Consider the following 144,179-nt stretch of genomic DNA (forward strand, 5'->3'; position numbering starts at 1 on the left):
GCAGGCTGCCAGGACTGGGGGTACTCAACAGATTTGAAAGTCAGAGGAAACTGCTGACCCCCTAATTGTAACACGGAACTTGTCAGTTGTAAGCAATTCTGCTATCTGGGGAGTATACAGTGACAATTCTGCTGTTGGATTTTTAAAAAGACTCCAAGGAGATCAGTGGAACGGCCACCTGATTCGTTTTATGGATTAGTGGAAATACTGAACTTGAGGGGAAAAAAAAGCAACCACCACAACCTAATGAGAACTAGGGATAAACGTAGTCAACTGTCTTTGAAAGATGAGTCATTCTACTTGTCTTTTAGACTCATTGAAAGTATCAAAACAAGGTTCAGCTCCTAGCAGATCCAATTTGTCACGATCTAAAAGGGAAACTTATCTCATAGATTGTCCCTGTTTGAAGGTATATCAAGTCTTTTGGCTGACACGCCTGAAGGCTGTGCTGCCATTCAGCAAGACCTGGACAGGCTGGAGAGCTGGGCAAAAAAAAGCCCGGATGAGGTTTAACAAAAGCAAGTGTAGAGTCTTACATCTGGGGAGGAATAATTGCATGCACCAGTACAGGTTGGGGGATGAGCTGCTGGAGGGGAGCTCTGCGGAAAGGGACCTGGGTGTCCTGGTGGACTCTTGGAAAGAGTCCAGCGGAGGGCCACAAAGATGGTGAAGGTCCTGGAGCATCTCCCCTATGAGGAAAGGCTGAGTGAACTGGGTCTGTTCAGCCTTGAGAAAAGAAGACTGAGAGGGGATCTGATCCAGGTCTATAAATATCTAAGGTGTGGGGGGGGCAGAATGGTGAGGCTGGACTCTTTTCAGTGGTGAGTGGAGACAGGACAAGGGGAAATGGCCAGAAACTGCAGCATAGGAAGTTCTGCACAAACATGCGCAAGAACTTCTTTACAGTGAGGTGACGGAGCACTGGAACAGGCTGCCCAGGGAGGTGGTGGAGTCTCCTTCTCTGGAGATGTTCAAGACCTGCCTGGATGCCTACCTGTGCTACCTGGTGTAGGGAACCTGCTTTGGCAGGGGGGTTGGACTCGATGATCCCTGGAGGTCCTTTCCAACCCCTACAATTCTGTGATTCTGTGAAGTCACCACGGCGATAGGAAGTTATAATGGAATTCTGCTGGGATCTGTTATGCTCAGCCTAACTGTAAGTGTTTGAGAAGGGCTGGAAGGCCGAGTAGAAAGGTGACAATTTGCTGTCAGGGGACAACAGTGTAACTAGAAAAGAAAGGGAGAGGATAGAATTTGCAATGTATCTGAAGGGGAGACACCAAAAAAGGGATGTAATAGATGCAAGTGAAGTCAAGAGGTGTAATAGGAAAGGTTGTTCTTAAGGGGCATCAGGTAAAAGGTTTCATTACAAGTGGGAAGGAGCATTTCCCTGCATAGCCAATTGAATGTTGGGTACTATGGAACTGCTGCAGTGTATTATGGATACACACAGTTTGGGCAGGTTAAAAAGAGAAAGGTGGGACGAAGTCATCAAGGATGGTGTGCGCTGAAGATAATACTGTTGCCTCAGGCATTCCTTGAGCTTGGGTTACAGGAAACTAAGAGAGTATCCTTGGGGAGTGTCTACCTTGGTATGTATCCATCAGCATGGCTATACTTAGGTTCACATTGCACTGTTGATACTGCTAAAATTCCAGTGTATTTACTAGAGCCTCTTACCACCTGAGATGCCAGTCCCCTTTGAAAATGTGGTGTGCTCTATCTTTTGGTCTGTATCTGCCAGCTTTGCAATAGCTTAAGAGTTGTGTCAGTAAAAGCATGATACATTTTCTGTGTCTGCAGACATAAAGTAGTAAAGCTTGTTGAAGTGTACCAATGTTTAAATGGCTATTTACTTCAAAGAGCATTAGAGTTTCAGTACAAAAGGCAGTTTGCAGAGGTTTGGGGTACAGAAGAGTGCACCACATACAATCAAATATTTTATTAACAACTTTTTTTCTTTGAAAGTCCATTGGTGTTTGTGAAGATTGTACTACTCCACTAGAGGACAGTAAGGAACTGTGTTTACTTCAAGAAGGATGTAAAAACTACTATTTCCACTTTGGTTAGCTGGTATTTTAAGACATCAGTTGCCCTTAAAACACACACACACACACACACAAACAACCCACATATTTCAGCATCTAGAAACAAGAATACAAACAATAGTTGAGATACACTATGCTTTCCCTTTCAAAGAGAGGAATTCCTAAATGCCAGAAACTTGAGCAACTTGTTTACCAAAAAAAGCTGACTGAAATCTAATTTTAGAAATGCCGCTTCAGCTATTTGCAGTACTTTCTAATAGCAATTTCTAATCCCAGCTTACCTCAGTTACATGTATACACAACCTGTTATGTTCAGAAGTAGCACTGGCCACCTTTATGGCAATGGCAGCGCTTTGTGATTGCAGAAGTGGACTATGCGTTCTTTGGGCTGTTTTTCTCCACATCTGTGAGTACTGAAGAAGAAGGAAAACTCCAGACAAAAGGTAAAATGAAGTGGATTAATCTCTGGAGGAAGATGGGATGGTTGACTAAATACAGCATTCATGAGCTAAGTTTTTTCATATGTTTTCTGATTTGAAGCCAATACTCAAGATGAGGTAAAGGTGGCAGGAGTGGACTGACTTAAAGTAAGCATAAGTATCTAAATGGGAACCTCTGAGTAGCAGTGCCCTTTGGGTCTGACCTGCACTTTCTGGCACAGCCTCAAGTGTCTTCTAGTTTCCTCACGTAGTCTGTGATAGCATCTTAGGATTCAGACTTACGTACGTGTTACCCTTCCCATTTTATGTAATAAGGGGGAAAGTATGGTAATTAACGTTAGGATTTGATCATCATTTAAATGAAAATGTGGATATGCAATGTTACTTGATTTGCCATGGTTAGGAGGAGCTGAAGACTTGCTGTTCACATGGGTAACCTCATCTCACTTCTATGGTAAGAACATCATGATAGCAGTCCCAAAAAAGCCAGTGTTGTAAAGCCAACCATCAGGAATGACGGCCTCTCAGAAATCACTTCAACCCATTTCAAGAAAGTCAGCTTCTCTTAATTTAGATCCCAGGTAGCACTCAGCAGTTCCAGCAGCCCTTGTGTTAGCACTGGAGCACAGACATCATCTCTGTATCACTAATGACTGCTCGCATGTATTAAGTTTGAGATGCTAAGGCACTGGCATTGGCCTAATGATGGTACAGCTTTCAAGCTGGTGACCTACTGCCTCTCCCAAAAGCACAAAGATGGCAAAGTGATGAGTTCAGCACATCCAGAGTGCCATATGCCTGATCCGCAGATACTAACCCCAAAAGGAGGTCATGGATCATAAACTCTTTCTAGGGCTGCTTGGAGTGCAGGCATCAGGTGTTGTTAAAATGTCTGCAGGCAAGCTATTGCGCTGCCTGTGAGGCCATCCCGGTCATTAGTTGCTTTTAATTAGTTGCGCTTTTGAACTATGCTCTTCTCAAATAGAAAGGATGAATGGCTTGTCCCTAATGAAGCAGGAGGAAGACAATGTCTGTCTGCTGATTAAGGAAGAATTCTGTCAAAAAACAGTACAAGAGAACAAAAATACAGATGGAGGAATAGCAGAGGGAAAAGATCAGTGATGTGCTTGTTATTGATACTGGGCTACCAATGGACTCCTTGTTTAGAAACAATCTATGCTAAAATCAGCCTAGTCTTGTCATCTCGATCCTCAAAGCATGGGCTTTGCTGTGCTTAAATAAATTAGCTGTGGAAAATGTGGAAGAAAGAACTACTGATGTTTTCTTCCACGTGTTAGTGCAGAAAGACTGCTCATTCTGAGCAGATTCAATCTTTGTGTTGGTCCCTTCACAGACTGAGCGTAAAATTTGAAAGAGCCTTTTCTTTGTCTGAGTATGAACACCTGCCAAAGGAAGTGCAAGATGAGGCAGATGTAAGCATAAAGCTCCACTTGGTGAAAGATGGACCAAGCCAATAGAATCATTAAGGCTGGAAACACCCACTAAGATCAACTAGTCCAACTATTACCCGTCCCCACTGTGCCCACTGGCCACGTCCCTCAGTGCCTCATCCACACGGTTCTTGAGCACCTCCAGCAACAGTGACTGCAGCACCTTCCTGGGCAGCCTGTGCCACTGCATCACCACTTTCTGAGAAAAAATTGTTCCTAATATCCAGCCTGAACATCCTCTAGCACTTCATTAGATTAGTTTCATTAGATAAAACCTGAGATGTCAAGCATTTTTCTCACAAGTCTGTGCTTTGCTTGCAATCTTGAAGGTCAGTTTGTGCTCCTGTATGCCTCCAGTACATGGAAAAATGATGTGCTGTAGACACAATAAACAGTGACATCTTCTGTGAATTAGTTATATTACAGGTTGTGAAGTGCAGTGTCAGCACAGCTGGGGTTAAACTTCACAGCTTTGTGAGTGCTGTGTCTTAGGTGAAGTATTTGGCATAAAAATATGTCTGACCATTAAGTTTGAAATGATGGGTGCTATGCATATGGATAAATCTTCCCTTGGTAGTCATTTTGATACATTTTTCCTGAGTTATAATTGCATCTTCTTTCTCCCACTCTTTAGTACGGAAGGTTGCTCTTCCGTCTACAATAGCACTGCAATTCACACATGGCAAGACATTGGCCTCCCTGGGCACACTGTTTAGGTACAGTATAGAATCATAGAATTGTCTGAGTTGGAAGGGCCCTTAAAGGTAATCTCGTCCAACTCCCCTGCAATGAACAGGGACACCTACAACCACACCACGGTGCTCAGAGCCACATCCAGCCCAACCCTGTGTGTGTCCAGGGACAGGGCATCCACTGTGTCTACGTCCCAGTGGTAGGACCTAACCACTGCCAAGAGGCATGGATTGCCTGCAAGGGTGGAAGAACAGCTCTGTCTCGCACTCCGATAAGTGGGAGACAGCCCTGCTGGCAGGAACCACGAGAAGGACAGCTGGAGACTGGGTGCCCTTGGAAGGTTCTCGTTGGCCTTCCAGCTGGAGCCACAAACGAGGCTGAGCAGTGGTAATGAAACATACTAGTTCATTTCAACTGCTGTACAAGAACGAATAGCACTTCTAATGCAACGTGGAAATACGAGATCACCTTTGCTTATATATGAGTAGTTCGCAGGAAGCATCCCTGTTGTTTTTACAAAGGATTTTGAACTTAGGAATAGAGATCAAATTTTTGTTCTGATCTGGTTTGGTTTTATGCTTAAAATTCAGCACCAATTTGAATAACTATTTTGAATGAATTTCATTTTTAGTGAGTTAATACCTTACTTCATGTTGCCTGCACTTAGCCAATGGGTTCACAGGCAGAAGGCCTTAAAAATGACACGGTGCTGGGGAAGAATTTTGTACACCTGTACTCAAAGGACAGTAGAAATAGCCAGGAGACAGTGCTGGGAGGTCGGATGTTTGAAAGAAGAAGCAGGGGAGACAAAATTCAGATCAGATAACATTTCTGTGGTGATAAAAGCCACCCATTACCTCACAGTTAAAATTACCAACTCAGTGAGTCTTTTTAGAATGGTTTTAAATAAAGTGAGAGAAAATAAGGCTAGAGAGGAAAGAAATCATGGTTTTTGGACCTTTGGGAATCTGCTACATGTGCTGTACTTGTGCCCTTGGGTAAATCAGTTGTGGGAAAAGATGAAGAGATTAAATACAGTCTTTGAAATGGCATTCCTAATGACTCACCATTTGGGAGAGCTTGGGAATTTGAGTTGCAATTGAAAAGAAGCGTGAAATAAAAAAACTGCTAACATTATCTTGGATAATACGTATCAGATAATGAGTTGATGTTCTTTTAACGTTGAGCAGATGTTCTAGGAGAGGCAATTATTTTAATTCAGATTTTCTTTTACCTCAGCCAGTTTGCAAAAAGACAGGTACTCCATCGCATGTGTAAGGATGGATATCATAAGAGCCAAGACACTGATCCTTACAAATCAGAAATGTGATTGACTATTTCCATTCCAGGGAAACATCCCGTGTCTCAAATTGTATCACCATGCTGATTTGGAACAAAAAGGCAACATTTTCCACAAACTTACGTCTAAAAGAAATGGGTTTGAAATATTAAACTTGCCGAAGTATTTCACTCTGTGCTAATGTAATTAAATTTATATAATTGCTGTCGGATTAGAAGGCAAAAAATTCGAATTCATTGTGACACTCCTCTCTGAAATCACTCTGCTCTTTGCATGCATGGTGCTTGCTGGGTATCAATTGAATTAATACTTTTCAGCTCTCCGGCTTGCCAAATACTATCTGTTAATTAGTAATGAATTGTTAACTGCTTAGCAAATCATTCAGACAAAGCAAGAGAACTCTTGAAATTCAGTCCTAATAATTTGACACTTAAGAAGAAAAACAAATATAAAAAGAAAAGAAGATTAGGCTTTTAGCCATTCTTCCCCCTGCTTCTCTCTTGTTCTGTAACAGAGAAGCACATCAAGCTATCAGAAATACAAGCATTCTTCTCAAACCCATGGGAATGAGCTGCTTGTCTCAGAGAGGCAGGGGTGGCAAAAAAGACATCTTACTCCTTAGCTTCCTCGTGTCAGTAGTGACACCAGGTGTTATCTTGTGAGGTTTGAAAGGCATTCTGCATTCCAGAGGAAGAATGGCCTGCGTGTCTCACTGCTGCATTTCCAGCCCCTGGGACCTGAGAGCTCACACCATCAGGGCTGCCTTTCCCCATCAGGATGAGCAGGGAAGGCTCCCGTGTGACCTCTGCCAAGGTGTTAACATCCACACTGTTCTGACACAGCATTACGTACAGCCAGATCTCATAATTCATTAAATGTGATCAGTGCTTTTAAAAGACAAGTATATGCCTGCATATGGTGCTCATGGTCTCCTGGCTATGCTGGCTGTTTGAAATCACTGCATTTATGATTTCTCCACAGAAAAGTGGTCATTTATAAAGGGATTTAAATTAAAGCAAATGTGAAATAGCACTGAAATGATGTTTTAGGAAATACATTTCCCTTTGTGAAGAAAAGTACTTTCAATTCAGTATACATAAAAGTGGATTCTGGGCTCTCTCAGACGAAAATTTGTTCAGAATCTATTTATCCTAGGATTGAACTGGGAAAGACATGAGAAAATGAACACTAAAACATAAGGCATTTATTACCAAGAGACTACGAATGATAATTCCAAATGAGTATGTAACCTTGACATGACTTACAGCAGGGGCTCTCACCCACGTCCCCATAACCCGTGTTTGCACTTTTTGCACCAATGGAGACCCCTGAGCAGCAGTAAACACTGAGTCATTCTGGTGGAGAGAACTGCTTTCATTGTGCAATGATGAGATTTGCAGGAGTCTCCCCAAAGCTGGGAGACACTTCATTTTTGTCATCCTATTTGCTACCAAGTTGTACCATCCTGCTTTCCACAAGGAGAGTGCCAGGACCCCCTTCACTGCTCACTCACAAATGGAGAGCCCAGAAGGAAAACTGGGCAGGATCCCAGCCAAAGCCCACTAGCACTCATCCAACCCAATCAAGCTGCTCTTGGCACACATGGAACCTTTGGGATCCACAGGAGGATGAGCAAAGCCCTGTGCACATAGTGACTTAAAGTCGTAGAATCATAGTTGGAAGGGACCCTCAAAGGCCATCTGGTCCAACTGCCCTGCAATGAACAGGGACACCTACAGCAGATAAGGTTGCTCAGAGCCCTGTCCAGCCTGACCTGGAGTGTCTATAAGGGATGGAGCATCTACCGCCTTTCTGGGCAACCTATTTTAGTGCCTCACCACCTTTTTTGTAAAACACTCGTTCCTTATATCTTGTCTAAATCTCCCCTCTTATGGTTGGAAAACATTTCCCCTTGTCCTGTCACAACAGACCTGCTGAAGAGTCTGTTCCCTTCTTTCTTACAGCCCCCTTCTGCCTGCTGAGCCACATGCCACAGTGGGTTTGTCTGATGGATCAAGAACTTATCCTGATGCTCTCAAATACTTCTATGGCACGCTTTTTGTCTGTGAAGTGCAAGGTTATTTTTAAGCAAACCATTATAATTCAGTGTCTAATGTACCCCTTGAAGCTTGTACATTTCTTCCAGTTCTGCTCAGCTCTTCTAAATCCCAGACTGACATCCCTCTTCAGGAACAAAACTACTGCTTGCCTGCCAAGCGTTTGTCTGCTTTCCCCTTGGTAAGATATTTTCCTCAGCAATTTCCCATATCTCTCACAAATCCGGACTCAGTCTTTTGAAGTGCTTTCAAAAGGGGGTTTTGTTGCAAAGGGTGAGAGTCTCAGCATGCTCATGGAACATGCCAAAGTTAAGCAATCAGAAAGCAATCCACATCCCGTTGCAAACAGCTTAGCTGTAGTTTGGGTCACTGGCAGAGGGCAAACCATGCTGAGGGAGTTTGGAGAGAAAATATCCTGATTCCCGAGCTTTGAGAAGCATGTTAATGTAAGGATGGAGGAGATCTTTTTGTTAGACCATGGCCTGTTCTGCAGCCACTTTCAAAACGCACTGTCTGGATTACCTAGTGGTTTTCCTTCAGCCATCACACAGCTGGTGCTTCAAATATTTCAAATTGGCTGACCGCATTTCAAATCCCATTTCCCTCTTTGTTCTGCATGTTTTTACCACTTAGGCTGAGCTCTACCTTCTCTCTATATATTTATGCTATATAATAGCCAAGAATACATCATACAAGTGGAAAAATATTGGAAAGGAAAATTAAATAATGTGGTTATTTCTGTGGCTGCTGACCCCACAGGCCACACAGAGAATATCTGCTGCTCTTCAGATCTGGTATTCTTTTGAAAGGCAGAAACCAGCTTTATCATAAAAGATCTACAGCTCCTTTACCTCTGCAGACTCATTCATTGCTCACTAGTGGCCTGTGTGAAATTTTCTATCTTGGAGGTTTGATAAATACTCAACACATGAAATTTCAAGATTTTCATGGCCTTCTGACAGCTGTTTTGCACTCCCTCTCTTACTAGTTATGTGTGTGCACTTAAGAATTGCGTTTCTCTTTTTTTAGAGAATTTCCCATTTTTACTACCATAATGCTGCTGATGGCTGTGATCTCAATGCAGTTGTCACATTGCTAAAACTCCAGCCTCTCCAACCTAATGTAGAAATTTCTGCTTTTATTTAAGAACTGTACACAAAATATGAAATGAGTTCTAGAATACTGTGAAGGCCCTGAGGCGCTGGCACAGCTGCCCATGTAAGCTGTGGTGCCCCATCCCTGCAGGCGCTCAAGGCCAGGTTGGATGGAGCCCTGGGCAGCTGAGCTGCTGGGTGGCAGCCCTGCCCATGGCATGGGGTGGACTGGGTGGGCTTGGAGGTCCCTTCCAACCCAAGCCATTCTGTGGTTCTATCATACTGAGGGTTGTAAATTAAGGGAAGTATATAGGGGTGAGAATTGGTCTCATAACTGGAGTTGCACAGCAGTGTTACCCATTCACCAAGGACAGAGCTCCACGTCTGGATGCTGGGCTGCACTGCCTGTGCTTGCAGAGAGGCAGAGGTCCCTGCTGGTGGCTGCTCACACATCTGCCATGGGGGATGGATAATGCTTCTGGTCAATGCACTGGCAGCCTCTGGCCTTCCCCGGTGCAAAAATAAGATAAAGAAACCAGTGTGGTGGCAGCAACTTGTCCCTTTCAGTGTCATCAGAGTGGGGCCATGCCGCTCAGATGGCTGTGCCACACGCTTCCTTCCCTCCCCCTATCCAGTTACTAGGAATTTTCCAGTAAGCAAGACCCCATAAGGTGTCAGTGATAAAAGCCAACCTGAGAAGAACCTTCTCAGCTTCAGTGCTGACACACTAATAAATCATTTAGCTCCTCACCTTCTAAACAAGCAGTGATGTTTGCACAAGTTTCTGCAGCTTGTGCACAGATGGTGTCCCACTGCTTGTGCTGCGAGGGATCTCAGCCTGAGTGAGAAGCTGTGCCCAGAGCAGGGGAACCTCTCAGGTTACTCATGGTTGCAGTTTACGTGCTTAGCTTTGGGTACTAAACAGTGGAAAACAAGGCAGACAGCGTCTCCTACAAGTCTGGGACTTCTGACCTGTTTCTAAATGAGCATCTGTTTGCTTGAGCATCTAAACCATAAACAAGAACTGGAAAAACCTTGTGAAAGCAGAAAGCTTTCAAACCGTCTAACATTCCTGAGATCCTTTAGAATTCCCTTTAAAACCCTGAAGCACCATATGGGTGCACACTGGGCCGTGTGGCTGGGCTGCCTGCAGCACTGCTAGGAGCCACAGCCTGCTGGGCACCACTGACCAGCACAAGACATGTCCAGCTGAACCTGGAAGCAAAACAGTGATCCCGAATCCATAATGCAGCAAAAGTGGGTGAGTAATGCAGTAGCCCCATGGGAGTGGTGGAGCAGTATATTCCCAGCCCAGAACACTACTTTCAGGATCCAGCTGCTCCTAGCAGTGGTCCTGCTCATTTCACAGGCAGACATCCCTGCAGCAGGGATTTCCACGGCTGGTACGAGGACACTAAGTGGAGGTAATATTCCTGTTCCAGCGAGCGGTCAATGCAGTGACCCAAATGCAGTAGTTGTTCCACATCCATGCACAAGCACAGCACTCACTGAGGGCCACAGCCTGAATAAGCCCCCTTTTTCCCTGGTACCAGCATTTAAATCTGAAAGCCTTGATCTTTACATCCAGAAGATTGCCATTGAAAAAGCAGCAAATCTGCTTGGAGGCCCACAGAACCACTGTCATAAGGAAAAGACACAGGGAAGGCACAGACTGTCTCCAACACCTCGCTTTAGGCTTTACCTCTATTACTCCCACAGAATGACCTGTATTCCCAGTGGTCATTTAAAGCCAAGGAGGCAGAGCAGGGCAGCAGATCCAGGCTGAGCTGTTGTACTTTAATTTGAGGGAGTCCACGTTTCCCTGTGAACCCCTTGGGGGTTCCAGCATGACCCTAGGGACACAACGGGGCTCAGCAGCAGAGAACCAGGGTGCTCTTCTGCCTCAGGACTTGACTTGCTCCACTAACACTTTCTGGAAATGAGATTTCTGTTTATTTATAGAGAACCAAAATGAAAATATTATGTCTGCTTTCATGTCGCAGGCTTAGAAAACAAAAAACAGTCAGGGGAAAAGCATTTGTGATGGAAATTTGCCGTCCTCTCACTGGGAACGTTTGGTTTGTGAGAAGAGAAGGAAATGGGATGGGAGGGATATATATATAGTGTGCATATATATAGTGTGTGCATGTGCTTACACTTTATATATGTATATGCATTATATATAGAAATACAAACCATAATTCAGAAGAAAGCAGTATGAGTATTTTTCTTTAACGTGAGAAGAAGTAACCGTTCCTTACAGGGGTCAGAAGGCAGCATGTGTGCTCCATGGGTGTGTGCCCTTGGTGGGAGCTGGAGGCCTGCACGTCAGCAGTTTTAGTGAAAGCATGAATGAGAGACAAATGCATCTGGGCCTCAGCTCCCACCCCCTGCTTTCCCCTGGGCAGAATCCAGGGGGTTCTAGGCTCTACAGCAACCATTATCTACTGCTCTCTGGGTTTGTGAAAAGCAAACCAAAGGAAATTCAGGTTGGATATGAGGAGAAATTTCTTCTCAGAATGCAGTGGCACAGCTTCTCAGGGAGGTGGTGGTCACTGTCACTGGAGGTGTTCAAGAACTGGGCAACGTGGGGATGGGCTGATGGTTGGATGATCTTAGTGGTCTTTTCCAACTTCAATGATTCTGTGATTCTAACTACAATGTAAATTGGAATACTTTTATCCTTTTCCTCCAAAAGAGTGTTCCTAAGTGACTCACTGAAATGCCTTTGCTCAGCTGCACCCTGCATTTCTCCAACTTCGGCCAAGTCAGTGATTCTGACTCCCTTTACCTCTCTACATGAGCCCTACTTCCTAAAAACTCGGCAGCACCTAAAGATACCTAAAGATCTCGGAGTCTTCTGGAGAAGAGAAGACTGTGAGGGGTCTCATAACTATATATAAATACCTGCAGTGTGGGAGTCAAGTTGATGAGGGTGGTGTGCAGCAATAGAACATGGGGCAACGGGCATAAACTGAAACACAGGAAGTTCAATATTAACACAAGGAGGAAAATGGTTACTGTCAGAGTGATGGAGCACTGTACCAGGCTGCTCAGAGAGGTTGTGGAGTCTCCTTCTATGGAGATATCCAAGACCTGTCTGGATGCCTACCCGTGCGACTGACTATAAGGAATCTGCTTTAGAGGGGGTTGGACTCAGCGATCTAAAAGCTTCCTTCCAACCCCTGCAATTCTGATTCTGTGATACCAACTGGTGCTTTTATTAAAAAGACTGAGGCCTGCTGGATAAAATTCACCCTGTTCATCGATGCTATGGGGACTACAGGGTGGTTTTGTGCTGACTCTCCCTGCAAAGGCAGATTGCACTGCTGCAAAGTATTTGCTGGGAACCAAATCCATCCTTTGAAGAGTCCACAGTTGGAGAAACCTGCTACATTGCGACAGGAATATATGTCTTTTTTCTGCTCCAAGAACAGTATGGTCTGGGAAAGGCTAACGCTCTCCTTCACTCATATTTTTAAGAGCATTCAGGGATTGGAGCAAGATGATCTTCAAGGTCCCTTTCAACCTAGGCCAGCCTATGATTCTTTGATTTGTGAAAACTGATTTCTTGTAACCTCAAAATATACAAAATTTTCTATAGGATTTAGAGATACGAAAATTCAGTGATGAAATCTCCCTGTGGAAAGACATTTTCCCATGCTCAGTGGATGCTGAAAGCTGCTGAAAGCACACATGCAAACACAATATGGCCCTGAGCAGGCAAGCAGCACACAATGGAGCAGAAATCACATGGGTGAGACCCGCAAACTTGTGCAGAACAAAACCCTTCCAGAAAAATGGCCTTGAACAAAGCAGCCGTAGGTCATTTCAGACGGCAACAAAGCTAACAACCAAATCAAACAGAGAAATATCCCAACAGATCTCAGCTCACTGAGCAAACAAACGAAGAAACTCAGGTTCCAAAGAGCAGGGAGTTCAGTTATGAAACAAGGTTTTGATACAAAAGGAAGCTTAAAGCCACCACTGGTGATCAGGCACAGGAGAGGAAGGTCACACCGGGTGTCAGGCCATGCTTCACACACACACACAGACTGTTCAATCAATATTTGTCCTGGAATGATAGGCGGTGGAAAATTTCTAATTGAAAGGACAGCATAATTTAGAGCTCACATTCATTCATGTTGCGTTCCTGGAAGAACACACGCTTTTAAATCCAACATAAAATAAGCTTGAGAATCCAACAGGGTTTTTTTTAACCAAACTACAGGCACCTCTTGGAAATAAGTGCTGTGTTGTAAAGCTTTTCTATTACATCTTCAGCAGGACAGGGAACCCTCAGCTACGGTTTAGGTGAGGGATCTGCAGCACAGGGGCAACAATTTTAATCCCCGTGTTCTGGACCTAATACCAAAAACATCACAACAAGCACGAACACAAAGGCTCCAGAAACTTCCTTCAGGCTGTCTGCACAGGCACAGAAAGGCCAGTGGGGCACAGACATCCCAGCCTCCCCTGCCCTGGGATTTATCCCTGCTGGCATTAGAGGTTTCATTTCAGGTCACTCCAGGAACAGAAGAAAGATATAATCTTGTGGTTGACAGCCAGCCGTTACCCCCTGCCTTCATGAAAATGATGATCTCAAGTTGAGGATCCTGCTGCCTTGAATCATCGCTGTTCTTTCCTCTGTGTGTGTTCACTGTCACAGATTGTTTGCTCGTGTTCAGACCATAAGGTTGCGATTCAGTTCTTTCTCTCTATCAAGAGTTAAAGGAAATTTAAGCATGTGATGCCCTAAGCGTGGACTTTAGAACTTGGCTCAAAAAAAAAAAAAAAAAAATTTAAAAACAAACAAAAAAAATACCCACAAAAAAAAAAAAAAACTACCCTCTTGCCTATTGACTTTGACACAGATTGACACAGTGTGCAATGCATCAGCCAGTTCACTCAAGGCCGTGATAGAGCTGATGGGTGGCACTCAGGTAACTATCAGAGGGGTAGGGCACCTCCAAGTGCTCTGTGTGATTATGGGAGGGACCACAGTTCTATCGGGTGGTGCACAGGGTAATTTCTGCCGCACAGGGGAAAGCTCTGCAGGAGATCTCCAAGAGCATCACAGAATGATGCTTACTGAATGGAGGCAAATACAGAGGCAGGGTGATGGCTTCCAGGCAGAAGCTCTCATGGAGTGTATTTGAGCAGCCTAGCTGGAAATTCACAGGAAAAACAGCTCCATCATTCCTGTCAGGAGTCAGAGTAGAGATGTTGTTCCTCTGGCAGTCTGTCCTGCCAGAGCACCCGTCCTCCAGCACAAGAGAAAGCACTGCCATGTCCTGCTTCAGATATGCTTTATTCCTCACGAAGCTGATGGAAAAGAAAAAAGCCTTTAAGTTGGTCACGCGGCATTAAAGACCGCTTTGATGGACTTCAAAGAGCCTTGCTGAAATCAGCAACCGTGCAGGCAGGGCCATGGAGCTTTCAAGGGAGGCAAAGTCTGAGCACAGAGCACTTCCCGGACTGGAGACAGCATCTGCTTCCAGGGGAGAACTTTGACTGGAGGGCAGGTGGAGCGCCAGCCTTTCCTACATCCAGAGAACTGGCCTAGCACCATTCTGCTGCATCCACAGCAAAGGGCTGCCCTGCTCCTCCTTCAGGCCATCTCTCTTCCATCTGTGGCTTACAGCTCCTCACAGGGAGCGGAGGGTCAGCACTGAGCTCTGCTCTCAGTGACAGCGACAGGGCCTGAGGGAACGGTATGGAGCTGTGTGAGGGGAGGGCAGCTGGGGTTAGGGGCAGGTGCTGCATCACGGGGCAGTGAGCATGGAACGGGCTGCACATGCCACTGCCATAGGGGGAGAAGAATCTGCCTATACAAAGCAGGGCACACCAGCACACTCTTCAAGACAGCATTTATCCTGAGAACAAATGAGGCTGGGATGCTTCACTGGCAGCCAGCTTCTAGGGGAGTTGTGCTTTCTAGGTTTCACCCACACAGTGCTGTTGCATTTGCATTTTGTAACACTTGCAAGAGAACACTCAGAGCAGGGAGGGGAAAGGAAGATCCTCTGTGAGAGCTACCAACCCTTCTCAGAGGACCAGCTCTTGTCCTGCTTGACACTGAGTGTTGCAGTGCCCTGCTGCACCAGGTGCAGGCCTCCAAACCGAGGCAGAACTGCAAACATTCACCCTCAATTAAAATGACATTTGGTAGAGTCAATCGATACTCTCCAAGATATTTCCCCAAATAGCCACACATTTGGCTTAAAACCATTTGGCTTGCTGCTCTTTAAAAACATCCTGCAGTGGAAATGCCAGGTCAGGGCCAGAAGCAATTGCTGAGCACCAGGTGAGGAGGAGCTCAGGTGCAAGCCATGCACCTTTTTGATTGGAAGGGGTGCAGCCTGGATCTACCCTTCCTCACCCTCATTTAAGAGTCAGCAACCAAGGAAGCAGCATCTCTTTGGATAGAAATTGCACTCCTCTTGAGCCATCACTGGTCATTGGAAGAAGTGAGCCAATTTTTCTTCTTTGTTATCTCCTGTTGCTCTGTAGTGCTTGTATCCTATTAGAAGGCACTGTCATTGCTTGCTTTTGCCATATACATCCACTTCAGAAACTCATGCCTGCCAAGTTTAAGCATTTGGAGTTCCAAGAAGAAATGGCTCTACTTTCATTTATTATTCTTACAGCCTTTGTGGTCCATTGTTTTCCTCCGTATCCAAGTTTACTTCATATAGAGCAATAAAAGCACCATAACCCTCAACCCACCTCGTTCTAGTTGGCAAGCAGATGACTACGCAAACAAATTCGCATCTTATCAAGCACACTAAAGATTAACACACCCATGTTTTTACTGCATGGCTCTCCTTTGAGCTAGAACGACTGTTCTAAAGACAGCAACTGCGAATAGTTGTTTCCAAGGGTAAGGTATATGCTTCATCATTTGTTATCAGAACAGTATCTCCACTGAGACGCTGGTTAGGCATCACAGTTTAAAATTCCTCTATCTTCTGAAGCACAAAAATAGAGAGAAGTGACAACATTTCCAACTGCTCTAGCAATGACATGTATGCTGGAAGGTTCTTGACATGAGATAGAATATCAATACTAAGTTTTGCAATCATTAAATATTTCTTTAGGCACTGTTCTTCTTCACTTCTATTTCTCAAAAACATTTTCTACCCTCAAAAATCAGTCAGGTGAAACTCTATAGGAAGGTGGCACTCTCGGTCTGCTTGTAAGCTGCTGAAGGGGCCTGAACCAGCAGTGCATATACCAGGGCAAACTGCAGACTCTCTTGAAACATATTCCAGTTTCTCAATACCAAGCCCTTGTCATACTGTATGATCAACAAGACCGTTACTCCAGCAGTTTTCTTGGAGGTTTCCACAAGTGCCTGAAGTTTGGGGGTTGGTCTCGATGATCTCTAGAGGTCCCTTCCAACCCCTACAATTCTGTGATTCTGTGAAGTTCACTGAGTCTCAGGCACCTTAGGTGCTTCTTCAGGGCGAATTCACCATCATGTGCCTTAAGGAGAACAAGAGAAATAAGTGCCACAGATGAGGTACCCTTGCCTTCACCGGGTAGATGGCTCACCACAGCCAGGGTACAAGAGGAGCTGCAGCCAGCAGAGCCTCAGCAAGGAAAGACACAACGGTGGCAGCAGAGGTAAGACAGATGAATCAGCACTGAGAATTGAGCTAGAGGAGTTGCAGCTGTGATTACAGGAGGGATAAGGACAAGACCAGAGGATACACAACTCTGACATCTTTGTTCCATTTGTTTACATCTATACCCTTGATACACAGCGCAACTGACTTAGTTTAACTGCGTACTTCCCCACAACTTACAAGCCTGCCTTGAAATTTGAGTCCTAGCCTTGCTACAACTTCCAGCAATGTTCATTCATTATCTGCTTGCAGATTAAGTTCTGCCTCCTTCATATCACTTACGTGCACAACAGATACTTTGCTGGCAGTTCTACCAGTTTGGAGTTAAAAATAAAGCAGATACATTTGATCAGCTTCAGTGCAAGGTATGAAGGCTCAGAATGCTGGTTCAAAGAAGCTTTCAGCTAGCTACAGCGACTGCTTCATTGTCTAACTGATCAGTCAGGATGATGGTTTCTTTTCTCCTATAATTCTTTATTTCCAAGGCGTTCTTGAGAGAACTGTAAAGTTCTAGGGTTCCTTCCTGTAAGCATCGTTCCTGGTGCAAGTAACACTACAACAATGTAATATTCTCACAGTATACAACCCAAGACCCTTCTTCAGAGAAGATATGTATTTAAGGCAGATGATAACACAAAGTCAGATTCTAATAGACACCCTCACAAAGAATGCTATTACTTTAATTCACTGCTAGTTCTAAAAAGCTCACTGCAGCCTTATGGCTATAGTATGGTGCCCTTCAGAAAGGGAACTGCCTCTTGCTTGCAGCTCTTCAAGCAACATCATAGTTGCTACAAAGGTGCAAACAGGCTTTCACTATTGCCGATCTAATAACAAGTCCTAATGACAATTTTAACAGGGCTTGTTGTATCTAGCCTCATTGACAGAGTTGAAGAAAAAAAAAAGCTAATTTGTTTTGAAAATGAGTGAGTTTAGACAAAGCATTGCAGAATATTTGATATTTACAAAATATTAAGTTGAATGCCAAACCCTAAGTTTTTAACCAGGAATCACCTGCTCTCACTATAGAAGATTCTTGCTATGAGGAAGCTTGTTCCCATAGGAACGCAGTCATGCTGGTATAATGGAGATGGCTAACGCGTTTCCAAAAACAGCCAGCAGAATAGTTCTGCTGCATGTTCTTGCAGCTGCTCCAGTTTAAGCGTATGTATTATGTCCTATTAGATCCAGTTGAAATTACATCCCTGCAGGGGAAAACAAAACATCCTTCTATCTATAAACATACATATGTATACTTTCATACATATACATTATATATGTGTGTGTGTGTGCAAAATATAATTTCCCTCAGTGCATATCTGAACATTAACTTCTCCCCCAGACAGAAAATCTGGCACAAAAAACAGACATTGCAGTAAATTAGAACTAAACCACTGATCTGAACTTTGGAAGAGGGAATTACCAGTGCATCAAGATTCAAAACAAAAGAACTGCAGATACACCAAATATGCACAAAAAGTCATTCTAGCAGAGCTGTTCTGTTTTGCCACACTGCCATATCTTTGAACTGTTCAATTTCCTTTCTGGCCTTTAACTGTATTTTATTGCAACCTCACTGATCTCAACACGAAGACTATTACTCAAAGGTGCTAGTCCATTTGAGTGGAGATGGCAGAAGACTTTGGACCTCTCTTGCTTGGGGACCACTTTCCCATTAATTTAATTTCAGTTGTCTGCTTACAAAAATTTCCTGCCAAAACTTTCCTGAGGAGAAAAGGCATCCCATTCAGACCGATGTTTAGCTATCAGATGGTTTATACAAGATAAGCATATGGCAAGTTACGGTTAATTCAGAGTAGCATTGAGTGGCTGGCTTGCCCCAAGCAGCAGCTAGCTGTACCCTTGGCAATTCTGCAGATAAATTTTTTGTCCTTCATGAGGGCTGGATTTCACAGAATCACAGAATCATAGAATCACAGGGGCTGGAAGGGCGCTCCTGAGATCATCAAGTGCAATCCCCTGCATGTTCCTTACCACAGGTCACACAGGAAGGCATCCAGATGGGTCTTGAATTTCCTCCCATCCCAATATAAAGGCAAGCAGCAGGATTTAGGGGGTCCTCCTCCACATACAACCCTCATTGACAAAGGACACAAACCATTCTCCAGACGTCTCTCTTAGGTATCCATGCCCAGGTTGGGCTACCTATGCCACTTCTGAGAATCCTAAGGCCCTCGGAGCCCCTCAGGAAGTGCTTCTGGTGAGCATACGCAAGCATCAGCAGTGCTGACTCCAGGAACTCAGGGGTTTGCAGGGAGCAAAGCTGATCTCCCTTCCCCCACCCAGCCCATGGCCAAGACAGGCCCCAGCCCCACCAAGGTCGCTGCCATTTCTATCTTCCTCAGTGTGTTGTGCCAGCTTTTCTGGCTGCCCTGGGAAAGAGACAGAGCTGACCTTGCTGGGTATTATAATGCTGGAAATTTGCCCATGGCATATATTTACACAAGAGCATTGCTCAAAGGACCCAGGCAGAACCTGTGCCTCCCTAAAGGGAAAGGAGAAGGGGAGGCCACGGGCCAGGCCACATGTGCAGGTACGAGGGGAGCCTGCTCTGCCTCCAGCCAGTGATGATCACCTGCTGCTGAGGATCTCCCAGAGCTCAGAGCTGGACAACTAACTCAACCCTGAAATTCTGGAGTGCACCAAGCACCGTGCTCGTGAGGTATCACATTGCACAGAGGCAGAAGAACGCCATTAAGAAGATGCAAAACCTCAGCTCACCCCACCAAAAATTTTCCATTCTCCTCCTTCATTCCCACTGGAGTCGCACTCCCTGAATTTAATAGTTTCAAGAAGAGGAAAAAAAATCTCTTGAATGATTTTTTTTTTCTCTTGTATATTAAACATTTCCAGTCAGGCTGAACTTGTGTGAGAGTCTCTGCAGTGAAGCGCTCCGCCAGCATGTCCCTCTGGGAACTTCAGATGCTATTTATTGAATGTTTTTACTCTCATTGAAGACTGTGTCTCAGTAGGTGTCAACAGCATTTTTGCTCTCTCGCAGCTCCTTGGTCAGCCTGTCCTGTGAACTGGAGGATTTTCCTACCCAAGGCAGCCAACATACTTACAGACTTGCTCACATGAATGTTTCAGAAACCTGCAGCTATGTTTTAAAATTATCCGGAGATGATTAAAAATTAACACAAGCCATGGCGATGACGGATGTTCTTCCAGGCTTCCTGCTGCAATCTTAACACCCAGCAATTCTATACTCAAGTCCAAATTATCTCAAAATGGTAAGGAATGGGATAAATCACAGCTGTCACTTTATTAAAACAGTAAAAAAGTTCTTTTCAGCCATCAGTCTTGTTGTTCTGTTCCGTTCTACTGCCATTGCAAGCCGCTTCTTATTTATGCTGCTGCTTAAGGCGATTACCAGGAGCACAGGACATTTGCTCATCTGAATAAATACTACTCCATTTTGAATCTCACACCTATGTTAACTTATTGTGATACTGCAAACACATTTCTGATTCCACAGAAGAAAACTTCAGCGAGACAAGGACAGAGATTGGGGTTGTTTTCTCTACAAGTGTCCACAGTTTTTGTTTTCCAAGAGAAGGGAGGAGCTATGTGGCCCTGTTCCCATTTAATCACTCAAATAGGAGCCAGAAACTGCTACGTTCCAGTTGCAGCTTGGACGTGGCCACCTTCCTTGTTTTGTCTATTTATCTGCAAGCTCACTGCGGTATGGGACAGCATTTTAGCAGCAACTAGAAAAACAGAACTCCTGTCTTTAAGACAGGTCTTTAAGAGACTGCAGAATATATACAGCAAACAAACAACCACAACAACAAAAATCCTCAAATCCAGCCCAAGATGAAGAGTAACGTTAAGAATTCAAGCATCCAAGAAGTGAGGAAGGAAAATTCAGACTGAGTGTGCAGCTCTTCAGCCCCCTTGCCATGCATTCATCAGAAGGGAGGATGGTGTTTCTTTCTGATGCAGCTCCTTCCCTCTGTGCACCCAAACATATGGTTTGCTCCTCCATACCGCTTGCATGTCCTGAACCTGCATTTCAGCAGCTGCCTCCACTGCAGCCCAGAGCAGCTGCCCTTGTAGGCCTGGGGTCCGGATGCTCTCAGCTACTTTAGAAGGCTGAAACTTGCTCAAGGAAGGCATAACCTCTGGCAACTTTAGCAGTTAAGCAGTAAGAAGTCTCTAGCTAGAACCATGGGCACGTTACATGATTCAAAGGCTTAAAAACAGGACAGAGGTGGGTGCGTTTTGATAGGAAGGGCATTCCTTCCTCCTTTCCCAGCCCCAGTTCAGACACAGAAGCCCACCTCCTAAATTTTTGTTTCAGTGCAGGCATGCCTGGGTATTTCAAAGGAAAGGTCAGAAGAATTTCTAACATGGGAGAAGCAACGTGTTTTTTTTGTTCCTACTATTCGAGCTGCCATAATGGCTTTGACCAAAGTTTCCTGAAAAAATGTTAGGCCTAAAGAGGATCTAACAAAGAAAACACCATGGTCTTACATTGGAAAACGTTAAGTCATCTTAATAAAAAGCTCTTGCCACCAGCCTCACCTAAAGGTAGTATGAATCAGACGAATGATATGGATTAGAGGTCTCACCACTTAATTAGAGTGGCCTAATTTCTTTAAGAGACAAATATCTACCCAATTGGCCCTGCCACCCACTGCTTGCCTTCTGGTGATCGCAGGAACCGTTCAAGGCAGTACAACAGGCACATCAACACCACATGTGCCACACCTCTGACATCTTAAATAATGAGGTTCTGTGCCTTTGTGATCTGCATGTCAGCTGATCTGTGCAGGCAATGTTTCACCTTTGCTGTGGCTATCTGCTTCTGCTCCTGCTCATCCTGCCAGCTACACACAGGATCTTGCTCATGCTGTTCCAACCGTAATGTTAGGCAATCACAAATCTCTTCCACTTTATAATCACCATGCAAGAATTTGGTTTTACGTTCACTGGCTACTGTTGGCACATACCTTAGAACAAGGCAAGAAAATAAAGTTAGGTTCTTCATAAGAGACAACTGTGGCTGTATGCACTTCCAGGAAATCTGTTTTTCAAAGATGACAAGCAGGTTAGCGTCAAGCTTTTATGCTCAATTGGTAACAGGCGGCCCTCAGAAATAAAACACTCAGGCTCCTGAAAAATTTCCAATGGGAAGCAAGTACTTAGCATTTCTGAGAATCAGGCTAAATTTACAACAGACCGAAGGTTGGGGTCTGGCACTGGAACAGGCCTTTACTATCCAGATGCAGTATTAGTATTTCATAAGGAATTTGTACTGTCCTTATCCAATTTCCATTCCTGACTATGGCTTTCAGTGAAATGCATTTAAATTCTCTCTACTTTATTTCTGCTAAAACCTCCTTTTAAGCAGAAGGATTATTAAATTCACATTCCAAGTCTTCCTTCAAGGCTACGACTATTTCCTCTTCTGAAATGCAATTCTATTCCACAAAGAGACTTTGGGAAGAGAAGAAAAAAAAACATTTGTAAGATTGCATATTTGCTGTTTCTCCAAAGTCTTGCACAGCAAGTGTGCTCAGAGATTACAGAAAATCTGCCAGGACCTGGCGGTGAGGTCCATGACCACTGGAGGCAATTGTTCCTGTTGTCAACTACAGAAGCAACAAAGTACTGCCTCCAGATGCCTACTTTGCTGAATTTTGTGTAACAACATTACTAGGCTGATCCTGACAGGTAGAAAACGGTGCTGTCAAAACTACAAGGGAGAATCACATTTACTTTTCCTTCCACTAGCTGCCTCCACTCCACAGCTCTAACAAGTGTCAGTGACCATGAGAAGCCTGTTTTTATCACTAAAGCACACAAACAGTAAACTGAGGACACTTGAGCACTGCCCTGGCCACGCTGGTGGCTCAGGACTAGTTAGTCTCACAGAGTTAACTCTCAACTCAATACAAATCCTGTCTCTGACTAAAGCTCCAGACAAAGTTTTCAACTCTACAAAGTGAAATTTTTCCAGTTTGCGGAGGCAAGCCATCCAGGAGAACAGCTTCGGCTTCTGCGGCCTTCCACACTTGTTCTTCACCCTTGCATTGCAACAGGACTTTGCACTGACTATATTAAAGCCAAGACAGCAGATGTTAAAACCACAACAGCATAAGGCATCCCCACTTGGGTTCACTTTCTTATGAAAGCAGAGGCACCATTTTTACAGGCTCATTTCTCAGAGTGGCAAATTGTTGCGCTTTCACTTTTTGTCCAAACTCCCTCCACCCTCCGTGATGTCTTTAAACCCAGCATCTGCACTTACCTGTGTCACCCCAAGTTCCTCACTATCTCCAAATACCCACAGCTGATGAGTCTCTCTTCCAGCTCTTTGTGCACTGGGTAAAAAAGTTATCATGCTGTACCACTCCTGTTACCACTTGTTGTCCAGCCACTTACATAAGCCCGTGACCTCTGAAATAAAAACATTTGCTTGCACTTGGGTAGAGCTGGTTGGTTGGAAGAGAAATTGGAGAGGAAAATGATTTAAAAAACAGTCACAGAAGCAGGTTTCCAGAATATGTATTTTTGGTTTTCCTTTCAACTCTGCTATTTCCTCTAGTCCACCACTGCTCCCCATCAAAGAAAAAAAGTTTCAACCAGCAAAGTCAATTTGTTTAACGTTTCCACATAACCTCCAGCAAATGGGACTCCTGTAGCACACAGAGTCACCTAAAGCCTTGCTAAGCACAGATCAAAAGGATGCAAGGAACTGGAAAAGAACATTCACCTTAGGTTGTACATATCCATTTATATTTGCTACTAAACATATAAATAGGCCTAGAGAGCCCGGTATTTCTAGCATGCCAATTATCTCTGTACTCTGGTGCCCTGCTTATTAACAAATATAGCTCCACTTTTGACTGAGAAAGTCATATTTCTGTTGCATGGTGCTTTCTCAAAATGGGTTCATTATTTTGTGCAAAGGAAGGGATGTTTTAATCCCCTTTCAATAACGCTGTTGGGTAAGACAGCACATACATACACAGCACCCACAGGGCAGCTCGTTTATGTTAGCACAGAGGCATTTGTGGAGGTCTGCAGAGGCAGTGGGGCTGCTGGGCACAGATATGCACACTGCAAATGTCACATGGGGTGAAAGAGCTGGGTTAGTAATTTAAATAACAATAAACAGTAAAATAAATATTTTCAAAGCTAAATAGCAATCCAAATACATAACAGATTTTCCCAGCTCCTCTAATTTTGATGCAAGGAGGTTCAATAAGCTCAACCATTCCCATGAGCAGCCCTGACTGCAGGCATCACACTGTCAAATCAGGTGCTAAAACACACCTGGACACAAGTGTGCACAGGGTGGGCTGATGCTTTTCTCTAGCTTTGGAGGAGCTGTACAACAGAGGTCATGCCTCCAGCACCAAATAACTCTTCATATTTATCCCACAACAAGAGTAATTTAGTGAAAGGAGTGCATTTTTCTGCACACATCAAACCTGCCCCCGAGTTAGAGCAGCCTCTGGACCCGCACCCAGCACTGATGTGGTGGTCCTCTTTCATTTCCCTGTCATCTGGGAGGGTCTGCCTTTGGAAAATATGCTCTGAGACTCAGTTGCCCTAGAGAGCTTTTAGGCTCCAGAGCAAAGCACACACAGTGGTTGCATCACATCAGACATGCAAGGGGTAAAAAGTCTGTGCATTAAGGCTGCAGGTCTGCATTTCCTTGCGTTATTTCAAAGGGTATGATGCGACCACAGGAGTGCAGAGCATCTCCCCAATGGGTGGGTGACAACAGCTGGGCTATGCCCTGGGGAAGGGAGCCTACACTCAGGCCTGCCACCTCCCACCCAACCCATCTATCTCTGATGTACCGCAGGGTGAGCATACCTGTGCCACCTGTAAGGAAAGTGTCACCTCAATCTGCACTGGGAATGCCCACCTCAAAATCCATCCGGAAGAAAATGGGATTTGGGAAACACTCTCTTTTCCCCAACATTTCCCATTCTTTGCTCAGCACTGCCTGCTGGGATTGCTCAGATTGCCCATGCAGCACCAGGATGCTGCAGTGTTCCAGGGACACTGGAGCCTTACAGGCAAGGTTTGGTGGCACCAAGGGCCATTGCAGACCAAACCTTCACAAACGAACCCGTCACAGAGCTCAATTCTAAAGTCATTGAAAGCTCAAAAGATGATCAGTTTTGAGAGGAATGCAGAAACAAGTCCACCGCTTCCTCCAGTAATAACATTAGACTTCCCTCTGCAACCAAATAATCCATTTTGTTTATCAAATTAGTAAACTTTTGACTGAATCACAGGGGACGTTACACTATTTGTGACAGCTTGGAAAGGCTGTAAATCATCCACAGACTGTAATGGGAATATCGCAAGTCATTGTAATGCTTTATGGAGCGCACGTTGCTATCTCGCATGAACCATATGTTGTGGTGTTTGTGTTATCCAACCCTTACATAAGCCGTTGATGAAATTACCATCACAAGACAACAGCACCGATGGGATGGAGCAGGGAAACTCGGCGGCACGGTGGCCCTGCCGGCTGGCCGTTGCTTTGGGATGGCGGGGAAGGCGCACCTTGCGGGGCTGGGGATGAGAGGGTGACGGGATGCAGTGCGTTCACTCCAAAGTGAATTAGTTAGGGATGGGGCTGAGCGGCTGGGAAGCCTGTGGGACGCTGCAGGGGTGAGCCGTGCGCTCCGGACCGCCCCAGGACCCGCAGCGGTAGCGGTGCCAGCCCGGCGGGCCACGTGCCGCGCACCGCGGGCACAGACTCCACCTCCCCCGGCTCCCGCCCGCCCCCACGCATCCAGGAAGGGAAGAAGAAGAGGAGGAGGAGGAGGAGGAAAGAGGGGGGGGAGAAAAAAAAAAAAAGCACACCGAGAGAGGTTGAAAGGAGGGAGCTCGCGGAGACCCACCCTTCTCCCTCCTCCTCCTCCTCCTCCTCCTCCGGGTTGCTGGCCGGGCTTTTGTTTTCCTCCAGCTCCCCGTTTCCCACACGTGATTGCCGTGTTGTTGCACGGGGCGCTGCGCCGCGCGGCTGCACCCATAAATAGGGGCAGGGCAGGCGGCGGGGGCTCGGCACGGCCGGGCGGAGGGCAGCCCCGCGCGTTCCCATCCATGTGGCCCGACGGGGCGGCAGCCCCCCCGATGGCACCCATGTCCCGCCGCCCGCCCGCGCCTCGCTAGCCCGCCGGCCTGAAGGGCGGCAGAGAGAGAGGCGGCGGCCGGCGGGAGGAAAGCGGGGAGGGAAGGGGGCCGACAATGGCGGCGGCCGCCGCCAGTCCGGGCAGCCCCGCGGCCGCCGGGCCCCTGCCGCCGCCAGAGTCGTGCCCCAGGAAAGGGCCGCCGCCGCCGCCGTTGCGCGGCGACCCCCGGCGCAGGCAGGCCGCGCTCTCCTTCCTCACCAGCATCTCCCTCGACGGGCGGCCCCCGCCGCCGGGCGCCGACGGCTCCGCCGCCGCCTCCAGGCCCCGCCAGGCCCCGCCGCAGCGGCTCGGCAGCCCCCCGGCCGCGCCCGCCGACCCGCCCCGGCCTCGCGAGGAGGAGGAGGACGAGGAGGAGGACGCGTTCGCCGCCGTGCAGGTGCCGGCCGCCGCCTTCTTGGGCGCCGCGGGGCCGGCGGGGAGCCGCGGCCGCCTCAACTCCTTCACGGCCGGAGTGCTGCCCGCTCCCTTCGGTCGTGCCAGCCCCCAGGGCCCCGGCTGCTGCGAGCCGGGGCAGCCCGGCCCCGCCGCCGCCTTCGAGCTGCAGCGATCCCGGTAAGCGGCGCCGGGGGGGCGAGGCGGAGGGGAGGGGCGGGCGCGGGGCCGGGCAGGTGCTGAGCCCCGTCCGCGGGCCGTGCGACGGGCTGCGGGCTCCCCGCTCCCGCGGCGCTTCTCGGGCGGGCCGCGGGTCGGGGCGGAGGGGCGGGCCGTGCCGCCGGCTTCCCGGGACGCCCTTTGGTCGCCCGCGCTAGGTGTGCCCGTGGGCTGCCGCTCGCCGCGGGGCTGCTTTGCCTCGAGGCGAGCTCATCCCATCCGCTCGAGAAGCGGAGACTTTGTGCTGAGAAGCTGCGAGCGTGTGTAGAAATGTGCAAATGCGTATGGGCTGCTTGCTCTGCGGGTGCAAAATGAGCTGCTTGCGCTTCTCCAGCAGCGCTCTCGGGTATCGAGGCTGGAGGGGGAGAGGGGACCGCTTTCGGAGCCCGCACCGGCTGCCGCTCCCACATTCCCCATTCGCCACACTCCCTCTTTGCTTCTCCCTCGGACACATAGGTAGGCTTTGAGTCACATGTTGTTATTGCAAGGGCTCGTAAGGGTAATTAAGCATGGATCGCCGCTGAAAAATCGCTCTCAGAACCAACTGGCTCGCAGAAATCCCAGGTGTTCGGGAGGCGGTTGTTTCAGCTATGCTCCCTGTTTCTCACCCTCCGCCTGGGTCTACTGGTTGCTTTCTGGTGCTGCCCCCCAGGTGTCAGTCCTACCTTCCAGCCTGTAGCCCACCGCTGGGTTACAGCCTGTCTTCTCTCTGAGTGTTTATTGTAGTGAGTGCTCCGGAGCATCCTCCTCGCTTTCCCTTGCACCCATGCATCCTGCTCCCGGTCCTGGAGTGATGCTTAGTCGCACCCACATCATTTCTTCCTCAACCTCTTGTTACTTTGCTATGCATTTGCTTGCCACCCTCTGGATTCCTCCTTCCATGACTCTGCTTTTCAGAATTAACACAGGGAGGTAATACTGTTCTTGTCTGCAGACCAGAGATCCAAAGCCCCATGGCTGTGCTGGTGGCTGTGATACGGCACATGTGCAGGCTGGGACAGGCCTTGGCCTGTGTTTGACAAATTTATTTCTGTTTTGGAACATATCTTTTTCTGCTGTTTAATACATATAGCTGAAGGGGTAGGATGGCAGCATGCATGCAGTGGCTTTGCCCAGCCTTTTCTCTTCATTTCAATGAAATGCTGCTGTACAGACCCCAATGCCTGGATGAGCTCAGTGCAACTCAAAGGTAAATCACAGACATGCACGTGGCTGGCACCAGCCTCAAAGCAGGTGCTCACGCAGCCTGTGCTGCCCTGCAGGAAGCAAGGGTGGGTGGCGGGGGCCTGGCATGGCAGTGACTGCCCAGAGACAGCCGTGAAGGCACAGAGCAGCCGCCAGGAAAATCAGATTTCTGTAGTTCGTGTGTATGGCTGCTGCCTCTCTTCCCACCCGTTTGCTCTCCTTGCAGCAGGCTTGGAAGTGAGTTTGTGTCATTTGACAGAGCAATCCTCTGTGTGTAGGCGCAAAGAACCACCTTCTGGTATCCTCTTGGGCATCATGTTGTTGTTTTTGTTTAGTTTTCAGAAACCATTGTTGATGCACAATCAGAGCTTCCTGATTTTTTTTTTTTGTTTGTGTTAGCAGTTTGTATAATTGCAGACTGGTTTATATTTAACAAGGTTATCATTAACGTGGTTTGGGTTTGAGCTCTGTGCATATTCACAAGGCACAAGTGGCACAGGGAGGAACATGGAGCTGCTTGGAGGCTAGTGTGTAATTACATGAAAGGGAAAAACACTGGTGCAGGAGTTGACTTGTTGATGCCTAAGGCGCTCGTCTGGGGCTGAAGAAGTTTGTCTCAGCTAGGTGGCAGAACCTGGGGCCAGGTTGTGCCACGTTTTATTTTGCATTGAATTAATTCATTCAATAGCCTCATCTCAATTAGCGAGGACTTCTGTGGAACAAGATTTCAACAACACTGGTTTAAAGTCATTACAGAGTCTGGAGGTTGGGTAATGACCCCATTCACTTGTTTTTCTTTATGCCTATGATTCTTATTGCCATTATTTTCTTTGCAAAAAATACTGTCACTTCCATATGTGAAGTTTCCTTTTCTATGCACAGCTTTTCCCAGTGGCTCAGGTTGTAAGGAAGCAGTGTGGTTTTGCCAAGGAAACAAATCAGTGAGTGGATTTGGAGTTTAAGCAGTGCTTACAGTTGTGTTTGTCGATGTCACTGTATGACAGCAGATGGGAGGGAGAATTTGTACTCGGAGCATCTGGCAACAGAAAGGGATATCTGCTGAGTAATTGCTGGGGGAAGGGGGATTCTGTAAGTAAAGGCGTACAAGCTACCATGCTTCAAGTGGATTTATCTTCAGAATGTATTTACCTGCAGAACAAATCTCATTTCCTGTCTAATTCTGAAATACATGTATGATTATTAAAGCTTGTAAAGATTCAGTTTGTTTCTACCCATTAGAAATCGCTTGTGTCTTCCACCTCCTGTCTCTTTCAGCTCTGACAATGCAGAGGGTAGACAGCTTCCTCGCTCAGCTTTCCATTCACTGCCAGAGTTTTGTTATGCACAAACTCAGACTTTCATTGAAGACATGAAAGCATTTGGGTATTTAAGAATAGTGATGTTTTGGCCAGGTATTCATCTTCCAAAGAGAGGCAATAAAGAGAGGTGCTGAAATTGTAGACGTGCCTGGCTGTTGTGGGCCTTGCTGGGTACAAGCGCTCTGGGAAGCACCCCAGTTTTACTGCAGAGCTGGACGAAAGAGGAGCTGCTTTGAAACGAGTGTGTTACAGGCAGAGTCCCGAAGGAGGAGCAGAAGAGGAGGGCACTGTCCACCCTCTGGAATCGTGCCAGCCTCAGGCATTTGCTTGTGAGCCACTGGAAGTGCATCGGACCTTTTGTGTGCAATTGAGGCTCTGTTATTCACTGAACCTAAAGCCCTTCAGTCAGCCTGGGTTTTAGAATGATGTAGACAAGAACAGCGTGAAAACAGCGATTTAATGGTCTGAGAAGTGAATGGAAAGTGCACATGCTGAACTAAGTCTTTTCATAGGTGTGTGACCTTGTGTACACTGATCATTGCTGCCTCTGAAGGAGGGGATGCTTTGGTGACTTCAGTCATCATTTCAGGAGGCTAAATGGCTGTCCTGTGCCACCTCAAAGAGGGGATATTCAAGAGGGGGATTAAGACTCTGTAATAGGGGCCGTTTAGTGGTTGCATCAGTGTCCTGCTGTGGCTTGTTTCCAGCTCTGCAGGCCATGTTGAAGTCTTTGATGCCAGGAAAAGACTTGCTGTCCTTGTGCACCCAGCTTGCAGGCTCCTCATGAGCCCTGTGAAGGAAGCATAAAGCCCCATTTACTTTCTGTGCACATGCTGATCGAGGCCAGCCCAGCATCCTCACGAACTGGCACCCATCTCTGATCTTTACATGCCTTTAGGAAGAAATTAATTACTCAGAGGTTGGTGAGGCACTGGCACAGCTGCCCATGTAAGCTGTGGTGCTCCATCTCTGGAGGTGCTCAAGGCCAGGTTGGATGGAGCCCTGGGCAGCTGAGCTGCTGGGTGGCAGCTCTGCCCATGGCACGGGGAGGGACTGGGTGGGCTTTGAGGTCCTTTCCAACCCAAACTATTCTGTGATTCCCTGTGGTCAGGGCACAGGTTTGAACCTCTCCCTGTTTCTTCCTTGGAATATGTGGAACCGCTGTCCTATTTCAGATGTCATTTGAGGCTGACCAGTGGTTCAGAAGTTATTGTAGTACAGTCATAGGAGGATACATATGCCAATGGACAGCATAGCTGCATCAGCCTTGTTTCCTTAATTTACAGAGCTTTAAAGAAAATTGCTCGGAAGCTTGCTCTGGCATATTTCACCTTTCACTGTAATACTCAGCAGATATCTTCAAACCAATCAGAAAGATAATATTCATCAGACAAGAAAGAAACCTCTTTGCTGTCAACTCTGAAGAGGAGCTGGGACAGAACATAGTGTACACAACTACTAGGGCATTAATTAGTCATCTTTAAAGGCAGGCACTAAGGCAGAGCTGTCTCTGAAAGGAAGTATCAAAGCTTGACAGGTTTTGAAGTGAAATGACCCTAAAGCCAGCTCAGTTGCTTTCTTTTTATCAGGAAAGCTCCTGTTCAGGCAGGCTGGCCCATTTTGTTAAGTTGCTGCATGCTACTTCTGCAGGCACGGTGGAGAGGTGAGGATTGGGGCATCCATGTGACTCACCAGCCCCCCAGACCATCACAGGAACATAGTTTGATGGTTGGTAGGTAGATGAGATAATGACAATAGTTAGATTACAGCTTTTCTATAGTAAGTGTATTTTAATCAGTAGCTGTTATGAGTTTGTGAATTATTCTGGTGGAGGATATAGCTTTGATTGGAGCAATTGAAAACAACCAAAATACAAATACATGATCTGAAATGTTCTGTTTGAAAGGAAGGAAAAAAAAATATCTCCAGTAATGAAGATTCTGTGGTTTGAGTTCAGAGTAGTGAATACCAGGTAGGCTCTCTGGAGTCTCTGTAGAGTGGGGAGTTTGCAGTGAGATAAAGACAAGAAGTGTGAACAGTGATTCAGAACCAAACCATGATTTATTTGTTCCTTATTTCAGCTGTTCTTTGTCTCTCAGTCAAGTTCTCCACTACGCAGATGTAAACTGTATAGTTTAATCTGAAAATACAGGAGTTGAGTTATATTTTTTGGAACTTCTCTGCATTGCGACTTCTGTAGGCACAAACTCTTACCCCATGTTAAATATCCGATTCTGTTTGAGCAATACAAATACCTGTAAGATTTGTGTCTGGACATACTCTTGTACCTCTGAGGACACAAGTAGTCCTTTCTTGCAAACAGCTGTACAGACAGGATGGCCTCTGAGGAGTGTGGGACTGCCACAACACAGCAGGCATGATGACACGGCAGGTGCAGTGAGGCGTAGAGCTGGCTGCCTCAGTAACCTGACTGATAAACCTTTGCCAGCTTGTTGTAAGATGTGATTGCTAGGAAATGGAAATCGCATCGTTTATCATATATCTACCAGCCTACAGTTTGCAGAGAAGTTTTTGATTCATAAGAGGGTCTTAGCAAAGTTTTGTTTCCTGCAGGAACAGGATAAAGAACTCATAAGATCTGTTAGGAGAGGAAAATTTCACTGCTGTTTGGAGAAAACATGATGTGCCAATAAGATGCTTTTGAGAACCTCTCTGGCATGCATCTTAGGGTTTACTTTTCAGGATGCAGTATGCAGATCTAGAGAGTACTTATTTAAGGAACTGTGAGGTTCCTCTACAGTGGCTACTGTGTTTTATGTGTAGCAACTGCCTTCCTGTCATGAATGCTAAATGTATTTTCTGTTCTAATGATGTGTTTCAGAGTCAACATTGCTCTTAGTGGCTGCGTTTCAGAGTTTTTGCTGAAGGAAAGTTTTCTGTTACGGAAATTTAGAAGTGAATGGAAAGTTAAACAAAGGCTGGCTTGCCTTCTTTAAGAAATGTTGATGTATCTACCTATCTATTTATTAAAAATTGCCCCATTGTCCTGTATACAAATATAAAGGACAATTACATGTTCTTAGTAAGCAGTTTTACTTTACTTTTGCCTATGTTATTATAATGTTATTATAAATTAGACTGGCAGTTTTGAGGCTTAGGGAAAGAAAGACTCTCTCCCCACAATTGAAATGTGTTTTTTTTTTCCTGTTTGTCTTGGATGGCAAAAGGAGTTTTATGTTCTTTCTGACCCCAGATCTTGCAAGCTCTTAAGTATGTATTTACGTATGAATGAAATTACTCGGTTAAATCAAGGGTCAATGCATAAAGTTATTCCTGTAAATAAATCTTTGCATTTTCATGGACTTTTCTGTATAATATTGGTGGGATAAAAAGAATAGAAAGCTAGATAACTTTATTTATAGCTCCTCAATGGGACAACTATGGATTGCATTTTGGTGTTCCTACAGGTAATCATGATGCCAAGGCAAATGTAATTAGATTTTCAAATCTGAGTGCTGTGTAGACAAATCAGCTATAAGAACATCATTTTATAGATAAAAGCATTCAAAAGAAACATAAATCTCCCTGTGAAGGAGGAAAAAAATCCCCTAATTTTGTGTAACAGGAAAAAGCTGTAAGGTGACACTATGCTGACTTCTTTCTGCACCACATCATTCAACTGGAATGAGACTCATGGAACAAATGGGAGAAAATATTCTGCTTTATTTTCTTTCTCTGGACTTTGGGTAGGATGTTGAGGACTAAAAAGTTAATGCTGCTCATTTTGCAGCAGTAGGCTTCAGTATTCCCAGCATCATTTAGTTCTGGTGTGTCTGCGGGGGATGGAAGTGCAGGGAGAGATCCTAGCCCTCCAACAAGACTAGATCGTATGGAGGTTAAGAAACCAGTAGGGAGATGGGGTATTGAGAGATCCTGAATTGGGATGTCTCCCTGTCTGACAGCAGTACATGCTGGCACTGTGGCTGGATTTTAATTTCATCATGATGAAAGATTCAGATGTTATTACCGTTGCTTTTCTGTAGAGCTGACACTGGAACAGCCTGTTCCCAGCTGCTAGCAGAAGAAGAAATTCCAGCCCCAGCATGGTGGTGTGCTCTTGGGAGGGTACAAGCAGCACTGCATTGCCAGCCTGCTTTGGAGGTAGATCTGCTCAGTCTTAGTGACTTGGGCAAATGGTGCTGGAGGAGGGGAGAGCAGAACTTCACCATCCCAAGGACCAAGAGTAGGGTCCTTCAGGAAGGACGTGAAAGAACATCTGCTTTCATCTAAAACATGAAGAAATGGAAAAAAGGGAACCAAAAGGTGACTCTCATAAGACCCTTTGCCTCTAGGTATACTTGAATCGTGTATGCCATCTGCATGGACGGTGCAGATCTCCTTTATATACAGTCCATACCTTTGTGCTCACAGTTGTGTTTTGGGAACTTGTACTTCCCAGCCCACTGTGCTCAGCCTGTCTAAAGGATATAATATAAAACAAGCTAGAGATAGCTGTGGTCTGAATCATGTCTTGTCTTGAAATCATCTTTTTGATTTTTTTTTTTTTTTTTTCCTTACCAACTTCATTCTTTGTGCCTTGTCAGTCATCCCTCTCAACAGACAGAGAGTTTTATTTTCCTGTTGCTTCTGTGCTTGAATTAATACTTGCAGATCCAACAGAAAAGGAGGCTCACTTCCTCCTTTCTCGGTCTCGTTTTCAATCAGTTCCACCCAGGCAAATGCGGGCTGACAGAAAGAGCTGCACACGTGTCTGTAGGGGTGTGCTTGGTTTGCACAGCACAGAGGGCTGCCCTTGTTAGGTGGCAGAACTATGTGAAAAAGGGACTCCATTTTGATGCCTGGCACATAGGCAGAGTTGAGAGGACTCAGTAGTTAACAAGCAAACTACAGTTTTCCACACTGCTCCAAGTGAATGATATCATTTCCGTAATTAAGCACTGTAAAACACTGGCGTGTTTTTTTGGATAAAGTGAAAAGAGGGAAAGCACTTTCTGATGTGACTGTGCAAAGTGTGGTTTAATTGCTTCGGTAGGTGAGTTGAGCAGGTACTGCAGCATGTTATGTTAAAAAGACATGGAAAAATCATAGGCTGCTATTAATAGCCTAGAAAAATGTTCTTTAAAATACAAAGGCATAATTATGCTTTCTAAAACAGAGTTAATATAACCTCCTGTCTTCAACTCTTATGCATCTTGGGAACCTCTTTAATTTTATAAGGCCGTTGTTTTCCTTAATCAAAACTGTGTTTGAACCCTAAATGGTGTTTGTAGAATACCATCTTTTCACATAACCCAATACAGGGAAGGTTACAGATAAGAGTTGGTTACTTAAAAATGTAAAACTATTTACAGAAGAACACAAAGTACCTTTGTTAAGTACCCCCATAGCGACCTTCTTCTGCAGTTTATCTACAAAATCCACATTGTCACGTGTGCACAACTTATCTCAAGTTAAAATGCTTTTCTATTTCAGAAGTAGCTTCAGGTATTGCAGGAATCATGAGCAGACTTGCAAGCAGCAGAAAGTATCTGTGGATATTTATTTAAAGGAACAATTTTCATTATGAAAGGTTTAGTGCTTCTATTAGTTTTAAAGAAATTATTGTATTAATTTCTTATTTGTTCATTAGGTTCCATGTTGATTTGGAACTACGCAAGTCAAAAACAGTGCTTAAGTGTAATAAGGAGCAAATGCATTTAAAAAAAGAAAAAAAAAATTGTATTAATTTGTCAGCATCCTTCAGTAGTCATTTTTAAGGTTAATGCAGCAGTAGTAGATATTGCCAGCCTCATACTTTGTGTTAAGGCTGAATGCATGATGTTAATGAAAATGTGTATTTTCTCCCATTCAGTCTTGAGCTCAGAGCATTCATATTCTGGAATGATATATGCTTGCAACAGGAGCAGGGAATTTTTATAGCATAGTTCTGATGCTGTGCTCAAGGCCGTACAAAATCCTGTTGCTCTTCCATGTTGTTTATGAACTAACCTCCAGAACTCCTTGCTGTTTTCTGCAGTAGGGCACCTCACAGTGATGTAGGTTATAATTTACTACACTGGGAAAGGAGGTGAGCGATGGAGAAGAAGGGGCTGAAGTACAAAAGACCTTGTGAACCTCTTGCGAATGTTGAGGCATGTGAAAAGGAATGATCTGAACTGCTCAGGCAAAAATGAGACAGGATTAGGCCTGTCTACTCTATTGTAGGTGCAGAGGTAATGTTTCCAATCTGTCAAGCAATTGCCTACCTTGAATATTGTAGTGGATAAATGAACATGATAAGAAGTGGTTGAGGATGGCGCAATCTATTGTATAACCAGTAGTTGTCTTGTACAAAACAGAACTGCAACAAGTGCAGTTCCCAGGAAAATGTCAGCGGTGTTTCTTTTCTTCTGTGCATGCGCGTATCATCTACACGTTAGAAGAAGCATAGCTTTTGATGTGTTTTGATGATGACTCTTCATCCTCACATCCACTTTGCTAAGGTAGGAGGTTATGGTAATGAAGATCGGACTTTGCAGTGTCGTTTTCTGGATTAGCTACGTCTTGTGTCATTGGGGCTGAAGAAAACACAGCAGTGGAGCAGTTCAAGCTGAGACTTTTTTTTTTTAGAGTCTCTGAACCATGAATTTGAGGAGCTCTCTGGGCTCCTTTGCAAAATCTCACTTTAAAAAGGCAGTTCATGCTTTTCCTTTGTTTTTTTTTTCTGCAAATTTTGCTTCCTGCATTTATCAGTACTGCTCTGGTTCACACACTCATCTACCCTCGTTTTGAAGGGAGCGCTTGGTGCTGCAGACCATAGTTGTAATTCTGCATTGACTGGAGCTAGCAGCATGCTTCTTGTTAACTAAGTGGCTCAGAGAACTTGCTTTGTGATGATGCATCAAGTGAAATAGACAAAAACTCTCCTTATCTAACTCAAAATATGGAGTTTGTGGCCATATAACTACAAGTCTCCTACATTATTGAATATTAACATGTCTGGGAACAAGGAAACAGAAAACTGAAGTGTAGATTGTTCTTTTCTAATGAGACATGACTGTGGTTCTCTGCCCTTGGGCTTGTTGTTTTCTCAAGTTTAGAATGGGAGCAAAGTTGGAATTCAAATACCTGAAAGCCTGGTCAGCTCTTCACAGTGTATCTGTGTCCTGCTGTGAGGTAACAGTCAGTCCCGCTTAGTGCTCCTTAGAATCACAGAATCATTATGGTTGGAAAAGACCACTAAGATCATCTAGTCCTGTCAACCCATCTCCACCATGCCCACTGACCATGTCTGTGAGTGCCACATCCACACACAGTTCTTGAGCACCTCCAGAAGATGGTGACTCTGCCACTGCCCTGCACAGCTTGTTCGAATGCCCAGTGACTCCTTCTGTGAAGTTTTTCCTAATATCCAACCTGAACCTTTCCTTTCACAATTTGAAGCTATTCCCTCTTGTCCTGTTGTTGTTACCTGGAAAAACAGATTGATCCCTCTCCCACCTCACTGCAGTCTCCTTTTAGGCAGCTGTAGAGAGCGATTAAGGGTCTCGAGTCTCCTCCAGACTGAACAATCCCCATTCCCTTTGCCTCCCCCCACAAACCTCAGAGCCCTCACAGCTTTGTGCCCTTCTCTGGACGTACTTTGGACCCTCAATGTCTGTCTTATAGCGAGGGGCTGAAGAGACTGAACGCAGTACTCAAGGTGAGGCCTTACCAGAGCTGAGTACAGAGGGATGGTCTCCTCCCTGCTCCTGCTGGCAGCACTACACTTGCTTTGCACAAGCTGTTTAAAACATACAATCCACTGAAGAAAACAAAAGTCATCTGAACGGTGAATTATTTAAATTTGAAGCCTCAGGGAGAGAAATGGGCTTTCTGAATCTAGCAGACTGCTCCATGCAGTCGAGCAGTGTGGCCTAGCAGGAGCAGAGCACAGAGCCTGGAGCTTGAGGACAAGATGTCTATGCTGTGCGCCTGCAGGCCTGCTCTAGCCTGGCCCTGCAGACTGGGTGCCCAGCATTAGTTGGTGTGCCGACAGTGGGTTCCTGCTTGGTGTCATCTGGTTTAGTCCTGTGGGGGAGAGAGCCTTCATGCTCTGGGACTATTCTGTGATACCAAGAGAAGCACAGCACACAGTATGTGAGCATCATTGCAAAGTTGGCTTCAAAAGCATCCCTCTTATCTGAAGTCAAACACAGATATGCTCATAGAATCTCGGTTCCCTTATAGTACAAAGGGACGTAAGCTAATTTACATTTTTTAAATGCATTTCCTCTCACTTGGCTTTGTTTTCATTGGACTCTGTGAATTCAAATGCTTTTCCATCTAGTCTTTTTCTTTGGGAATTAATTGGCTCTCCTCTTTCCGTTGGAGGTTATAATTATTCACACTAACAGACATCTTTCCTGTCTGTTTATTGGAAAAGGTGAAGTAGAAGAAAAAAGAAATTTCAAAATTCTATATCGTGTTGATGAGAGTTTGTAAGTTTAAATTCTGTTCTGCATGGTTTTCCTCTTGTCCTACCCTGTTTTTAGAAGAGAATGTAAGAGAGCTTTTGTGGGGAGATGGTAGTTGGTGCTGTTGAGGTCTGGGGAGCAGAGATCTTTTTTTTTATTGTTATTGTTCAGGTCTGAGGAGGCAAAGGAAGGCAGAATCAAAAGAACAAAAGATCTGTGTGCTTTGGGGTTTGCTGCTGCTGGCTGGGGCTGTCCCCCTCAGATCAAAGCATTTAAACTTCCTCCTTTGCAGAGATTTGCAGCGAGGAAGGATGATGCTAGAGATGGACACACAGTCAGAAAGAGTGACAGAAATGTACTTCAGGTTTCTTTGTCAGGCAGATTCTGTGTCTCTAAAAGAGGAAAAAAAAGAATGCATTTCCACTCTTTTCCAAAGCTAGCAGGTCATGCCCAAGAGGGGAAATCTTCTGAGTTCTCCTTGTAGCTTTTCGAAAGGTAATGGAACAATGTCCTTTTAGCATTTGTATCTCTTGCTTTACTTGGTGAATCTCTATGGATCGTAGCCCCATGTTGGGATCGAGCAGCTGGACCAGGCTTGCTGGCAGAAGAGCTCACAGCATTCTCAGCCGGTATGACCTCTCCGTCCTCATCCTCCTGTGTAGCCCACGCTGGTGGCAGGCACTCAGAGTGACTGAGCATCCATTTCTGCTTGTTTCTGCAGTCTCAAAGGTGGTGTAAAGCCTGTAGAGCTTAGTAGTAGGACTGGAGCTGTACTATGAAAGCTGAACCTGTATTTCGCTTCAAACAATGTCCGTATGTTAACACTGTGTTTGTCCTTGTTATTTTATACAAGGATGTTTATTCTGTATTGGATGTGTGGGGGTAAATGTTACCAGTTGCTAAAATACTGTGGGTTTTGGTTTTTGTTTTTGCTTTTTTTTTTTTTCCTGTTGTTCCTGTCTACAACTATAGTGGTTCTAGTCCCAGGTTTTGTTTTTAATTTATTTATTTTTTTAAACCTTCACAGCACTGCCTGCATGTCATAGGTACAGACTGTGTATTAGGAAAAACAAGGGAGAGAACCAGCTAGGGGAAATACTTAGGTTTGGGGCCTCTTTCTTTGCACTCTTTCTACCTAATAAAAACACAAAATTTAGTATGCAAACAAGCTTGGGAGGGTGCTGAGCTTAGTTCAACTTAATATGTGATAATGCTGCCATCAGGGTGCTTTATTCTGTATATTACCCAGATGCAACTTATCTACAGTTTGAATCATAGAATCACCAAGGTTGGAAAAGACCTGAAGGATCACCCAGTCCAACCATCCACCTATCACCAATAGTTCTCACTAAACCATGTCCTTCAACACAAAATCCAAACGTTCCTTGAACACCTCCAGGGTCAGTGACTCCACCACCTCCCTGTGCAGCCCATTCCAGTGCCTGACCACTCTTCCAGAAAAATAGTATTTCCTAACGTCCAGCCTGAATCTCCCCTGGCATGGCTTGAAGCTGTTCCCTCTAGTCTTATTACCAGTTACATGAGAGAAGAGGCTGACCCCCAGCTCACTACAACCTTCCTTCAGGTAGTTATTTGGAAGTGTTACATGACCAAAAATGCATACTACAGAAATTTGGTTCTTGTCCTCCTTCTTAGAAATAAAAGAAAGACGTGCATGTATAGATAATAAAAAATAGTGATTCTGGAAGGTACATTGCTTGTTTAATTGCCTGTGTGGCATCCTCCTTGTAAGATTAAGTATTTTCAGTGACAGCTGTGTGGTATCAGTGTGGTAGGACTTCAGCTCCCATGTAACTCCTTACTAACAGAAAATTGTAAATAAGAAATTAGGTTGTGTGTATGTAATTCCCTTAGGCAATATTGTTGCTCAGCACATTTTATTTTATTTTATTTTATTTTTCTCCTTGCAACAAAGCTCCTAGATCTGTAGTGAAGTATTTTGTGACACATTTTTTTGAATGGGTCTTTTGCACTGCTTTTGGTTCTTTAATGCAATAAGCTTTACCAGGAAACAAGAATCTCTTTCTTCTCTGCCTGTGTTTATTCAGCTTGGGATAGTGATGCTGAATATGCAGACAGACGCAGAAGTCAGATGATCTAAGATGTGTGATATTATAATGTTAGCTGTTTCACATGAAAATAATTTTAACTCTGATAGAGTTGTTTTGTCTGCATTTAATGTCTGTACCATCTAGAAGTCTGAAGAGCTGTCTTTTTAAAAGATTTTTTGTGTGTTTTCACCACTAACGCTATTCTGAAGTAAATCCTCTCTTAGTTATACCCTTTGAAAGAAGTGATTAATTTGCAACAAGTATTTCTGAGTGAGCTACTGACAATGAAAAATGGCTTTATAAAAACAGAGCCTGATCCTGCAGACAGCTGCTGATCCATTCAGCCTTCCTCTCACAGGTAGCTTGTTGCCTTTGGCTTCTCACAAAATCATTGCCTAACACAGAGAGCCAAAAGGAGTGGTTAGATGGATTCATTTGAAAAAGAGCCCTGTCACTCAAGGTTTCTGCAGAAGTCATTAGTCATGCAGTGTTAGTACTTCTGCGAGTGTTCAGGTGTGTGAGCTTGCGCGGAATCAGATCAAATGCTTGGCACTAGAGACTTTTCTCAGTTATCTAGTTCTTTTAATGTTAAAGGTGGATATAGCTTACTACAACCTAGTAGAATACTGCACACTAAATCATGGCAGTCTGAACATGGATCTGCTTTTTTCACAAAGTCATGTCAGGGTGAGATTTTTTTCAAGGTATTTCATACCTTATATCCTCCTGTATTCTGGGAGAAGTAGTCCTTGAGAGTAGCTCTGCTGAAAAGGACTTAGGAGTTCTGGTTGATGAAGGCTTAAAATGGGCCAGCAATGTGCACTTGCAGCCCAGTGCAGACCAGTGGTAATCTGGGCTCCATCAGAAGAGGGGCGGCCAGCAGGGTCATGGAAGAGATTGTCGCCCTATGTTTTGCCCTCGTGAGGCCCCATCTGGAGTAATGCATCCAAGTGTGGGTCCCCCAGTACAGAAAAGATGTGGAGCTTTTGGAGAGGGTCCAGAGGGAGGGCCGTGAAGATAATTTGTGGATTGGAGCACCTCTCCTATGAAGACAGACTGAAGGAATTAGCTTTGTCCATCCTGGAGAAGAGAAGGCTGTGGGAAGATCTCACTGACCTTCAAATATTTAAAGGGAGTGTATAAACGTGAGGGAAGTCAACTTTTTATGCAGGTAGATAGTGTTAGGGCAAGGGGGAATGGTTTATACTAAAGAAGGGGAGATTCAGATTGGATATCAGGGGGAAGTTTTTTATTGAGAGTGGTGAGGTTGTGGGTGCTTTGTCCCTGGATGTGTTTAAGGCCAGGTTGGATGGTGCCTTGGGCAGACTGATCTGGTACTTGGTCTAATGGCTTGTAGCCCTGCCTGTGGCAGGAAGGGTCAGAACGTGATGATCCTTGAGGTCCTTCCAACCCAAGCCATTCTATGATTCTAAGGAAGCAAGACAAACTGCTCTCAGAATTTTCTCCAGATGGTTTTACCGTTGTTCGTTGTTGTCGTTGTCTATCTGAAGTTCTTTATAGAGCAGGCTCTTATTCTAGGAGGTGGCTGTAGGTAGTTTGGGGCAATTGAAGGGATTACTGGCCCCAAAGCAGTGTTTGGCAGAAGTAAATATGCTCACAGTTCCAACGTTCTATTTCACCAACCAAAGTACCACCCTAAACTGAAAGAGTTGCTGGTTCAAGCCAATGCGCAGGTAAGCTTAAGAAACAATTCTGCTATTATATCCCCATTTGATAGTTCAGCTTTCAGAAACACCTAGCTTTTTAGCTGGTGGGAGTAGAGCTGTACCCAGTACATCTCTTGAACTTTCCGCACGTGCAAGTTCAGTAATCATTGAAATGTGGCAGATGTATGCATGTCATTTCTGGTTTGGGAAAATTAAGGACCAAGCAACAGATACTATAAACAGTGCCTTAGCATTTGTTGAGACTTTTAGGGTGTTTTTATGACAGTTGGAAGCACTGATGTTTCCAATTTATATGATCTGATAAAGGACTCTTGTCATCCTCTCCATCTCCATTGCAGCGAGTCTTACTCCAATATTACAAGCTTCAAGGTCTTGCAGTGTATGAGGAAGGCTTTTAAAGTTCCTGGACTATAGGAATGAGGTGGAGATACTCAGTCTAATCTCTCTGTGTTCTGCCTTCTTGACAAAGTTGGTAACTTTTAGGATCAAAAAAGGATTTTAAAAGATGCAGCCTGAAAAATCTTCATACCAGAGGGCAAAAGATAACTCTTTAAAAATTCACAGAAGTTCATGTGTTTTTGATATGTTTTAGCTTTTTATTTGTTGTTTGAATGGATAATAGTCAGTGGTGTCTTGGGCCTTCTGCTTTCAGAGAATCAGCAGGTAGAAGTGAAGACATGGTAGTATGTGCACTTGTAGAGTTCCTGCATCCGTTTTTTTGACAGAGGAAGATACCAAATCCTATCGTGGAAGAGGTGGCTGCTCAGGACCACGAGTCAGGGAAAGATGCTGCTTCTGAGGCAGATGTTGGCACTGTGGGAGCAGGGCTAGCCACTGTGCTCTGCTGTCTCCCTTAGCTGAAGCCAGGGTTGTGAAACTGGAAAGCAAGCAAGTACACCCTGACAATCAGCAGTGTGTTTCTAGGAGGAGATGCAGAGAACGAGAGGGCCCTACCATGAGCCTCACCTCTGCAGCTGTATTTCTGGAAGGGTCTGGATGTGGGAACCTCGTCTGGCCTCTTCCTTCTGAGATTTGTAGTACTGAGCATGGTCAAGGTAAACTTCTGACTTTTTAACTTCTAAGATTGCTTTATTATTTTCTGCAAGGCAGCTGCCTCCTGCTTTGAAAATGTGGTTTGCTTGTGGACGTGTACAGGCGGCACTGCTGCCTGCCCCGACAAAACCAGTCGGGTGCTCCAGGGCATGCTAAATGCCCAACAGCGCGTTAACCTGTCATGAGACCGGGTGTCATTCCCGGCAAAGTTCAGATCCAGCAGGGAGCTTTGTCAGAGTTACCTGCTTTATGTGGGTATGGTTTCGTAATGCTGCTCAATGGCCACTTTGGGGAGCAGTGCCTACAAGCAGCTCACTGTCAGCTCTTGCCTAGGCCTGGTCCCAGCAACAGGCAGGCTGTGGGTCTGGCTGCCCCTAATTCTCACTTCAAGCCACAGAGGCAGTCATGAGGTGTGTCCCATCGGGACACCTGGGTCTGCCTGACCTAATGATTTTTGGTTATAACAGTCATGGGCAGCAGTAGAAGCGAAACAAGAAGTGGTACTGCAAAATTGTTGCAAGAGATGATGATGGGGTGGGATGCAGCTTCTTTTTCCTTGTTTTCCTCCTTACTTTCCCATCCCTTCTCTGTTGTTGGCAGCAGCTCAAGGCACTGCAGAGGTTTTTTCCCAAGGCTCTTTTGTTTAATTGACTTTGGGTAGTGAGATGTGAATTGGGAGCCTGGCTTGGGCATACAGCTTTTCCTTGTAATTTTTCTCACTTTGCATTAAGCGTGCAGCTACAGGCAGTCTTTCTGAGGGCTGCCCTGAGGAGCTGCTCTGGGTTGTTGGCCTTTGTGTTGCCTGGGGAAGATATAACTTTATGGCTATAAACCTGTGTCTTCTGGCTGCTCCCATTTGAGAGAACAGATTATTTTTCTGTATCAGAGAATCAGTACTATGAATTGCTGAGAAAATTGCAGTCCTTTAGCATGAGAACAGGTGGGTTGAAATGACCTCGGGATCATATTGAAGCACATACGTCAGTATCGGGATCATAGTAAAGTGAGATTTTGTGGGTACAGGGAACCAGTGCTGGCGCTGGGGACCTCTTGTACCCTCTGGCATGGCATGGGGCCATCCAAGCATCCCCTTATAGGTACAGAAAGGAGAAGGGAGACTTCTAAGTATTTGGACCACTTTGCAAAATGCCTTGCAATTTTTTTTTTTCCCCTTCCTGATACTCATGGCTGAATACTTCCTGAATTGAAAGAGCTTCTGAATCATAAAGTTGAGGGGTAATAGATGGTTGAGAACAGTATGGCCTTGCTCCATTTGTTATCTCAAATGCCTGGCAGTTTCTTTAACAGGAGAGATTTCTCCAGTGTTCCTGTGTTAGTGGGACACAAGCCTAAAAGCAAAAGAGTTTGATAAGTGAATATTAATGAAATCTGTCATTAATTACAGCTAGAACATGCTCTTGGAGAATTCATTGCATTTTCTGTGGATCTGAATAAAATTTTGCTTTTGCAATCCTGTTAAACACCGTTGCAGTGTGGCACTGAGAAAGCTCATTATATTTGGTGTATAAAGATTATGACTTTGGGGAGATGATTGTTCTGTGGTGGTTGCCATCTTCCTTGTGGTCCTATCAAGCAAGCTGTTAGGTGTGGGGAAGAGGGGGAAGCTGTGTGTAAGCCAGATTTTCTGTCTACCTGGAAATGCAGCCGTTAATTCTTGTGATCCAAACCAGAGGAAGCTGAGCTTTTTTTTTTTTTTTTTTTTTTTTTTTTTGAGGAAGCAGAACCCTTTGGAAAGGTGCCATGTTCCAACAGTAAGAAATGTTTCTGTCCTCCTTAAAGGTGGATATATATGTGTACGTATTTTTTTGTCATTTAGTCAAAACTCTGAACCTGAAGACTAGCAGACACCTCTGGTTCCTGATGATGTGGTTGATGCTCCTGAAGATTCCACCCTTCCCGCTGTGTTGTGCGTTTTTTAAATTTTTTATGTTACAAACCTATGTGTGTCCCTTTGGCCTGCTCGTTTCTGTTAGCAGAAGTCTGAGCTTGGTGTGAGTTAAAGCAGATTTGCCTTTGCTCACAGCGTTTGTGCACCAAGATATGGCTGAGGGGGTGAATGTTGAGGCAGAGTTCTGCAATGTGCTTTATTCGCACCAGGCAGCATTTAACTTCAACAAGTCGTTTGCTGGCCTTGATTGAAGTGATATCTGCAGACTGATAGCTCTAATTGGACACCAGGCACCTGGTATGTTAGTGATTAAAAATAATAAACATTGGGACTAGTTAGTGTTCGACTGCCTTGAAACCACTGCATAATGAGGGTACACTTACCATCAGATTAGGTCACGAAGTAGCTTTGCTGCAGCTTGGGAAATTAGGATCAAAAATAGTCCTGTGATTAAAACTTCGGCTTTTGAAAGCTCTTCAGAGAAGGAAGATGTGCAAACGCAGATGTACGGTAGAAATTAAGCAGTCTGGATACGCACAGTTCTTGAATTTAAAGGGAATAATTGATTGAAGTGCTGTGCTAGCTCATTTCTCACAGCTACCCTGTCTTAGCAAAATTTAATGAAACATCAGAATGATCTGGGAATAAGTTGCCTAAAATATAATCCATAATTGGTCCATGTATTAACAGTGAATTTCATAGTTTCTATGAGCATGGGACTGTTCTGCATGGACCAGCGGCAGCCTACAATAGCAGTTGCCTTAGTTTGGATTTGTGAATTTCTCCCACGTTTTAAAAATATTCTGTACATTTATTGCACATTTGTCAGCAGTGAAATAATTTCTCACTGAAACAACCTTTGCTTCCTGACACCATGGGGACTTGGTCTGCTCTGCAGCCCTGTGCTGCAGCAGTGAGATTCCATCAAGCACAGGGCAGCCTGCAAGCCCCGTGGGTCCTGCCAGGCAGTTCTTAATCACCAGACAAAAATGAGTTTGAACCGATAAAGAAAAATGATTAAGTTCAGATTTTGCTCCTGTTATGTTGCTTTGTTTCTTCTGCATTAAGCAGAAAACACTGACTACACTGCAGCTGTGCTATTGGGTACCTGAAGATTGAGGGCTGGTCAGCATTGTCCAAAATGTTACTTGCTGTTTCATCTGTTGAGCCTGTGGGAGGCCAGCATAAACCTGTTCCCTGTGACTGTTTTAGATGCCCACTAACTTTTGGTCACAATGGAAGTTAGTTAGCATTAACTGAGGCTGCCTTAAAGGTACAAAGCTGTAGTTCACAGGAGGGCTATGCAGGGCTGACCTTTATTTCATTTAATCTTATTTTTGTGTTAGGAAGTTTTGTAGGTCTCTGGAAGTTAACAGGTGTTCATGAGGGCTGTTTCTCTGTTTATCAAGCTTCCATCTATTCTGCGTGTAAATACCAGAGTCTTAGGTGTCACTTTTTAAAACCTCACATCCATATTAGACAAAATCCACTATAGTGTGGGTTGGCATCTCTTTAACTTATGCCTGCTTGTGCCTGGCCTGACCCTACATTAATATATTGGAAGTGGTGTTGCATTGAAGGGGGTGGTGCATGTGACATGGATGTGACTTACAGTGTTGGGTGTACAGCCCCAATCATCATACACCCATAGAATTGTTTGAGTTGGAAAGGACCCTTAAAGGTCACCTACTCCAAATTCTCTGCGATGAACAGGGGCACCTGCAGCTAGATTAGGATGCTTAGAGCCCTATCCTGACCTTGAGTGTCTCCAGGGACAGGGCATCTGCCATCTCTCTGGGCAAACTGTTCCAGCACCTCACCACCTTTATTGTAAAAAACAAACAAACAAAAACAAAAACAAAAACAAAAAAAAACCCAACCAACCAAACAAAAAAGCCCTACCTTTTTCTTTATATCCAGACTAAATGTCCCCACTTCTGGTTGGAAACCATTTCCCCTTGTTCCATCACAACAAACCTCGCTGAAGAGTCTGTCTCTTTTTTTTCTTTTCCTGTAGCCCCTCTTTAGAGATTGTGGTAAATCAGATGGTGATGTGCTCCTTCGTCACCATCTCTCTTAGCCTGCACATGAGTTTTCTGGGTCGGGGGGTGGAATGGGGAGCAGAGTAATGGGGTCTGTGAAACTGGTTAGTGTAACAAGCATGCAGTGTGAAATACAGATCTGAGGCTAGCTCAAGTCAGGAACCTGTTCAGAAAATCGCTGTGGACTTGACTAGAAAGCAACAGCAATGCCCCTGGCAGGAGCACAGTTCTAGCTGGCTGGGGCAGATGCATTCGCAAGTCTGTTTATCAGTGTGCTCAAGCTGAAAGGCTGATACAAAGTGCTTCCTGTTCAGCATGATAAATAGAATTTTGCATGATAATTATGTTTACAGCAGGACAGATGTACTAATAACATGTCCCCTAAAGACTTCAAATGAGCTATAAAAGAACTAAATCTCAGCTGAAAATGCTGGCAGCAGTAGTATTAATTGTGTAAGTTACATCTGATAATTGTCTTGTTTCATTTGAATGAGGCAGTCAGCTATTAATGGCTTGTGCTCTGTAGTACCAAAACAGCCAAGTGTGCAGAATTTGTCAGTCTGGTAATGTAGTTATATATTAGCAATGCATTCTAATGGACATACTCCAGTGCATAGGAAAGGGGAGAAGTGTTGCAGTTAATTTCTAATGCTATTTCATGTTCTGTATCAAAATACTTATGTGCCTTCAGAAGAGAACTTCTTTTTATCTATCAATTGTTTGAAGTAAGACAGTGCCTACAGGAAAAAAAAAAAAGACTTCTGTGGTTATTGAGGATTGAAATGAAGAATGACTAATTATCTGTCTTGTTCCACTTACCTCTTCCACACTGTGATATGAATGAAATTCTTACCCGTTTTCACATATTAAAGATCCTCCTGTTCAGTGAATCTGTTTACAGACCAAGTGCACACACATAGAGATAGATAGATACAGATATACACGTATATATAATATAGATGTGATCTAAGAAACTTGGTATAAGCTATCACTACTCTAAAAATTAGGTTTAATAAGATGTAGTCAAATGAGTGTCAATACTAGATGTTGTGCTAAGACTATAGTTAAATAAAGATATTGCTGGTAACTAACCAAGTGTAAATCCCCACTGGTCCAGATTGAATTACTTTTTGTGACATCCTAATTCGTTTGCATTCCCAAAGCATGTTTCTTTCGTCTGTGGTAAGCTGAGCTACAGATAGCATCCCAAAGGAGCACCCTGCTCACAGGCCTAACCCACATCCTCTCTCTGGCTGATTAATCTGCAAATCCTTCAAATTTCTTAGCTATGCTCTTACATCAGAGTATCCCTCAGTAAAAGATGTGAGCAGAATCCTGAAATGGGCTGCCTTAGCATAAGAGGGGCTCTTTGTACTTTCAGTAGGAGATATATATTATTTTTTTTAACAGGGAAACAGGTGGTTGACTTTCTGAAGTACAAGTTGTATTCATTGGGTAGCAGAGAGCTGATGGCCTGGAAAAGAAACTGCCAGGAGATGCTCAGTAAAACTTGTCCTTGGTTCCATGTAACCTTTCATCAATTTAATTCATTGCTAACGAGCTGCGAATTTGTTGCAATTCATTGCAGAGCTTAAAAATTACCACCGAGTCAGATGACAGAGCGCCTTGTTTTATGTTATCAAGAAACATCCTCCAAATGATTGAGGATTAGGCAGTAAGTAGCACAGCCTCTGGAAGGAGTGTTGGCCCCCATGTTACTGAGGGGTGTTGATGAAAGCACCAAGAGTTCCAGAGGTGAAAGGAAGGAGGAGACTAACAAACAGTGAATCTTTGTCAGCATACATCCGTGTGTGCTTTATCCTTACTCCTGCTAATGCTGAGGAAATGGCTATGTGATTGATTTGTTTCAGGCAGATAGCAAAGCCTGAAGTATAAACTGCATCCATTTCTGCACTGCCTTGGGGTTGTTTTCTTCCTACCACCATCTATAACGTGTGTGAATATAAACAAATGAAACAAACACTGAGGAAAAAATGTAATTGAAAATGTCTGTTAGTGAAAGAAAAGCTTGATAATTTTTTACTTCTATTTTCTCTATATTATATTTCTGTACCACATATATTATAAAACTCCTCCCTACAGCTTCTGTTCACAGGCAGCTACTTAATTATGTTAGCGATTTGTTTGTGGTTTTAAGAGCCGGGTAACTCGGATCCTCCTTACCTTGCTGTAAGGTTTGGGTGTGAACCATTATCCATTAACCATCTCTGCCAGAAGATAGGTTGCAACTCTATTATTAATGATTGCTATACATATTTATTTTCTTGTATGCACACTAGATAAGATCAGGTGAAGGAACACTTGAAGTGGGTCACCATGGTGTTACCAACCTCTTACCTTCTTAATTGTGCAGTGTGAATGCAACATACCTTTTGGATGTGCTGAAGAAAGGTTGAACGTGCGAGGGATCACCCTTGGGGTAACCTGGTGCAGCAGTCAGTGTGCAATGCAGAGATGCCTGCCCTGCATCTGCAAGCTGTTGGTGCCCGAGCTGCTGCTGTTTCTGCAATGCTGACCTTCTGAGAGAAGTGAGGGTTCCTCAGAGGTCGATCTCTTAAACTGAGTCATACCCCTTACTGTGGTTGTTAAGAAGGATGTTCAGAAAGATACGCGGTTGTCTTCAGTTCATAGCTGATCTTTCAAGGTGCAGATTGCATGAAGTAAGAGTTCTAAAAGCATTTTAATTTTTAATAGAGATGTGTACCATTGGGGAGCAACCTCAGGCTGGGAATGTGCCAGTTACAGTACGCTGTTCTGAGCAGGAGACCGCAGCAGGGAGAGGAGAAAATGATCTAATCTTCTGCTTCCACCTATCAATCCAGGCAAATGCTGTGCCTAGTCACAGCAATAGGGGTGGAGAAGAGGAAGGAGCTTGCTCTTCCCAGGGCAGCCACGCTGCTTGGCTTCAGGCCTGTCTTGAGCAAGAAGACTGACCGGTAGGGAACAGAGCTATTTCTTGTGAGGCCCAGATTCAAGCTCACAGATGTGTCAAAGCAGTTATGCTTCCATTGCCTGCAGAACAGATCCTGTTTTGTCATTTTTGAAACAAGGCTCTGTTACATTTTAATGTAAGCATAAAATGCTATACTTAACTGTCTAAACATGGACTAACAAACAAGAGGGCATTAACCTTACTGGATGTGCTAGTATTTAAAACTGTGGCACTGAACTGCCTTGCAGTAACTCATGTATTCACAGATGTGTGAAAGTATGCCCAGTGTTGGATACCTAAGATATCAGCGTTGGGCTTTCCTGAATGATGTGAATTGGCTTGTGTTTTAGCAGTGCATGGCCAAGGAGAGGGCGTGACCAGTGTTTGCTCCCAGATATGCAATAGGGTGGGGAGAAAAGCATCTGATCCTAAGGGAATTTGTGGCAAATGTGCCCAGAACTAAATCCAAAGTATGCATTGGTAAAAGCTATATTATCACCATCTGTGCCAGAGTTCATATCTCATGCATAAAATACCTCATACTAGCTTTCACTTGCTCAGTTTGGTCATTGTTCTGCTTACATAAGAACTTATTTTCTCTGCCAGAAGAATATCATAGGGTAATTCATAATGTCTAAGATGCGTTTGTAAAGAAAAGGTGTATTAGTGCCTGTTTACATCTTTTCTAAATCTAATGTTAAGGTTTGGGCTTGCAGAATTCTCCTAGATTGCACATGCATCTGGAGGCAAGATTATGAGGTAGGGCCGTAGATTATCTAGGAACTACCATGAATAAAATAAAGGGAAACAAACAGGAAAAAGGTAGCAGTCTTAATTGTATCATTGCATACACAGGACAGAGTGGAAGGTTTGTTTTTTTTTTTTTTCAGATGTCTTAGTGCATGTGTGTTTCCAGATGTTGTGGCATCACCTATACCCTAGGCTTCCAGGTGTGTAGTTAAGAACTTTGATTGCTCTAAAATGCAACATAATTGGATTTGATAATTTCAAAGCTGCTTTTGGAGTATGGCTTATTCAAATAGAGTCTTTGATTTTTAGGTTTGATTCTTTTTCTACTTGTAGAAGTCTGATCCTAAGGATGTGTATTCCTAAGGTGCAGCATTGTTTGTGGACAGACAAATATTCATAATTTTACAGTGTACCGAGCCTATCAGGCATAAACAACGTGTAGAATCTGATAGATTGATGTTGATCAAACAGGCTATTATGGTCTGTGTTTTATTTTAGAAAAAGGGTGTGCAATGAAGTATTCATGTTTTTTACAATGCAATAGTATCTGCTCTGGCAAGCATCTTTGTTTTTGTAGGACAGACGATTAATGCCATTTGCTTCTTTGCTACTTCTGAGTACCATTTTTAATTGAGCTGGTGCCTGATGATGCCTTGTCATGATAATGTGTTAGGTTATGAGGTAATGGCTGTTCTTAAAAAATACAGCCGTGGCAGTGTTCTGGCGCATTCAACATAAATCACAGCACACGAGCCTTCCAAAAGCTATCACACTGCTGCAGAGTCAGGGAAGTGAAAACAGTAGATCTGTAAATCACTGGTTACACATAATAGAGGATGTAGATTTTGGGAACATCGAGAGCTCTTTTGCCTTTAAATGAATCTTTCTGAATTGCTGCTGTAGCTCTCGTTATGGCTTGGGCATAGCTAGCAGTGGGAGGACAGGGTGTAGAGGCAGCTGCTACAGAGAGGAGACAGTAGGTTTCAAACAAGATCTGTCTTCAGTGAATCAGGAAATCAGCTGAAGAAGGTAAAATGAAAGGGGCCCCACATTCAACAACATTTGGTGATTGCTCTTCCATTGAAGATTCCAAGATTTAATCCTCTTCTTTTCCTTCATCAGAGATTTCATATCACTACCTAATTTTGAAAGTCTTCTAGTAAGACTAAGAATTAATATATATCAAGTAGGATTGTGCAGGTTGCTTCAAACAATCCTATCTCCTGCTTTCCTACACACATGCATGTTCACACACCATACTGTCTCTGAATAGTTTTCATCTCAGCAATTCTTGTGCCAGTCCCCTGTCTCTTTAGAGATCTGTTGCTCCTGATTTTGCATTCAGAGAATTGCAAGGGCTGGAAGGGATTTCTGGAGATTTCTGCTCCAAACCCTGTAGAACAGGTCCTCTACAGTACGTCACACAGGAAAGCATCCAGGTGGGTCTTGAATGTCCCCAGAGAAGGAGACTCCATTGTCCCTCTGGTCAGCCTGTTCCAGTGCTCTGTCATCTCACAGTAAAGAAGATAAATCCAGATGATGCTTCAGGGACACTGGGACAGTCATGCTAGAATGTTGTGGTCCATTTGAAGGAATATGTATGTAAACCTACATTATAATTTTTGAACAAGGTCTTATTCTGGGTTGCCACACTGTGAGAAATCAGTAGGATATAATTTAGTATTGTCATATTGATTTCCTTCTTTCTTACTTATTTCTTTTTTTGTGCTGTGTATTTGATGCTGGTATAAATTGCATGCAAATAAGTAATAGTCTTGCCTTCAAGACAGCAAGATCAATATTTTTTGTTTAGAAGTTGTATGCAGACAGGTCAGCAAGCAGCTGTTTGAGTGCAGAATTTCAAAGCCTCTACTGTACGTATTGTGAGGCCTGCAGATGGATTTGGATGGCAGTAAAGGTAGGATGCCGTCTACTCTGGGAGGAAACATGCATGTTCATGCCGTAACTTTCCACTCATCCCCTTGCTTTCTGCCCAATGGTTTGATGGAAACCAAGGAAGCATTTTGGCAGGATGTTGTTCTAGTTATGTCTGGCTTAAGGTCTGAAGGCCTCTCTCCTTGCAACGTGTACCCTGATAGGAACAGGTTGCTGGGGCCACGTTAGCCCAAGATTTCTGTGTCAGAGACACCTTGCAGAAGGCTGTGGTCTTAAAGCAGATTTTCATCCTGCCTGGGTGTAAGTGACAGCTAAACAGCGTTCTGTTGGTATATATCCTGTGTATATGTTTGAATGGACTGTTGACTTAACGTAATACTCCATTTATGGTGTATACCAGATGTCTTAACTCTTGATGTGGATAGTCTTGCCAATACACTGGGCAATTTTAAAGTCCTGAATTGAGTTCCATGTTTTTGCAGAGAAAGGCTCTGCTTTGTCATTATGATAACGCATAATTAAGTACTGCCTTATATTGGTTTGGGTAGGTGCATGAAACTTTGTAACTCAGAAAGAAAGTTTTCTTTCTTTGTAACTCTTAGTAATTTTTAATTGAGTCAGGGTTGTTTTTTCTGTTTGTTTTCCTGCGCAACACTGGTAGAAGATAAGAAGAAAATAAGCTGATACATAGGAAACCCAAAAAGAACTTCAGGCAGAGGGCAAGAGGTGACTCATTAGCAGGCCCTCATCTGGGTTAGTTGTGGGTCCAGCAGTTAGGGATCATGAGGGAGCAGTGATTCACACACGGCTGATGCCTCTGATATTTCAGAGGGATGTATTAATTGACTTGCACGATATTTCAGAGGGATGTGTTACTTGACAGCAGCTTGGTCGGGGGGTGTGGGTATGTTGCTTAGCTGGCAGGTTGATGGGGTTGGAGAGAAGTGGCTGCTTGCTGTGGTGACTGAAGGCTGGGAGGTCTTGGAAAGCTGTCCTGGTTAGGCTGATCCACTGGAGCTGGGGTGCAGATAACACTGACCACTGAGTGAGCTATGTGTTTGAACATAGCTAGGTGACTCCTCAGGCAGTGATGCTTGGCTCCTTCAGGAGCTCTGCAGCACTGTTTCTGGGTGGATTGAAATGGGGATGACTTAAGGCCCACTTTCGTGGTGAAACTGTAAGAATCTGGTGAAAATTCATCTGTCTTGGATAAATTGGGGACTCCCTGATAGATGCTGCAGTTCTGTGTACTGACCTTACCTGCTCACCTGCTTACGTACACCCCTGGAGGTTTGTAATCTCAATGGAAGCAGGGGGACCTGCGTCTACAACTTCCACAGAAGTTAAGCACATTTAAAATGCAGCTCTTTTTTCCTAGTTTCCTAGCTGTGCTAGAAGGTCATTATGCATGGATTTATTTTCTCTTATCTCTTGGATTATCATCTGCTTCCTTCCTGGGTGAATTTATCCAGTGTTCTGATTGCAGTTTCGTTTTTTATCACCTCCTGTCTTAAGGGGCTTACAGTTGTGTAGGTTTAACATTATTGAGCTGAGGATTTTGCAGCAATTGACAATGAAGATAACAACCCATTCATCTATAGAAAGTTACAACAAATCTTTTTGCAGAGTACTTTATTTGACTGTTTGCAGTTTTGATTACAGAATTGCATTGTTTCATTTTCCTTTTTTTTTTTTCTTTTTTTTTTAATTGAACTACAAATTAATCTGACTTTGTAAAGGAGAAACAGAGATAACGTTTTAAGTCTTAAGAAACTCCTACAGGGATTCAAACAGCTGGTCAGAGATAATTCTGGCATGCAAACAGGGTCATGAATATCTTAGAAAATGACCATTTAAAATACCAATGCATCAAGTATCTTTTTAGTGTCTTTCTTCGGCTTTGGTTCGAAATTTGATGTTAGGCTATCAGTAGTTTCTGTGCTCATGTAGTAGTTGCACAGGAAACAGGGAGGAAATGAGAGCAGAAAATATTTTAGATTGAGGTTTAAGGGAAAGTGATATTACACATTCTTTGAAGATTGGAAAAAAAAACATAACTCAACATTATCTGCATGAGACTGCAGGCAACCAAGTCCTATGGGGCTGACCCCAACAACTGGGAGTTATCATCTTCCAGAGCTAACACTGCTTGCTTCTGTGTGCATTGGGATGAAGGGAGAGGGACTGAGGATATCTATAGGAGTAGTAGTTAAACTGGGGGCATGTTTTTGAGACTTTGCTTGAATTGGGAGAACTGCTCATTTCTCCTGAAGCATCTTTCATTTTATGAATAAGAATAGTTGCATTTTAGTGTTCATTAGCTGGCTAACATTCACTCCCTGTAAATTTTAAAGCGCTCTTGCATTCAAATACGTCTGTAGGAAGAGTTATCCAAAAGCATGAATGTTGTATGAGTTGCACAGGGCTACTCTGTTTTGATCTCTTACTTAACAGTAGGATTGTCCCCTTGCTATTATTGTAAAACGTCATTTTGAGTGCAAAATAGGTATCAACACAGCTTAGCATCAAAGTGTTGGTGATTTGTGGTGTAAACCAGTTCAGGTTATTTATTTCACTGCTAGTCTCTGTATAGGGCAGCTGCTATAGCACGTTAATCAATTTTTTGGAAAATAACCCATTTAAAAGTTGTATAGACAAGCCCTGACCACTTGCCTGCAGAAAGAAATAAGATGGATCAATTTAAATATTAAATGCAAGTCGAGGTGATTAATTTTTAGTGAAGATGCTGAAAAACTGGTTTGGCTTGTATTCCCTGGAACCCCCCCCCCTTTCAAAAGCTTTGCTTTTCCAAAACTGTTTTCTTCATATGCGCGTGGCACAGGATGTGAGTTAGTTCACAGCAGGTAAGTTCATTAGTTGGCATCTGGTGTAATATCCAGCTGTGGAAGGCTTATAAATATTGGTATTTAGGTCATCTTAATTAGGCGTCAAAGTAAAGATTTAACAGCAGAATCATTGTGCATACTTCATTGCTGCTGAGCTTCTTCAGTGAAAAGAGGGTGGGGTTCCCAGGTGGTATGAAATGGTTTAAGCAGAGCTGCTGTAGATCTTCAGCAGTGCTTCTGTGTGTGTGCCAGGAGCTGAACTGATTAAAAGGAACAGACTGGGAAGAGGTGAAAGATGTGGCAGTTCACAGATGGGTAAGATGCTCTGCTGGATGTCCTTGCTGGCTGCCAGCACAGGGGATGGATAGCACGGGCAGCCCCAGAGTATGTCTTTGTCAGCTTCTGTGTGACCTATGCTTCTTTTCTGATGGTCTGTGTGCTCCTTTCTTCCTGGATGAACGTATCCAGGGTTTTGCTTACATTCATACTAGCTGGGAGGGAGCTCAGCTAGCTATTCGTGATCCCCTTCCAGACCCGGATGAGCACAGAGCTTCCCCGCTTTCTTCAGCAGCCATGCAGACTTAACTTGCCACATTTAGGTTCCTAAAGCACTGCAAAATCACTACTGTTCAAGCTCAGAGTGAGCTCTGTTGTGCTGAGAGGTGCAGAGATTCCCAGACAGCTTGTGTGGCTTTCAGGGTTAGCAAGCAGAAGCCAGGAGGCAGAATCCCAGTGCTGTGTGTAACAAGTTGAGACCAAAAAGGGATGCAAGAGGAACTGAAACAGCGAGCAGACAACTGCGTGACCAGTCTTCAAAGCCGTCCCAGAGGTGATGTTCCCTCAGTAGGTTTACGGATGGCACCAAGTTGGGAGGTAGTGTTGATCTGCCTGAGGGTAGGGAGGCCCTTCAGAGGGATCTAGATAAGCTGGATCACTGGGCTGAGGTGAATGGGGTGAGGTTCAACAAGGCCAAGTGTCGGGTCTTGCATTTTGGCTGAAATAACCCCATGCAGCGCTACAGGCTTGGGGATGAGGGCGGGATGACTGTGAAGAGGAAAGGGACTTGAGGGTGTTGGTTGATTCTTGACTGAATATGAGCCCACAGTGTGCCCAGGTGACCAAGAGGGCCAACAGCATCCTGGCCTGCATTAGAAAGTGTGGCCAGCAGGAACATGGAGGTAGTCATTCCCCTGTACTCAGCATTGATGAGGCCGCACCTTGAGTACTGTAATCAGTTTTGGGCCCCTCACTGCAAGAAAGACATTGAGGCCCTGGAACGTGTCCAGAGAAGGGCAGCGAAACTGGTGAGGGGTCTGGAGCACAAATCCTATGAGGAGTGGCTGAGGGAGCTGGGATTGTTCAGTCTGGAGAAGAGGAGGCTCAGGGGAGACCTCCTGAAAGAAGGTTGTGATGAGGAGGGGTTTGGCCTCTTCTCCCAGGCAACAAACAGGGCCTGAGGAAATGGCTGCAAGCTGTACCAAAGGAGATTTAAGTTAGACAATAAGGAAAAACTTTTTCTCTCAGAGAGTGGTCAGGCACTGTAATGGCTGCCCAGGGAGGTGATGGAGTCCCTGGCAGTATTCAAGAGGTGTCTGGATGAGGAGCTACAAGATATGGTTTAGAAGCTTGTGGTAGTGGTAGAGCTTGTGGTAATGGGATGATGGTTGGACTAGATGATCTTTCATGTCATCTCCAACCTTGTGATACTATGATTCTATTCTATGATGCCTGTGTTATTAACCTAATGACATATATAGCAATAATAAAAAGCAATAGTTATCATTTGCTACACAAGCAATACTGGTGGCTGAAACCTCCAATTTCTCCATCTCATAGAATCATTCAGGTTAGAAAAGAATTCTAAGATCATCTAGTACAGTCATCAACTCATCCCCACCATGCTCACTAACCATGACCAGCCTGAACATCCCTGGTACAGTTCGAGGGTATTCCCTCTAGTCCTGTTACTGTTACCTGGGAAAAGAGGCTGACTGTGATTTGGCAGCAAGGAGCATGATTTTCCATGTTATGCTTTGGGTGGGCTGTGTCATACCTGTTTTTTGTAGTTTATGATGGTTTTGTAAGCCTGGGTGCAGCTCCCAGTTCTGTGATGCTGTTGGGATGCTTGGATGTGGTGCAGCATCTGCTTCAATGTGGCTGTGCTGAAAGTTCCCTCTGTGCCCACCAGGATCGGGATAACCAGCAAAGTGGAAACAGTGAGATTTCCTTCACAACTTAATTTTGCAGAGGTTGACAGTGGATCAGACTCAGCTGTAAAAATCTGGTCTAAAGTACAGACTGCTTGGTGCTGCTTGGAGAAATGAGCAGAGCTCATTTTCAGATGGCAGTTATGTACTCTACACTGCCAGCTCAGTCAGCATTTTTTTCTGTTTAGTCACTCCTAGCAAGTGATGAGATAGTCAGAGATGAACATGGCTGAGAAAAAAAAAAAAGGGGAGGGTGGGAGCAAAGGGCAAGGAGGAATAAAGAAAATAAGAAGTGTTCCCTGTAACAGTGTGGATGACAGTTGGTCCCTGCAGAGCTACGTTGGCATTATTTTGTCAAAGACCCCCTGTTTTGGCATTGCAAGCTGCAATACAGCAAGTGAAGGACTGTTGGTGGGTGGGTGTTAAACCCTTACAGAAAGGAAAACTTGCAAGCCCAAACTAAGGAGGAGCTGTTGGGAATGTGAAGTTTCACTTGCTGTTTTGATACAGAAGCATTTGTGAAATAAATTTGTTTTTTTTTCTCCTGGTTGGAATCAAATAGATTTAATAAGGTAAGAAGAATATAAATAAAACTTGATTATTACTCAAATGCGAGGCTTGGATAATTAACTCTTTGTGAGCTTTACTCAATAGCACTCAGAGTACGTTGTGATACACACTAATCGGTGGTGATGTTCTGTGTTTCTTTTCCGTAGACGTCGGCTGATCTCCCAGCGATCTTCTCTGGAGACTTTGGAGGACATAGAAGAAAATGCCCCACTACGCAGGTGATTCTATTTACGCTCTGTCCAGTTATTGGCCTGTGAGGAAGTAGCTGAATGTGCACATTAAGATGTTCTTCATATGGATAACAGTATTGAAACATCACACACCATGTAAGGTGGTTGGCAGTGGGAATTACATGTTTCCTAGTTCTAGGTTGTTAAATGGGAAGCCGCTATTTAAATTTGATAAATGGAGAAGTTGAGCTACCACTGATAAAAATGGGTAGTTCCTAAACTTCCTACTTTGAAATCATAGATACAGCTGCTTTAATAAAATAAGCTTTTTAAGGTTATTATTTTTCAGTACTGTTTGTTATGGATTTTTAAGGTATTTGTTTCTCCCAGCGCACACAATCTTACTTCAGTAACCAGCATTACTGTCTTTGTGAGCTGATTTGTGACTACTTCTTCATTCCTCCCATCCCTGTTACATCATCAGCTTCGTTGCGGTTTGGTTTCTGCATCCAAGAGGCTGCAGCTTCTCTGGGGACTGCAGTAATTAGTCACTAGGCAATCCTCTGGAGTGATGGAAAATAGAGCAACTGTTTAGCAGTTCAGAAATGGGCTGATCAGTAATCTGACCAGCGTGTGGTATGCTTCCAGGTCAGCTGTTCAGCTGGGCAGCAGCTTAATGTTGAATGTCTCTTTATCCTGGGACCTGTAATTCAGCTGATTTATGTTGGTGTTTAGCCTATAGCCTTGTTTATCCACATGCAGATTGGCTGTCTCTGCCTACTTCAAAGCAAAGACTTAATAGCAGAGGCTGTACCAACTGGCCTGTTACAAAGACTTGATTATTTTAGCAAAGCTTACTGTTGAATGCTTACCAGCGTGTTATGAAGCATTCTCATAAATGATTCAAACAAATATAATTGGCAAAAGATATAAACAAAGCACGGCTCACACAGAGTATTTCTATTCACTAATTTGCAGAATAGTTGGTAAAACTGCTCTCTTGGTGCTGTCTTCCTGTGAAGAACCTAATTGCAACCACAGAGAGAGAGGGTATTGTAAAGGTTTTACTAATGGGAGAAGGCAGAAACAGCACAGTGATGGGGATCTGGATATGGGGGTGTAGCGATGGCATCTATGGGGACTGGCATACTCTGGTGGCTTGAGACCAGTAGGCTGCAGTTTCAGTCATAGAATCATAGAATGGCCTGGGTTGAAAAGGACCACAGTGATCATCTAGTTTCAACCCCCTTGCTATGGGGGTGCAGGATCACCAATCACAAGACCAGCCTGCCCAGAGCCACATCCAGCCTGGCCTTGAATGCCTCCAGGGATGGGGCATCCACAACCTCCTTGGGCAACCTGTTCCAGTATATGACCAGCCTCTGTGTGAAAAACTTCCTCCTAACAACTAACCTAAACCTCCCCTGTCTCAGTTTAAAATCATTCCCTCTTGTCCTATCGCTATCCACCCTCGTAAACAGACATACCTCCTCCTGTTTATACACTCCCTTCAAGTATTATAAGGCCACAATGAGATCTCCCCGGCGCCTTCTCTTCTCCAAGTTAAACAAGCCCAGTTCCCTCACCCTTTCTTCAAAGGAAAGAGTCCAACAGAACGACCTCAGGAGGCCAGGAAGCAGCCAAGCTCTGCCTGTATATAGGAGAGGATGGGAAAGTAAGCAATGGAGGCACAACACAGAGGGACTGTGCTGGTCCCTGCACCGCTTCTGGGAGTTCTCTGGTGTGTGTGCTCTGTGACTTGGAACAAAGCAGCAGTAGGATGAAACGGAAAGAGCTTATACAGCATGCTGTGGTTTCTTGATTAAAAAGGCTGGAAGGAGGGAGAGATTGTTGTTTGTCTCATCTCTCTTACCTCTGCTAATTTCTTTCTCAATTTTAGTAGGTGTGTTTAGATGTAAAATAAATTTAAGGATTAATATTTTGAGGAGAATTTTTTTTTCCTGAGTGATTTGTTTTTGTTTTCCATTGTTCTGTATACCATACTGAGCATGGGAAGTGGTAGAGTTAGAAGTAAGTATGAATTACTCTTGTAAGTGAAAGATTTTAAATCTTTCTAAAGTTAAAACAAGAAAACTTCTCCGTAGCTCCCTAGGATACAAAGGTGTGGGTGTTGATGTGAGGAGGGGAAAAAAATCTCAACAGGATCTACCACATTTTGTTTTGCGTTATTTTTTCCCTCCAAAAGCTCATGCTAAGCTGTCACAGCAGATTACAGGAAGTTTTATTTTGCTGAGGTTTTTTTGTTTTTTTTTTTTAAATGTGTTTTTCTGCATGAAGGGGAGGGGTGGTGGTGCCTTTTCTTATTATTATTTGAAATACTTTTTTTTTATTTGAGCTGTCTCATTTCCAGACTTATTGTCTTCATTGTTCTTGCTGATTCCTAAAACAGGGTGCCTCAGATCATTTGTCTAGTCTTTCCTTCCTGCCTTTGTGTAGGCTCCTTGTCTGTACAGCAGGGAACTGAATATATATTTTTATATATATATGTATGTAATTTTTTCCTCCTGTCCAATTTATTTTTCAGATGTCGGACTCTCTCAGGATCACCCAGACCAAAGAACTTTAAGAAGGTTCATTTTATCAAGAATATGCGGCAGCATGACACCAGAAACGGCAGGTACTGTGCATGCAAAGGCAACCGATGGGGCATGGGGGCAAGCAAGGCTCAGTATCCCTATGAAGCAGGGCAGTGTGCACTTTGTGTTACCAAATGAGTAGTTGATACAGAACATTAAAGTAGCTGATGAAAGTGCAGGCTCCTTATTTGATTGGATACCAGTCAGTGACAGTGCTAATCCATAGATTTGTAAGGCTTGTGTGTATTAAGGAGTGCAGGGCTAAGTGTAGAGTTAGCTGAATTGTCAGGGCTACCTATTGAAGAAGGCTTACCTGACTCAAGAAGGCAGCTGAGCGAAGGGTATTAAGATTATCCTGTGTCTTACAAGATGAATTATGAACGTGACAGATTCTGGTTTCATCATTGTGCCCTGCCACATGCAAGGTGCTCACTGGTAAGCATATAGATGAGGATGGTTGTGACAAAGTGACAAGTGAGATCCTGATCTTCTGGGCAGGCATAGGCAGTGGTAGTACTCAGAGACACTAGGAGATGTATGACAAGGTACAGCTGCAACCTTGTGTGCACCCTCAGTAAGGCTGTGCACTACCCATCTCACAGCCATAGGCAGCAGTGGAGTTGTGCAGCAGCACGCTCTCCCTTACTGCAATGGCATGGTGTCTGTCTTGTTCCCATCAACCAGATAGGTTCTTTATTCTGGTGTCATCCATCTCAGAAGTGAAGCAACCTTCTTCCTGCTTATAAAGACACCTCTTCTTTCTGTTCTATTTCCTAAGACAATTTCACCACGTGCTTCATGATCCTGTTCTTCTCTGCGCAAACCAAATAGGTTACCTGACCAGGTTTTATATAGATTAAACTGTCCTGCTGTGAGCTGACCCTTGCACTTATCTGTTTTCATAAAATTGCTGTGACCAAGAAGCATGTGTATGATCTGTAAAACAGTTTGTGTGCATAGCCTGTGATTTTTATCAAATGTAGAATCGAATCAATGGAAATTATCATCATAGAACCATCACCATGGAATAATTTAGTTGGAAGGGATCCTCAAAGGCCATCTAGTCCAGTTCCCCTGAAACAGACAGGGACACCTACTGCTACATCAGAGACTGGTCTGGTCTGACTTTGAGTGTCTCCAGAGATGGGGCATCCACCACATCTCTGAACAACCTCTTTCAGTGATTAACTACCCTAATTAAAAAACAAAAAACAACGAACAACAACAACAAAAAACCTTTTTCTTTATATCCAGTCTAAATCCTACCTCTTATTTTCAAAATTCTATTTAGTTTGAAATTCTTATGTAACATCAAGCCACAGCTTATATGATTCAAATTTCAGGAAGTTTATCTTGGCTGAAGCAAGAATTCCTTGTGTTTATTCTCACATAAGCACTTGAATACAGTGAAAGGTATCAACATAATATCAACATAAATATCACAGAATGTGGCTCTGGGAAGTGATAGATTTTTTTTGAAACAGTTTTTGTTGCAGACAGATGCATGCAGAACTATTGACTTAGCAGCTGACTATTGTTAAACAACAAATACGTGTAGAATCCAACTCTAAAAAGCAGCTCTCCAGTTTTACCCTGGTTTGTACATTGATATATGCATGCTCTGGGAATTTCTTACAGCAAAAAAAAAAGAACCCACTTATAAAGTGTTATGCAAATTCATCAGAGAAGGAGTAATTTGATATGCATATAAAATACATGCATAAACTTCATAGAAGCATTACCTGTAAAAGAAAAAATAAATGGTTTGTAAACAATCTACAAAATCAGTAATTTTTTCCATCTGTTGCAAAAATACATTTGCAGGATATGTGCAGCATTTTGGCTTAGCTTACAATATCAGTCATTGCATCTGATAATAAAACAGAATATTTTTCTTGCTAAGAAAACAGTGCGTAAGCTTTTGTTATTCAACTGGCTTCTTATCTTTATCAACAGGCACAACTTTGCAGAATATTTCCATAATCATAATAAAGATCCCTTTATCTAGAACACAGATACAGTAAGAAAAGAGAGGCAGTTGAGAAATGCTTTTATCCTATGGACAAAGAGTCACAATGATATTAACTAAAAATAAAACATAAAGTCAACACTTTGTGTCCTTTAGGGCCAGCTATCTCTAGCGATAAGTAATCTGAGCACGTACCCTGCTTTTCCAAGGGGTCTGGATGCTGTTGCAGTCACTGGAGTTAAGTCATTCTGTATGAAAAGGGCCCCTGGAAAGTCAGGTGAATGTGCTTTATGTATTCAGCCTAGAATCAGGGGTTCTGAGTACCTTTAGACCTCCATAGTTGCCTGTGACACAGGGGAGCGCAGGTATTGCAGTGGATAGGAAATCGTTCTCCTTGCCTTGCCCAGGATCTCTTCCCAGGCGATTCATGTGTGTGTGCAGGAAGGCTCAGCCTGGCTGGAGTCAGACTTTTGGAGTTCTCCCCAAAACCCGTGAGCCTTCTGTCACTGCACAATGCCCTTTTATGTGGCTTGACTTGAGGAACTCAGCTTTGAAAGCATCTACACTAATACTTTGATAGCTGAGCTTCAGAATAACTAGTGCTTTTAGTTATTCTTTCTCTGGTGTGTGACTGAGTTTCATAGCAAAGAAAAATGCAGTGCGGTTGGTAGCTCAGGGCATATTTTCCTTCTTTGACTGCCCTTACTTGTGCCTCTCAGCCTGTGAGTTCCTTTGCCCTGGAGTGCCGAGACCTCTTCCCCTCTTTGGGGATGGCACACGCTGAGAAGCAGTGCTCTGGTGAAAGCCTCCAGCAGTCCTGCACAAAGGGAGGACTGGCCGTTGGTCTTACAGAGGTTCAGGTATTTCAGAACAGAGAAAAACCACCTATACAGGTCACAGCATATCAGTGATTCTTTGTAAAGCTTCCTGTTGATAGCTTTGTGCTGTGGTTAAACCAGTTTCTTTAGACTTGTAGGATGTGGTTTACTGAAGGAACTAGAAGACTAGATTTCCTAAACAGTACTATCAAAGCAGTCTTGTAAAACAACACAAAGTAAATTTCCCATTGAAAGACAAAGGCAAGCCAACTAATCATATGGGTTAGGAAATGTAGCCACCAGCATGTGGTTTCGCCCTATGAGACCTAGTGCCTTTACTCAGCAGGTTTATTGGTGGTCTCTTTCATAAACTGTGAAGCAGAAGATTTCCTATCTAGCAGAAACAGGCCACCAAAATAGCAACATGAGCCAGCTGAACAAACAATTCAGGGCAAGAATGTGACAAGAACATTTCTGGAGTCATCCTATATAGCAGTAAAACAATACTCCTCTCCCACTCCCATGCCACTGCTTTCTCAAATTTCCATTAGTGTATGTTTCTGTGTCAAAACCAAGGCTATGAAAGGTCTGTTTTGCTGCCCTTCTAATTCTGATGGTGCACACGTGCGTGCTAAGAGATTGACTGAGTGGCCTCATTACTGTTGATGGTTATTCTTGATGACTTTCACATAGGCCCAACTTAAACTTGGGAGACTCCAAAATGATGTCTGGTACTGCAATGGCATTTATGGCCTGTGTATTCACCTTCACCTACAGGGACAGAAAGTCTTGCTGCTCAAACATCATCAGTCACATATGAAGAAATATTCAGCGTATATGTGGTACATACGATGAATATTGTGTTCACATTTGGAGTCTTTTGCTGCAACATGATTGAGCCTAGATAGAAACTGGAGGAATCGCGTTATTCCCCAAATCAGGCAAATTACTGATTCTGTGGATAGCCTTGTGCACTGTATATTCTTGTAGTTTCATAGCATACTCCTCATTAAAGAAATTGGAAGATTAGCTTTTAGAGCCTCAGACAGTTGGACGTTGTCAGAGCTCTCTTGCAACATAGTGGTTTCTTTGAACCATAGTAATTAGTACAACTTCTTGGTAACATGTGGGAAATAAAAAGTGAACTTTTTTGCATGAAATAATTTTAAACATGTCTATGTGGCACAGTGGCAGTTAAGGCACATAAACCCACTCTGACTCCAAGTGCTTCTGATATCTGAGAGAGCTCACTTGGCGCTGTACACCATCACAGGCACAGACGAAGAGCTGAGATCCAGAAAAATGGTCTTCTCTCATAAACAGTAATCTGATTTTCTTGAAGAGCAGCCAGCTTCCATCACACCTCCTCCAAAGCATACTTTCTAAGAAGGTTCTGGACTTTGCGGTCCCACCCTCAGAACTTTTTTGTTTCTGCACATTATGAAGCCTCTAAATCAAATGATGTTTCATGCCTCTGTGATCAGCTTCTGTCTGCCGTCTCCCTGATTCTCTTCCAGGCCAACTCCTGAAGCTGATTGGCAGCAGCCTCCTCTGAGAGCGATGCAGGGGGAGGTCTGGTAATCTGGCTGTGGAGGAGAGGCTGTGCACTCTTCTCCCACTCTGCCTGGACAGTCTTTATATAGTGAGGGTCCCCTGTTTCATGGAATGTGTTTGGTTCCCAAGGGAAAGAAATCTGGAGGAAAAAAAAAAATACAGCCCAGGGGCTCTGCTGATGCTTTTTGTTTCCTTTCTGATCTGATTCTTTCCTGGTGCACATCAAGCTCTCTCTGGGTAGATGTAGATGGGTAGATTCCCATTGTTGTCTACAATGCCAACTGTGAAGGCATAAAAGGCACCGTTTATTTTTCTTTAAGAGAGTTATGGGACATTAGTGGGAGTGCTGTGTTCCAGGAGCAGCCACAGGGAATGGGGGAAATATGCCTGCTGGGTACTGTGGTTTTCTGAATTCAAAGATGCTTTCTGATGTCAACCTCGAGATCTGTGCCAAGTTTCATACATCAGCAAACAAGGCTTTCAGTGAACAAGCAAGCTGTTGTGGGTAGCAGCCATTCAGCAATAAGCAGTGGCAAGCACAAAATTAATCATATGCCAGTTTGGGGGGCTTTTCTTGCTTGTGGCCTGTCTTTCTCAAATGCAAAAAATGATTCCCTTCACTTATAACTTACTGCAGCACCACAAGTCTGTCTTATTTGATATGAAATAGTTACCTTAAGTGAGGGCTATCATGGAATTCAGATCATACTGCATCTGCTGCAGGAGGGTTTCCTGATGCTGTTTGTATGTTCATTATTAGAGACCCTCTGTGTTAAAGGGTAAATGCCGCTTTGCTTTTAAATACACTTTTAAAGAAGAAAATAGAATTTGTGTAATAGAATGGACCAGGAGAGGGAAGATTGATCATTCTGCATTTTTCCAAAGAGCTGACACTTGCATGCAGCATCTCTCTGGGGAGCCAGAGCCTTTTCCAAGAACTCTGACTAAAGTGATTCCTTAAGAAAACGGTACTTTAAAAACAGTGTAATGGGTACAAGGCTTAGAGGTGTGTAAGGTGATTTTCATACAATAAAGAACAAAGTAGCTTGCTAGGGTTCATCATCCAGCTTTGATCAGTATAGGACAAAGGTGAAAAATTTGGGTGAAATCCTCACCCCATACAGAACGATGATAGACACACAGAGAAAATCAAAAGAAGGAAGTGAAACAGCCCTGACAGCCAACCATCAATAAGTTCTAGCACTTTGAGCCGCAAGTGGAAACTTTCGGGAAGGCGAAACATAGGTAAATTGTAACACTAACAAGATTAAAAGTGTAGAAATTGCTATCGCTGTGTCTAAGAGGACTTTGAGAAGCAGTAGTCTGCTGGCTAGTTTTAGGGGGGAAAAGGGTCTTTTCAGCATATGTTGTGCAATTGTACAACAGTTGGTGTCCTGAAGCTAATGAGGAAAGATGGTATGTTTATAAATGTTTATTTATTTATATTGTATATCTTATATCTCAGTTGAATTTCTTTTGACTTCTCACTCAGCTTCACCTCCTAAAACCTTAATTATTTAGCTTTTGGCAGTCAGTGTAGTTTTATGAAAACTGAGTCTTGACCTCAAGGTAATTCTGATGTTTCTTTGATGATATGTCAGAAGTTGATGGCTAAATAGTGTAGATGTAAAACAGGTAGGTTGCTGTAAGGTATTTGATTTAATGCCACATGGTGGCTTTGCAGACGTTGCAGAGACTTGGAAACTGGTTAAAAGCACAAAATAGTTGCTGTAAGAGTGCCCTGGATTCCAAGATAAGCTCTGTGCAGGCATATAAATTATACTTTCACATAGCTAAACGTTGAGCTACCTGCCTGTAGTGAATGAAGGCATGCCATGTTTACAGGAAGAGGATCCAGTCCTGACAGTGAGTTATTGAGATAGACGTGGTGCTGGAGCAGAAAGAGGCAAGGGGCGATGTGATCAGTCGCACCTGAGTGTTAGTGCAGTGTCATAACCAAGAGGGCTGATGGGATTACTTTGTACAAGGCAGGTGAGTCTTGAGGGCTAGGCACTAATCTTAAAGGTAAGAGTGAAACTTAGATGACGCTTCAATGACACTGCTGTCTGTGCAGTTGCCAAATCCAGTCATAATGCCCAGAGGCCAAGAAGGATGATAGGGAAGGGCAAGAGAATACTCAGAGAGAAACAGTAGAAAGCTTACCATAGCAGCAGAATTTTACTTCATCCATAAATTCTATTTCAAGAACAGAGAGCTGAAAATCTCAAGTTTAGCAGAGGAAGGGTGTGACTAGTAGTTGGATTTATTTTTTGTCCAATAAATGCTGAGCCCTAAGTCAGCCACTGAGTTGTGTGTATCCCAGGTGATTGCTGGTGCTGTTGGATTTGTTAGATTTGTTTCGGGTGAGTTGATGAATCATCAGAACAGCTTCTTGGCTCTTCTGGTGGACTCTCTATCACTAGGACTTTTAGAAAAGCATCTGTTCTGGATTCTGATTAAGATGTGTTCAATGTGTTGTTCTTAGAAAGCCTGCATTGGGGATGGGACTCCACTGCTCGTTTGCAGCATAAGGCACACACTTCAGCATTTCTGCAATGAGTCAGTTACACAATACCTTACCATGAGATAAAAAAGAGGAGGGAAAAATTGTTGGTGATGGAAGTTTTGTGATTATGAATTCCTCAACGATAACATCTGTTGCTTTGCTTATTGTGGTGGGATTTTTAAATTTTAGTCTTTGATTTCTTTTATTTTCTTTTATATTTTAGAATAGTCCTAATCAGCAGCAGAAGATCCTTCTGTAGCATATTTTCAGTGCTGCCATATCGAGACTGTACCCAAGTCGGGTATGTATATTTATACATGTACTATGTAGTCTTTCTGGGCCTGCATGTAGAACTGAGTACAGATAACAGAATGTCAGAAGCAAATGCTTTTAAATATCTGCTCTGAGAAAAGATAAATGCATTTAAAAATGTTTGCACTGTGGGACATTACTAGGTTAAAATTGCAGTTCTCACTTCCACTTGATTTATACTTGTTGTAGTATCTTTGTCTATTAAACTAGAGAAAACAACCCTGTCTCAATTTTATGTTCCTGAAATATCTGCAGCCTTTATTATTTCTTCTGACTTCACTCATCTTCGACCAAATAAGTACTGCAGACAGAACAATGTTGATTTTATAAGCAGTCCTAGCTTTCTAATTCTTCCCCATAATATGGTGCTACTCTATCTAGATTTACAGTACTACTGGGAAATAACTGAGTCTGAACGTAATAGCTTTTAATTGCACTGTAGTAATTGGTCAGATTATTCAGCTAGTAAAAAGACAGTTGTAGCAATGCTGGCTTTGTTTTGGCAACAGTGCTACACAAGTCCTTAGGAGCTGCAAGCAACTTCCATGGAACTTCCTTACATCCCTGGAAGGGCTGAAACCTCTGATAGATAAGATTGTTTGGATTGAAGCTGTTCTCTAAAGCTTTTTTGTTCTTGCAATGAAACTGGAATCAAGGGGAAGTGTCATCTCAAAGGCTCTGGGGCACGACTGCAGAAGGGCAGCACAGGGCTGCAGCTCTGTGCCTCTGGGTCGGAGGGTTAAGGCCTGGCCACTCCCCAGAGAGCTGAGAGTTGTCAGCAGTTAGTGTTGGCTCAGTGCCTGCAGACCCCAGCAAGTCTGGGGGAAATATTTGGCTGATACGGTGAGGTGGGTTTGAAATACCCATAAATCACTTTGCATCAAGTTCATCCAGCTCACAGAAAATGAACTTGGCTTATATTTTTCAGTCACCTTTTAATTCTAGAGAGCTATTTGCAACATCTACTCATGCATCAGTAATTCAAAAGAAGGGGAGATTATTTCTAATGCAAAAAGGAACGGAAGTAACTTTGTAGGAAAGTTGACTTGCTTTCCTGTGTCTTACAGGAAAGTTTTTCCCTTAATTAAGCAGGGATGACACATAAGGGAAATTCTTGGCAGATTGGCAGCTTTGTTCATTCTTCTTTGGTGCACTGTCATTCATTTATGGTCATTGCCCTCTAGAAATTGCCTCTTTATTGAAAAGTGAATATATTTTGAAATGATGAGTGGTTATATCTTCAAAATTGCACTCATAATGGATCCAGCTGCAAGCCTAAATATTATTTTAACATGTAATGTCTTGTACCATGCTTGCACAACAAGAAGGGATTGGGATGAGAAGGTAAAAAGTGCCAGTACACAGCAATCCAGCCCCATACCCTTTGTTAAAAAGCCAAGTTGAAAAAAAAAAAAAATGCTCTCTGACTTTCCTGACTTTCTTCCAGAGCATTAGAGGAAGAGAGAAACAATTAAGTGGCACCTCCTTCCAGGAACAGCTGGTGCTATGAACAGATGAGGCACTATGTCATAAACTGTAGCCACTCTGTTCAGGCTGCACAGTAGTTGCTTACTACTACACACATTTTGGATGTGTGGTAGGAGTGGGACACTGGTATCCTTTTGTAGTGACAGCATCCTTTAGCTTTGCTTTCTCTCTGGATTGCTGATGCATCTATCCTGACTGGCTTATTTTATGTGAACTTCCGTGACTAGCTGAGGAGAAGAAGCAAATAATTCCAGGGAATTTTGGACATCTCTGCTGTTGAAACAGTGACCCTTGGAAGCAGGAGAGCAGGTTGGATGTTCATACAGGAGAGACTGCTCCATGTGGCAGGAGTATATGGCAGAGTGGCTGCTGCTTCTCCATCTCTGCTCCAACTTGTAGGCCCTGTGGCCTGCGAGGAGACCTCCTGGCACAGCTGTATTTGGGGAGACTGCCAGCCCCCACTACTTTGGTAGGCAGCACAGAAGAGATCCTCTGTATCAAGGCTGGCAGCTGAACTGCACTAACAGATCAATTTTAAAAGCTGCCTGGAAGGCAATTCTTGCCAACGTAGCTAAATTCTGTGCTCTTGGCCAGGATGGATAGGACTTTGTGACCCCTTAGCAGCCATCTGCAGGAAATGCTATAGACCTTATCCACCATATTCTACAATGGCAAGAGCTCTCCGCAAGCTTTGTTCTTAAATGGCTGTGAAAATACAAATGAGTGTTTGGGGAGAAACATGAGAGGACTAAATTTGAGTTGTTCCTTGGAATATCTCTCTCACATCCCCCTCCACTGCAGCCAGCCAGGCAGCAGCAGGTTCACTGGAGCATGGCTTCCAGCAGGATTCTGGAAGGAAGTGCTCTGCAGAGCATAGCAGGGGTTGCCAGTGATGGATGGCAGATTTTGCTACCTGCTGTTTCAGAAGGCATGTTGGGTTGCACATGCTGGGGCTGATAGGGGAGGACACCATTTGCCAGGGAAATTATTTGCTTTATTTTTCTCTTTTGTTGAAGAGAGGCAAGTGTAAACCAAAAAGTGGTACTTTGGAGAGAAAGAAGTCATGAACAGTAGCAGTCACTAGAATTTTGTGCCCTCAGTTTTGTCTCTACTTTGGTGGAAAACTAATGCTCTAGCTTATAGTGGTTTTGTGCAAGAGGAAAGTAAGAATTAAAGATCCATCAAGGTTTTGAGATGCATTCTTGCTGCTGAAATCATTGAGAGATAAATACTTATGCAGATCTGTTCTATAATGTCTCCTCTTCAGGTCTGGTTACTGTGAGGCTGCCCACATCTTTGTGGGTGGTGTGATGGCAGGCACAGCTTCACCTGTCTGCATGATCAAGAGTCGAGTAATGAGCTTAGCTCCCATTTAGTCTGTCAGAGTAGCTGCAAGAGCAGGCATAGCCACATTACAGAGCCTGTCAGCAACTGAAAGAAGCAGAAGTCTTGCCTGCTGCCCTCCCTTGCCCCCAAAGACCTACAGTGTTACAGCCCTAAGTTGGCAGACCCTGTGGACTGCTTAATGGTAGATAAGAGCCGTGATGGGAGAGCTGCCCCAGAATGACTGCACTGTTACAGCAGTATTGTCTTACTGAATTAGCAGACACACAAACTATGGTTAGCAACCAGTCTGCAGAAGCCTGCATTAATAGCAGCACCAGTAATACTGGTTGAATGCTTGGCTTTGATTATGTTTTTATGAAATACAAGGTCATTGTTTGGTGCACAGGTAAGTGGTAAGGCAGTTGAAGGACTGCCAATAGTACTGCAGATTTGCATGTGCAGTTGCTATGTTTGAATGTACTCAAGATCTTCATGGCTAAGAGTATTATTCATAATCTGGACTTTTTCTGCTGAGCAGATTTTTCTGCTTACCTGGGAAACATGTGCTGTTACCACACAGGGATGTGTGGAGTACTTAGAAATAGTACTTAGAAATTTAGAGAATCGTATGTAATGTGATATTAATACTTCATGTTCCTTTTCTTAATTAAATGCAACACTGAAAATGATGGAAGAACTGCTTTGCAGTGAGTATTGGAACTGGAGTTCTAGCTCAACATCCCCTTTATTCTCCCTAGAGGGAGAGGAGAATCAGTTCCTGGATACTTCTGCAGGCTGGCAGAAAAGGGAATTAATGACAGTTATCAGAGGTGTGCCTTGTGCCACTCCTGAGCTGCTGTGGTGCTCACCTCCTTTGTCGGTGGTGAGTGGTTGCAGTGGCAGCTCAGAGCAAGTGGAGTTGTACTCTGGTGCTTCCTCTTCCAGGACCCATTCAATGCAAAGATGCTCTGTCCAGTTCTCTGTCCAGCAGTCCAGTTCTCATTCATTTTAAATATTTTAAATTGCCTGAGCACTTTCAAAAAGGGGGGTGGTAAGGTTATGCGTGTTATTATTAGCAATGTTACAGAGAATTAAAAAGGTATCGTATTTTTCCCCCCAGGAAAAAATGTAGCAGTTAGTTGATTTTATAGTTCTGTTGCTTTAAATTGTTTTTCCTTTGGCACACCTCCTTATAGCTTGCAGTTTAAAAACATGTTTTGAAAAGGGGCTTTTTAGGCTTGTTTTTGTTAGTGGCAAAAACTAAGCATTAATTTTCATTCACACATTGAAATCATAACTATTGTAGTATTTTAGTTTGTGATGTTACAATAGCCTTTTAAGAGCTTCCAGGTTTCTCTAAAGGTCTGTCCAGAAGATGAATGTGAAGGAGCTGGGGGAGGAGTGGAGGGAGGAGTGGAGCTGGCAATGTCATGCAGATTCAGCTGACTTTGCATCCAGCTATCAGCTGGGGTCAAAATGACTGCCTGTCATTGGGACCAGAGGTGATGAGCTAATGTACAGAAAAATCCAGAGCATTAGATAGTGTCCTTATAAAAACAGCCAGTTCACCTCATGTTTATTCTCTGTGGCACTGAATTCATTAAGGGGTTAGAAAGTTACCCTGCTGTAAGTATAGCTGCTGAATATTGCTCTCTGGTAGCAGTATAGGAGTTTATCTGACTAAGCCTGCCTCCAGTTAAAGAAAATAATGCAGTGTGAGTAATCAAATGGATTGAAGCACAGAAAATTGATCATTTTTCTGAAGTAAAGCATTAAGTTGTTAGATAAAAAGAATGTATTGTTCTCAGAAATGCTGCAGACGAGTTTCATCTAGTTTCTAAAGGTAGATCACTGTTGAATTTTACTTTGTCTCTGGAAGGCCTGGCAGGATCGCTGATGAGTTCAGTGATGCTGAAAGCAAGAAGTTTTCAATACAGTCATCCCAAGTCACATGTGGCCACAGTGACCAATGAGCCCATAGGCCTGGCATTCCATTCCAAAGGGTTTCATTATCTAAATTCCAATATCTTTGTCTTTCTTCAGTGTTCTAACTGCATAAGAAAGTTGTATGCAAAATGAGGCGAAAAAACCCATTTTAGATGAGTTTGCCTCAGACTGCACTCCTGCAGTCAGTTGCTTTGGCAGATCAGCCAGAAACCATTGCTGTGATTGTAGCAAACAGAAACATTTACTGGAGAAATGAGAGCTTCTAAATTGCCATCAGTATAGCAGACATAAGCTCATAGCAAAGCAGCATACTTTCTTACATCCTATAAGCTTATTACCAAGTTCCTTGCCAGTTTTTGTATGAGAGGCAGTTTTTTTTTCCTTGCTTCTACCCAGCTGAATGAAACCAAAACCAAGTACATATTAGCATTACAGAAAGACAAAGAAAAGTTCTTCCCCCTGCCCCCAGCACAACATGACATTTTAAAATTAATTGCATAGGTGAATTTTACAGAGCTACCATTGCTCGTTTTTATGAGGTTCCCTGTTTCCTCAGATTGAAAATAAGCAACAAATCCCAAAAGCTTAAGGTTTAAGTTTTGAACTTCTACTCCATGTTGGGCAGAATATCAAGACAAAGATCTGACACCTGAATATGTCTGAAGAGAGAAAAGGATGCTGGACCATTAGAGCAGTCATTCCATAACTTTCTCCACCTCCTTTCCTTATATATGGCATCTTGAGATGTCGTTCTAGCAACACTAATGGCAGTTAGGATCTAAAAACTCTCTACCCTTTAAACCTGTCAATCCCAGTTAGTGGAAACTATGCTTTTGGGCTGGCTGGCAGCACATCTTTTCCAAAGTTGTCATTGTCTTCATCCGTGTAAACAGAGACAATAAGTAGAAATTATTTACAGTGAAGGATGAGAGCAGTATTTTTTACTAACATCTTGTGAACTGCCCTTCCTTATGGAATGAATCTGAGCAGTCAGGAATCACTGAGCATAAAATATAAACACAAAAAGCTTACGTCTCTAAGTAACAATTATCAGATTCCCTTTGCAATAGGTAGAAGGCTTTTTCATGCATCTATAAATCTATTTAATATTTAATAGGCTCCTGAATTATTCACAGATTAAAGTGTTCAACTGTTGCTGTCATTTAAAGAGCAAGTGCCCAGCAGGACTCCTGCCTGGAGCTTTATAGATCACGTCAAATCAGAATGTTTGATTCATTACAGAAATATACTTCCAAAAGTAATACTGTCTGATTTGTATTCTGTTAATCCTTGCCTGACTAATAAAACACAAAGGCTAAGAATTCCTGTTTTGATTCTTACTTGCCTGTTCTATAAGACTTTTTACCATCCCACGGTAAATTTGGATTCACAGGTTCTGTTCCAGGTGAATCTCTGAGGTGGAGAAATTGCTTTTCTTTTTTTTCCTCCTATCTGGGATAACTGCAGCAATGTGCTTTGTTTTGAGTGTAGTTTCTAACACTGCTCACCAGCTCACTTTCTGGAAATGGTGCGCACACATAGAACACCGTTATTTACCTAAATCAGGATAACTTCCCAAATGCTGTCAAAAACTGGGCTGGTCTTGTGATTTCTTTTCATTTTCCCTGCTCAAATAAAGTGAAGGTAGTCACTGGGTTCCTGTTATTTATTTTAACTTCACAATATCTACTTGAATCCCTGGAAAATTTTGTGAAAAAGCACTTTTGGAAAACAAACCACAGGAAAACTGAAAATGAGGAAGAGAAGGAAGGAAGTTTTCTTCACTTAAAAGCCTATTTGGCAAGGACTGTCTTTCCTACTCTGCATTTTGCAAACAGCTCTTACTACTGCACATTGGTTTGTGCAATTCCGCAGTGCCAGTGATAATCTAAATATCTTAAACATAGAGAAAGCTTACTGGGTTTTTTTGTTTTTTTTTTTTGAAGTGCTGATTCTCTGTGCTCTCCCCTATGTGGGGGCTGTTGCCCGTGGTGCCATGGAAGGGGCCCCTATCCCAAAGATCTTGGTGTTGGTGGTTTGCTGTGCTTACGTATTAGTGATCCCAGAACAACCATCCTACTCATTTCCTAGGCATGGTTCACCTGTTTTGCAGCAAGCAAAGTAGAGGCATCTCCTGCTTTCCTAGTTTCTTTTGGGATTTGGAAGGCTTGGTGAGGAAGAGGCTGTGCTGGGCCAGCATCAGGACTGCAGGGCCTGGGTGGGGAAGGTCCTACAGCACTCCTGGGACAGTAGCTTGCTTTTACCCACCAAAATATCAATAACCTGCTTTAATTTAGATTCCAGAAAGGGTTTTTTTTATTATTTTATTTAGCTGGCAGAGTCATAGGTATCCAGTCTGAGCTTTGCTGAGGCATTCGTGAAGTTTTCTGTAGTAGGAGTGAGAAGAAAGGTGATGGCTCTCCCAGTAGGAACTTCATTAGCTTATTGTTAATCTTAGTAATCGGGAACTCAAAAAAGATTAACTGAAGTCACCTAGGAATCTCATATCAAGTATTTGCCAGGATCTTCTATGAGTAGGAGCATAAGTTGGGATGATCCTTTCCATTTGTACAGTGGTAAGAAACTGTGCTATTTTGCACTGATTTTCCTCAAGAGAATGAGTTGAATTCTCAGTTTTATGGACAAGTATCTCTGCAAAGAGTAACAGTTTCAACATAAGCAATCTTATGCTACATAAAAATAAAGAGCATGTAAAGGAAGAGAAGACTCTTACAAGCCCTTGCAAAACACTTAGGATGAGGGAGAATTACTGCAGTGTTGCTTATTGCAACACTGGTCCTGAAGGTAGAGGCTTCTTTTAGAAACGTCAGAAAGATGTGAAAAGTTGAGACACTAATCTTCATTGATCTCATGCTAATGTCCAGGAGTAATTCCTCTGCATTCTCACACTTGCAGCTGACCCTGATCTCTGCTCCCAGAGAACTGATTTCATTTAAGTCCCCAGAGCCTCTCTGGTTTTGAAAAGCTGCTCTGCTGACTCCTTAAACGATTCCAGATTTTTGTTGGGTACATTAACAAAGCTATCAAGCCTTCTCTGCTAATTGCATGGAGAGTTTTCTCTGTGACTTGCTTTGAAAGTTATAACAGCATTATTTCTTCCTCATTATCTTTGTGGAAGGAACCTAAGCTATTCTGATATTACTAAAGATAATCCAGATTTTTGTTTTGTTGTTCTGGGGACTTCCTCAAATTGTGTGTTTGTTTCATAGATAAGACCTATTGCTGTTTAGCATGTGTTTCTAGAAGATGTAGTTCCTTTAAGCATGTTCTGCCCAAGAACAGAGAGGCTAATCTGATGCCTCTGACAAAAGGTTATTTTTACAACATTATTTGTGCAGCCTCTCAGTAATATGGTATCAGGAAGCAAAATGGTAACATGACATGCATGAACTGAAGCTCAGGCAGTGAGTTAACAGGGCTTGGTTTGGATTAAAACATGGATATAGTGTTTTCTTTTGCCTTAGAGGTATGTTTTCCAGCAAATAGGTGCATTGGATTTTTATAGAAGCAAGATATGTGACTTACTGGGAACTCACTGGTTGTCAGTTTTTAGAGAAATAAAAAGAGTGACTACTTGTGAAGACAAGGAAGCAGGGTATGCAAAGAAAATGCAGGAATGAACCCAGGGCAGCAGTCAGATGAAGAGCCTATTCCGAGCTTCAGTGTCAGCATCTTTCCCCCTGTGGTTTTTAAGCACAGGTTGGAAGGGACCTCAAGGATCATGAATCTCCAACCCCCCTGCCACATGCAGGGCCACCAACCTCCATGTTTAATGCTAAACCAGGCTGCCCAGGGCCCCATCCAACCTGGCCTTGAACACCTCCAAGGACGGGGCATCCACAACCTCTCTGGGCAGCCTGTTCCAGCACCTCACCACTCTCTGGGTAAAGAACTTCCCCCTGATGTCTGATCTAAATCTCCCCTCCCTCAACCTAAAACCATTTCCCCGCGTCCTACACATATCAACCCTTTCAAAGAGTTGATTCCCCTCCCCTCTGTAGGTTCCCTTCAGGTATTGAAAGGCTGCAATGAGGTCACCCTACAGCCTTCTTTTCTCCAGGCTGAACAAGCCCAGCTCCCTCAGCCTGTCCTCACAGGGGAGGTGCTCCAGTCCCCTGATCATCCTAGTGGCTCTTCTCTGGACCCTCTCCAACAGCTCCCTGTCTTTTTTGTACTGTGGGCTCTTTATACTTCTCTGTGTTACAGCATAGGGTCACTTGGCATGTATTTTAGAAGCATCAGACTATTATGATACATGTCTAGACTATTGGATGTCATCTGAAACTGATAGGACTCGCAGTTCCCTGTCAGTGCTGTGCTGTGTCAAGTGTTCCCAGTGATGAGGAAAGGTTTTGCAGTGTAAGTAGAATCTGATGTGCAACTAGAAGCGAGGTAGGCTTTTGCTGTAACATATTATAGGCAACACAGTCTTGCCTGTAGAAATTGTCTGGTCTGTGCTTTGCGTTAATACATTTGAATTAATGGTACCTTCTTCCAGCAATGCATTGTGAAAAGTAAATAAGAGGTGTGTACTAAGAACTGTTTCTGCTCTGGTTTCTGTTCCCTAGGGACATGAAGTTGGATGGTGGACGCCAGTGCCATTCTACTGGAGTGTGTCTGAAAGAGATCATTGGTCTTGAAGGTGTGGAGCTCGGAGCAGACGGGAAGGTGGGGATGCTTCAGTTCCTACTTCGTTAGATTTTGTGTAGTAAGGAAAAAATAGGGCATAACTAACAACAAGCACAAATGTAAAAATAAATTACAACATGCAGCATAATAGAGTAGGTAAAGCATAGTATGTACAAACTGTAAATAAGACCAGCAGAAATTCAGAAAGTGTCAGTGCCCTAGCTGTCAGTGCTAACAGCTTTGCTGATGAAATCTGCCTCTGGCAATGTCTAAGTCTGTAGAGCGTTACTGAATCGCTCGGAGTTCCCTTAGCCTCGCAGGAGAAACCAGTGCAGAGTATGTTGTTAGGAGCTTGAAAATAATATCTGGTGATAGCTGTAAGCTGTAATTCTGTTTGCTTTCAATTTTATTTAATAAAACAGATCTTACTCAACATAATCATTTCTCCGAAGGAGCAGGACGACACTAGAGTAAACTGGATGAGTTTGTCAAAATCCTAGTGTGTGTTCATTAGAATAGAATAAGTAATGAATCTTTAGGGAAAATCGATCCATTTAAAACAAATCTGTAGGGGAAAGATAATTTTAATTGTATATGAATTTTTATTTTTAAATTTTTTTTCTGAAAACCTGATTTACTTCTGATGGTTTTGTTTATCCAGCCTGCTGACATTTCTGGATTTAAAGGCACTAGGTCAGTGCTGCTGCACATGATGTGCTCACCTAACCAAGTTACAGTCCAGACCTCAGACTGTAAATTCTTGAGGACAGTCTGTCTGCTTATAAATAAATTAAGGCTCACATGTTTTATTTGATACCTGTTCTGACCTCCTCATAAACTAGTCTGGAGTCTGAGACTCATTTTTTCCTTCCTTTTAATTTTTTTTTTTTTTTAAATCTAGAAGCAAGGTCTGCTACTGGCCAAGAGTGCAAGCAGGGAATTGGTTCACTTTAAAATTAATTTTATTGCACGTTATTCATTCACATGGAGTCCATGCTGGAAGTCTTGGAAGTGAATGGTCTGTAACCATTGCTGTAAGCTGGTAGCTCACTTATGACACCAGTAATACTTTACCAGACCAAATCCTAAAAGACAAAAGTACCAGAGAAAGCGCTTAAGTTAAGAGGTGTTCAAGTGATTTCCCTCTGGCTGATGTGTGCTGAGGGACCCATATAGAAGAATGCTATTTCAGTTTAAAAAAAAAAGTAGCTGAAGTCTGCTACAGAGAAGGCCGAGTGGAAGAAACAGTCATATTTGTAAATCTGACCCTTGAGTAAGATTTTGGAAATCCAGTTTATTAGAGCTTGTGTGTGTGTGTTTGTGGTTTTGTTTTGTTGAAGAATTAATGCATTTGCAAAAGCTTTTTTGCATGGATGAACTGACTACACTGAAGCACATGTAGGTGATGTGTTAATTCATTGGTGCCTAACTATTAAACCAGAAAGTCTTTTGCTAATTTAGCTTCCCTTGCTTCTAACTGAAGTGCACAAAAGGGATCCTGCTCAGCTGAGCTGATAGTAAGTCTGTCTATTCTGACTTTCTTTTTAGACTGTTTCGTATACACAGTTCCTGTTTCCAACCAACGCTCTAGGAACTCGGAGGAACACAATAGACTCCACCTCATCCTTCTCCCAGTTTCGCAATGCAAGCCATCGTAGCCTTTCTTTGGCAAGAGCTAACAGCACCCAGGGCAGCATCGATGCAGGTAACTTACCAAGAAGCTTGTTTTAATATATTTGCATACTCTGGCAATAGAGAATTAATTATAGTGAAGGATTTTTGGTGGAGAGACACTTTGTCTCTGCCAGTCACTTTTGTGCTCAAATTAAGCAAGATACGGTCCCATGCAGTAAGTAACATAAAGCTCAGAATGCCTTTCTCCTTGCTTGTTCCCTTTTATTCAGCAAAGCTGGCTTTGGATCATGGAAAGTTGAGTAAACACAATCACTGGTTCTGTGTCATACTGCCAGCCACTGATCCTGCTCAGCATGCCTCCTTGGGTGCCTTCCTTCCACAAAAGGCTCATCACCTTCGTTTGCTGTGGAAAATACACAATGGCAACACGATAGTCATAAGCTGAAGGTGTAAATCATACTTTTGACCTTTATTAGACTGGAAGGGGCTGTGTTTACAAAATTAGGCACAAAATGTATGCCAAAGCACTGTATGCTTAAGATACTTTAGCATGTTAAATGAAACAAATCAAAACATCTCCATAAACAGATGAGAACTTGTTGCTGGGAATAAAATTCAACAAAACTTCCCCCCTGACTTTCCTCTCACCTGAGCATGGCAGGGTACATGGGACTACATTTGTTTTGCAGACTTTTGGCCTGTGGCTTCATTACGGAACTTAAAATAATTGTGCAGTTCTCTAAGCCCTAAGTTCATATTTATCAGATAATTAATTAGCTTTCGGTCTCCTGTATCTTTGCAAGTTGTGTTACACATTATTGAAGTATTTAGAGTTGATAACATATACAGAACTTTTTTACTCTTTCATACATCCCACATGAAGATCATTTTGTGCATTACCAAGTCCACAGTTTGCCACTACCATTGCATCTAGAGATTTCTTGGTATAATAAATCCCTTTGTTATTTTTAATGTTGTTTTATAGGCAGTGACCTGGGAGACTATGTTGAATACGACCCAAATCTTTTAGATGATCCCCAGTGGCCATGTGGCAAACATAAGCGGGTTTTAATATTTCCTTCATATATGGTAAGTGATGTGTAAAACTGGCTGTAACATAGGTAACAGTATTTAGAACATTGAGGTTGCATTTGGCTGCATTTTAAGAAGATTATTATTATTTTTAATCTACTAATAACGGCTGTTTGAAATGCTTTGTTCTAACTGACAGTTACTTACCGGGACATGTAAGAACAAACTTGTGGAGGTATTACAACAGTAAATGGTTTTGTTACCGCTGTATTTCATAAATGTTTCAGATGAAAGGCTTGTTGAACAAAGCATTCATTCTCTCTCACACAGAGGAAAATTTATACTTCCTCTGACTGGCATCTATTACAAAATAGCAGAATGCCCATTAGGATTTTTCCAAAGACTTTAAACTGCATTGTATTTTGATGCTTATCATTCCCTCATCAGAATAGAACCTCGGTGTCTTGTATAGCCTATGTTTCCCAGGTATTTACTTCATCATGTGATAGTCCTTCCTTTCAATGCAGCAATTATCAGCATAATATGTATGTTTTCCACCATATCCAAAGCTGTAATGCAGCAGGCTCATAACTGTTCCTTGATCTCTGCTCTAACTCAGTGTTCTCTGTGGTGAGAGACTTCTGTAGCCTTTTTGCTGTTGCACCAACTTGGTAGAATTTGGTATGCTATTTTGGCAGTAATGTTGCAAGGTGTGGTGCAGTTGATGCACGTGAGCACATATCTGTCTGAATTAGACATCCAAAGCAGAATTAGGCAGTGGGGAAAAGCTAGTTATCTTTTTTTTTCTTTCTTTCTAACAGTGGTTACTTACTATTACTCTTACCAATATACAAATAGGATAGGATTTGAAATGTTGCAGTCTGAAGCGTTGTTCACATTCTCACTTGGAACAAAGAAACTGCTGATGCTTTTAAAGATACAGTCTTTGCAGGATCCCTTCTGCCCCCTAACTGGTCTTTACTTGATAATAGTATTGCTAGGTGCACCTTCTCAAACATAAATGTTTTTTTACATGCGTCACATAGATCTCCTTGTTCAGTCTATTGCACAGAAAGGCTTCATTGAGATCTGAGGGTACTTTTGGATTAAAATCCAAGTGAGAAGTTCAGTCAGTTCTCAGATTTCAGCCAGTTTTAAGGTTGTCAACTTACGTTTGGCCGGCAACCCACAAATTGTCATCCTTTTTGTTAGCTGCATCTGGATGAGAAGATATTTGTTAGATTTTAATATGGTTATTGTCATGGACAGGGAGCAGTCTTCCATCAAACAGAAAAATGTTGTTAACTGGCATCTAAAATGAACGTAGTTTAGCAGTCATGGTTGTGTTTCCAACCTTCTTAAGGCTGGAGGCCAATCTGAGTCCTCTAGGTCACCCAAAGTCTTTGAGGCTGTCTCTACTTGTCTTGAGGCAGACATGGTTGAGTATGAGGGTGCCCTCCTTTTACATACACTGGTAAACCACAACATTTTGAGGTCTGTGACTGTGCTTGTATTGCGGTAAGCTGGGGCTTTCCCCTGTGAGAGAGGTATAACTAAATACATTCATGGTGAAAAATGGTCTTCAAGGATGACTATTAATGACATTGTCATTGTTTGTTCCTTCTCTGAAGGAAGGCACTGATCTAAGAACAGACAAAAGGAAATTAAGAGCTATGTTTCTTTTGATGGTGAGAATAGCTGGCACGAGCCAAGAGCTCTCTTGTCTAAGATCCAAGATTTTGCTGTGATGCAACACAGGAGCTTGACAAGGAACCAAAGAGCGGGTGTTTGTTCTTCAGTGCTTGGCTGAGGGATTTCACAAGTGGCTGTTGCTTCCTTCATTGAGAGAAGGGAGGAAAGGTCATGCTGGAGTGTCCTGGAAGCCTGCAGGTTTAAACAGGCTTTGGCAGCTTTGGTTGTATGCACTGAGTTGGTCTGTATTGTGTCCATCTTATGCTTTCTGGGCTCAGCTGGTGTTGCCACTCCCTGCAGTTCACATTGGTGTGAATAGGAGCATAACAGGCTGTAATTTCAAGGCATTTTCTTTACCAGATATAAAAACATTCTGTGAAATGACCACAGCATTGTCATCCTGCTGTACAGAGCTCCAAGCAACCTGTGGGCCCAAGTGGAACAGTGCTTCAGCTACTGCCTCCCACGAGTACTCGAGCAGCTGAGAGTGGCTCCAGTGTCAGCACTGTGTGTGGAGAGCTGCAGTTTGTAATTAAAGTTTCAGTTCTTGGCCAGCATTTAGCATTAATGTTTGGCAGCTGCAAGCTGTTGAGTTTTCCCCCTCCTCGTAGTTGTCAGAGCAATTAGCAGAGGAAGGTGAGTGATGAGGATATGAACAAACAGTGTTTTAGATGCTGTGCTGCAACAGATTTGCATGGTGCTGCTGGCTGTAGAATCACTGAATGCACAGATAGGGCACCTGAGAACCCACCATCTGCTTGCAGGCCAGGATTGCTCCTCTGCTACAACACTACTGAGATTTACATGAATTCTGCTTGCATAAATACTGCAGGCTTTTTCCCCAGGCATAAGACAGACAAAATGTGTGGTCCTGCTTGGCTTTTAGTCTGAAATAAGTGCAGTTAGCACTTGAGCCTATGAGACATGCTATTCCCTCCAGTTTTGTGGAACCTGAGGTTATTATCACTCGCATTGGTCTTATGGTCAGCAGAATTAGTGCCAATTTGCAGAGCACTGCAAGTCCTCAGCTAGTTCCCAGGAATAGCAGAGCTTCCTCTTTGAAGATAGTTGTGGGGAAGGAAAAGTGCTTTTGGATCAGTCTTTTTTATTTTTTGCAGCGAAGTTCCTGGCTTTAAAGGCTGTACACTTCCCTCTTGCATTTCTAAAAGTGATGCCTAAACACTGCCTGATGGACAAATCAGAAAAGGCAGTTTAAATAAATGTCCAGCACAAACCCCACCACTTCTGTTAATTGCATTAGTCATATGTAAATTCTAGTCTACCCCAGAGAAATTAGTTCCCTTTATACTGTCTTTGTAGGAGAGTTGACAATCTCTGCTGCAGTGTAAACAGTAAGAGGTAGAAGAATTCATGCTGGGGGAGGCGGGGGGAGGGAAACATCATGTCATGGCTAACAGATGTCTTCCTGGCTGATACTGCTGAAGCAGGAATTCTTGCAGATCCTTAAATCTCCCTTGAATAGGAACTTTCACCAGCTACCAGGCAGAACAGTGACTTCTTCACTAGTGTCTCACATTGACCAGTGTGCAGCCAGGTTCTGCAGTGTCTCCCTGCTCATCCTGCATTCTTGTGAGCAGAAGGAAACACTTTCTGTGCAGGGAGCGAAAACTCACTCTGCAGCATGGATGAGGCCAACTCCCAAGCTCTGGTTCTGTTGCTAATACAAGAGCACAGGAGTGTGTTCACATGGCTGATCTCTGCTGCCAGGACTTGCAGGAAAAGAGGAAAAGCCCAGATCAGTAGCAGCTTGACTTTGAGTGACCCTTCTGTAACAACGTCCGTGCAATATCCATCTATCTGTGCCCAAGGGATAAACTTGGAAATTGGGTTTTGGTCTTTAATGACAGTTCCCGTGTATTGGTTTAATTATAACAAAACAAATTGACAGCTGTACACTGCTGATTAAAGAAAAAAGTGTGTTGCATAAGGCTGTAGGGCTCTTGCAGCAGGCTGGCCATCAGCTTGTATCTGCCAAGTGAAGAACCAGTGTCAAGCATAACTAGGCTGCATTATTAGATATTGGTCTTCCAGTGTGGTTTTAAAATTAGAACTGCTCACTGTTCTGTGCATGTGGGCTGATGAAAGCCCTGCATGATGCTGGAGTGCACTCAGCCTCTCACTCCTCGTTGCTGTCTTTCACAGGGAGCACCAAGGTCAGAAGTACTCCACTTGCAGACTGTGGCCTTTGGCATTGGCACCGTATTCTTCAAGCTGCTTCTGTAGATATAAATTAAACATCTACAGATTGCTTTCTTATCAGCTGCTGGCTTCGTACCCAAAAGTCTCAGGGAGCAGAGAATTGCAGTGGTGGTATATATTCATAGTTAAAGCCAGTGCTGTATGGATTTGATGCTATATTTGGCTGAGGCTCCAGTAAGCATGTATTTAGTAACAATGGAACACTGTATTAAATGAGAACGATTTCAGGGTGTTAACAGAATAAAATAAACTGGCATCCTTATATGCACTCAGACAGAGAGTTTTCAGATGGTTTGCCTTGTGAAATTGTAAATATTTCAGTTTAAGGTCATTGAAAGTTAGTAACTTTATAACAATAGAAACATCTTCTAGTCTTCCTTTTCCTTTTTTGTGTAGTTATTATTACCATTATAAAGGAATGACTCCTATTTTCCATGACTGTTCTAAGCTTCTGCTTTAGCAGGATTTCCCGTATATATGCATACTTAGCCACCTCCATATACACTGAGTTACAGACAGTTCACAGCTACATAGCTCATGCTATATACCCTAAGGCAGTACACAGTCACTGACTTCTCTGCTGTGTGGTTCAGAACTGTGCTACTGACAGTCTGCTTAAACCTGATGGACTTGTGTCTGCTCTCCATGGACTGCATTTATCACAGGTCCAAGGTAAGGCAGCTGAAGAGAATTTATTTTATAACTTCCATTTATTCACCTATTTTATTCTGATCTTACCTTTCTTAAGAGGGAGGTAGAGGCACCCAAGTCCAGGTCATCTTTTACTGGTAGCATGCCAAAGTAGGGTTTATTTTCAACGCTATTTCATCCTGCCAGTCTTTCCAATCATTTCAGGCATCCTTCCTCCTCCTGCATTTAGGAAACTATATATACAGCTTTCCTGTGAGAAAGCAGCTGCTTGAAAACGCGTGTGAATAACACAGAAGCTAACCTCCAAGTTCAAAACTGCCAGCCATGCAAAAAGTGTGCAGAGCAGAGCCCTCAGCCCAAGCATTCATCATGTTGTCCAGGCATCTGTCAGCCGCCATCTATCAAAGCTTTCATTTGTCTTGTGCAACTCCCGTCACCAAACTAAAATATACATCTGCAGATTTGTATACAGAGAATGTGAACAGAGCTCACAGAGGAGTATTTCTGAATACTAAAGTGAAATTTATTTCGTGCAAGCAAGCTGTGAGAAACAAGACAGACGAGCCTGGATGACAGAAGTTACAAACATGGGAGATTAGAGTGTTGGGGAGAAGGGTGGGTCATTCCCACTACAGTGCTGGTGTATGTGACAGCCCTGGCAGTGCAGATGCCTCACTGTTAGGGAGTAGCGTTCTCTATGAGAACATTTAGATAGAAAAATGTCATGCTCCTTTTAGAGTGTTTGCAACCCCCTGATAAAATTTGGAGCATCAGTATTGTACAGTGCTCCTGTACAGACAATACCAGAGCTGTTCCAGACAGACAGAACTCTACTTTGCGTGCAGTGATGTCTTTTTGACACAGCAACTTTGTTTGTGACTGCCAAGCAGCCCAAGAGAAATAAAATTCTAAAGCAGAGAAGAGAAAAGGAAGAGGAAATGCTGAGCAGGAGAAAAGGTGGCAAACAGAAAGGTCAGAGCACTCCCGTTTCTACAGTGAGATCCCAGCTGGCCCTTGTGGGTCATTAGGACACCCTGGCCATGCTTCTGACCTTGTGCGCGCACTGAGGTTTCCTCCAGCCCTTTCCTACTCCATGGAAGGGTCGGTGCTGAGCGACTTGCAGTGTGCAAGCTGTGCCTGGGGGAAAGGACAGACAGAGGATACTTGAACAGGTGAGGGGGGAGCTGGGGCTGGGATTTCTCCACAGCCTCGTAGGTGCACAGTGTGGCAGCGAGAACGCTGCCCCTCTGATGGGCAGCATCCCAAATTTGTCATTTCTGTTGGCATCAGCTGGACAAGGGACAAGTCAGGCTTCTGCAGCAGCTACCCAAAAAAATCATGGGAAAAAAGAAAAGAAGTTGTGCAATTCCTTTTCCCAAGAATAAGGACAGTTAGTTGGGCTTTCCAGTATGGCACTGACAAGATGAGACAGCTGCCTTAGAGCCAGTGTGTTCAAACATGCTGCTGTTATCCTGTTACATGAATCAAAACCAGCACACACTGGCTTTCATCTGGATTTCATTATTGTGATTTATATCATAGAGACTGTTGTCTAGCAGGAAGCAGCAGTATTCAGAGTTGGAGGGGGAGATCCTTATCGCAGATCCTTATCACTGGCACAAAATTGACAAATCTCTGTGTTTAAAAATAGTTGTACCTCCTTTCCATTTTCAGCTTTAAGCTGTCTGCTTATTCTCAAGCCTCTGAATGTTTTACTTTACATATTTTTTTTTTAAAAAAAGAACTTTTTTTTTAACAAAGATTTAAATACAGGTAGTCCTCTTGGCAGTCGACTGGGTCAGAGAACTCCCTGGTAAAAGCAGAGCAGTGTGTAAGGTACCCATGAGACAGCTGCAGGATCACATATGTGACTCGTCATAGAATGGCTTAGGTTGGAAGGCAACTCAAAGCCCACCCAGTCCCACCCTGTGCCATGGGCAGGGCCCCATCCAACCTGGTCTTGAGTGCCTCTAGGGATGGAGCACCACAGCTTACATGGGCAGCTGTGCCAGCGCCTCACCAACCTCTGAGTGAAGAATTTCTTCCTGACATCTAACCCAAATCTGCTCTCTTTTAGTTTAAAGCCATTCCCTCTTGTCCTATCACTGTCTTCCCATGTAAAAAGTACATGATAGAAGTGGAAGCAAGCACAGCCTGCTGGCCAGCGTAACCTGCATACAGCCCTCCAGCTGGCTCTGCAGCGTGCTTGGGCCCTCTCTCTGCGAGGTAGTCTCTGTCCTGCACAGCCAATCCATGCTATTTGATGTTCTCTGTACAGGAGGAAATGATCACCTGGAAAGTGCCAAGAGCAGGTCTGCCAGAAAAACCCATGGTGGCTTTGTAGGAGATAACTAAGATAAAACTAAGGAGCTTTGTGGTAACAGAGAGCAAGCAGCGCGTAGTTAGTTAGGTTTGCAATAAAGCTTGGAACAAGGCGTGGTATAGCTTTGCAAAGTAGCACCAAGCTCATTCTTTCCAAGCTTGCCCAAGACAACCAAAAATTCTGAGAGTATATGAAATAAACTTTGGACTTAGTAGCGGGTAGCCTTGCTATACTTAGCAATCTTTTGAATCTGTAAATAAGTGAGTGAGGCTTGGACCCACATTCCTGTATTTCAAGTAGCAAATAGTGCTGGTCTAATTATAACTTTATGTATATATAGCTCTATAGCTTTTCTCAATAGTCCTCTTACAGCAGTATTAGGAGGATTCCTGTAGTATCACTAAAACTCCCAGCATGTCTATGCAAGCATCAGAAGCACACAACTGCTGATGGTCATCTTGAGGGAAAAAAAAGAGACAAGGAGTAGGCAAGTAGGAAACAAAGTCCCATGGAAAGAAATGAGAGAGGTAATCAGTAAGAGTTTGTTCTTCAGTTGCTGAGGGCTGAGTCCTGCAGGCCTGCAGCAAGGCCTCCTACAATCAGGTAACTGTGCATTCAGACAAATCCACACTTTATTCTGCCTTCAGCAGGCCTGGCCACAGGCAGACCCATACAGCCAGGTGATGCTTTTCTCTTCTAGCCCAAATAGGGCAGAGTTTCTCTGCTCCATCTTTACCTTTCTTTTTATTCAGGCATGGCAGCAAGCTGCCTGCCTCAGCCTGAAGACAGAATGTGGATCACTGCGGGGACTGCCTGGGCCTGTGCTCTGGCTCATACATGCACGTGCAGGGCAACAGAGCTGGCTATAGAAGGTTGTCGTGGCATTCTCCTTTTTGATGATTTCTTATAACTGGCAGCTCTCCTTCATTGGGCAGAATTTTGTAATAAATCATCCTCTTTATTGAGAAAAATTTGGATGGTGCTTAGGATGTAACTGCGTCAGAGGGGGCTTGCAAGCATTCATACTTAGCGGCAGGCAGCTGTTGTGCTTGACATGCCTAGCAAAATTACCTGCCAAGATGTCATGGGGAGCAATTTATCTGGACAAATTATGCTTTTCACACTGCAAGTCAGATAGCTGAATAGCCCTCATTGTTAAAGGTATGTATGACTGTAACAACTCCATGTGCCAAGAAGTTGCCTTTTTCCTCTTCATTATAGCTCGTTTGCCTCAAATACTGCTGTGAGCTATTTAGGGGAGAAGCACACTCCGCTTTCTTCTAAATTCCTGTTATTACCCCTTATTTCAGTACCATAGCTCTTAAACAAAATGCAGGACAAGTTAGTTGCCTTTCGCTCTTCTTCATGCTCAGATCTGATGCAGCCAAGGACGTAATCAGACGAGTTGTTCAGTTGCTCTCCAAAGCCACTATATTGTCCTTTCCCCAAATCCTTCCATATTTAAATACTGGGGAAAAAAAGAAAAAAAAAACACAAAGGATATTCAGTTGGGTCTTTTTGGCTGATTTAGATTCCCATGAAGATATAATACAAGGAGGCTTAATCTTCTATAAAGGCATAACATGGTGTGGTTTGCATGCCTCTTTCTACCTCTCTTTGTTTACAGTTAACATAATGTAGTTTAAACATAAACAGAAATTAGAAGGGAAAGAGAAACCAGTAACTGGATACTTGGAAACTGTATTGTCTTCCATGCTTCTGTTCAAGGTCGGAACAGCCAAAGCCAGGAAGAGAATTGGCACATTACTAAAGTGAAGGATTTGCTGTTGTCTGGCTGATAGTTTCAGGCCAAGTGAGTGGTGGCAGATGGTTTTGGCAAAGTGTTTCCTGAATGAATACTGAAGGAATGACAGAAGCGCTGCACACCCATAGCTTCTGGCATGCAGGATGAGCCAGGAGGGCCCTCTGCTAAATAAAGAAATTCTTAAGGGGATGAGAAAAGAATCATAGAATCATAGATTTGCTCAGGTTGGAAAAGACCTTAAAGATCATCAAGTCCAACCACAACCTTACTCTAACAATCCTCCTCTACATCATGTCCCTGAGCACCACATCCACATGGTTTTTAAACACATTTAGGGATGATGAAGAACAGGAATTTCAAGGTAAAGGAAGTAGGCTGTACACTTCTAATGTTGTTCTAACTCAGTACTTCTGTTCACTTAGTTTGTAACTTTTGAGAGTATTACTGTCTTTCATTCTGTTGAATTACTCACCATTTAGGCCTATTACCTATTTTGTTATAATTCTAGGATACAGTACTCAACAATTTATGCCAGCAATTCCTTTGAGCATTAAGTCTGAGACTGGCAGTATGTTTCAGAGCCACACACAAAGTCTGGTCATCAAATTAATTATTGTGATAACTGAACTTTGGCTTAACAAGAACTGTCAGCTAGGTTTTATCCACCCACGTTTGGCTTAAACTCGTCCTCAGCAGTATTTGGAAGGCTTGTAATAAGGTATGTGCTGCTCAGGGTTTGTGCTGAACACTCATCTCTGATTTCAGGTCACCCATTCTGATGGAGCAGTTGCAAGCAAATTGATACCTTAATTCAGATCTCATTTTTCCTGTTTTTGAAATCATTAAGACTGACTGGTGCTTGTTTGGTATTTCTTGCTTGCAGGGAGTGAGCCATCATGTTTGTTAACTGTAACTGTGATCATGTTGTAAACTATAAGAATGATTTTCTCTCAACCATGTGTTACAGACCACAGTCATAGACTACGTGAAGCCATCAGATCTCAAAAAGGACATGAATGAGACATTTAAGGAAAAGTTCCCTCACATCAAGTTAACCCTCAGTAAAATAAGAAGGTACGTTGCGGAGCTTGGTAAGGCTGCAACATGATACGGCTGTCTCACGTTGCAGCGTGATTGCTGTTGTACATGAAGAGACACACAGCACTGATTGATTTTCCAAGAGCAGTGACCTGCAGAGGTGCAGAATAAGTCAGATGATTGCTTTGATTAGTTGGCTGAGAAAACCAGATAGGGGAATGTGCAAGCACGTACAACTCAGGTGTCAAGCTCCACTTATAAGAGGATGAGGATGTGAGCTGTGCTTGCGTTATACTATCAGATCCAGAAAAAATGATACAAAAAAAGACTTCAAACTTATGGCACTTAGCTTAGAAAGACAATGAAGAGGGAGAAATGTTGATTTTTGCCTCTTGTGCAAAGAGCATGGTCAGAAGCAAAACAGCGGATAAGTTTCACTGCAAAGTTGTAGTATTTTGTCACTGTTTCTAGTGTAGCAGTCTATACATACTGAATAATGGTGATTTAATGTGACTGAAGTGGCCAGTGTATGTTTGGTGGCCCTGCTAGGCAAGGGGGTTGGAACTACATGATCCTTGAGGTCCCTTCCAACCCGGGTGATTCTGTGATTCTGTGTGATACTGGCTCCTGTTGCTCTGTAACTACAGAATTCTACAGTGCATAGCAAGTTTGGATTTGACCAAACATAATCAACTGCAAAGTTGCATATAGATCACAAGCAACCAATCCACTGCTATTAATAAATTGTGTATAGCTTAAGACTTCCAATGAAATATTTTTACCAAAAAATGTCAAAGCTCTTCAGTTACTATTGCAGTTTGATACAACTACCTGTTGGGGGGAAAGGATTAAGTCAAAACAGAGTGTCCCTAAAATAGAGCATAAACATACCTGCCCAGTAAATTACACTTTCCCTTTCCATTTGTGTAAGCAGGAATCTCTGCAATAATGACTCTTACAGTGAAATGAGTAATGCTTTAACATGCAGTTCACGGCATGCTTGTCTGGTCTCTTTACTCAGCTTGAAGAGAGAAATGCGCAAGCTTGCTCAAGAAGAATGTGGTTTTGAAGAGCCCACAGTAGCCATGGCCTTTGTCTACTTTGAGAAGCTCGCTCTCAAGGGGAAGCTGAACAAGCAGAATAGAAAGCTTTGTGCTGGAGCCTGTGTTCTTTTAGCAGCCAAAATTGGCAGTGACCTCAGAAAACATGAAGTCAAGCATCTTATAGATGTAGGTATCCATACAGTTCCTGTGTTCTCTCTACATAAAGTGCCAGTGCGTGGTATATACAAGCCTGCTTATCAGTAGTCATGCTTTCTTTAGGTATCCAGCCCTCCAGCTAGCTAACCGCATTCCTTTATTTTACGTTGATGGGGAAGTAGGAGTGATCTGTGTGATAGCAGAGGACCAAGAAACCCATTTGATATGACTGAGCACCCTTGGTATCGGATATTTTGAGGTCTGATATATATATCTTACCACCATTCTGCCAATATAAGTCAAAAGTTAACCTTCAGGAAATTCATTTTGCTTTTAATTTTATTTTTAAGAGTGTTAGTAAAGACTATTCTTTGAAAGTTAAGTGTAGATGGTAACTTGGGAAGAAATCTTACTACCAATACTATATTCATTAAGTTAACCTTTAGGGCAAGTGGATATGGTTTCCATTAGACACTTCACCCTAACTTTTTTTTTTTTGTGGAAGAAGGTGTTCGGTCTTCTACCCACTCCATATTAAAGAGTTAAGAAACAGAAGGGTGTCTTATTCCATAACATGTTTGCAAGCACTGAGACACCAATTAAACACAACAGAAAATCAGTCTCATAGCTGAGTACAACCAACTCACTTCAAGAGATGTGGGAACTCTGTTGGAGGCAGAACTGGACTCACATCTTTCTGCCCCAGCCACAGAACTGGTCTGGTAGTTTAGTAGAATATTCTTCAAATAGCCAGGAAAAAGTAAACTGAGTGGAAGCTGGAAGATCTGCCAATTCTGAATCATTGGTCTGCCCTTAAGGCACATGGAGGTTTTCATTAGATCCAGTGGGCAACAAAGCAGCAAGCCAAGGGAGGTCATAAGAGTGGAGCGGGGGAGAATATTTCTGAAGAGTTGGCTGCCTTCTTCTGTAGCATCCAAATCCAGTGAGAACAGCAGAACAGATGGAAAGTTTAGTACAGTGCAGCAGAAAGCAAGTATGAAATCTATTTAATCTCCTTTGGGAATAGCAGTTTCTAATATACACTGTACTTAGAGTTGTTATAGATGACACTTTTTGCCTCTGAGGCATTACAGTCAAATGTATCTAATTGTAGTGTAAATAATTTCCCTAACAGTGTGTTGTAACAGTGCCATGCTGGAAACAAAATCTGAGATTTCAAGCAGAGAGGAATTCTGTGGGCACTTATAAGGTGCACGTATTCCATTACACAAGTGACTGCACAAAGCTAGGTGTTTCTTTTCCTGCATTGCTGATCACTATAATCTTTAGAAGATGTATCTGCTAGAGCAGGAATGAGCGAGTTAAATGACAAACATCAGAAACAGCGAGTCCGGCTGAACTTTGTAAACCACCTCCCCAGTAAGAAATCAGTAGGAAATAGCGGTACACACTTAGGTGCAAATGTGAATAACATCATCTGTAAGAAAGCACTGGAAAGCCAAATCCTCATTGACAAAGTCCTTTTCATTTTTCTCCTGGGCTGTTGACACAGAAACTGGAAGAGAAGTTCCGGCTGAACAGGCGAGAGCTGATTGCCTTTGAGTTCCCAGTGCTGGTGGCCTTGGAGTTTGCTCTCCACCTTCCTGAGCACGAAGTGATGCCGCACTACAGACGCTTGATCCAGAACTCCTAGCACTGGCTGCCCTGCTGGGAAGGGGCTCCGGACTGTTCCCACCCGGCTCTCGTGAGCTGCATTACTACTGGAAATGCAAAGTTACAGACTCCTAACACTTCACTCTCTCCCTCTCCGAACCAGTTTTTTCAACAACTGATGGGAAACGCTGCGTTGACGTAAGACTCGGCTTTGACAAATTTAGATGTCGTTACTTTCTCAAAGCAGGTGGAGACTGAGATGTTGGTACATGGTTAATGTGCTGAAACTGGATGGCAACTGACCCTACCAGTGGGGACTGCGGACCTACAAGCTACCTGTCATCAGTCATACAAAAGCCTGAGGGGGCAGCCTCCATTACCACCCCTCTCTCAATCACACAAACCCTGAAAGCCCACTTGAGTGCATTCTCATAGTGCTTTTTCTACAAACCTGCTGCAACTCATGAAAGGACTCCTTGTGAAAAAGCTTTTAAAGAGAATATCTTCACTGTGTCAAAAAGAATGTGCCAATCTATTTTTGTATCAGCAATTGAAAGTGCACTTTTTCCTGTGGGGTGTTTGTGTGTAGATGTGTGTGTGTGTGTGCGCGATGCAGACCTGACCTGTGTCCATGTGGGTGGCTTTGCTGTTTCAGCCTGTATCAGTTACTGAGGGGGAAGATCAAGGTGACCTTACGTGTTTTCTTCTTGAAAAACATAACTACTGGAAAAGTGGTAAATGGGATCATTTTTGGATGCTCGTTTTATTGTTTTCTAATTCTCTGATCTTTCCAACATCTTACCTTTGAAAGGATCACACTACTATCAGGAGAGAAGGATCAGCAGCTAGCTGACCATAAGTTTTCAGTCATGTTTGTGATAGAAGTGAAAGCATTAGTATGAGATTTCCATGTCATGTTTTTTAAAAATATCTTGTGTTAAGCCACATGCTTATTTTTAACCTTCGCACTTTTCCCACTGTGGAGATGGTTAAGACTTGCACTCTGTAGTGTTGTATTTCTGTGCTCTATGTTAGAGTGCATAATAAGCACATTTGTTGTGCTGTATCTTAAAACAGTGTTTTATTAAAAAAAAAAAAAAAGTAGGGCTCAGCAGTATAACAGGTGTGTTAAGGCTCCAACAGCAGGGGCATCAGCTGTTGTTCAGGTTTTGTTTTTTAATGAAAATTGACTGTGCAAAACCTATAATCAGTGCCCATTTAAGTTAAAGACCCTGTTCCTTCCAACATTTCAGTATTGGAGTTTAACATGAAGCCTTCCTGCAACTCCCATGGCTCTGACTGGATGGATGCCCAGAAGCTGCCTAGTGTCGCCTGCACTCCCTGATGCTGTGTGGATGCTGGGCTGTGCTCATGGGCATCACTCAGCCAGTGGCATTCTGGGCATCACACCCATGTCCAATCTCCTCCTGCACAGGTTCACTTCCCAAGCCTTGCCCTCCACATGCCCCACAAGATCCTGTACAGTCGAATCCTTACACTTTTGATGTCTTTTATAAATAAATCTCAGCCATGAGATTGTAGCTGAAGCCTTACCTCTGTAAGTTCGGGAGTGCTTGCTCAGAGTATGGGAAGGGCTTGTGAGCAGAACGTCGAGAGGTGGGACACGTCAGAGGATGTACACACACTAATGCTTACTTTCTTTCACTCTTACTTTAACCGGTTTTATTACTTCCTTTGGTTAGGCCAGAAAACATCCAGTTTCTTTACCAGCTTTGACTCCTTTAAATTCTAGTACCAAAAACACCTGCATACGATTGCTCTCTAGGATCTGGAAAGGGTATGGGAAATGTGTCAGGACAAATGGGAATTCGTCTGATGCTGTTGCTCTCCCTCCATTTTAAGGGGGAGGGTCACTGTGCTGGCTTACAATTATTACTAATACTTGTCTAAATACTGATTAGATACATTCCAGCGGGACTGGGGTTGGGTGAACAGAAAAATGTGCACTTCCCTCCCCAGCGCAGCCCCCCACTCCCACTGCCTCCCAGCCCCAGCAGCCCAGGAGGAGAAGGGCCGAGTGCCCACGGCAGCACAGCAGCTGTCTGCAGACCACTGCAGTCAGCAGATCTGTCCTAGGGCCTTCCGTCCTTGGCTGTGGCCCTCCCCTCCAAAATCATGTATATACGTTCAAGATTTGCTTCTGGTGGCAGAGATCTGTTCCCAACACTGACTGCTGAAAGCTAAGAGGAGGCTTTACCTTCTGCAAAGGTTCTGCCTTTTGCTTTTTAGTCTTGATTTTTTTTTTTAAATGTTGCTTTAGAGTATTGCAGGGAAAAAGCAAATTGTGATTGCAAGATACAGACTAAAGAATGGCAGTCTTACAGTAGTCTTCAGAGACGCTATTGAATCATGCTGTCACATTTTTTGTCTCCTGTGCTGCTACCCAATCCCGATCCACAGTTTACACAGATTTCTGGGAGGAAATCTGATTGCTGGAGACTTTCTGCTTCTTGTTGTCATTGTTTTCATTGTTTTGGGGGTGGGAAAGGGTTTTGGAATGATGTTCAGTTACAGTTCCAATGTGGAATAAACAAGATGGTGGCAATGTTGCACTGTTCACTTAGGAATGTATATAAAGCCATATGATGCTAGATCTCAAAGCACAAAGCATGGTCAGTACGATGGTGGTTAGGACTACAGGCAGCGTGTACCCCCTTTTGTCCCCAATCCTGGGAAAATTCAGGCTGAAGTGACAGAGGAAATCTGTACCAAACAACAAACAGAAGTTGATTGTTTGCCTTTGTCTTACATGGTAACAAGTGTTGATTTACAAATGATTGTAGATTCAACTTCAAGTAGTTCCGAAAATCATCCATTCCATATCACCTGTTATGTTTTGAAATTACATACCATACACTCTACCATGCAGAGTTTTTGCTTTTTCTAGAAAAAATAAATAAAAGTTAAAAAAAAAAAAAATTGAAAAACCCAGACTCTTTTCCACAAGTGACAGTAAGTAAAATTATTCCGTTCTCTCATCTGTATGTGTCAAATGGTTCTGGTTTTGTCTTCCTCTGGGACATAAAGCTCATAATTAAGAAGTCCTGGGCATCTCCTAACCTTCATCTCCTGCAGATTCCTCACTTCCAGGATCTCTTCTCCAGCCAAGATCTCTTTTTGGCACCGGCTCCTCTCCATCATGTACATAAGCATGAAGTACACACAGACAAGCAGGCTCCTATGCAGTGCTTCTGTCTCATTACCCTTTGTTAATTGGAGAGGTTGGGATATGCCACTTAGGTTTAGTCCAGGTGTTATTCAGGTTTGCACCTAGCTCCGTACCAGTGGTAGTGCACATGGTAGGCTGTCAGAGTGGCAGTTTTGGACACTGAACACAATTATCTGCCATCTATTAGCAGTCAAACCATCTTTTCCACCTCCGACACTCCCTAAATCCAGCACATACCTCGGCCTGGTTTGGCCAGACGTTTTCACCAGACAGCACCTACATATTGTGCTTTTGCACTGAATGCTTCAAGATCTGCTCGGGTGGAGCCCTAGGCAATCTGATCTAGTGCCTGACTTAGTGCCTGGCAACTCTGCCTGTGGCATGAAGGCTGGAACTGGATGGTCTTTGAGATCCCTTCCAACCAAAACCATTCTGTGATTCCACATTCACTTTAATAAACAGTTTTCAGAGGTTTGGTTTCCTACCCCATACCCTTAGCTGTCTGTATTCCATAGAGCCCCATAATTGCAAATCAGTATTTGTGGTGTGGGGAACAGCAGTTTGATTTACGTGGGCCCCAGAATGTACAAATATACAGAATGCTCTGCTAATCATCTTCCAAAGTAACCTCACAAATGCCAGTGTCATCTTTGGAGTAGTCTGTAATGACTTTAAATGAAATAACATCAGCTAGTTGCTTCAACCACATAGCATGGAGCTTCTTTGCTGGAGGCAGAGGAATTTATTCGAAGATAACACCTTCCCACAATGCTAGCAGATTTTGGCACCAGTCTCCATGTTAAAAACATTGAAACAACATTAAAAAAAATTTTTTTAAAGGTGAAAGTTGTTTAGAGAAGTGAGAGACTGTGCATTCACAGCTACAGCAGTGCCAACATCACTACTGAGACTGAAATCTGTCCCAGGTTGCACCTTTAGGGAAGGGGTGGAGGTGTGGGAGGAGGACCTGAACTTCATTTGTTCATCCAGCTGCCATTTGTAGAAAAGATGGGGAAAAAAAAAGGAAAGGGGAGAAGAATTTTCAGACTCATCCCTTTGCTGAGACTTGTACACAAAGAGGGCTCTCTGAAACCTTGCTCCTGTCCATTGGCTGCACAGTGAGGCCCTGCAGCCCCAGACGCATTGCCTTGGCTGTAGATTTCATAGAATCATAGAATCACAGAATAGCCTGGTTGAAAAGGACCACAATGATCATCCAGTTTCAACCCCCTGCTATGTGCAGGGTCACCAACCAGCAGACCAGGCTGCCCAGAGCCACATCCAGCCTGGCCTTGAATGCCTCCAGGGATGGGGCATCCACAGCCTCCTTGGGCAACCTGTTCCAGTGCGTCACCACCCTCTGTGTTCAAAACTTCCTCCTAATATCTAACCTAAGCCTCCCCTGTCTCAGTTTAAAACCATTCCACCTTGTCTTATCACTATCTATCCACATAAACAGCTGTTCCCTCTCCTGTTTCAATGCTCCCTTCAAGGACTGGGGCCACAGTGAGGTCTCCCCAGAGCCTTCTCCAAGCTACACAAGCCCAGTTTTCTCAACCTTTCCTCATAGGAGAGGTGCTCCAGCCCTCTGATCACCTTAGTGGCCCTCCTCTGGACTCACTCCAAGACCCCCACATTCTTCCTGTAGTGGGGGCCCCAGGTCTGGATGCAGTACTGCAGATGGGGCCTCACAAGAGCCAAGTAGAGGGGGACAATCACCTCCCTCTGTCTGCTGGCCACCCCTTGTGTAATGCAGCCCAGAACACAGTTGGCCTTCTGGGCTGAAAGCGCACACTGCTGGCTCACACTTGTGGTCCAAATGTGCTCAAAGGACAGCATTCATTCACTAGAAACCAAACAAAAGCATTGCACAGATCCCAGTGTAAAATCTCAGGACAAATAGCAAGAGCAGCAGTAGCGGCTATAGTGTGCTACTGGAAAAGAGCGGGACTGTAGTCCTGGAAGATGGCCTGTGTACCTTCCAAAGCAACAGGGAGGACCAAGAAGTTGCTGAGGTAGGCAGGCACCTTTGGGCCCATCAGGTCCACTCCCTGCTCCAGCTGGGACACCCAGGGCAGGGGGACCAGGCCCATGTCCTGAAGAACAGCCACTCCAGATGGGGAGAGGAGATATGCTACCAAAAACAGATGTAAAAAACTGCAGAGATGTACAGCCCGAAGTTCTGCTGAAGGGAGGGAGGAACAGTTAACGAAATTACAGATCTGTGAAAACAATGGGAGCTTGTGGTTTCTGTTGATGTTTTCTGCTGGTAACAAAAGAAGCCTGACTGTATTTTTAGCTTAGAAAGATTTCAAAGATACTAGCGCGGGAACATCACATCTGCAAAGTTTTAAAAAGCTAGATAAAAGGTTTCCAAATTTTTCGCATCCCACTCGGAACAGAAATGATGGAATTATTGCCACCTGAGGTGCATTACCCAGTGGGAACGCAATGCCTCTCCCAGCCCTCCTCACAGCCCAGCCTGGGAAGTCCCTGCTCTCAAGAAAGCCTCCAACCAAAATGTGAGCCTCAGGCACCTTCCTCACGCCCCTCCTTCCACAGGTGAAAGCACAGCCTCATTAGCAGCCTGGCTTGGTCAACAGCCATAATCTCCCATGTTGCAGTCCACAACCCAACTGCACCACACAGCTCCTCACAGAGCACGAGCATTTTAAGGAAACATTGAAGCGGGAATTAGACTTCTCGGATGGACATGGTCCAGCACTTCTCCTCTGAAGGCTCAGGGAGCTGCAGTTGTTCAGCCTGGAGGAGAGAAGGCTTTTGGGAAAAGCTCACTGTGGTCTTTTCAGAGAAGCTGTGGTGCCCCATCCCTGCAGGCGCTCAAGGCCAGGTGAGGCCCTGGGCAGCTGAGCTGCTGGGTGGCAGCCCTGCCCATGGTAGGGGGTGGGACTGGGTGGGCTTGGAGGTCCTTCCAACCCAAACCGCTCTAGGATTCTATTATCAGTACCTTTTTTTCCACCTCTCTCGTGTGCATTTTTTCTAGCCAAAATTAGAACAATTCAAGCTTATAAGCAAAAGCAATTCATATAAATGCATGTTGTTTACTTGTAAGTCTCTCAAAAGCACATCACCCAAGAGCTATGCCTAGAGTACTTCTGAGAGCTCAATATTTAATCCTAGCTGCCCAGTAACATCCCTCTGCAGCAAGCTGTGCAGACTGGAAGATGATCAGAACCTGGAGTATTTCCATGGGTAAACACCGTAGTTTCTACCAAGCCAAAGCCAGAGCTGCCAAGTGTTCCTCCCTCCTGACTGATTTCAAAGTCCATTGATACTTTCTGAACCCAGGACTCCATCAGCTGTCACCTGCCTTCCAGAGCAGCCTGTATGGCACTTTATTTCTGCACAGACTGAAGCTGGATTAGACAACAACCTAGGCAGAAGAGATAGTAACTATTTCATGCCTAATACCCAAACCTCTAGCTTTGTTTAACCTGAACAATACTGCACAAAGTTGCAGCCCTACCAGTCAGTAGAGCACACAAGCCACTGCATCCGAGGTACTAAGGAACATTCAGATATCACAGTACAAATTAATTGTTGTGTAGATGGATTAAGAACTCTTAGATCCTCTTTTCAGATCCTTTTTCCTGTTTTATGCCTTTTCAGGTGCTTTTCACTCACTGCTGTTGTTCAGCTATTTTTTTTTTTTTTTTCCTTTTGGTTTACCTTTTATTATTTCAATAACCCCAAAGTAATCAGGAAGACATTGGTGCAGTGCTGGGTTGAGTCTGGCTGACTCTCACACAGCATCCAGGCTGCAGTCCCCACCCTTCATCTGATTTATTTTAAAAGCCTGCTGTGTCCATTAATGGAAAGTTGGACTCTGTTCAGGCTGTGATGGTGTCCATGGACAGGAAATTGGAAAGTTTCAGATTAAAGCTGCAGGAGGCCAGGAAGAAAAATATCTGGTGAATTTAATTGATGGTGGCAACTCAGTTATTAGGGACAAATACTAAAGAAATGTCAGCCTGTGACTCAAAACAAATCCTTACTTCAGCATGGCTTCACCAAAGGCAGATCTTGCCTGACGAATCTGGCGGCCTTCTATGATGGAGTGACAGTTTCTGTGGACAGGGAAAGGGCGGTAGATGTCATCTGCCTGGAGTTCTGCAAGGCCTTTGACATGGTCCCTCAGCACACCCTTCCCTCAAAATTGGAGAGGTGTGGATTTGAAGGACAGACTGTTCGATGGATTAGGAATTGTCTGGCTGGATGGAAGGAAGGGAAGCCATCCAGAGGGACCTGGACAGGCTGGAGAAGTGGGCCCATGAAAACCTAATGAGGTTCAATAAGACCAGGGCTGTCTTTGTGTTACTAAATTTGCTAACCATCCAAGTTACTCTCTCCTTGATTTCTTAAAGGTCTGAGACATACCTGGTGAAACCTGGGCCTCCCTGTTGCTTATGTACTCATCCAGAAATAAGAAAGCAGTGGGAGTCCCAGCGATGCCATTCTGCATTTACGTAGAAGCAAGCTGATGAGGAGAGAGAGGAGTCATAGCAGCAACCTTTGCTGAAGACCTTATCATAGAATGGCTTAGGTTGGATGGGATCTTAAAGATTACGTAGTTCCAGACCCCATCAGACACTGAAGAAGCCCATCAAGGCACAAGATGACCTGGGAACCCATCTGCACTGGGCAGAGAATAGGCTTTTCAGGGTGCAAATGACCTGAAATCCTAGCAATGGCTTTCTTAAAGGGGAAAAAGAGAGAAAAATAGGTGAAAAGAATTCTGATTCATTTTATAATAGTACTGCCATCCTAACATCATTTATTTTTTGCATTTAAATGGATAATTGAGCCAGAAAGTTAAAAATACGTAGCATAACTGTGGTTATTTACATAACTGTACTATAGAATATAGGAGGAGAGGGACCCAGTATGATGATGTGGAAACTGAATGGGTTAGATGGTAAAAAAATACAACAGAACAAAATCCACGAAAACTCCAAGATCCTGAAGCATGTTACAGCTGAAATCTCATGCCATGGGCGGGCTTGCAATACTGTTTTTAAACCATCACATGGAAAATGATGTCAGAATTCTATAGCTAGAATTATATTTTTGGAATGGTCAAAAATATTTCAGAGTACTCTGTACCTTCCTATTAAGGCAAAACAACTTTCAGCTGATGAAAGAATTCACCATGAAGAGATTCCGTGATTTCTTTCAGAGGGACCAATGTAAGATCCCATTGGTTGGGTAAGAGTGCGCTCTCCTCTCTCTTTTTGCTAGATGACACAAACCCTTGAGATTTTCACCTTGGGATAAAACAACTAAGGGGAGCAGCAGCTGGTGCCATACCGTAGCCTGTTTCCCACTTCCTCCTCACTCAGATCCCAGCATAAGGCATCCCTCGCAAGACTCAAGCCTGACTTCATCCAAGCTTCTGCCCACAGCAGAGGGGTTAGAACTGGGTCTTGAAGGTCCCTTCCGACCTAACCCATTCAATGATTCTATGGTTTAGGGGAGCCGTATGGAGCCTGGTGTCCATGGGAAGTGAATGGAAATCGTGCCTGACCGATGGGCAGACACAACACACACCATTTCAGGAGGCGATGTGATTTATTAAATCCCTTAGTACCAGACCCAGGTTTTCCTGTCTCAGGAGCTCTCAGCAGGCTCCCATGCAATCTGCCTGCTGCTCACTTCCAGCACAATGCTGGGAGCTGGATGTCACACCGCAAAGCCGCTGTTACCCGCTGCATTTACTCCTTCAAATCAAATTTCCATGGTTACAAAGAAGACTTTGAACCAGAAAAGATGCCTTTATGTCATGGTCTCAGGATCAAGAGAAGTAAAAAAACACCAGAGGGATTTGGAATGGGAAGTTATTTTCCTGCTTTCACACAGATCAGGCCATGAAGGGTTCCGCCATCCAAACTTCCAGTGCTGCTGCCCAGCAATTCAGCATTCGTGCTGCTGAACCAGACTGCTTTTTTTCTGAAGAATTCTGAATCACACAGGGTTTGTTTTATGGGTTTGTTTGTTTGTTTTAATCCAAAAGAAAACAATACAGTTGAGTTCTTTCCATCGGAGAGGCTGCAGTAAGCAACTTACCCACACAACACGCCTATTCATGACATGAGCCACACAGCTCTTTGCTCAGCAATTTTAATGTTCCACTGTGAATAGAACTGAGCCACACGAAATTCTGTTGTGTAAGGCTCTCCTTGGAAGCAGAGATTTATTTTTTCTGGTTACAGCTCATCATGTCTAGAAGCTGCAGCCATCTGCACTAATCCCATGCAGTCTGCTGGTATTCATCAGCACCATGCTGAAGACAGGATGAACAGATGAGTATAATAAGGAAACAAAAGTTGCTTTGCTGAAATGTTTAGCTTCTGTGTCTATCCTACATCCTAATTCTTTGAATAAAGCTGTAGACATTTAATAAATAAACAATTAGTTTGCCCCAAAGGAATCATCATAGAATCGTAGAAGGGCCTGGGTTGGAAGGGACCTTAAATCCAACCCAGTCCCACCCCGTGCCATGGGCAGGGCTGCCACCCAGCAGCTCAGCTGCCCAGGGCCCCATCCAACCTGGCTTTGAGCGCCTGCAGGGATGGGGCACCACAGCTCACATGGGCAGCTGTGCCAGCGCCTCACCAACCTCTGAATTTCTTCCAAATATCTAACTAAATCTCTTCTCATTTAGTTTAAACCCACTGCCCCTTGTCCTATCAAACCATGTAAAAATCAGTTTCCCTTCTGCTCATAAATTCCCTTCAAGTATCGGCAGATCACAATGAGGTTCCCTCATTGGCCTTACGGGCTACAAGCACACACTTGTGGCTCACGTTATGTTTCTCATTCACCAGGACCCATGTCCTTCTCAGCAGAGCTTCTCTCAATGAGTTCTTCTCCCAGTCTGCACACATACTTTAGATTACCTCAGCCCAGGTGCAACACCTTGCACTTGGCCCTGCTCAACCTCACATGTATGTTCACATGGACCCACTTTTTGAGCCTGTACGTGTCCCTCTGGAGGAGCACAGTGCTGGAGAAAGGGAAGTTCTGTGCTATGCTGTCTGGATGAGAAGCTACAAGATATGGTTTAGTAGCTTGTGGTAGCAATGGTAATGGGAGGATGGTTGGACTAGATGATCCTGTAGGTCCTTTCCAACCTTGTGATTCTATGATTCTATACTCAAGAGATCATGGCTGGAAGGATTGCCCATGGTCTCTGGCAACCAGAAGAAGGATTGTGAGGAGAGCTGGGGTGCCTACTAGGATGAGTTATGTCCCCACCAGCTTCCCAAATGTGCAGTGAAACCCAGCTTGAGCCAACATGGGACCTAAAATGGGGCTATCAGCCACCAAGCTCTTCTGCACAACACACAGGAGTAACAAAGGGATGGGGACCATGAGGGCAAACAGCAGAAGGAGAAACTCTAAGTATCCCCAGCACCTGAGGTAACACTGTATTGCCTAAGACAGGACTGGGAGCACATACAGGGTTTCCATTCATTGCTGGGAGGAAAAGGTTGGAAAAGACATTGCCTGTTTTATAGAACTGTGCATTTAACTCTTTTAGAGGCCCAAAGTGGTGGCTGAACCAGCTCTGAGCCATCTGCTTTTAAATCTTCATCACAAGCATAAGACACAATACACTAAGCATGTTGTCAAGCATGACTGTGGGAGAAAAAATGATTTTATCTATCATCAAATCAAGAACATAACATGCCAGCTGGCTGTCCCCTTCTGTTCTGGAAGGAAAGCCCTATGCGATGCCTTCTCATCCAAGATCAAGGACAACACACTCTCCCATCTCAGTGAACTAAAAGCCCAACTTTTCCTCCAATACTGTCCCAAAATAATCACTTTTCTAGCAGAAATGAAAGCTTACACAAGGTCAAAGTGCAGTTTCAAAAGGATTAAGCTCCTCAAACAAGGCAGTTAATATGGAAATAGTTACGCAACCCTCATGGGCTCCTTTAATTCCTTTCTGGGACTAAAAAGCCATCTATTCGTAATGTGTCTTAATCAAAAAAAGAAATGAATAAGCAACACATTTCCAGAAAAAATGTCTTCCCATTTTATCCCCTGGTACAAAACTATTTCAACATGAACTTTTCCCACTCCTGCCCCCAATATCCATCTCAGCCCCACACCTTCTCTTCAGACAAAACCCCCCTGCTCCTGTCTGGAACAGGATTAAGGTCTCACACTGGGTCTGGTGCCTGCTTCGCATAGCAGATGATCTGCCTGAAAGCTGCTTATTCAGCTTCTGCTTTGGGTGAGACAAATCTGCTATGGAGTTTTCTTTAAGCACCCATCCCCTGTAGTTTGCAGGTGAAACAGTTGAAAGAAGGCCTCCTCTCCTTAGCACAGCTCCAAGTAACTAACTTTTCTTCAATACTCTATAGAAACATCCTTGGCAAAACATATTTTCTGTCTACATAACACTTCTTGAATTCTTCAGACCTTGTTTGAGGATGGGAGACATGAACATAAACATATATAGACTCTTCCATCAGCTCCAAAAGAGTTGATTAAAAAAAAAAATAGTAAATCAGAACTCTATTTTTAACAGATATTTCTATGTTTTACTAAGAATTTTAATAGCTACATTGCTTCTTCCAGGCCACTTGATTTCAGCAGCCTCTATCCTGAAGGCCAGCCATACACACAGGCGTGGGCAGCAGATAATGCAAACCAATTACTTCAGGGAGACTGAGAAAAAAAAAAGAAGAAAAAAAAAAAAAGAAAAATTAAGTATAAGCAAGATAAGATCAGAAAAGCTCTGTGTGGTTTGGGACTCTCTGCCAGAGCAGTTTGACCCCAGCGGCGCTGAGGCAGCCATTGACCTGCATCCCCTCAGGATGAGCAGCACATCCCCACCTCTCCTCAGTCCTCAGGAACTGCCAGGCCTTCAGAAGCTCCTTAAAAACAGGCTGAAAAGCTGAAGTACTTCACCGACTGCAAGGCCATTGCCATGCACTGCTCTGAATGCACCAAGATGGATTTTAAAGGCCTTGGAGTTCCATTTCCACCTTACTTTGAAACTTCAGCAGGATGGATCTGTGCAGGTCCACAGGGGCCATGCTCACCAGCAGCAGGTCAGGCTGGTTCAGAGTTTGCTTCCTCCCTGCCATGGTGGACACAGGAACCCAACCTCATTTTCTTGAATTGTTTTCTTTCATGGTTTATGGGGGTGATCAGCTGAAGCCTACAATTTTTTACTTATAAATACAAGCACATTGTGGTAAGGCATAAAAATGGAAAGCAGAAGGAAGCAGCTCAATGCTGTTTAACATGCACACAAGTAAATAATGATGAAGTAGACTCACTAAGTGGAGAAATACTAATTTGGCAGCTGCCAAAAATGGATTCCCCAGAAGCCAGGCAATGCCATGCCTACCTCAGCTCAACGACCTTCCCACAAACGTCCCAAATTCCCTCTGGAATTAAGGAACACCCACTGCTGAACTGGCCATTGCCTTTCCACTGAGACCACCAGCAAGGAAGCACGTGGGTGCTGTGGGTTTTGGTACACTGCTATGAATAGCACAGACAGGAGAGCGAGGAAAAGAATCCGGACTGCAGCCAGCTCTGTAAAGTTATGCAAGAGAGGTGCATGAGGTGCTTTTCCCAGAGCGAACATTTAATCTGTGATAGCAAAACCTAGGCTGTCCCTCTGGGTGCTCATGAGGAAGCATTGTCCCTCCTGGCTGAAGACTCGCTACAACAGCAGGAAGGCGCCATGGGAAGGATCCCCAATGGGCTGGCACAGCTGAATGCCCAGGGTAGGGCAGCATGCTGCAGACATCACTCCTGGAGATGTCTGGATTCACAGGCTGCAAAACAATGAGTATCCATGGCCGGGTGCTCAATGGCCCAGAACATGGCTTCAAACTCAGTGCCTGATGGCTCCTGTTGCTTTCAGGACCAGTGCTTATGTTCAAGCCCGTTGTTCTTTCATGTTTGTTCCACTCTGCCTCCTTCTGCTGAAAGCTGAATTTTACCACCTGGCTGACTCCAGACTCAAGTTAACTTGAGCATAATCCAACATGCATGGACAACAAGGCAGTGTGAACAGACCTTATACTGAGATAAGCTTATCTATCACACAGGCCTGACTACTCCTCTGAATCCTTTTTTAAACTACAGCATTTTTTTTTTTTCTGAATATCAACTAATTTTCACCTCAAATCTTTCCAGGCAAAGCATTTGGCAGCAACTCATTGCAAAACCTGTCTTGGTTGTAAGACAATGGATTGTATTTGAAGTTCAAATGCATTATGCTTTAAATCACAGCTGGTGGAATTTGTTGGACTGAAGCTGGTATGTCTTAGTTATCTGCAGCCTTCTAAAAGCTAGAAAGATTTCAGAAGGTCTTTCAGTTCCATTAACAGAGCAATCTATTCCTGAAGAGTCACTTCTGTGAAGGCTTCCCTCTCCTTCCCCTGGTTATGAAGGAAACGCTGTCAATTCAGACTAAGGGACCACAGTTTAGATCATAGAATCACAGAAACAAAGGTTGGAAAGGACCTACAAGATCATCTAGTTCAACCATCCTCCTATCACCATTACTACCCACTAAGCTACTAAACCATTTCTTGTAGATGCCAAATGTCATTCAAAACAAGTCCCTCTTCTTACTGACAACTTGCTGTCAAGCTCCCTTTACCATGTAGACGTTCCCCACAATATTATCAACTCAACATTAAATATGACTTTCATACAGAGCGCTTGCCCAGGCACTAATTTATCAAGACTAATTTTGAGCATCCATTAAGCAACCAGAAATAAAATTACTTTAAGAACACTTGAGATAAACTGCCTCACACTCTCTAAGACATTCATTGAAGTTTTATCATTTTTGTTGCCTCTTTCAATAATTCAAGAGACAAGCCACCACTGGGAACAGTGTGAGTCCTTCCATCCCTTCCAGCTGACAAAAATTCACAGACTTCAAGAAGAATCTTGGGGAAAAGGAGGAGAAAAAACACACAAAGAGCATGAACTACAGACGTTAAGATTTATTGCTCATTTCCCCATTTGGCAAAGCTGTCAACCCACCACAGTTCCATGTGGGAATTATCTCCAGAAGCCCCATGGCCTCTATCACTGTGCCAGCTCAGATAACGTGACTACAGACCTGCGTGCAGCAGCTTGCTGCTTACTGAACAGTTGGAAACAAAGGCCATCCTTCCTGATACTGAATTCACGGCAGGATCTGGGCTCTGACATTGTTTGGTACAACCTGCTGTCAGCTTTCAACAAAAGAACTGGGGGCATCCAGTGGGGAACGCCGCTTTTCCTGAGTTCAATTCCCTCTGCAAGAAGCTGCTACTGGGAGGTTCTTACACAAAGTCATAGGCATGAGGCCAAGCAGATTTTCTTTTACCACATCAATTGGAAATAGTTTGTGTTGTGCTTTGAGGCAAAGGCTCATAATTATCCTACTAAGTATGCTGTTCTCTTACCAGCACTACTGATGGCATAGTTTTTCCTTAATTAAAAAAAAAAAAAAAAGACAGTAGGTCCCTTTCCCTGTGCTTGATTGCACTTCTTCATTCTTGCTGCTGTATTTTATTTGTGATAGGGTTTCTGGGTTGCAAGTCAGCTCTTTTCCAGCTGCTGAGATCTGGTTCCTCTTTACGTGCCTGTTTTCTCAGTGTAAACAAGCAAAGCTTCTCCAACTCCGCTGATCACAAGGCTGTAAACAAAGGATACCACAAATTCAGCATCAGGCAAGTCCCTTTACTTGATACAATGCCAAACAGCACAACATGAAGAGAAAGGTACTCATTTGTCTAAATATATTTCAACCTAGAGACAGTATCCCTGGTGATGTTTTCTTTTGTCTTGCTAAGAAGAGGTCAATAAAAGAAACATCCTATTTTACTGATCCCACCAGAAAAGTACTCCTCTATGTATTAGGGCTACATAGAGAAGATTGCATCTAATGAGGAGGATAACTGTATTCTGCTCTGGAGAGATCCCCCTGGCCTGGGGAGGTCAATAGCAATCCCTGCACTTACTGCAGTTTGTGAGGAAGCTGGTGGAAGGGCGCTGCCCAGTCTGCAATGGCAGCGGTTCCCGAGTGCTTCCTTCTCCCACTGCTCACAGCACAGTGCTGGCACACTGCTCTCCAAGGCTCAGGCTAGAAGCAGGACTCCAAATTAGGATGAATGGTTCTTACTAGCAAAACCATTCATCGAACTAAGATGTCAAGCCACTCAACGTGTGCAATAATCCCCAAATCTGAGAGGAACAGGGTAGGAAACTAACTCTTCTCTGCTTTCATAACAGTGCAAATCTGAGTGTACTGACCTTTCCTTTGAGCCTAATGGCTTAGTTAGCTTATGAAACAGAAAAGCTCCTTAATGAATTTCATAAACAAAACAAACTTTTGTTAAGTTCATTTTTAAGAGTTGGCTTTTTTTCCAAGGGAAAAAATACAGACATGTGAAGCTGAAGGCTCTCTGGTGTTTAACAGCACTGCATTCCCTTATATCCTTAGTTTTGGTGTTTTAGAGATCACATACTCCCCTTGATCCTGAGAGGAACAAACATTAGTAACATCAGCCTTATACTTACTCCGTGAGCAGCCCTGGGAGGTAGGTGCTGGGCAGATTGCTCTGGGGATGGAATACCTCAGGTTGTGGAACTACCACCAAGGATCAAGGGGCTGGGAGGACTGCATGCTTTACAAATAGATCTAAACCACATGCGTCCATGAGTACATGAGCGCTTTCTGGAGAAGATTAACTTCATGTCTTACTTAGATTTCATCTCCAGCTACAAACGCATCCTCTGCATTGTTTTCTTTGAAAGTCGAGGATGGATAATAATGGATAATAATTCTTTTTTTCTAAGCAGAAAAGTCCAGAGAATATACGAAGGGCTATACCCAACAGTTTTAGAAACAACTCTTAGAATCATGGAATCATTTGAGTTGGAAGGGACCCTTAAAGGCCATCTAGCCAAAATCCTCTGCAATGAACAGAGACACCTGCAGCTACACCAGGCTGCTCAGAGCTCTATCCAGTCTGTCCCTGAGGGTCTCCAGGGATGGGGGCATCCCCCACCCCTCTGGACAACCTGTTCCTCATCATCCTCATCGTAGTAAACTGCTTATAACCAATCTAAATCTCCCCTCCTTTAGTTTGAAACCATTTCCCATTGTCCAATCACAACAGACCTTGCTAAAGAGTCTGTCCCCTTCTTTCCTAAAGTCCCTCTTCAGATACTGAAAGGCCACCCTCCTGTCTCCCTGGAGCCTTCTCTTCTCCAGGCTGAACAGCCCCAACTCTCTCACCTGGGCCCACTGCTCAAGCCTGTCTAGATCTCTTCTCTCCTTTTTTCTTTCTCTAGTTATATTTTCTAGATTTTTTAATGGAGGCTTAAAAAAATGCCCAACCTGTCACTGCTGTAGCATTCTAAGTGGTCCTATATAAAAGATACTAAATTATACACCAGTGCTCTATGAAAATGTACTTGCACTTAAATTGCTTTTTAACATCTTATGGCTTAACATTAGAGGAGAACTCCTTTCTGTAGGACTTCAGGCACCCTCATGCCCACCCAACCCATACTCACCAAACTACCAAGCCAACAGAAACCATCATTACAGCTTCAAGACGAAGCAGAGCTAAAAACCATGGCTAAATGCCAACATTTTGTTTGTTTGTTTGTTTTTAACCTTTGGTTTACCATCTGCCAAATCCTCTGTCTTCTGTTTATTGTGGAAGGCACAGCTAACCACATTTGATCATCACTCAGAAGTTAATGTATGATATGGTCCACTGCAACACTGGAGCAACACTAAAAAACTCAGTGATTAATGAAGTCACAAGTGCTCTGCAGCTGCTATCATCTAAGAAACTATTTTAAGAGGTTTGCTGATTGCCAAGGCAATACCAAGACACAAAAAATAATGGGACTTAAATATGGTTTTGAATTGTAACAATGAAAGCATAACAGTGGTCTAAGGGCTAACAAGAAGTGTCTTTTAATGATACGGATGTGTTCATTATTTATATTTGCTTTCAGTGCACGCAGAGCATGTGCAGCGATATGGGTCCGTGTGTTCACGTTGCCAGTGCTACACATTTTTTTTTAGCATACACGTCAGTGAATATGATGTGATATCTGTATTATAAAAAGCCTGCCCCTAGCACATAGGACAGATTGAAGATACATGTAAACATGGTCAGGAAGTGCAAGCTAACGGCCTGTACCAGGAGCATAGTATGTACTTGATACTAGTTCAGTCTCATATACACATAGGCCACATAAATGTATTTCTAAAGCTACAAAAAAACACTCCTGATTTGTTTTAGTACTTGAGATTACATGTACCTAACACACATGTGGGGATATATATTCACACATACATATGTGGGGCTAGTTTAAACTGAGATTTTCCTTTCTGTAACTTCTTTGTCACACCTGGAAAAAGAACATGCTAATTTCATTCAGTGCTAGGCTGAATCTTTAGAATGACAGTCAAACTCTGAAGGACAGTTTGACTCTACAGCTTTTCAACAGCAAGCAGACTTCTATTTCCAGTAACAGATCTATCCCCAGCGATAAAATCCCTTCTTCAGTATTTTTTGCAAGGCAGAAATACTAAGGTGCATCAGCCTTGGACTGGGATTCCCTTTTGCTGAGCACTGTTCAAACATAGATCAAAAACACCGTCTCTGGTTTGCAATCCAATCCTCTGCATCTCCACCTAAAAGTTTCAGAATAGGCAATTTGTAAGGTGTGGCCATGTATTACAAAATCCAGATACAGCTTTGGAAGAAGATCATTATTATTATTTTTCTACTCGTATTTTTGCATTCACAGTACAGATGTCATTAGGGCCTGTTCAGAAACATGAATCCATTGGCTAAGAAGATGTTGTTACCAAACCATGACTCCTACATTTTAGTTCCTATTCTGCCACTGATTTATAGTATGACTTTGAATGGGTCATTTATGAGCCAGTTGCATCCATTTATCTAGCTGTAAAACACACTGAGTGAATTATGGTGGGGCTTACTGTCCAAAACGTCCACGTTCTCCCACAGAAGCAGAAGAAACAATCTTCTATTTGTATTACCATACTGAATCCGTCATTGGGCACCTGGTTCTCCTTACATTCAAAATATTACTGGCACTAATAGAACTTGCCATTTGAAAAGTGTTTCCACATGAAGCACGGTGTGGAAATTCATTTTTGCTGTTAAGAACAAAGCCCACGTAGGCACTTACCAAGAAATTGTCAGTACATTGGCAGTCATGGCAAAGAAGAACGGTGATAAGCTAGCAGTGATAACCTGTAAAATTGAAAGGAAAAAAGAACAAAAACAACCTTGTGACCTTGTGATATCACAAATGAAAACTGAAATACTTTAGCTGAAATTAAATCTCTGCATACGTAGTCACTTTTTTTTCCTTTGCTTTTTCGACTATTAGATTCCATAGCAAAAATAGGAAGTCAGTGGGCAGAAGAAACCCAATGGGACTGTTCTAAGGGGGAGTCATTGCTGAAGGTGGAACTTCCATTCCTGCCGAACCTCCCTCCCCTGTGTGAGAACAGAGCCTACACAGAGGAACCTCCTTTCTGCTCTGGCCAGAAGCAACAGAAAAAGGCCCAACACCGGGGGATGCAGAGCTGTGCAAGCAGCCTGGAGCAGAAATATGGAGTAGTGTTGGGAATCACATTTCAAAGTCAGGTTGGATAGGGCTTTGAACAACCTGATGTACTGCAAGGTATCCCTGCCCATTGCAGGGTGGCTGGAACTAGGTGACATTTAAAGGCCCCCTCCAGCCCAAACCATCCCATGATTCTAGGAAAACTTGCTTCTCATTAGGTTAGGGGGTCAATGGAGCACATAATGCAACTATCACACACTGCAGCTGAATTTTGACTCCTACAGAATGTGGGATACAGTAGAGGCATGGAATCAGAGCAGAAGGTTCCCTACTGCATATGCCAGTTGTAGAAATCTGGTAGTTTTTATTTGCCTACAGTAATGTAGACTGGGGAGATCAGTCAGGTGCCAGGTTTTAAGAGCCTCGTATTTCAGATGAGAATGAGAGCCTGAAGTGTATCTGTGGGTGTAGGGAGGACAGGAAAAAGAAAAAAGAGAATGAGGTAAATGAAAACCATGCAACTTCAATGGGTAAGATATCTTTTCTTACACCAAAGTGTCTGCGCTGAGAAGATGGGGGCAAATGACTTTACATTTTTGCAGCACTGATCCCAGAAACAGCTAGTTCCTGACATAGAATGGCTCGCAACATATCCCAGTCCCTGTTATGGAGCTACCACATCTGCAGGCTGCCCTCAGTTTTGCACATTTTGTTGCCAGATGGATAATGTAAGATGGAAAGAGTTCAGAGAACAGTGACAGAGTCATTAGATGCAGGGATTGATTTGCAGTCAACAGTTAGGATAAGCAATGCCTGTGGGAATGATTTACAAATACTTGGGAAACATGAGCACCAAGGAATGAAAGCAACTATTTAGAATAACACAAAGTTGCCCAAGTCAAAAGATGAAATTAAGAAACAAAACATTTAAATAATTATCAGCTAAGATTTCCTAATAGTTGTTTGTCTAGCTGATTCTCAGGAGAGACAGTAGAAACCTCGTTTCTTAAGCTATTAGAGACCTGTTAAAACACAAATACATGTCTAGCGGGGAAGTAAATGATTCTCTGTAGTAAACTCTGCAAACCAGAGGTCGAGCTGACAGTGTGTTAGTCAATACCCATTGTATCTGCTATGGCTGCATTTTAGAAAACAGGTTTCTGAATCTGTGGACCGCAAGCAACAAGAGAAGAAATGCTTGTACATCAGTCCTCCAGCCCCACTGAAGGAGTTAGTTGGAGGGGGGCAATAATGTAAACCTGGCAGCCCTCAGCTACATGTCAGTAAAATACATACACAGGTGAACACATGAATAAGTAAACACACCCAGAAGAGACTGAGATGGGAGCAGGATGAGCCACAAACTGAGAGTTATTCTCCAAAACTCACCTGTCCACGCTTAGGTCACACTTTGACCTGTTCCATAATCATTTGTAGCCAAAGGGAGCTGACACAGTCTGAGCAGCCTGACCACTCTGAAGGTGCACCTTTCATGCACTTTATCTCTTATGCTAGGCTGGATATCTGTCAGTTCCAATGCAGCACTCCAACATACAGCTACATCTCACACCAGAGGGCTGCGTTATCCCCTCGCACACCTTGCAGCAGCTGCAGTGATCTACACAGCTTCCCACTTACATCAGTGTGAATGACCATGGAATTACTGGCACCAAGCTTATCTTTGGCTAATGCTAATTTATTATGAAAAAATACACAGCATTCGTTACCAAGCATGTAAACATGAATTTATGAAAGATGGCAGCTGTGACATTTACAGAGTGTTCTTTTCTTTAAGTTGCTCTCCTGAAAGAAACTAAAGTGCAGCAATTGAGAAGTGACACAAGTCAAAGCTGTGTCGCCCACTCCATCTTAGAGTCGTGTTTATTAGAATCTTGAGAAGAGGCCAAGAGCAGAGAAACAAGCATTTAAGAACCCTGCGAGCGCAGGCCTTATCAAAAACAATACACCATTCTACTGCCACCATCCCAAAACACTGCAAAAATGCTCCTGCGGGCTGCAGCCTTTTGGACCATCGCTGCAGAACACTGCTGTATTTTTGAAAAGTTATGTAAGAGTGCCTCCGTGCCAAAGAGAAACAAAATGTGGGTTGGAAGAGCACATGAAGTAAGTGTGCATAAGGAAAAAAAAAAGAAAGAAAGAAAAACATCACTAAAATGTCCAGCTTTGATCGTTTGTGTAAAAGGTGCACATTTAAAAATAAAGAAACAAGTTTTTAGGGAATCTAACCATCAGATTTGCTCCAAGGGAAGACTCTAAAGGCACTCCAGCCACATTGTTCAGAAGCCAATTTTCCTTTTACTACAGTTCAGCATTTCTTGAAGTGTTTTAAGTGCACATGTATTTAGCTTTTAAGAAAATACACCTACATTGATGTTCTGGATGTCCTTTGAAATAAAAATCACACTAAGTGCAGTAATCTCTCTTTCTTCATCTTAAAGGTCACAGTTGTCCTCCTAGGCGTTCAGCTGCCTTTGGAAAAGGAGCGAGCTTGCAAGACAAAGGAAAGCAAGCAAACTAAAAGGTAATGACTTTCAAATCTATTTTAGTGCTGAACCACTGAAACTAGGAGGTGGAAAGGAAAATTTTAATTAGCTAAAACCAGTCTGTTTTGAACAAAGCCTCCCCACATTTTGACATTGTTACAAATTCTCCCAACTGATAGAGACATGATGGCCGAACCCCAAATATTTTAGAAACAGGAATAGTTCCATGAGCTCTGGCTACTTGTGTGCTTGTAGGAACTGTGATTGTGCAGTGCTGCAAAAGCTGTTTTTAAAAACATTTATGCTGTGAACGTTTTCGCAACATTCTGAAACAGCTTTCAGTGATTAGGAAAAAAATCCAAGTGTAGCATCATCTAACAAAACATTTCCATGTGAGCTGAAATTGTTCCTGAGAAATCTTTTCAAATGCCTCCTTGTCTACCTCCTCCCCCCCAAAAAAAAGATTGTTTTTCTTTTTACTTCTTAAAATAAACCATTCTACATTTACGATGTCACTCTGTTGTAGAATGGAAACAACCTGCATTTGAAGGGAGCACACAGTTAACACTTATCAACGTTAATCTCAACTATTTTTATAGTTCCAGTTGCTGATTTATTTAAAGTTATTTTATACCTTAACAAAAATGTGCGCATTACAAAGGACATTTGTTGTCACAAGGAAGAACAGTTTCAGTTCTTCACAAGACATATCAGCATTGAAGGAAATAACTGCACCTTTGTGGTGGGATACTTATCCAGAACCAGGTCTGTGAATAAAAGGAGAGCGCTCCGATTTCCTGCGCTGCTCCAGGGGCCGATCCATTGGTCCACCCTAACTTACTCTACCTGAAACAGCTTCCACGGCAAGGCAGATAGTCTGCATCAGCTAGGATTGCAAATCCCACCAGGAAGGAGAAGAAGGAAGCTTAGAGCAATGTTTACCATGAGCACAGCATCCTTGGACATGCTCAAGGCGGGGTTGGATGGGGCCTGGGCAGCCTGGTCTAGTGCCAGATTTAGTGACTGACAACTTTAGGGTTGGAACTAGACGATCTTTCAGGACCCTTCCAACCCAAGCCATTCTACGATTCCATGCATTCTGTAGGACTGCTGGAGTACAGACTGGTTCTGAGTAGTTAGATAATGAAACAAACAAACAAGAACCAGAAGGGATTTCTTTCCATAGACCTTCCAGTAGAAGGAGTGAAGAAGAACCAGACAAGAAAACAGAGGGTGACCCTGTCCTCTGTCTGGATTACGCCACAGAGAATTGTCTATAAAACAACAGCTTTTTACAACTTACTTCTTGTCATTACTTCTGATGCTTGCAAGTACTAGAAGTGGGGTTGGACTCAGCTAGAAAAGCTGGAAGAGCAGAGAAACACACTCATTCCTCAACTTATATCATGGTCTTCACAGCACAAAACAAAGCTGTTGAGATCCCTGTTCCAATCTCTGAATGGGAGTGGCACACTCTGACAAGATTCAGTGATAAGGTAAGAACTGAACAGTGAAATAGAAACCAAAGAGGCTGGACCCTTTTACCTAATGTCCAGAGACATGCAAAAGCTCCAGAGTTTGTGCACTGCAGAAATGGCAGCCGTCAAAGATAACTCATCAGAAGTTGGTAAAGCATGAACAGTGGTGAAAGAACCTGGAGTAAGGATTGTGAAGAATCCCTTTAGAGGAAAAACTGTTTTTCTTCTGTGGTGTTAGAAAGGCTGAGCTTTGGGTACTGGCACACCACAGCCTGACCAGGCAGAGGAATGTGGGGCTCTAGAATTTCAACCCACAACAAGTGGGATGAGCAGAAGTTTCAAGCTTCTTGGTTAGAAAAGATTCCTAAACTCAGTTCCTCATCAAAATGGGTGAGAACTAGCTAGATAAACATTCCCTTCCTAACCAACCTATCACTGATCCTCTCCATCTCTGACTTCACAGTTACTGTAGAGAAAGATTTTCAAGCTGCAAAAGCTGACTTTGGATTTTGAAAATCTAACATTTCTGAAGTGTTTGGGAACTTGTTATTTATATCGCCAACAACACCAATAAGGACATTTTCAAAATGTAGATTCTCATTTAATCTTCCTATCTGAGACTGAAAGACATGGGGAATTTAGTCCAGACACGACCACAATTTGTTAATATTACAACTATATCTGCGCATACCACATCAATAGTATATTTCCTCTGATTCATTGTTAAACTACAAAGTTAAATGTCACAGTTCTTGCTGCAAATGAACACAGAATACATTATAATGAAGTTTTCCTTAATTTGTGTACACACAGCCAATCTTTGTAACCTCCCTTCCCCAAACTGCCAAAACCTCTGTCCTTACAAAAACGCATATTTCATCCAAAGACAGTGTTTTGAAACAGCTCATCAAGTTCATTCACTGTTCAAAATAAATCTTCCCATTTATCATCAGGTCATCTTCTCAAAAGATCAGGAAAAAGCTTCTGATGTGTGTAACCTTTGTTTTCACCCTGCTGGTGGAATTAAAGCAATGTCAAGCTTTTTATAGACGTAATATTTGTTGTGTCCCTGTTCTGCATGCTTTAACCAGCTGCTAAGATAATTGTCAAAGATCGCCAGGGAAACGGATCACTGCTAGTACTGCTGGAAACAGCTACATCAAGACAGTCCAGTGCTATGAAAAAGGCAAAAATTACAGCGGGTAAAAATGACTAACAATATTTGTTCTTTTGTTTCTCAAGGGACAGCCGCTTTGAATTTACCAAATTTCAGTGTTACATCCCTTTTGTGTGTACGTCTACTTGAGATTAAGCATATGTACATGTATAAGACGCTTGCCAGGTAGGGAGATCTTGCAATAAACAGCAACTTCAAAGCAGGAAAGTAACAGTTAATCTTCCAGTGGTTTTCTGAGCTATTAACACCGTTTCACCTCCTCCTTGTTTACATACATTTCTCATTTCAGCTGGACTACTGGCCACTTCTATCTAGCTTTCCTCCATCTTGCTACATTCAAATGTAAGGCAGACTGTGCCAGGGGGCAACTTCTCTGAACTTTAGCAAGAATATTTTGATTCAGAGATCGAGCAGCTCCAGAAGCAGATGAAGAAAGAAGGCACTGACTGGGACAGTCAAATGTGAGAGAATACTGAGGGACCTGACTCTCCCCTAGCTAAACCCCAACTAGCACAGTCCACTGTGCACTGAGAAACCCTTTGAAATAACCCAGAACTTGAAGAGGATCTTTGTAGATCAGGTGCTGACTGTGAAGTTCCACAAATTGCAGCAAGTCAGCACTGGACATTCAGAGACACCAATAAACTCAATGATTACTGGAGGCTGTTGCAGGCACAGGAAATCTACCTTAGCTGGGCAGAGTAGGCAGTGGAACAAAAATCCCTGCTGTAGATGACAACCATGACAACATAACTTCCCTTGCAAGAAAGATAGGATAGGACTAGAACTAAAGTCACATCTGGATTGTTTGAATAGAGAAGGGGAAAAAATACAAAGAAAACGTGGAGGAAAAAAGAAGTATATGATTTTACTCCCACAGTCATCAGTCAAAATAAAGTACCTTTATCATTTCGGATACTGCGCACAGCAGATCCTCCTAGACCTGCACATCACCTGTTTGGCAAGCAAAATCAGACCAAAACCAATCTTCACTGTTCAATTTCAGCTCAGTCCGGGGAGTGATCTGCCATGGAAATAAGAACTTCTCCAGAGTGGTGGCAACATGGCAGTGGTAACAGAGCTGGCCATTTCACAATCCACAAAGCATGGATTCAGCCAAACAGCTGTTATACCAGCTGCTGTAGATCTCTTTGAGATGCTTTGTTTCATATCTGCCTAAATGCCTGCACAAATTGACAGCTTCCCTAAAGTACATTTTCCTCAAAAGAGGCTTGGTCACTTTCCTCTGTCCTTTGTAATTATAGTTTTAGAGCATTATTAGAACAATAACAGCAAAATCAATTGGTTCCCCGTACAGTGACTCAAAAGGAGTCACTAGACATGCACTGGCAGCTGAACACTTAAAAATAAAGATAAAACTTAGTTCTAGTTTAAACTTACCAATTTGACTTTCATAGCAATTAACTTCTCACCCGCTTAAAACCACCTACACGTTGCATTCAGTGTACAGAGATGAAGAGTCATTCAATAAATGACAAACTTGGCAAAATGCCCTCTAACATGTTTTCAAAGCAGAAGCATAAATGTTCACATTTAGCAAAATCATTGAGTATTTTTAAGTTTCATTTGTTTTTTATGTCTACCAAAACTAAACAGAGTATCTCACAGAGGAGATCTATATCTCTTAGCTGCTCAATTGCTATGAGAAAGCGGATTTCCAACTTCCATCTAGCAGGATTGTAAAAGTCAGAAAATGCTCTGTTTTTCCATGCCTGGACATGCATATGGTTCAGGAATTAGGCGTATGGTCTCAACATTTTAGCACCTGTATTTAGTATATACTTTTTGTTTCCAGGATGCGATGACCAACACAGCCAAGACCCCAACTTTACAGAAAGTAAAGATGGATATGTGGGTTACTGGACTTAATTAATAGATTTTGCGTGAGAAAATTCTCCTATTACGAAAGATAGGATATCATGTCATGTTTATAATGATCAGACGTGAACAAGACTTCCTATTTCAGGAAGGCCTACCAGTGTATAAACACACATCTACAACCATTCATATATACACACATACTATATATAGCATGGAAATGCATAAACATACATCACTGATGGGATATGACTGAAGAATTACAAATACTCATAACTCATTCTGACAGATATCCCAAGCTCTTATAAAAAACTTCTGCCTCTTTAAAAAGACAGTATTTGATTGAAGATTTTCTTCTTTTTGGACACCAAAGAGCCACTTCATTCCATAGAAACATCAGATTTCTTTCATAAAAAAGAGAAAACAAAATGAAGAAGCATGTGCCCTCTGTTATATATGGATGTAATGGTCAAAACATACATTTCCCCTTTCTGGGACTGATGGGATAGCAGATAATGATGATAACCTCCAGTCTATAAAGTACAGAAAGGCTATAGTACTTAATTCAATTTTTACTGTGCCACTATTTATATTTAAATGTTTCTCTTAAATGTGACCACTGAAAATGTAATCCAGATACTGATATTTCTCTCAGCTTTAATCTTCTGTACAGAGGAGAAATTAAGTTCTGCCTGAAGCGTGCTTTGCTGGTACAGAATCATGATCAATCATGATTCAAACAAGTGGGCATATATGCACCAGACTAATAGCATCTGTTTAGATAAGTTGTGCAGATGAGATGCACAATCCATGTAGCAGCTGAAGACCTGTCAAATAAGGGCAAAAAAGGTCATTTCAAGAGGAGTAAACAAAGGCTTCATTAGGCCAAGTAATTTTGATTGTCTTTGCTGAGCAGTGCTTTGTCTTTTCTTGCTGCTACAAGACTGACTATTAATGCATATCTAATGATGATTTGATCTAATGCTGAATTGCTCTCTTCCTTTGCCGTTCAGTTTGTTGAGGAGTCTCTTTTTCCTTGCATTCTGACCTGCTATTGTAATGGCCTTAAACTGTTCCTGCCATCTCATCTCTCCCTTGAAACCTTTGATCTCAGAAGCTGGCAGGGCAACATGATTCATCATCTTGTTCTTATTTTATTAATTATTAAATATTTGTGTAATGGAGCAAGCACTTGTCAAATAACAGCAACAACAGCGGCAGTGAGTGTTCTAACTATTAAGATCACTAACACCAACAGGAGTGAACCAAGGCATGGTTTAAAAAAGTTAACTGGTTGATGTCAGAGGCATCAGGAGAATTTGCAGCAAGTCTGCAGTCAACACACACATCAGAGAAAAGAAGGGATCTCTATACTGACCTTAGCTTATGGGAAACTTATACCCCTTGGCATGCAGCTTGTTAGTTTTTCCACTTCTGTCCCACAAAGATTTTCACATGATGTCTGCTTCTGCTGAAAATACTAGGAACCCACTAATGCCATCTGAGTGGATTTCTACCTGTAAAAAAACCATGGCATTCTTTTTTCTTTACAGCCAGTTGTCTCAGCACTGTATTTCACTGAATTTTACTGGTCAGTAATATGGTCTATTGTATTAAAGAAGTATTTATTTTGTCTGATTTTTTTTTTTTTTTAGTTCTGGGGAATGGCCAGCTGTTCTAACGTTCTGCTTCTTAAAATACTGCAATAAAATACACTTCATCTTATGTTAAGCTCAGCAGTAGCCTTTTGGCATTTCAAGTTGTTGTTCACCTCATCTAACCCTTATGAGATTATGAAATAGAGGTTACTGTAAGAGACAGAGAAGGCTGATAACCCACGTAAGAAGACCCTATTTTTCATTGTCACACTTCAGAGGCAAATTGAATAGGCAAACTGACAGTTTGCTATATGTATCTGGCCCAAAAGAAATTGGCTGCTTGCAAAGGACTGAGCTTAGCATCTGCCAGTGTCTGTCTTCCTTCCAAAATCCAAAGGCTCCAGCAGGTGGGCTGGTAGCCAGATCAGGCAGGAATGATCACTCTAACAGCCTGCCTTACAGCATCAGGATCTCAGACAAAAGGTGAAAGATGAGGCAATTCCAAGCTCCTCACAGGTGAACTGTGACCTCCCCACAGTAGTGGCTCAGTGATGACTCAGCTGGTGTCCAGGGAATGAATCTAGGGAGCAGAGCGTAAAGCTCTCAGCAGTTTGAGTCCATGAAGATGAGAAAAATTAGCCTGAGTTTCCTGGAGGTAGAATACATTGGCATTGTGGTAGAAAACTGTATTTGTAGGAGAAGATATCTTTTAGTGACTTGTGATAATTCTTCACCATTCAGCCCACCATTTCATAATTCTCACTAAAGTCCAAATTAACCAGGCTGATACTTTCCATCACTCTCAGTTCTCTCTGGAAGCAGCCGAGAACAGAGTGCAAGGGACAGTGACCTCTGAAAGAAGACTTCAACAGTGATGTAACCAAGGCAAAAAAGGGAACAAAGGCAGATATGTTATAGGCTACATCAACATGCTTCCATGCGCCCAAGGAAACGAACATTTTTCCAAAAGACAGGTTGGCACTCAACCTGCCATGCAGTTGGGGAATTCCATGTTTTGGTTACACTCTTACTGCATCAGATGGAAACCCCGATTAGCAACACTGTGAGTACTATCAGACGTGCAATGGAACTAACATCTCTGGCCAACCACCACACATCTTTGTGTTAGAATGCAGCCAGTAAAAACAGTACAGGCATCAGCAAATGCGATTCTCTGACAGACAGGATGAGATATATGCTACCACTGACCTCTGCAGTCTTGACTTTGGTACACCCCTGACACTGCAGGGTCACAGGTCATTGTCAGTGCAATGCTTGAGAATTTTTTGGGTTCATCTTCAAACCTCATCTTGCCCTTAGGATCACAGCTATAAGTGCTATAAAAGACCATACACAGATAGCACAAATGTTGCTGAAAGGCACTGTTAGAGGCAACAATGTCATCTAGTTTAAGGGGAATACTTTAGGTGTGAAAAGCAATATAATGGCCTTTTCCCATTATTATAACCTATAGAAACACTTAGATAAGTGTTCATACTCTTTGTCGATACTAAAGCAATTTTCTGTCATGACTAACTCAGAACTCTGTGGGGATATCACTAGTACCAAAAATAGCATAGGAAACTTTGGGATGCGTAATTATTTTTTTTTTTAAATCTGTTAGCAAAAAATAGCAAGTTTCCATCAACATCTCTCCCCCACATACAGCTTTGGTATTTCTGTGCATGTATGAAGTCCATTTCCTATTGTATCTCCCATCTCATGGCTCCTTTGGGAAAACCTGATTCATAAACAAGCAATTCCCAGGCCAGATAACTAAGACCCTTTGCTGACCCCTTTCCGTACAATCCAACAGTAACAGAGCCACAGTCTTTGCCTTGCCACTTTCTGATGTGCTTTTGCTGTTTTAGTAATGATGTAATGGAAATAAATCAACATGCTATTATTATTATTATTATGCTAAAGATTGCAAAGAAGAATTGGTATTCTTTAACCCTAATTTTCCATTCAAAACCAACAATCTTTCCAAGGCTTTCTAACCATTCACTGATAGAAAAGGTCAAAATATTCCATCAAAAACCTTAAATAAGTGATTCTTAAAAAAAAGTTTTTTAAGGCCAACACATCCTTTAACACAGCCAATCCATTTTGAGTAAAGGCCTTTTATGAACAACACAGCGTTATGCATTCAGCACTGTGGGCGTCAGCAGTCCCTGAGTGTCCCATAGCAGTGATGGAAGCGACCACAGCCTTTGGCCAAGCACTCACTTAGTAATGTTGAGGAAGCTCTGTAAAATGATCCATTGCCTTCTGCCCTCCTGGGACAGCCATCCATAGCAATAAGCATGGAGAGAAAGCTGGAGTCGGCACCTTCCTTCCCATGCTAGCTAGAGATAGGACAGAAACAGCCTGCAGTCATATCCCATGATTGTGTGAAGCTTATGTACCTTCCCTGAGTACCACATCTTTCAGGGACTGAATATAAAGCAGGGGACATCAGCCATTCAGTCTGCCTCTCCCAGAGCTCTACGGCCACTTGCTAGCTTTCAACAAAAGTCAAAATCTAAACCCTTAAGAAACTATCCAGAGTGAGATTGAGAAATGAATGCACTGAGATTTTGCACATTTTTGGTTCTGAGCTGGAAGGGGAAGAGAGATGGGAAGACTCATTCCAGACAGCATCATCTCACTGCCATGAGAAGTTTCTGAAGAAAGCAGCCTGGAATGTGACACCAAGTGCCTATCAAAGGTCAATGATCAGGCTCAAGATTTGTGAGTTTGGAGACATCTCACCCAGGAAGGTCTCTAAGAGTCAAAAAAAAAAGCAGCCAGCAATCCAGATCTTGAAAAGAACCAAGAACCAGAAAGGGGAAGAACCTGGCTACTTCTTGGTCATTTTTGGAAGCCTACATCAATTAAATTCTGAAATCTTCTATATTGGTATGTTAGACAGCGAAGTTTTCCCATATAATTTTGGCATTTACATCAGTATTACTGATAGAAACTATTTCCAACCCAGTCCTTATTCTTTTGTCATCTCTTTGGCACACTTATGATTCATCCCCCAGCCTCAGCTCTCCATATATAACTAACTCTAGGAGACTAAATAGAAACACAGGAGAATGGGAATCAATTACGCAGAGGAACCAATGAACCTGCACCCTCTGCAATTCAAAATTCCATACAGCAGGCAAAATCTACTTTTAAATTGCCATTTTCTACTGTCAAATCTATAGAGACAGTCTCTCAAGGGCAGGGGAGAAAAAAATACTCCAAATCAGCACTGCTGAAGTTATCTTTATGTTCGAGAGAATGGCAATCCCAAATGTGCACAGTGCACTGGATATTAATGATGGACAGAAGAAAAACTAATTCAGAGCATCTCTTTGGGCTCAATTTATCAATTCGTGTATGCTGAGATTGTAAGTCTATTATACTGAGCACAGATTATACTGCAATACTAACCCTGAGCTGCAACACACATTTTATGTACTTATCTGTGTGACCCCTTCATGCCCAGAAGTTGTGCAGTTGCCATTTTCAGTGGATACACAACTGTAGCTCTATAAAATGCCTGTTAATAAATATCTGAAAACTTGCCATTACTTGGAGATGCAAAATCTCCAATAAGTCTCAGCTATTCTTACAAGACAGCTTTTCTGAATTGTGCTCACGCCGCAGGGAGCCTGTGCCACTTAGCTTAGTGGTCATGTAGCACAGAGGTGTTGTTATGGAGACCGATGTCTTCCCAACAATTACATGGCATAATTAGTTTTGGATGCTACAATGTAACTATCAAGTTGTCTCCATGGAAACTACTCAAAACCTCACACTTACAGGTTTCTGCAACTCGTCTTTTTTATAATCTATAAGATGCAGTTAAGAGCACACTGATTACCTCACCAGCTCCTCAAGTTCAGCTGAGAAACACATTTTCTCTTCTTAGGTATTTTACCATCCCGATGGTGACTGACAGGAATCAAGTACATGTGTCAAGAATAAAATTACATATTTCATACAGTGAGGGCTGAGCACAAATTAATGAGAATTTTTACCATCCTTAGTCATGTTTATGCAGGTGCGTGCATATCCACGTGCGTAAAAGTACATTTAGCATGGAGACAGAGGAAGCTCACTTCTACTTAACTCCTCCTTGGCACACATGAAAGCATATAGTTGTGGAAACACCCTCTCTCAGGTTAGAGATGCACTTCAAACCCCACTGGTGCACCACCAGCACAGACTGGTCGATTCTAGCACACAAATCTCCCTCTCACATGGAGATTCTCTGCCTTGCATCTGCAGTTTTTCCAGGTCGAGGGAGCAGATATCTTGAGACAGCCTTGCATGCAGCTCATACTGTGTTTATGGAACTGCAGTGGGAGTTTATGACATTCTTGCATAAAGATTTGCAAGGCCCATGCCAAGAAAGCAACATCATTTCAGCCAAGAATCTCACAGTCACTTTCGCCTGCGTACAGCAGCACACAAAGAAGAGAAACTTCAGTCTGCAGTAGAACCAAACAGTCAAGTGCCAGGCAGCCAAACACATTCTTCTGGTTATGATACACACATAAAATCTTTAAACACAAGCGTTTATCCGGAATCCTCTCCCAACAGGGCAGAGATGCACAAGGGAGCCATTTGCTTCATCTGGTGCCAATAGCAAGACTCTTACAATGGCACTTATTTCTGTAAGTAAACACCGCTGAGCAGAAGTAAGGAGCTGATGTTATGGACAATATTTTATAGCACTTATATGCTAAGTAGCAGTGCAAGACAGGAACTAAGAAATTGACATTAGGAGTGCATGTGCTTCGGGAAAAGGATTAAAACTGCAAACATGTAGAAAAGAGATGAATTTGTTTTATTTCTCTGAGTTGGTTTGCCTCTTTAAATTAAGTAGATACAATTCTTAAGTCAATTGCTATGTGTGAAGAGGAACAGTGAGCATAACCAGGCTAGGAGCCCCAGAAGATTTGCCACTGTAGCCTTTCTATTTTATGAGAAGTGAGGAAAAAAGTGAATTTCTGCTTTAATAAAAAATGTCAGTGCTTTTCAATCTTTAGGAGTGTTATCGTCCTTTATCATATAAATACGGATATACTCTATGCTTTCTCTTCAAGACACCATGGGGACCTAAAGAGTAGATGCACAGACACAAAACCAAAAATCAAAGACTACAGGAGACATCCTGAATAGCTGTTAGGTATTCTGGGGGATGACCAAAACTTCTGGGGTTTAAGTACAGTGGACAACAGTCAGTTATGTGGGACCTGCAGAAAAGATGTTCTTTCAGATGTTCCTGCAGAACTACTTTTGCAATGCCTGGCCGCCAGCATAAAATATGGGGAGACCTGGAGCAAATGCTTCTAAAGTTAATAAGCAAGGAACCAAAGCAGCTGTTGGTAGATGCTCTTATGAACCAAGGAGCTTCCAACGTGATTCAGATACACTAGAGATTAAACAATTGTGCACTGGATGGGCATAAAGAAAAGACAGGCATATTCCTGCATAAATTTTCTTCCCGACAATGTACAAAAACTTGTGAAAAATTCAGTGCAGTCTGATTGCAGTTATTCAACTTCATTTCTTCACAGAAAGGAGGAAGAAAGAGAAAATCCTAAACCCACCTTCTACTGCCCTTCCCTTTCATTCTTCCTCCTTATAAAATTTGTCTCAGGAGGTTTCTACTGGAATCAAGCTGAATTCACTGCCACAAGTTTTACTGGGATAACACTAAACAAGAAATAGGAGTATAAATTCATAAGTAACACGTATCTTGCCGAAAGTTAAGAGATACTACTGTTCTGTTCTATTCATGATGCAGTGTATTTCTGCTGCTTGATTTTTAGAGGCACTAACAGGTTTAATCATCAGATATAGATTGGCAGCCCTAATCTAAACAAATTCCCTGACAACACTGTTAAGGCTCATTAGCACTCTCACCAGATGCTTCTGTCTGTGTATATGAGCATCTCCAGTTTTTCTTTCCAGTACACAACCCATAATGCTAGCACAGCTTTCAAATCAAAACAAAAAATCTCATCCAGCTTCAAATCCCTGCTCTCCTGGGGATTAAATCTGTGCAAGGCTATGACAAAGCATTCCATATTTCTTGGGCTTTTAAACAACTTTTTTGTTTGCTTTTCAAATCACTTTAGCAATTTTTTGGCATTCCTCACCAATCTATACAGACATGACTAACGTGCACAATGTTTGCTTTCACAGCACAAGTGCAGTGTGTTTGTCACCAAAGACATCACGCAGGGTTATGCACACAGATGGAACCTGTGCTTCACCTGTCTATGCACAGAGCAATGCTTTGACATGAAAGCTATCAAAAATCATTACGGGAAAGAACTTAAAGACCTCATGCAATGATTAAGTTGCTACCGCCAAAGTAACCACTGTAAAAGCAAGTTATAACCCAGCTCTAGTTTTTAAGTGAATGAAATATTAGAGGGCAGGAAGGCCAAATATGTGGGTTTCACAAAGAATGTATCCTTGGATCCCTAAAGAAACCCAACTAAATCTCATGGTTAGTTTATTGGTCTATCAATACTTAACAAGAAATGAAGTGGTGGCAGCAATCTCAGCCCCCAGCTTGTCAGTCACATAGGTACAAAGCATCCAAATGGAAAACAGATTCTGCAATTCTCTGCACCTCCCTAGAGGCTTGTGCTGCTTGCTGTCTGAGGGCTACAGCATTCTCTCTTCCTGGCTCATTTGCAGGATAAACATATTCTGGACTCAAGTGCTTCTCCTTTCCAATTGCTGGTAAAAACTGCAGTCAGACTGAGAGATTAAGAGGACAATCTAGGGCACTACTCAATACAAGAAAAATGCTCGAGTGGGAATGTAAAGTTGCTGTTGTTACCCAGACTTCTCCCCTTCTCCCCTCCCCCCCCAATGGATCTCATTCTCCAAGTCCAAAATCAAATAGTTTTTATCTGTATTCTTTATCCACATCAATTCCCTTCCCTTCCCTGCCCTTTTTTTAAAGGAGTTGCACACTTGAGTTTGAAGATATTTTTACAATACTACTTTTTGTGCCTTTCATGGCTTATGATGTGTTTGAGACAGCCCTCACCCAGGCTTGAGTTGGATCAGTATGTACTGATAATGCCTCCTAACACTTGCAGGAAGCAGCATTAGTAATCAGGTAGATACGATTCTTCCTAACTAATCCATATGTAAATCAGTGGTTCCTTATTATTGCAAGACAGCTGGTGAGAATTTTGCAGGAGCTGGTAGGTCAACCCTTACCTTTGCAGGCAAACAGCCATTCAGCTCATTGCTTTCTACCCATCTGTGTCTGTCCCATTCTAAAATTGATGTGTATCTGGATTTTTGAAGCATTCATTGTCATCTACCCCAGAATCAGTTGCATTTCAGCACTCAGAGCAGCAGCTCCTCCATGATCCTAATACTGTCTCGGATGGGTATAACTGAGCTCTAAAACATTCTCATAGTGAGCTTTAAACACTAATGGAAGACACTGAGGAAACTGCTAGTTTTGATAAAATTACTCAGAAATTATAGAAATATCTCATATCTGTATTGCTTATTTCCCTCTTTGAATTGGAGACAAGGTATATAATTAGAGCACTAGGTTAGAAGTTACAGTAGGAAAAGAACTAATTTGTTCTGTTACAAAAGTCTTTCTAAGTGAGATGAGTAATTACACCATGTGCTGCACGCTGATTTTTAAGGCTAAAGAACAGATTGAATTATCACAGTGATACAAGCTAAAATGTTCAGTTGCTACAAAAGCACGTAATCTTACTGACAACAGTGGCTAGAACAAACTTTGATTTCTTTCTAGACCTGGCCAAACCCCCACAAATCTAGAAATACTTGAATGTTGGGAAAGCTTTGATCCAGTCCAGACTTTGTGGCTCTGATTCACTTCAGCTGGGAAGGACCCAAACTGCTTAAAGTATATTTCACAACACATCTTTGCTTAAATTTTTTACAGACAGGTCATAAATACCACATGTAGAACCATTTCTTGTTACACACGATACCTACTAGCAGAGACAGCTATTCCCATCTCCAGCCCAGAGAACTAAAAACCATAAATGTAGGAGTAAATTTCAGGTCAGCTGACCTGACACCAAGGAGTAAGAAGAAAGGTAAGGCATTAAAATCTGTGCAGTCAGAATGTTTGTGAAAAATTTAAACTTGTGAGAAACTCTGTGTGAATTGTACAACGTTGAAACAGTTGGTAAAGCAAAAATGAGCCACACTGCTCCCTTCTTGTTACAGCCAGAAAAAAAACAAAACCAAAAATAAACCCCAAACCAGCAAAGAATAGTCTCAGCACAGATTGTAAAGAGGCATATTGTGCAAGTTTACTTTTTCTTAAGGTAACAGTTCATTCAGTGTAGTAAGAAAGTTGTGATCATCAACAACATAACAAGGTTGTGATTTTCATATGACCTAGCTGAGGGTAATGAAAACTAAGTAATATCTAACAAGGGAAGAGGAGTCAGATTAGCTTTTCTGACTGCATTTACTATTGATAATGTAATAGATAAGCTGTTATTAACTTACAACAAGTACAGCCACACTCTCAATTCACAAATCACCGGGTAATTTTAATAGGAATTAATCTAAGGGCATCAGAGCAGGTTGCTCACCACTTTGTGCAGTTGGATCTTGAAAGCCTTCACAGACGTAGACTGCACAGCCCCCCTAGAATAACTGAAGGAGCTGCTGCTAAGTGTCCCCCAGAAGGACTTCCTCCCAGAGGGATTTTTCCAGCTGTTCAGCTCCAGACTGAATAAACCCAAAGTCCTGCAGCCTTTCCTAAGAGGGCATGATCACTAAGCCAATTACTATCTTGGTGACTGTGCTAAAATCACTACAGTTCATCAGTATCTTCCTTGTATTAAAAGACCCTAAAGAAAATTCTAGCCTAGATAGGCTAGATCAATGGGCTAAGTTCAACTGCATAACATTCAATAAAGCAAAGTGTCAAGTCCTGCACTTGGGTCATAACACCCCTATGTAGCAGTACAGGCTTGGGGACGAGTGTTTGGGAAGTTGCCCAGCAGAAAAAGGCCAAGGGTATCCTGGCCTGCATCAAAATCAGTGCTGCCAGCAGGACTAGGAAAAAAATTGTTCCCTTGTATGTGGCAACTTGAATATCATGTTCATTTTGAGACCCCTCACCACAAGAAGTTTACTAAATTGTTCAGATGTGTTCAGACAGGAACAACAAAGCTGGTGAGAGTGTTAGAAAACAAGAATTATGAGGAGCGACTGAGGGAACGGAGGCTGCTTAGTCTGGGGAGAGATCTTGTTGCTCACTACAACTACCTGAAAGGTTGCAGCAAAGAGGGTATCAATCATTTTTCTCAGGTGATGTGATAGGATGCAGGAAACAGCCTCAAGTTGTACCAGGAAAGGTTTGGATTGGACATTAGAAGGAATTTCTTTGTGGAAAGGGTGGTCAAGCATTGGAATGTGCTGCCCAGAGCAGTGGTGGAGTCCCCATCTCTTGAGGCACTTAAGAAATACTGCCATGGAACAAAAGGACACGGTTTAATGATTAGACTTGGTAGGTCAGGTTGTTGATCAGGCTTGATGATCTTGAAGGTCTTTTCCAACCAAAATGATTCTATGATTTTATGATTCCCAATTCCAGATGGGGTCTAACAGGAGGTGAGTAGAAGGAAATGATGGCTTCCATTAATTTACTGTCTTTGCTACTACTGATACAATTCAGGACACTTTTGGTCTTCTTTATTGCCAGGACATGCTGTGGCTCATGGTCAGTTTGCTGTCTCCCAAAATCCCCAGGTTCTTTCTCACAGAGCTGCTTCCCAGCCAGGCAGTCTCCAATTTGTAATATTGCCAGGGATACTTCCTTTCTATGTGCAGGACTTCACATCTGTCCCTGCTGAATTATGCAAGACTCATACCTCCAGTCTGTCCAAATCCCTCGGGAGGGCAACACTGTCCTTGGTGCTATTGACTGGTCATAGAATCACAGAAGATCCCGAGCTGGAAGGAACTCACTGAGTCCAACTCCTAGCTCCCATCAAGAACCACTCAAAATTCAAACCATACATCTGAGAGTATTGTCTAAATACATCTTGGTGCTGTGACAACTGCCCTGGGGACCTTGTTCCAGTGCCCAACCCTCTCTTGGAGATGAACCTTTTCTTAACACCCAATCTGATCCTCCCATGACACAGCTCCATGCTGTTTCCTTGGGTCCAATCACCGTCACTATAGAGAAGAGATTAGCACCTGCTTCTTCACTCCCCTTGTGAGGAAGCTGTAGGCCACAAAGACCATAATGAAGCTCTCTATACTGGACAAACCAAGCTTCATTTGCTGTTCTTCTCACTTGAGTTTCTCTATCACCTATTATTCCCTGACAGAGATGTTAAACGGGATAGATTCCAGGATATACTCCTGTCTACTTGAGCTGTCACAAGTCTCTAGAAAGAACAGGAATTGTTAACTATTACAATCTGAGCCAGATTATCCAACTAGTCTTTCATCCACCTAATTGACCATCCAGACTGTAACAGCCACATTTGAATACAAGAGCACTGTAGCAGATACTGTCAGAAACTCTGGAAATGTCAAGGCAAATGACATTCTCTGCCCCACGATGATGGCAGTGGGAGTTCTGGTGCTTACCTTCACAGAACTGCTCTTAGTTCTTGATTCTGACATACTGGAAAGAGGTGATGCACACACTATCAGAAAGAACATTTTTCTCCAAAACACCTTTGGCATTTTTTGATTTACATTGCTTGAATTCAGTAGGCCAAATCCTCAGCTACAGTAATCAGAACAGCTCCACTGAACTTGGTCTATACAAAGTCTTTTATCTTTGCTAATGATTCAGGTTTACTATGGACTCAAACGATACCTGATGGATACCTAATGTCTATGAGCAGCCTGAATGGACAGGCCCTATCAAGTAGGAATAGCGGGGGAAACTAAGGAAATTCAGGATTTCCTCTGTCCTCCTACGTTCCTGTATGATCTTTTTTCTTACCTTTGCAAGGAAACTCCATGCTGCGTATTGCCCTGAGGTTGTGCTGCTTTTTAGCTTCACTGTGTGCAACATCAGAAAGAATCCCAAGAGTCCACTGCAAAGGACAGGGAAAACTTGTCAATAAAGTCTCTTAATTTCAGTTAAGCGGTCTTTTACAAGCATCTCAGTTTTCCTAATGTAGATCTGAACAAGTACCCTTCAAGTAGTGTTAATCTCATTTGAACAAAGCAAGCTGGTCAACAAAAGAGCTTACATTATGTCCAGCAAATCCGGGGTTTTGTTCAGTCAGTGACTGGGGTCTGAGTAAAGCAAGTCTTAATGGCTAGTCTCTAATATACTTGTGTAATCAGAAAAGTAGAGATTATTGGAAAAATGGGGCCAAATATTCACCTTGAGACACTTGAAACAGCTTTAAATAAAGGCAATGCTGATTTCAAGAGAAGCCACATGGTTGGCAAGAAACTTACTTCCACCTCCACAGAGGTTGAACCAAAGGATAACCATTGGAAAGCTGCTTCCTGAAGCTTTCAAGCTGTTTAAACTTCATGAAACCTATTTTCTAATTAAGAACTCAAATATATCCTTCCCAGATAACAGGTAGAAGATTCAACAGCAGTAAAGAGAGAACACTCCAAAGCTCTTATTGACAATGCAGTTAATTTTGACTCTAAAGTCATATAGGACAGTAGTCCCTCCTGTAGCCAATGCTACCTTTGAAGAAACTTTGTTCCACAGCTAATCGGACCTCATGAGGCTTACAACCTTTGCTGTGGATTTTTTTCTACTTGTAACATACTCTCTGAACACTGAAATAGCGTAAATTAGCAAGAGGGAATAGAAAAGGACTTCAAGATACATAAGGCTGTGGGGCATGAGAGATTACTAACTACCATGGGAAATTGCATGGTAAAGGAAATAGGATCAATGGGGCCCTCAGGTGGAGCAGCAAGAAGTGCAAGAAGTTTAGCAAAAAGTCCTTGAAATGGATGAGCAGTTCTCGATATTTGACATCTTCCCTGCAATAGCAGGCTAGAATTTCTACGCTGGACTCCAGCACCTGAGCAAAGTGCTGCTCCCTGCTCAAGGCATGTAGAAAATCATGTCTCAACCACATGTCAATACACAGCTATTTGTCATACAGTAAATGGTAGTGTAAGGTAACTGCCCAGAAGCAGGAGGCACTATGGTTTCCTACACTGAGCCATTAGCACCAGACCCCAGTAGACACAGCTAAGAAAGACAACACTTTAGTGACAAAAAACAGAAGCAAACAGAAGCTACCAGACACACAACATCCCACCCTGAGAAATCAGACAGTTCAGTGAAGCACCACTGCTCAATATTCTGAAAGTCCAGTAGCTGACTAAAATTTGTTCTGCACCTTCTGTCCTGGTGAAAAGTGCTGTTAGTCAAAGTGACTTGAAGATGTTTGGTGTAATTCAGACAGAACAGCTAATTATTATACCTGAAATACTAATGTCAGAATTAAATTCAGGCCACGAAGATGGTGAAGGGCCTGGAGCATCTCCCCTATGAGGAAAGGCTGAGTGAACTGGGTCTGTTCAGCCTTGAGAAAAGGAGACTGAGAGGGGACCTGATCCAGGTCTATAAATATCTAAGGTGTGGGGGGCAGAATGGCGAGGCCGGACTGTTTTCAGTGGTAAGTGGAGACAGGACAAGGGGAAACGGCTGGAAACTGCAGCATAGGAAGTTCTGCACAAACATGCGCAAGAACTTCTTTACGGTGAGGTGACGGAGCACTGGAACAGGCTGCCCAGGGAGGTGGTGGAGTCTCCTTCTCTGGAGATGTTCAAGACCTGCCTGGATGCCTACCTGTGCGACCTGCTGTAGGGAACCTGCTTTGGCAGGGGGGTTGGACTCGATGATCTCAGGAGGTCCCTTCCAACCCCTACAATTCTGTGATTCTGTGATTCTGTGAAATATATGTTTGTTTCATTAAATAAATAGAGTAGTTTGCATCTAACTACTAATGCCTCAGACATTCTGAGCAGAATATTTATCTGCATCAGTTACCATTACTTTATGTTGTAGAAGTTTCCTTCAAATTCTTTACATCTACAGAGACACTGCATGACAAGATGGTGAGCAACTGAGATCTATTCCTCTTCATCTATTCCATCTATTCCTCTTCAATTGTTTTAGAAGAGTGTAGTGTACAGTGCCATCTAATACACGCATGCTGAAGCTGGGTCAATGGAAACAGAAGCAGAAGTCTGCAAAAGTAATAAAATACTAGTAGCATGAAAGAGAATATCCAGGATAGCTAAATATCCATTAGAACCTGTCTGACCATGTTGTGGTGACCAACATTGCTGCACCAAGGGCAAGTCATGCCTGACAAACTTGGTGGCCTTTTATGATGGAGATATAGTGTCAGTGGATAAAAGAAGAGCAACTGACGTTATCTACCACAACTTGTGCAAAGCATCTGACATTGTCCAGCACAACATCCTGGTTGCCAAATTGGAGAAAAATGGATTTGATGGATAGACAACTCGCTGGATAAGAAATTGGTTGGATGGTCACGCTCAGAGAGTTGTGGTCAATGGCTCAGTGTCCAAATGAAGACCAATGACAAGTAGTGTTGCTCAGGGATCAGCATAGAGACTGGTGCTGTTCAACACTTCTGTAGGTGACATCGACAGTGAGATCAAGTGCATCCTCAGCAAGTGTACAGACAACACCAAGCTGAATGGTGCAGTTGATACACTATAGGGAAGGGATGACATCCAGAGGGATATGGACAGGCTTGGTAGGTGGGCCCATGACAAACCCATGGAGCTCAGCAAGGCCAAGTGCAAGGTCCTGCACCTGTGTTGGGGCAATCCAAGCACAAGTACAGGCTGGGCAGAGAATGGCTTGAGAACAGCCCTGAGGAGAAGGACTTTACTGTGAGGCTGGTGAGACACTGGAACAGGCTGTCCAGTGAGGTTTTGGATGCCTCCACCCCGAAGGAGTTCAAGGCCAGGCTGGATGGGGCTTTGAGCAACCTGGTCTAGAGGGAGGTATCCCTGCCTATAGCAGGGGGTTGGAGCTAGGTGATCGTAAAGGTCCCTTCCAATCCAAACCATTCTATGATTCTATGATTCTTCAAGAAGAAACAGACTTTCCCTAGCTACAGGGGAACAAGTTATTCAACAGCTAACTGCAATATATATAATATAGTGTGTACATTTCTTTCTCAAAAACAAACAAACAAACAAAAAACACTTCAATACCATAAAACTATCTAGACAGGGAAATTATTTAACAATAATTTTTAATAACACTCTAATGCAGAATCAAAATACAAATACAATTCCTAACAATCAGGAAATCTTTTTGTCATCAGACAGCTTAAAAAAATATTTTCTTCTCAGAGGGGAAAAATATTCCAATTTTTTTTTTTTCAAATAAATTTCTTGAGGTAATTAAGACCTACAGGAAATATACTCAATCACGTTTACCTCATTTGTGACAAGACAAAGTCCAGCACATTTGAACTCATGCCTTCAAATGAATAGCCACAGGTATGCACCGATACATATTCTCTGGAGTTTTACTGGCTTATGCCAGCACAAACTGGTATAACTAAGGTTTTGAATCCTCTGGAGTTTTTAACTGAGGATCAAGGTTGAAACTTAACATTATCTTTTATTATGAAAAAATTCACACATCCACATAACAGAGAAGTTACCTGGCACAGCAACTGCTATGAAATCTGTAGAAGTAGAGGAATGGAAAGTCCAAGGCACTGAAGAGATCACCTGAGGGACAAAGCAATATACCCAGTGGAACACAGGAAAAAAAAATAAATTACCCTCTGTTAAAAGCAGGGAACAGTAATTATATGAACATTACCAGTTTAACATTCCTTTGAGTCTTTACAGCTGGCTGACTTTTCATTTATGACGCTTTTCACATTTCTGGTCTGCTTAATTTCTCTGTGACCTTGATTCTAGCCAGTTCCTGCCTTTGCTTGAAAGGAGGAAAGGAATTATATAAGACTTAAGAGCATTCTTTGCTAGAATACAGATGATCCTGCTGAATCAATAGTTGCCAGTGCTAGTGGCTTCTTTTATTTCAGAGCTTGTGATTGCTCCTATTGAAGCAACAGGAAACACAGATACATGTTGGCTGCTTCTCCCTTTGGAATTTGAACTCTGCGACACAGAGCAAAGTCAAGAGGTTTCAGAGAGTCCTCCCAAATCAAGGCAGAGCTCTGGAGTACTTGCATTTCCAAGAATGTGGGCTCTGGCTGCTCTCAGTAGCAACAATTCCTGGGGCTCCTACAGCCCTTGGGCTCTACAGATCAAGAAGATGCTCCATCTTTCACATTTTGAAATGCTTACTTTTTGAATGCATTTCTGGCTCTCCTGATGGGAAAATGCTAGATACACATGATAAATCACCAATCTGAATGGGATATTCAGGTTTATTTAAATGCTTTTTCCTTTGCTTTTCTGATTCAGAAAATGTTTCAGTGAGAGCAACAGATGGACACCTTTATCATTCTAAAGGATAGATACATGTATGAGAGGAATATTTTCCACCATTCAGTTATGGTGGAAATACTCAAGTTTCTGTTACTTTAGCCTGTAATCTTTTGCTACTCCAAATCCTGTCACAGGATGCGATACATCTTAAAGCAACAAAACGTTTGCATGGCACTGAGGGAAATGCAGAGAAGGAAATGCAGTAAATTTTGTGAGCGCTGGAACACTGCGCTCAAGAGGTTGTGTTGAGTGAGGGAATCCTTGCTCTTTACCATGTATCACCTCAGAAGCTGTTTTTTGCTGGTTGTCTCACACTGCTTCTTCACAAAGGGCACTTCAGGAAGATATCAGTAAGTATCACATGAATTACACAAAGTTGTCTACCAATATAATATTATCAGTCATATTGCAATTGAATTCCAGAGAAATCCTTCTATGAAGACTGACCTCTAAAAAGAAGCACGAAAAGGAAAGGAATATGGAAATCTGAAAAAGCAGCAACTTAATCCACTTTACCTGCCGGATGGGATGCAGAAGCCAACAGCACCACACTAAAAATAAAAATAAAAAGGATTGATTTCATATTGCAGTAATTATGACCTTGTCCAAACATTACGAATTGGCAGCTTTGCAATTTTATTCATGGTGAAACTTATTCCAGTTAAGTAAAGTAAATGAGGCATACATATCTTTTAAAAGGTAGCTGGAAATGAATCTTCAGGGTTGCCTTAACACCATCTTTAACTTGCAAGAGGGCTGTCAACAATACTTAAACATGTCTTCTATGGCTCCATCTCAAGAAGCAGGTCTCAAAAACCTTCAATCAGAGAGACTCTACTCTGGGTAACTTGTTCCAGAGTCACCCCACCCTCCCAGTGAAGAAGTTTCTCCTGATACTCAGTTTTCAAGCTATCAGGAGCAACTTATGGCTGTTGTTCCATATTATATTACCTGACTCTCCTTAGAAGAATTTGGCTTGGCCATCTTTTTAACTCCCTTTCAAGAAAATGAAAGCAATTATTTAGGTAGCACCTTGGTCTCCACACTGCCAGACCAACTCCTTCAAACTCTCCTTCCAGTACGCTGTATGCTCCAGGTCCTTAACAATGTCACTAGACCTGCTCTATCTTCAGCTTCTTGGTGTCTTTCTTGAACTGGGATGCCCCAAACTGAACAGAGTACTCCGTCTGCAGTCTCAGCAATACTGACGGTGACTTCACTCAACGTGAAGTAGTCCTTCTAACGCAACCCAATTTGCCATGAGCTCAGGCTACCGCTTCACAATCATCTTAGCATTTCATTACCAATTCCCTTCCAACAAAGCTGCTACTCAGCCAACTGGTGACACCACTGAGACAGAATCTATAGGAAATTATAACAATGTCTAGACTTTAATGCCCCCTGTCCAAGGGAGAATTTCAACTGTCTGCACAAATGTCTGTGTTTGTAGAAATGTCCACGTATTGCATAAAAGTCAAATACCCAGTCCTAAGAATATGGTTGCACATGAACAGCACATTCATTCTCCAAATGTCAATTGAAGAAAGAACAAATGCTGCAATTAAACAAGTTAGAAAACTGCATGAAAACAAAACCAAGCAGCAGCTCAACTGATGCATGCTTTTTACAAAGATACAAATGAGCAAGAAAATGAGCTGTGACCTGATCCTCATCTGGAGAACTAATTAAGACTTCTGAGGTCCTACATGGTCATCACACTGAGTTTGTGGTACAGAGCCTACTTCAACACTGTTAATTCTTCATATAGATTTCTTATCTTTTTCCAGATGTTTTAATTCCACTTTGTTTCAAAGGTGGAGCACTGTAGGTTGGAAGAAGCAAGAAAGTCTGCCAATGCAGAACTGCAGCTTCCTCCAGACACTAACAACACACGTTCATTACAAAACCAAAGGGCAATAGGGAGAAGGAGAAAGGAGTATTTTCTTCTCACTGCACTTAGGAAGGTGAAAAGACATTCATTAAAGTTATGAATGCTAACGCTAGGTATTTTTCCCTGGCTAATTACCAGTGATTTTTACAGTTCACTGGGCCCAGTAATAGCAGTAAAGCACAAAGTCAGTCAGTAGAAGGTTACCTGATAAGTTAAAGCAGAGGAAAAGCTCAGAGTGGTTCCCAGCACACATGGCAGTGGCTAGAAAACTGAATGTGCTGCAAATGACGTATCTAGAGCACTACAGTATCATCAGTGTGCGTATAGTATTGCTTCTGACTCAATAAGAAAGACAACAGGCAACTGGAAGTAGAACTGTATCAACAGTGATGAGAATTATGACTAAGCTATGTTTCTTCACTTTTGCTTTTTGCATTATCACTTTTCAAATAAAATAAAACAGTGAGATTGGAAAATGCTCAAAGAGAAACTTCCTTCTGGAACCAAGAGGGATTGATAACTATACCAGACATCCCAGGCCTCAGCCCAAAGAAAACATAAGGAAGAAAACAAAACCTTCCCTGTGAAGTGTGGGGATGGTTAAGGTCAAAGGGTTAGATGGCATTAAAGATGTGCTGCAACTCTGCCCTAAACAGAATATCAATAAAAAAGGCACCATTATGTTATAAAATCAGATTAGGGATCCAGCGGGTTCCAGAAGGACAGCCTGGATAGGGGGCTGTAGCAGGAACAAAATCCTTACACAGGGTTTCTCTGCTCCCCTCTTCTTACCATATACTGGGAGCTTAACCACCCGAGCTTCCTCCCCAGCTAAAACAGTCTTTGAGAAGCCTTACTTAGAGGAATCAGCTTGCTAACTCACAAAACTTAATGCTGGACACCATCTACCTGAGATAAGCACATTTACAGTAATTTTGACCAAGAACTGTCTATCAGAAGTTTGTGCTCATGCAGGTTTCAGAATAAAATGTTTTCTATTCAGTGCGATTTAAAAACATTTTGGCCTGTTTTCTACTGAAATTAAGTTTCTGCAATAATTCTCTGTCAGCCACTCTATACCGCTCTCAAACACAATGACCAGCTTCATCCAAATGTGGGGAGTGGCAGACCTGTCAAAGATATCTACATGCTGACAGGTCTCATGAAGGGACAAATCCTGCCAGTGCTTTTGGCGTCTACGAACACATTTCTGCTTTAAAGGAGATGCTAACAAAGTCATCTCTTAATTTGCACAACTCCTCTGAAAGGAGTATAGGAACTCTAAGTTCTTAAACACACAGGACTGTATGTCACAGTTCCTTAGTGAGAAGCTTCTCCTTTCTGAAAACCTCCATAGCAAGATTCATCCTTTCCATGTGATGTAGTGCTCCTGCTCTCTGCTGGACACAACTTCACAGACTTCAAAGGATCCTATAAGCTAACACGGCAGGGAACAGGGCATGGACTTTTCAATCATAGCTGCAAAATTAAGACCTTGGCCAAAATCTGAATTTAAAGGTTCAGGCCCAGATGCAATTTTCAACTAAAATAGCAACTAAGAGCCAGAGTTGGGCAGCTGATAAACAACAACAAAATCAATTCATTTCACTGCTTGTTTAATGATTCTTATTTCAACATTAGACATATATTTGTACCTCATTCAAGACTTCACAGATTACCTCTGCACACAGCAGCATATCTGCAAGCTCCATGACTACCACACTTCAGAACAATTTCAATAAATATAACCACATCCTCTGAGTAAAATTGATTTTCTTTGCACTTCGCACTAAATAGAAAACAACAACTCACTTAAAACAAGAGCCTGCTTCAAGCAAATTGATGTTCAGGTATTGTTAATGCTTGGGATCCTGGTAAACAGACACTGCAACTATACAAACCCCGCATCAGTGACCTGCATTACTTACTGGAAGCAGAAGAGCTGATCTGACTATGATAGAAAGAGGTATATGCTGTTACCATGTTGATGACATTCATAAGGTAAATGGAAACTGATGTTAAATTTTGTCCTCACCAGTGTTCCTGATGTATTCCTACCAGGGATCTTTAGTGTGGTCAGACTAAAGCACACAATCAAATGATAAGAACAACTTCAATTTCCTATGATTATGCCTAACTTCTGTGTTCCAATTTGACCTAAATCAATTTATGTCTTTCAGTCCTTATAACCATCCTCCTCCCATAGAGCTCCATATCTGTAGTCTCATAGTCCACAGCATTCTCATACAACTTTATTTACCATTCCAAGAGGCCAATATATACAAGCAGATGTGATTATGGATGGACAAGGATCTAGTGAAGGCTCTATATGCCTTAATTTAAATAAAACCTCACAAAAATTTAGTGGAAGCTACGCACGGCAGGTACGCTGGTTTGTATGGTTCTTCTGGAGAAATGACTGGGTTTTTCTAATCTTTTTTAAAAATATTTTGTTTTTGAGAAAAATACAGGGGACTCTGGTGACTCAGGCTCTTTCACTAACTGCAAAATAACAAGCCAGTTTTATATCTCCAAATCGGAAAAACAACCAAATGTCTGAATTACTCAGTTCTGCTGACAGCACTCTCAGTAGTCAGTTATTGCTCAGGTTCTTTGCACGTGGTTCTTTTATAATCACTGCCTCCCCCTCTGGCAATTTGGTACAAGTTTGTCTGTGGTGAAGGTTTTGCCAGCGAGTTACTCTGTAAATATTATTTCTGGAAAAGAGAGATCACTTGTGCACATGGTGATTAAAAATTCATAATTAACACCTCGTTATCTCCCCAGGTGTACATTGGCATGTCCACCTACAGCCATAGCCAAAATCATGCAGCTGTTAAGCCGTATTTTTTCAATGCATGTCTTGCTATATAAATATATTTAAGTAGTGGTAGCTCTGAGTTTCCTAAAGTAGTCATGTTTGAAGATGAAAATATATGCTAAACAAACCGGCCATAGTGTATCAAAGGCTTATTCATTTTACCTGAATACATAGTTGATGTACTGTTGGTCCAAGTCACTGGGAGAGAAGAGGAAAAAATAAGGTATTCTTTCAGTAATGCTGTTCACTGATACAAATAGATCACTATACCAAGTAGTAGCACAATATTACGACATATCTACATAATGTCATAATTATGTAGCATGCTTATATTATTTCCTATATTTTATAAACATTCATATTACAACATTATGCGGATAGTTTATCAGCATATTAATTTACATAGTATTTGCACAAATTCTGTTGCTATTCTGTTACACTGAAAGTAAAGATATGGTGAGCCTGGCTCACTCATTCATCATTTTAACAAAGCTCACTCATCATTTTAACAAAGGTGGAAAATGATTTTGAAATAAAGGAGCCTCTCTGGACCCTATATACATGTTACGTACATATACATAACACGCAGTGGCAACAAATCCATCCCTATACAGACAACTGCAGACACCATGCATATGCTATATGAACACTGCACCTATTTTCAAAACAACTTCTGCAAGGCTGATGTAAGACTGCATACAGGATTGGTGCAACATTTCAAGGTCTTTGAGTTACACAGACACTGACACCCTGTGGCATCCCATCAGCCGTTAAACCCTTTTGAGATTGTGTCACAAAGGGAGATACTGACACATTCAAACCATGAAGCTTTAAGGCTAACACAAACTAACATTTCCTCTTAATGTCAGTGACGGTAACTATGGGACCTTTTTCCAGGACTGAGTCATCATCCTTTGATAATACACTGTTTAAAACTAATTCAGTGTTTGTGTTAGCAGTATAAACATCAATAACCACATGGTATTGCTGGGATTATCAACAGTATGGCTCTTCTTGTAACAAAAATCGTTAATGATTAACCAAGAGTGATGCCGTTCACACAGATAAAGCAGAGATCCCTACAGTTTAGCTGAGTGCTATGTACATCAGTCCTCTTTGATAGCAATTCCTTCTATTTAAAAGAACGTGAAAGCACATTACCTTAAAGAATTAGGCTTCCATAACTTGTGAAATACTTTGTAAGCCCCTGTAATTGCAATGACATAGATTTACCATAACACGCAATCATTATGACAAACAACAGCTTATTTGTTCATGGTACTGATAGAACCCTCTGAATCACACTTAGCAATGTGGCACAAAAAATGCCTAAATCATGAGTAAAACCAGCCTATCACTTCAAATTAACAGCTTCCAGAGTGTTATCATCTCAAAATACTGTCATGCCATGTGTGCTTCTGCTAGTCCAGCTCACGATAACTAAAAAACATGGGAGGGAAGTACACGTGCGTGTGCAAATACATAAAGTGCTGTAGATTTTTTTTCTATTTTTCTGGGTAACTTCTATGATATGTTCATCTACGTAGACCCTACAGTTGTCTGTTCCGAGTCATCTTTGCTGTTTGCAGGATCTCCAGGCTCTTCACATTCTTTACCAATTCATTTTTCAGTAGGCAATATTTTGCAAAAGAGAAGCCTCAGCTCAGCTCATCCCTAGTTACAGCAAACAAGTATTTCAAGTGATAAATCCCTAGATTTTTTGTTTTATCTAAATGAGCAGGTGTTTATAACATTTCCTATAGAAAAAAATACTTCTTATTTATATATTAACAACATTTTAGCACATGATGTCTACATCTCCTTAAACACAAATTATAGATGCATAACCTGTGAGCTGCAAATTTTACAGTATGAAAGACAAATTAAAGAAATCATCCCCAATTTGCAGACAAGACTTACCATACAAACAAATCACTCAGTCTACAGGAGATCTAAGAACCAAATACAAATCCCTTACTATCCAGCTTAATGTTCCAAAATACACAAATCTCCTACTTATATACTGCTACTCAGCTTTTCTTCAGATTTTTTTTGGCATCTGACTGTTTTCAGCTTTTCAGGGAAGAATTACTTTACCTAACAAAAGAAAAATATAAAAACCCTACAGATCATGCAACACATTGTTAATTAACTTCTTTATTTAAGAATACATATGACTGCATCAAAACCCCCAACATTTCAACACCCTTCTTCTGGAAACATTCCATAATATTTTAGAATACTTTTTTTTGTCAACTTTTAAATAAAATCTGTGCGTACAAAAAAAAATTCAGTTCTTCATGTTTCTTCTCCCCTCAGAGAGGAAAAGGGTCTCTTAGTGGGCAACCATTAAGAACTCCAGAAAACTGTAGTGTTGATTAAAATGTATATGCATTTTCTTCACCTGTCTTCTCAGTCTATTTGCTGTTGTTTTCAACCTAAAGGCTACAAGAGGAAAACATTTTCTTATCTTTACTATCCTTTTTATTTTAAAATGTTTCTTACATCAAAAACCCTAAATATTTAAAAAAAAAAAAAAAGTTGAATTGCATCTTCAACAAATTCACTCTTCATAGTCGTTCCTTCAAAGATGACTTACCAACACAGACCAAGTGAATTAGAGCCCACAGATAACCGTTTGGATCAAACTGCAATAAAAAACATCTGGGTAAATAAAGGTATCATAGAATTATCAAGATTGGAAAAGACTTCTAAGATCATCTAGTCCAGCCATCAGCTTGTCACCACTATGTTCACTTAACCACGTTCATACATGCATAAGCAATGCTATTTCCCTGCAGTTAGCTTCGTAAAGCAAGTACAGTGGGAGCTATAGCACAAATGAAAAGAAGACTAAAGAAGGCTAGAAACTTTTCTATTCTTAGAGATATGGCACATGCCTGGTAGCTGTACCCTGTTATCCATGTTCTCAGCCCTGGTGAAAACAACTCTGTTTCTTTGGGATACAGACATCATTCTAGATGACCTGAGACTATGGACGCCAGCCTGTATATTCTTGTATCATAGCCATTTTTCTAGTATCATAGCCCCATAGGATCATTTTTCACTTAGCAGAAAGTTAACTTTTGATCTCCCAGTACGGATGGATGGTCAGTCACAGAGGGACAGGTGGATCAGAGGAACCACTAAGGTATTGAAAGTGGTGCTTCCTTGACCCTTTTCCCCTAGCAACCCCTGCAGTCTGTTTCCCCAAGGTTCTCACTAACTGCAGTGCATCCAAAAGAATGCTCCCAGCAAGATAGGCTCTCTTCATAGTCAATTGAGAAAAATGAATGTTTGCTTTCACAAGTATACACAAGAAGTTCCTACTCTGCACCATGGACCATGATGAACAGTTAGCTCAGCTGAAATGCTTCTGTCTGCCCTTGACTGGAAACATCCAGACAAGACCCGGTTTTTTCTCACTTATCTTCAGTTACTAACTGAAGTCTAAATCAAGAAAGTAGCCCTCTTAAACCTCCAAAAGAGAAAGACAGGCATGTCCAAGGAATAGATCCATGACAAACTGAGCTACTCCAGAATTAGAGATAACTCCTTCCTTTCTCGCAGAGCTAATTCAGGAAACCACTCAACATACTTGCAACAAATTCAAACCTAAGTGATTCGTTAAGCCCTTTAAGAAGCTACACTGTGGTATCCCCAGCCCCTGGCTTCACCTAAAAGCTCCATATCTGTACTGGTCAGAGGTTTCACCAGGATGCAAACATGTTTAAAAATCTTTTGCAGGAATCCTGCCTTAGCTTACAAGTAAAACCTAGGGTACTTGCTAAGAAATACAAAGGGCAAACTAAAGCTGCTTTACAAAACAGAGCTCACCTGCGTGTCACATAAAGGAAGGCACACTGCTGCTACCAGGAGGAACAGCACACTGTGGATGAGAGAAAAAAAAAAGCAAGAATTGTACTCCTGGTGAAATATGGACACTTCTACCCAATTTTATAACTGTACTTTTCTTTTTTTCTTCATTTTTATTCCATATGTTTATAAAGTATTTTTTGCCAACAAAATTACATTTTATATCAGGCATTCTTCATAATTAATACAGACCTAAGTTGAACAAGAAGAAAATCAGCACAAACCATCTTAGCAGCAATGAAAAAAAAACTGGTATGGAGTACTGTTCTTCACTTGCCATTTGGCTTCCTTAGGTTACTTTAGAAAATGAAAACCAGCTCATTTGTGGCTATGAAGAGCTACCAAAAAGTTCCATCACTGGGGTAAGTTGTGTATTACAACAATTTCAGCAGTCGTGACTCCATTAAAAGTTATGCTGTTAACTCCAGAACAAAGAATAAAGTGGGAGTGAGTGGAGGCATGGTAGAAATGGCTTAAGGATAGCACAGGTCCCTCCATAGACCACAGAACTGGACTAAAAATCTCAAACTGCAGCTGACTGGTAATTCTACCGGCTACACAGAATATGTAGATGTAGAATTTCTATGGACTGTCAGTATTAATAACAACAAATATTTGCTTTTATTGCTCATTTTCCTGCTCTCCAGGGACACAGAAGGAAAAGATAGAATAAAGACGATAAAAAACAACAACAAAAAGCCCAACTGGTATCCTTGAAAATAATCCAGTAGTGAAAACAAGGCCATGGTAAGCCAGATAATGGAAACAAGAGGGAGGAAGTTGGAAGCCAGGGCT

General features: G+C 42.8%; 2 protein-coding genes across 5 annotated transcripts in view; one reads left to right on the forward strand and one right to left on the reverse strand.

The window, feature by feature from the left end:
- The first annotated feature begins 25,957 nt into the window (after positions 1–25,957).
- On the forward strand, positions 25,958–94,866 carry CABLES1 (Cdk5 and Abl enzyme substrate 1). Its single transcript, XM_042869333.1, has 10 exons — positions 25,958–26,454; positions 57,547–57,618; positions 60,116–60,208; positions 67,238–67,315; positions 76,677–76,776; positions 78,286–78,442; positions 79,358–79,461; positions 89,023–89,129; positions 90,115–90,322; positions 91,806–94,866. The coding sequence occupies exons 1-10, from the start codon at positions 25,958–25,960 to the stop codon at positions 91,944–91,946; spliced, it is 1,557 nt and encodes a 518-aa protein (XP_042725267.1). The 3' UTR covers positions 91,947–94,866.
- An 11,224-nt stretch (positions 94,867–106,090) lies between these two features.
- The window catches only part of TMEM241 (transmembrane protein 241), a 51,271-nt gene continuing 13,182 nt past the window's right edge, over positions 106,091–144,179 (reverse strand). For 3 of the 4 annotated variants that reach the window (XM_042869246.1, XM_042869245.1, XM_042869244.1), the window contains exons 7-15: positions 143,346–143,397; positions 142,108–142,156; positions 140,670–140,715; positions 139,671–139,706; positions 135,313–135,347; positions 133,998–134,067; positions 130,301–130,394; positions 110,334–110,398; positions 106,091–106,785 (exon numbers count right to left, since the gene is read on the reverse strand). In XM_042869246.1, the coding sequence (XP_042725180.1) occupies positions 106,725–106,785; positions 110,334–110,398; positions 130,301–130,394; positions 133,998–134,067; positions 135,313–135,347; positions 139,671–139,706; positions 140,670–140,715; positions 142,108–142,156; positions 143,346–143,397 (508 nt within the window). In that variant the 3' untranslated portion in view covers positions 106,091–106,724. The remainder of the gene's footprint in view (positions 106,786–110,333; positions 110,399–130,300; positions 130,395–133,997; positions 134,068–135,312; positions 135,348–139,670; positions 139,707–140,669; positions 140,716–142,107; positions 142,157–143,345; positions 143,398–144,179) is intronic. The other variant, XM_042869247.1, reaches the window with a different exon arrangement.

Source organism: Lagopus leucura, unplaced genomic scaffold (assembly GCF_019238085.1).
Source record: "Lagopus leucura isolate 7727_CA_CO unplaced genomic scaffold, USGS_WTPT01 Super-Scaffold_100002, whole genome shotgun sequence".
Taxonomy (NCBI): domain Eukaryota; kingdom Metazoa; phylum Chordata; class Aves; order Galliformes; family Phasianidae; genus Lagopus; species Lagopus leucura.

Excerpts from the sequence above, each read along its gene's own strand:
- CABLES1 (XM_042869333.1), top strand. The coding sequence starts at position 25,958 with ATGGCGGCGGCCGCCGCCAGTCCGGGCAGCCCCGCGGCCGCCGGGCCC. Across the intron at positions 26,455-57,546 it reads TTCGAGCTGCAGCGATCCCG|ACGTCGGCTGATCTCCCAGC; the intron begins GTAAGCGGCGCC and ends TCTTTTCCGTAG. Across the intron at positions 67,316-76,676 it reads CGAGACTGTACCCAAGTCGG|GGACATGAAGTTGGATGGTG; the intron begins GTATGTATATTT and ends TCTGTTCCCTAG.